At 40.5% G+C, this 104,352-nt stretch overlaps 1 protein-coding gene across 2 annotated transcripts; it reads left to right on the top strand.

The window, feature by feature from the left end:
- Positions 1-45,838: 45,838 nt before the first annotated feature.
- Positions 45,839-103,620, top strand: PRMT3 (protein arginine methyltransferase 3). 2 transcript variants are annotated; one of them, XR_011676847.1, is made up of 15 exons: positions 45,839-46,154; positions 46,813-46,895; positions 47,937-47,986; positions 49,060-49,162; positions 49,576-49,729; positions 52,834-52,975; positions 55,974-56,039; positions 61,218-61,339; positions 64,141-64,240; positions 73,249-73,327; positions 78,184-78,371; positions 80,430-80,516; positions 84,647-84,761; positions 92,234-92,284; positions 92,478-92,566. XR_011676847.1 is itself a non-coding variant. In XM_071417133.1 (15 exons), the coding sequence occupies exons 1-15, from the start codon at positions 45,847-45,849 to the stop codon at positions 103,102-103,104; spliced, it is 1,731 nt and encodes a 576-aa protein (XP_071273234.1). In that variant the 5' UTR covers positions 45,839-45,846; the 3' UTR covers positions 103,105-103,620. The 2 variants fall into 2 exon arrangements, 1 of the variants encoding a protein (XP_071273234.1); XM_071417133.1 differs by lacking the exon at positions 84,647-84,761 and adding an exon at positions 102,995-103,620 and having other exon boundaries at positions 92,478-92,565.
- The last annotated feature ends 732 nt before the right edge of the window (positions 103,621-104,352 follow it).

Here is a 104,352-nt window from a genome sequence, read left to right as displayed (position 1 = left end):
CTTCATGAAACCAGGACTCCCAATGCATCTGCCTCTGTTGGAAATATGGTTTGTGTAACAAAGCCTTCTCTGCTTAATTTGGATTAGCTTGTGCTGGAGTATTTACCACTGGTGATGTTTCATGGTTCAAATAGTGTAGAAGTGCTTTGATTGCCTGGTAGTAAACTATATCTGAATGTCCAAATGAATGCAGGTGTCCAGCCACTGGTTTTGCAGCAGGTACAAGAAGAAAAAAAAATCAGAATAGCATTTAACAATTCAAGCATTTTATGGCAAAATACAGGCTGTCTGAGAAGACCACAGAGACAGTGAGAATGCAGTTTGCAATACTGGCATCCAACAATATCAGTGGAACCAGTTGAAAAAAAATCTTAAAATATATGGAGCATTTGTGTGCAGTCTACTGGATTCAAAGGGCTTTTTTCACAGAAGCAGAAGTCACTTTTCTTTTTCTTGATTTATCAATAAAGTGGGAAATGTTTATACTGATAAGCAAAAGGGGAAAATGTTGGTATTACCCACACTAAAAAGAAATTTTAAAAAATTATCAAAAACATGTCTTTCAAAGTATTTTGACTAATTTTTACATGCTAAAAACCAACTTTGTAGACACTAAAATAGAAACAAATTGCTTACACTAACAAGTAAATATTCTTCAAATGAAAATTCTCATTGCATGTGTTTAATAAACTCTGAGCAGGAGAGGATTGATATCTCTAGAGTGTAAGCCAGCCTGGATCTTGCAGGACTGCAGTTCTGATTGTGGGACAAGAAATGAATATTTAGGTATATCTAACAGTAACTTTGCAAATAGTGACAAGAGAGTTTTTCTCTGACACTAGGGCAGATCCCATATGAGGATGAGTTTTTAGAGATGACATCTTAAAGATGAGAAATTCCTCAGTTGCAGCCTGTTGGGGTTATTAGAGATCATGTCACACCTTTCACCCCCTATCAAATAAATGAATGGTATCCAATTACTCCTCAAGTAAAATCTTTCTTTTGTTGGTGCTTGGGCTGACTTGTTCAGGATTTTATCCTGTGTGTGAGTTGATCTATTTTTTTTTAAGAGAAGCCTTCTTTGTACATCAGATAGCCTCAGGTGCTGGTGTGATGGACTTGGTATGTGCAGACTCAGTCCAACAGAGTTTAGTGGGATCAGAGGTGATGGGCTGGAACTTTGTTCATGTTTACATTTTCATAATGTGACATTAATACTGTTGAAAAGTTTCTTAAGTTTCCCATGCCTATTAAGGATTGAACCTTCAGGGTTAAATTTTCATTACACACTTTTGACATACCAGTGAGGTGTTACTGGGACATGAGAAATGCCTTTGGTAGCTTGGATTTTTGAGTATGGAATTTCAGCATCATTTTGTTTCTTTTAGCATTATTGTCTTTCTTTAGAGAAATTGCTCAATTTTTTCCATTCACTTCACATGGGACAATACCAGACAAGAGTGCTATCTGTAAAAGCAGTCACATCCTCATTCTCCATTCTCCACAAACTCCCTGAAAGAAAAGAAAAATGCACCCTTACTTACAGAAAAGTAGAAAAGAATCGAGAAGTTCGTAAGGTACATTTGGCATGACATAGTGGTGCAAAGGGGGAAGAATTAGGCCTTTATACAAGCTGAACTAGGGAGCTTTTGTGCTTGCTGCTGCACAGAAGTCTCCAAAGGATGTGCAAGGTTTCATGTTTGACTTAGGGAATGGTGAGTTCATTTGTTCCCATTCCTGTTCTAGGATGCAGCAAAACTTTTCTGGTCCAGGACTGCATGTAAACTGAGATAAGACTACCTCTGCCTTCTTAAGGTTTGAACTTTGCTTTATATTGCAGCCCATATTTTCTAGAGTCAAGTAGTGACAGGAACAGAGCAAGAAGTATAAGAAAAGGGCAAGGTCAGGAAGAGAAAGGAATGGGGATAAACACTTTGCTTCTGCTTTAAATTAAACTTATCAGTCCCTGCTTTCTTCCCCTGAAGTCTCTCTTTGCTGTCCCAAGGCCCCTGAGTTTATCTGAAGCAGGTCCCTCACACAGCCCTGGCATGGTGAAGAGGTGTCAAGGAACTCTTTGCTTCTCCTCAGTGCCTGCTCAGGGAAGCTCTGCTGGGCCTCCTTCCCTCTGGAACAAAAAGTGATGGATGTGGGTGCCCAAGCACATGTGTGCAGGCCCCCTGCATCCTGCTTTGTCAGCACTTGGCTCACTGACACAGCTCCTGGTGGCCTCAGTGAGAAAAGCTGGGAAATGCACAGCTCAATTTATAATTACTTGCTAGTACCGTAATGCAGGAGGAGTTATGGGTACAACAACAGAGATGAGATGCAAATTTTCTTGTGTTAGTTCGTATTCCAACTTTGCCAAAAGAAGGGAAACTGCTGAAGACAAATGAAGAATGTTGATCTCTTATTTATGGCTGGTTCTCATGTGATACCAAGAAATTGCAAGAGCAAGAACTGATGCTTAGAGAAGAATCTCTTTTGATGTAGAGATATCAAAATACATTGTGCTCAGTATCATTCTTTTCAGGCCTGCTCCAAGCCTTAGAAGAATTGCCACTTTTGCAGTCAAATCCAAGTAACATCTGCTCTATGCAACCAGTCAATATTGTGGAAAAGTTCAAAGAATGAAGATCATTAGTAGTGTCAGCTTTACAACCAGAAGGTAATGGCATTGAAGTGAGCAAGGATAATACCCAACAATACCAGGCTCATTAACCAGTGATTTATCATGATGAAAAGACCTGTTTAACCTTTAGTCTTCACATGCTTTCTGTTTTTAACAAAAAGATCTATTATTTCTAGTTGTCAAGTGATAATTTGTGGGTTGTTAAAGGGATGTATTAAATTATACTTTAAACTATTATGCACAATTACACAAATATTGCTTTTGCAATGGGATGAGTTGATGCTAAATATGATTTTTATTTTCCCCTCCTCTTATAATTTTGTTCATCCATTTGGGAAGTGAAATGATGGCATTATATATATTAAGGATAATACTATGTGACTTCTAGGCAAGTTAAATCGAATTTGATGGGTGCAGCAAGTGACAATGTTATTTCACAGAAGTAGCAAAATCCACATAAAAATATTTTGAGGGTTGTATGTACCAGTGCACAAAGCTTGTTCTTACCTCTGAATAAAGAGGTGCATGGAGCTGACTGTCCCATAAAACTAAGTTTCTTTTATCCCTATGTTGGGTTGTTTCTTTAATTGATTTCATTTTTTTAAAGAAAGCACTGCTGATTTTAGACAGCTTTTGGCAGTTGCCATGTGACCTTTTCTCACAGAAAAGCAGGCAGCACAACTTTTTCTGAACCACAACATCTGTGCCTTGCAAGCAATAAGCCTCTTGGAAAATGTAATTGTATCATAATGTGGCAAACTGTATGGTGACTTTTGTGATGCAGAAAAACATCCATCAGGGGTTGCAAAGTCCATGGGACCCATTTCAATCTGATTAGATGATTTGTGATCTAATTCAGACTTGCATTTCAGGTCACTGGAAACATCATATTATCTCCTGTCTAGCTCCACATCTTTTCTACCCATTTGGTTCTCTGTATAACATAAGGATGAATTGATAACGGGTTTAGTAATTCTCCCAATATTTTTGGACACAAATAGATTCTAAACAAAGCTCCACGAGCAGATAAAACAGAATGATTGTGGGCTTCCTGCCTGTCCTTTATGCCTGCATTTTGTACATCATCCATTTAAAAGTATTGATGTTTCATATATAAATTAGAGAGAAATCAGCATTTAAGTTAGGTTAGTAGGAGCAAAATTAGAGGGCTTAACATGGTAGTAGAGACACCATATACAATATTCAAAATGAACAATAAGGAAGGATTTTCTGCTCTATAATTGTGATTTCTTAGTTGTAAGGCAGCTTGGTAATTTACAGGCGATGCACTAGTTGTGACGGAGTTCTTCTGAAGCACACATTTAATTGCAATACTTTTGAAATGAGCAGAGATGTAAGATGTTTTCCTTCCCTCCAGCTTTAACACAGATTTTAATCAATTATTGAGAGAATGTCTAGGTACACCTTTTTAAGTAACAAATACTCTATATAGAGCTCTGTAGGTTCCCTCTTTCTCTCTTTACCTACAATACTAAAATATCAAGCTCTATTTTCTACTGCATTTGTGGTGCAAATTTTTAGGCAGAACACTTGAGAATGTTTCATTCTTAGTGATGCTATTCCCCATCTTATGGATGATCATTTCCAGGTCTGAATAAACATTTGGAGATGTACCACTGTCTACCAATTTGACTGTAAAATAATCTTGGTTGTCAAAAAAAAAAAAAAAGTTAAAATCTTGCTGCATTTCAGAAAAAGCTTGGACTGAAAATAAGTCATAATGATCTCTTTTTATCTAATATTTTAGTAGAAGTGTATTTGTTCATGTTTCTGGAGTGCTAGTTTTGTTATTCTCCTCAATCTGGAAAAAATCAAATCTTTGTCTTCCTTCTGCAAGGTGACCACCCCAAGCACCATGGTGAGGGGGTGAGCTGAGCCTCCCTTGCTTCACCATTGAATAAATATTCAGTGAGATAGAAAATGAAAAATAAGACTTGAAGAACCTCACAATTAGGACACTGCTCTGGCAGAAAAACACTCCTGATGCTGTCTTCAAATACGGGTTCCCTTTATGCATGGTGGAAATGAAGTAATACAAGAGACTGCAATCAAAAATCAGACAGCACCCATGTCATTGTCTATCCTGGTGCCTTCACACAGAGTCAGATTTTCTCTGAATACATTCTTTCTCTTTTTTTCTTTTTTTCTTTTTTTCATCTTTTTCTTTTTTTTTTTTTTTTGGCATTTCTATGGTTTGTGTTTGATTAGGAAGCTAAAACCCGCCATGAGTCTGAACTGTATGCTTCACATAAATTGGACTGAAAAGTCCACCACATACATATTTGAGAGGATCAGGCTCCTAACAGAAACCAGTGCTTTTATAGGATTCTATCTCAGCCCTTTCCCAAGAATCTAGTAACATTGTGGACCCTTCCCTCTCCACACAGCAGTCTCTGATTTCTGCTGCTGCAGGACCCAGCAGATTGGGTTAAATTCAGAAATTTGACCATTGACTCCTATAGGAGCAGGGTCTCAGCTTTTGTGGGAAGGGCAAGGGCAGAAAGACAGACATCTCTGAAAGGAAGAAAGGACAACTTCTGTATCTTTTTTTTCCTTTTTGCCATTGCAGTTATAAATTTGAGCAATTGACTGCAATATTTTCAAATAAGAAAAGCATCTCTGTCTCTTGGTTTTCAATTTTGCCTGAAAAAGAACTTTCAATACATTTTAGCCTGTGGAAGAAGCCTGCAGGGATAAATGTGAATATGCATAAGCTTGTAATTGTCCTGTAAAAATGTGGAAACCACCCAAATCTTATGTTTGGCTTTCAAAAAATTGTGAATTATGTGGTTGTGAATTCTCACAGGGAGGAGAAAAAGAAAAAACAAATTAACAAGAAGAATTTGATAGGTTCATCTTTTGTTTGCAACTATTTGCAGCACTCTAGCGGTGACACCAGAGCAGTTTCACAGCTGTAACAAACACCTGCAGTTCTTGGGTTCCATTTTGTGCATTCCTGTTCTGTCTCCTGTGGACCAAACATTTCAGGGCAGCTTTCCTCAGAGATGCCTCACCTGTAAGTTCTGTTGTACACCTGGGTGGAAATGCACCCTTGCAAATCCTGTGAAGAAACACGGTGTACGGGATTGGGGCAGCACAGTGCCCCTAGCAGGGCCCTCTTTGGGAACTGGAATGTGGTTGAAGCATTGTCTGGACTTTTCTTTGGGGTTGTCTGTCCAGTTAGATGGACTTCTAGTAATTTTGCAACAGCAAGAAATGGGGATTCTTTTATCCCTGGCTGGGGGCTGTGCACAGACCACAAACAGGACAGGACTGCTGGGAACGTGCCTTGAGCTGTTTGATTTTCCAGCATCACTCTCATTCCATGGCTATGACAATGGGAAGATGCCACCAGCTCACATCCCAGGCAGCAGACCAAGAACTTAATGCTACAACTCACTTTATAAGCTTTTTGCCCAATCACACAAAGCAAAAGCACATTGACAGTAGTTCCATCCAACCTCTATAAGCACAGGTACCTTTGGTTAAACAATGCTTGCTTATTTCAAATACAATACCTGCTTGTAAGCCTTAAAACACAATGCACAGAGCTCCATTATTAAGCTTCAAACTTCCTAATATCTCGCTAGATAAACTTTTCTGCAGCTTAGGAGTTATTCTAGCCAAGCATTAATACACAGACCATTGTTCTATTTGTCCTTGCTTTTCTACAGTTTAAATCATTTTTCTGCTGCCCAATCTCATGGCTGCTGCTCAGCTCTAATCACAGTTCTGCTGTCTCTGAGGCCTGCCTTTTGCAGCTTTCCCAAAACCCTCTGATTTTGTTGATTCCCACATTCTATTCTTACTGAAAAAAAAAAAAAAAGTGTAAGAGTCGATTTTATTTGGATTTCAGTCTTATTTGGTCTAACAGACTTAAGCAGTAGCATGAACAGGAGCAGAGGAAAGGAAGACTGGTGACTTTGAAAGATCTGCTGAGGGCTCAGAGGCAGCCCAGCAAAGCAGAGCTGGCTCCCTCAGCAGCTTGGCACATCCCATGGTGTCTGTGCACACACATTAAAATGCGCCCTGCTCTCAGAACCGGCTCCCTCCACTCCCTCCACCCTGCTCCCCTCCCCATCCTGAGCTGCCTGACAAAAGATTTTCCACAAAAGAAATTCTTCCTGGTTTGTAAAACAGTTGTGTAAAACTTGGACTGTAAAGGCACAGTTGAGTGCTTTAATGTGGAACAGTTGGGAGGGTGGGGAATTGCTGGCAGGTTGGGACAGGACAGAGCCATGGTGCCCCTATTCTGTCAGGGCTCTGCTTAGTCACACCACCTGCTCCCCCTATTCTTTCAGAGGCAAACCAGCCCTGACAGGATGAACAGACGGATGTTTAAGCTCAATACCTTGGACACACTGCACCAGACGGAGCAAGGGGAGCTAAGAAAAGATAAATTAAGTGATCAATAAAGATAAGGGACCTGTTTAGCAGTAAATGGTGGGGACAGAGCAGGCAGAACAAGGGGTGAACGTGTGTTAAATAATGCAAGTGTGTCTGTGGGCACACACAGGCTCCCCAATAGAAGCCTCTTCCAGAGTCAGTGATGCTGTTTGGTGCTTGGCTGAGGGTGAGGAAAGGGGAGAGAGAGGGAGCTGTGTCCAGGGCTGAGTCAGTGACCTATTTGCACCTCCCACCTTTGTGACAGCTGGGAAAGAGCAGGAAGGAGCAATGAAGTTCTGACAGAGGATCAGTAACTGTGCTTTGACAGTGGATTGACAGCTAAGTGATCCAAAAGTGTTGATTTATTTTAATCAGCTATGACAGTCAGGAACAGCCTTTTGTTCTGTCCTTTTGCCTAGTACAGCAAAGGTCTCGATTTCAGGATCAAACTTCTAACCCCTTCTCTTCAAGAGAATCTAAAAAGCAACTTACAATCACCTCCCATGACAAGTGACCTGCTGAAAGTTACAAAAGATGCCACTGATATAAATAATCATGCACAGCCCAAATGAGAGTTGCTTTTTTTAAATATGAGCATGTCTCTAGTTCTTCTCTACTGACCCAAAAAAGGATGTGCTTTCCTCTGTGAAAGACTCAGGGTTACAATTACACTCATGACTGCCATGGAAGTGATGATGATTCTTACTGAGCTGCAACTACACTGTGGTAGCAGCACTGAAGGGAGCAACTACTCTGTGTTTAGCCAGGGGGAACCCTGGAGCAAGCACAGACACAGGAAGGGTGATACCACGTGTTGTAGGCTCATAACTTGCCTTGTTCTTGTGCTTAGGCCACCAGTATCACCCACTTATTCAGGAAATTGCACTTTAGGTATTACTGATCATAGAATAGTCATGCAGTGGGTAGGGACCTACAACAATCATGCAGTCCAGTGTCCTGAGAATCAGCAAGCAAGGTGTTCACTGGACTGCACCTTTTTGCACTCTCAGCTCTCAGATTATGGTCCCAAACCCAAAGAATAAACCCCAGTCAATTAAGGTGATCAATCTTTTCTGCTCATTGTTGTCCCACTATGATTACAGACATTGTAATTCTGCTTAAATTGATAACTGCCAGGTTTTCCTATTACATAGCTCCCATCCTTTCCATTACTTTATTTGTATACCTGTTATGTAATGCTGATACAATGGTGGTGTAGGATAAATGTGAAATGCTGGGAGTTTTTCAGGTGTCATTCACCAAAATGTCCCAGCATGTGAAAGCTGAATTGCAGTGGTACAATGGGGCAGAAAATCTATTTCCATATTATAAAGGTATATTGAAGTCTGTTCCTTTTCACTGGCAGAATAAAATGCAGACCCCTACAATGTGACTGTGGTCACAAGGGTTTTCAGGATGAAGAAGAGACGAGAATGTTGACTCCATGATCAGAAGGCTTGATTTATTATTTTATGATATATGTTACATTAAGACTATACTAAAAAGAAATAGAAAGGAAAAGGTTTCTTCAGAAGCTAGCTAAGCTAAGAATAGACAAGAATGAATAACAAAGATCTGTGTCTCAGACAGAGCAAGAGCCAGCTCTGCCATGAGTGGTCAGGAAATCCAAACACCCACAGGAGACCAATCACGGGTCTACCTGTGCATTGCACAGCAGCAGATAACCATTGTTTCCTTTGGTTACTGAAACTGCAGCTTCTCACAAGGAAAAATCCTAAAAAAGGATTTTTCATGAAAGATGTCTGCGACACTACAAGGCACTGTTAGGTAGGCAAAAAGGGAGATAAAGTCAATTCAAAGAATTATTCAGCCTTTGAGCCTTGGTGATGGCCTCTAAGTGCAGCTGAGCCTCAGCTGTTCTCTCAAGCGTCATCCTGAAGTGACACTTGGAGTTTTGTTCTGCAGCTGAAATGTTTCTCACTGAGTGTCCCCCACAGCTGATCCTGTGCAGCTGTGGGACATGGGCAGCAGGAATGCATTTCCTGAGGGGACAGAGGCCAGCACAGCTGCTGGACACAGCTGTTAGGGCCAGGTGGTTCCCATCACTGGGAAGATGGAGGTGTCCTCTCCAAACCACCCCAGCATTTCAGGCCACAGAGAGCCCCACGTAGCAAGTGACAGGACAAGAGCAAAGGGCCACAAGAGGCACCAGGGGAGGTTTACTTTGGATGTTAGGAAACATCTCTTTAAAGAAAGGGTTTGTCAAGCCCTTGGTACACAGGTTGTCCAGGGAAGTGGTAGGGTCCCCATCTTTGAAAATGTCCAAAAATGAGCTGGACCTGGGGATGTGGTGTCATGGTGGACTTGGCAGTGATGGGTTAATGGTTGGACTCAATGATCTTAAAGGGCTTTTCCAACCTAAATGTTTCTGTGATTTACAAGCACCCCCACAAGTCTGTGGCAGTACAGGTTAGCCCAAATTTACTGGTTAGCCCAAACTGGGAGGTGTCCTGGGCTCCAGGTAGTGCTGTCACAGCCTCTCTCCAAAGGCCACCTCACGTGACACAGGCTCCAATGACACCTTGCTGTGTAAAGGCTCTCATTAGGAGGGTCCTTTTTTTTTTTTTCTGTACACTGCTTTTACTGGGCATCAGAATTCCAATATAAAGATGGAAAATGTAGATAACCTGGGTAATGAGCTTTCTGCCCATTTTACACGTGAGCCACAGGCTTGTTGCAGACATCTTTTATGAAAAATCCTTTCCTTAGGATTTTTCCTCCTGAGAAGCTGAGAGGCCTCAGGAACAAAATGTAACCAATGGTTATCTGCTGCTGTGGAATGCAACAGGTGCATCTGGGATTGGGCTCATGTGGTTGTTTCTAATTAATGGCCAATCACAGTCAGCTGGCTCGGACAGAGAGCCCGAGACAGAGCTTTTGTTATCATTCTTTCTTTTTCTATTCTTAGCCAGCCTTCTGATGAAATCCTTTCTTCTATTCTTTTAGTATAGTTTGAATGTAATATATATCATAAAATAATAAATCAGCCTTCTGAAACATGGAGTCAGATCCTCATCTCTTGCCTCATCCTCAGACCCCTGTGAACACTGTCACACACAGGCTCTTTAGGGATACCTGGTTATATGCAATATGGAAAGCTGGACAAATGTTTGGAATTACTCCAGCAACTGAGAGTTAGTGTTTCTGAACCAATGTACAGATAATTGTTTTTTTTAAATTCCTCCTACATGAGACAGTGGAGATTTCTCTCAAGGTGTTTCTTGGCTGTCCAGAATCCCAGGGCTCAGCTGTGCTTTGGAGAATAGCCTAGGCTGGATTTTGTAATAGTATTTCCCCTCTTGTATTTGTAATGGTTTTTTGGGGGGCTGGTGGTAGAGGGAGAAGGTATGAAACAGAGTAGGCCTGAGGGAAAAACAGCCTCCTGCAGTGCTGTTCAGGCCCTTTGAGAGCCTGAGTTCAGAGAGTCTGAACTCTCTGCTCTTGGCAGGAATGAGTGGCTGCCACAAATGCCATGGTAGTGTTGGACATGGGATGGTGATGCTGACTAGAAACAAAATAAATTGTCAAAGATGGCAGAAATTAAAATTATGAGCAAATATCTTCGTGCAAAATGTTTCCACTTTAAAAGTGAGTTTGGTCTTCATATACAAAGGTTTGAAGTGAGGAGAAAAACTACTCACTGCCCTCCTTCTGTACTTCATTCTCTCATTATTCACCAGCAACAGAACTGACCAAGAGGTGACAGCTCTGTGAGAGTCAGGCCCTTTGTCTGGTTTATGAATTGCACCTTGTTAACCTTAAGCATGCAATGAAGATTTTTTTGGTTCCCAGCAGTGATGCTGAGATGTCTGCATGTGTGCTAAATGAAAGTGGCAGGAGAAGGTTCAGTGCAGCACATTGATAGAGCTGGGATGAACGTGGGCTGGCTGAACACTAGTTTTACTAACATCTGGTCCTTGTGGACACAGAGGGATTTCAGCAGCAGGCAACTGCTGTCTGCTTTGTGCAAAAAGAACTTAGTCTAACCACATACCCACAAACTCCATAAAACAGATCCCTTCTTTGGTGATTACCTTGATTCAGTCTCTGATTAATGGCTTTTATCTGTGGGATTATCATTCATGGTGAGCCTGGCAATAAAGCTGTTTATTTTTATGAGATATTTTATGAATCCAACTCCAAGAACAGCATGATGCATTAGTGTTGGTACATCAGCTAAATGTGCATGCAGCACCATAAGATGATTCAAAGAAACAAATGGGAGCATTATTATGTGCTCTGGAATTTAGCACAGGGCAGCCAGAGCATGATTCATTTGGCAGCCTTCTCCCACAGCTTAGTACAGTCATTTTAGAAAACTGTTGGTCTTTCTGCACAGAGAGTCAGCTTAATAGTAAGATACATCCCATGGATAAAGTGTGTGATCAACAACAGCAACCATCATCCTCATCTACTCCAAAGACATTGTGACTCTTAACTAAAACATGTTGAATTGAAGAGGTGCTGAACTCCCTTCACTTTGGGGCACAAAATGACCTTTGTTTTCCCCAAAGTAATTGAATCAATTGAAGTGGTTCATTTTCTCGAATTCCATGAAGTGTGTGTTCTGCATTTCAGTTTTTATTTTCTAGAAAGGCACATCCATAGCAGGGCCTGAGGGATTTCCTCCAGTGAGAGTACAACAAGACCCCTCTGTCATCTACAAAAAATGTTCTGTTCCTTAGTTTGTTTCTGAAGTTGTCAAGCACTTTTGTATTTATCTCTATCTCTCACAGCCTGCTGATTTAATTCTGATTTAATTCTTTCTACTACTCACAGACAACAGCCCAGCTTGGAAGGGACCTTAAAAGATCCTGTGTTCCAACCAGAGGAAAGGGAACCTAGTGGTACCCAATGTTTCATGTTCTGCAGTATAATCAGCTGTAACTGAGGAAGTTACCATACACCACTAAGAGATAAATAACACCAGGTGGCATTTGGTAGGAAACACTTGCTAAAAACACAAGTGGTTTTTTCATACTCTCTCTTTTTTGCTCAATCCAATATAACATATTAACAACCTATGTTCTGACTGGCTTGTTTACATCACTTCTCTTGCATGAAGCTGTTTGGACAGTAATTTGCAGTCAGTGATGAAAACATACCCGTGTGCTTGCTCTTTTATGAAGAAATAAGATGGTTATTTTTAGATAAAAGCCCCAAAGGAATTCTGTGATTTCCTAATAATTTCCTGCTTCAGTATAGGAACATCAGTCTGGAAGGGCTAACTTGAACCACAGAAACTCGTTGTCAAAGGAAACTCTGTTTTGTTCTTCTTCTCATTTTGCAGCAGGCACATGATGGGCCTGACCTTCCAGCATTGCACTTATAGCCCAGCTGACTCACAAAGTATTCACATTTGCAGTGCCCCTTCTTTCCTGGCAGCAGATGCATTTGTTGGGTCTGTGTTATAAACCCCAACATGAAAATAATCTGAATTAAAAACATCTTGGGGGGAATGAGAGGTAACTTGGGAACTTCTGCTGCCTCCTTCCCTTCTGAAGCTGAGATTTGAGATGATTTGAGATGATTTTGAAACACCCACAGCTCCCCTCAGAACAGCCTCATTCCTCTTTGTCACTTGTCCTGGTTGAACCTGAGAGTCTGGAAATGATAGTTAGACAAACCTGTGCTGTCCTTTCGGCAGTGGGTTCACAACCACTGCAGTTTCATTATTCATATACAGAGGATCTGATTTCTCACAGCCAGGTCAGGTGTTCCAAGTAGCACTGCCCTGCAAACCAGCATTACCCTGGTGCTGTCAGAGCTGCTACTGAGGGCTCAGCTCCTGCAGGAAGGAGGGAAAGAATGGAGGAAATTCAGGGCTTTGTCACCAGGAGAGGAAAGTGGTTGCTTGCACAAGCTGGTGGTACTTTCTGTAGCCTCCTGAAATGCCCACAAGGACAATCATAGTCTGAACTCTCTGTTTTTGGCAGGGATGAGTGGCTGCCACAAATGAGAAGTAGGTAAAGACATGGGGAATTGCTTGTTTCTTAAAAGAAGGAGGGCATGAGGCACTCTAGGCACCTTCTAGGGTACCTAGATGAGGATGCTTCTTAAGTAATCTTTTTTAATGGTGGAAAAATAGGAACACAATTTTTGTAGATTTTTATTTGGTCTCTTGGCTGCTATCAACACAGTTTTAAATCAGAAATGGACAGACCAGAAGTCCTTGTTTAAGAAGGGATATTGTACATGATGTGGTTGTCACCCACTGGTGGCAGTGGAGGTCAATGAGGGCAGAGACTCAGCTCCTTGGACTCCTTTAATCTCCAGCTGTCAGCACCATCTCACCCCATCCAGTTCAGGAGTGTTTGAATCCAAGGGTTCAGCTGTCACAGACACCTGTTATGAAAAATCCTTTCCTTAGGACTTTTCCTCCTGAGAAGCTGAGAGGCCTCAGGAACAAAATGTAACCAATGGTTATCTGCTGCTGTGGAATGCAACAGGTGCATCTGGAATTGGTCTCATGTGGTTGTTTCTAATTAATGGCCAATCACAGTCAGCTGGCTCGGACTGTCTCGGTCAGTCACAAGCCTTTGTTATAATTCCTTTTCTATTCTTAGCCAGCCTTCTGATGAAATCCTTTCTTCTATTCTTTTAGTATAGTTTTAATGTAATATATATCATAAAATAATAAATCAGCCTTCTGGAACATGGAGTCAGATCCTGGTCTCTTCCCTCATCCTCAGACCCCTGTGAACACCAGCACATTCAGCTTGGCTCTGGGAACAGGAGGCTCTGCAGTTTCTGTGCCCCAAAGGTGACAGAGTCAGTGCATCCCCAGTTCATGTCACCTGCCAGAGAACCCCTCCTGTGCAGCCAGGGACATGGTTTGTGTCTGTCCTTGTTTGTGTCTGTCCCTGTTTGTGTCTGTCCTTGTTTGTGTCTGTCCCTGTTTGTGTCTGTCCTTGTTTGTGTCTGTCCTTGCCTTCTGATGACCTGAAGGAAAGAAGCTGCTAAGCTGCTCTGGGCTGCTTCATCTGGTCAGCTCACAAGCCTGGATAATAAAGGGAGGGATGGAATCGAGGAGGAAATGTTGTTCTGTTTAGAATTTAAGCATTGTCCTTTACATCCACTTAAAAATACAGAAGGGTGTTCTTGCTTTATGATCTTCAGGCAATAAATGATCACAGGACCATTCCAATAGACACTGACTTACATGGAATCAGTAATTCAGATTGAATCCCTACCTGATAAATAGGTTCTGTGTCATTATAACTCCATGCTGATAAAACTGTTCCAGTGAGGAAATCCTGGAGTAACACAAGGACAGGTCACACATTATCCTTAATGCTGTATTGCTACTGTGCATTTATTGGTTCTAAAGTTTTGCCATAAATACCAGGATATTTTCAGTTTTCACACAACTCTAACTAAAGGAATTTTTAGTTTCTCTTATTCCAAAAATCAACTACCATTGTCTGGGATAAAAACATAAAATAAAAGAGTGGTACAAAACAAACTATCAAATTTCAGGGAAGTGTAATTAACAGAATGATGATGTTATGTTTTGGGGATGAAACTACTTCTTAAAAAGGGAAAGGATATGCTGCCTGTGGGTTATTGTTTTTACTATTTTGAATAGCCCCATCTTCCCTGTGCCCGACAGCTTCATTCTCATACTAATTCTTCAAAGTTTTAGCTATCCTGAACGAAAGAAAGCATCCTCCAAACCGTTGTGGAAATGATGTGGCAATGTTAAATGCCTGAATTGTTCCTCCCATCTAAATAATGTCTGTTAATAACATCTATTGCATGTAACTTGTGCCTTAACACCCTGCCAAGCCTATCACTGGCACCAGGCTTCCCATAACTATTTAGTTGTTTTCTTCCTGTTGTGGCTGAAGGTGCATTTTTGGCACTATGGGAGAGACAGGCTAGCAATTATTTTTTTTTTACATCATCGGTCACACAAAGTGATTACTCCAGCTGTGCAAATAATGTAGGAAATGGATTTTTTTTGCATTAGAATTATGCAAGCCCAGCAAATAATCCCAACAATTGCTTCTTAAGTCAGTGAAATTTCAAGCCATTCAGTTTACTTGTAAGGAGCTCACGGCTTCTTTGATGATGGGGTTTGCTAAGCCGAAATGTGGAGAACTAATAAAATAATAAAAAGGCTCCAGAGGTGTTTATAGATTTCAATTATCTCTTACTTTCTCTCCCAGGACTGGGCTGGGCAGGATTGTGCTGCCCTCAAGTAGCACTTGAGTCCAGGCTGCGTTTTATGCTGGCTGTCTCTGAGGTTTCTCCTTTGTGGCTGAATCCCCTTAGTGTGGGCAGTGTACAGAGGTGCTAAGGGCTTGCCTAGACAAAGCACCAGGCTTCACAAAAGCAGGGGAGCAAAAGGAAGCAAAATTGAATCCCTAGCACCCAGCTCCTGGGCAAACAGACAAAACTAATGGATCCACTCTTGCTCCTCCCATCCAATTACTGTGATCCAGTGCAGAGAATATGGCAACATGAGTTCACACAAACTCCAACACTCCTAATCCCTTCCATACATATAAACCTCACATTCAGCACCGTGGCTTCATTACCGTGCCACCCAGGCAGCCACGGCCCCACCGGCTGCACACCCTGCCTCCTCCAGCTCCCAATCAGCTAATGAGGGATATGCAAATGACGAGCTTATGGGATTAGGCCTTGTCTGGCAGCAGTGCTCCTCGCAGCGATGCTGTACTAATACAGGTGTTGGTAAACTGGTTCTTAGGCGCTGCCTCATTCAGGCCCATTCAGGCCGGGATTGTGCTGGCAGCCCTGCCATTTGTCCTGGGGTTTGTGGCCCAGTAGGACACCTATTAGGGCTGTGGTGGGTCCAGGCAAACCTCTTGCTGCTCGATATGAAGTTAATAAATCCTGTTGGTTTGGTCTTTAGCCATAGACAACGACCCCAAGACTGACGTGGGGATTTCCCCCTCCACCCCAGCTGCCTGGGAAATTGCCACCGCAGGGCAAAGGGGAACTTTAATTGACAGTTACTTAACATTTATATGAGATTCTCACATGCTTTTGAATAAAATGTAAAGCCCTGAAGTATGATTAACCTATCTTTTCCCTTGGTCACAACCAGCCAACTCTCTTCCATGAAAAACCTGCAGCCCAGAAATATGCAGTGAGAACAAAACACACTGTGTCTGGGAAGGAACCATTTCTCTGGGCTTTTGGCCATTTCAGCGGTCCAGTACATCTTTCTGCTGTTAAATTTTCCTTATTCAGTGATATTTCTTTAAAAAGTTCCTTCACTGTGCAAAGAATCCTGCATTGCAGGTCGTTTACTCACCAGATCAGTGGAGAAAAGTGGATTGGCATCAGTATGCACAGACCAGAGCACATGATGCCAACACTTTGTTAGCTGATACCCCTGCTACGTATTTGTCTAAAATCTCCTAAAATATACTCTTTATGTAAACAGCAAATATTCCATACACATAAACAAAAGTGCCAAGCCTACAGCAATTTTCATTTTTTCCCAAAAGGACTTTGGTGGAAACTAAGATAGGACTAGCAAATCATTTCAAAGATCTCCACTTTATGAACAATGACGTATAGAAGCATAGTTTCTTCTGCCTAGGAGGGACACAGAACATAATAGAAATCCATAAGGACATCATCTGACAAGTGCCAAAATTGATTAGAAGATGCCCAATGAATTACATATTTTATCTCTTCCAGTCAGCAGAGGAAAGGTTGTATTTTAAAGTAAATCTCTGTTTGAGACCCATTTGAGGACTTTGCCAAAAAAGATGTGATGTTGTGGGGATTTCTTTTCATTACAATAGTAATACCTCCAGCTGTACCTCCAGCTTCATTTAAATACTATTTAAAATTGAAGGACCTCATTAAAGTATTGAGCTGTTCTAGTAAAAGCCAGAAATTCAGGGGCACAGGTAGCTTTTAATGAGTTCAAAGGTCTGATTTCATCTTTAAATCGATTAAGTTGGAATTGTCATCTTCTACACTGGGAGTTTCAAACAAAGGTTTAAAGGGCAAAGTATTCAAAAGTGAGTCCACAAATGTCAATAAGCAAAGCCTCTTAGGTTTAATGCCCACGTATCCATTGTTCTGTGTTTGCCCTGACTGACCCTAACTAAATGTGTACCCTCAGGGCAAAGTTCTGTGCTGAACTGTTCTTGTGCCTTGCACTTTCAGGTGTTTGAAAACCAAAGAGGGGTCCAAAATTTGAAAATTCAGATCAATGATCAAGCTCTTGAATCAAAGGGATCCAGGTAAGTGAGGCTGGCTCACCTGCTCATTCATCACCTGTACTAAGGCTGCCTTGTTCTCCTGGTCTGCAAACTGTAGCCTGAGGTGTTCTGTGGCCACTGTCCTGTCAACCTTTGCCTTGGGATAACCTGCTCCTGTGTGTAATGAATTTGCCTCTGACACACAAGATCTTGTAAGAGCTAAAAAGCACTGAGTAATGGGTGGGGAAAATCCAGCCGTGATGGAATGGTTTAAATGGAGCATGTATTTCTAGTTCATTTATCATTTTGTCACCCTGCTCTTTGCCTGCCTCTAAAATGACCTGGAGGATATGATCAGGAGAATGTGGATTGTTTTGATTAGGCCCAGTGGAGTCCTCTGAAGGTGAGGAAAGTTTGGCAAGTCTGGACCTATTCAAAATCCCAGAAGCCAGAATCCCTGAATGTTCACAATGAACATAAGTCCTCAGAAAGATTCAGAAATTTTTTAGAACTACAGAAAAAAAAAATTTTTCTTTTAATATTTCAGTGATCAGCAGCACCTCCAAATGCTGATAGCTCTGTTTTAGTTGAGAGCTGAGAAGGTGAAGGATATTAAATTTATGAAATGCATCATACCTTAGTAAAAAGATATGGTAGGAAAAAAGCCTACTTGCACTTGGACAGACCATATAGTGTTAAAACATTAAAGAAATATTTGATTAGTTAACAGCACTGGGAGTAGCTGCCACAAATGGGAGCAAAAGAATTGGTTCCAAGAGTGTAGTCACACAATAAATTTTCTGTGTGTTTCTTTTTTATCTCTTGCTTTTCTTCTTTAACACACAGATGATTGCCTCTGGCACCTTGAGGAGAGTGCATGCTGCATCTGAGAAAAAGGTAGCACCTTCATTGCTCAGGTAACAATGCACTGTTCCAAAATGAATGTGTGTGTGAAAAACTGTCTGTGCTCCAGTGGAGAGAAGCACATGGGCTATGGGAATGAACACATGCTGAGGGATGAAACAGTGACAGGTAATGTTAAATGAAGATTTAATTGAATTAAGAATCCACTCATGCTGCTTTCCATTGGATGACAGAATCCACATCATCCCAGAAGGGTAAATCTTGGAGGCTGGAAGAGAAAGGAATATCTGCCTTCACTTCTGTCCAGGAACTATCAGCCCCTGACACCTGTTTAATTTCCCAGGTACTGTTCATTTGTCTCTTGGAAATGAATCCTTCAAATGCTAAGTGTCCTTGACTTCCACATAGATTGTAATCAAAGGATCAGTGATACCACAACTTCAAGCATTCCAATTAAACCTGCTTTATTGAAATGCTCTTTGAAATCTACTTCTTTGGCTCTAAAATGGAAATGACACAATGATATTGCCAGGATTCATAACAGTTTTAGTTTGAAGAGCATCCTCTTCTAGATTTCAGGAAATAAGTTTTTCAGCCTGATTTTTTACTTAATATTTTTGCCAATAGAAGCTGGGAGTTTGATGACTCATACACCTGTTTTGAGGAATGTCACAGACATATTTTCTGAAAAATCCCTTTGCTAGGATTTTTTTGATTTTTTCTCCTGAGAAGCTGAGAGGCCTCAGAAATGAAATGTAATTATCTGCTGCTGTGGAATGCAACAGATGCATCTTTGATTGGTCTCATGTGGTTGTTTCTAATTAATGGCCAATCACAGTCCAGCTGTCTCGGACTCTGGTCAGTCACAAGATTTTATTATCATTCTTTTCTATTCCTTTCAAGCTTTCTGATGAAATCCTTTCTTCTATTCTTTTAGTATAGTTTTAATATAACATTTTTTTTAATACAATATATATCATAAAATAATAAATCAGCCTTCTCAACCATGGAGCCAAGATTCTCATCTCTTCCCTCGTCCTGGTACCCCTGTGAACACCCCCACAGAGGAACTCACTGTAAAACATTTATTTCCCATATATGCAGACTAAATAAAAATTAAAACCAAACACAAACTGCCCTTGTAAACAGGACACAGAACATTTTATGCATCAGACGTGCTGAGAGTTTCAGCTTGAGTTCCAGTGCTGGGATATATCTACAGCTGCAAGAAATCAAATTGAGTAGAGTAATCTAATCTGGGATCTATCTACATGCAAGTAATTTTTAAAATTACTTCATGGGAACAAATGAATTCATAGAAAATGAATCCGTTTTCATCCTCCCTGACTTTGAAGACAGTCCTTCACCATGCTCAACAGAATATATTATTCCCAGACTACCAGAACTATCTTTAAGAATGTTGTAGGGCCATCAGCAAAGAATTCTATACTGCTTAAAGAAATGCTGTGTTCTGCTCACTAACAGAGGAAAATATTTCAGACAAGAGGAGATGCCTAATCAGGATAACTCTGGAGCTCCAGATTATGAATTTAGCCTGAGTAACTGAGCTTTGTCCTGAATTGTGTCACCCATGAGCAGGTGACAGACTGTGGAGCAGTGCCCCTGCTCTGGGACCTTCTACAGTTGCATCCTCCCCACTGTGCCTTGGCTTCTCTCAATGTTGTGGCTTCTTTTTCAAGCAAGTTTCCATATCTGGGTGCAACAGTTATATTCTATATATTTGTTCTAGATGGTCATTTTCTATTACATAACTTTTATGGCATCTGTCTGGAACATAGGGCTTTCTTTCCAGTGGCATGCATAAGGCAGGTCTGTACCAAGCTTTTCACTTTTCCCAGTGGATGATTTCTGGTCCCTTGGGATAATTCTATTATCAGAAAGATCAGTTGTGAAAATCAGCTTATGTACCCCATCCCAGGGAAAGTAAATACAGCTTCTTTCTTAGGCACTTCTAAATCCTAAATTGTTTAAACTTTTTCTGGAAAGAATTCTCAGTTCCCTCACTGCTGAAATGGGATCACAAAATGGGAAAAAATACACCATGAAAAGTAAGTTTGTTAAAATTCTTGTTTAAGGAGTTATTTGCAAATGCAAAAAGATGTGAGAAAATTAAGTCCAAGTTACCTTCAGAAAATCCTGAGGTCAAACTGCCTTAATGCTACTCCTTGTGTATCTTTACAATGAGAATTTTAAGCGGATTCCTCCTGCATGGCAGTACACAAGGTTAAAGGTTAACAACTGACCAATTCCTTGGACAAGGTGTTATTCAAAATCAGGTACTTAAAACATTTGCTAGAGGACTTAGCCATTATGGCTGTTTGGAATCAGTGCATTTTCCAGCAGGGAAAGTATTTAGGAGAACAAAAAGAGTGCAGAGACAGGGAATTCCAGAAAGCCTGTCACCATATAAACTAAAACCCACCATTAGAAGCTGAGTTCTCTTAAGAAAAATCTGACAGTATCCAAATAGGTTGTGTGGAAATCGTGGTCACCAGAAAGAGATGAGAGCATTCTCCACAAATACTTAAGCTTGGCTCTATTTAAGCTCTGTTTTCGATGTATACATGAGTTTTCTCTTCCCATGTTGCTTTCCTTTGATGTAGTTATGCCCCTCAGGATCTGAGTTCTTTTTTTTTAAAGAGCTTGTAAAGCAAGTGGTAATTTTACAGTCAGGTCCGAATCAAAGGGAAAAGCTGTGGGAGGTTTCTGATCTTGCAATGTTCAGAGTAATGTCTCTCTAGGGATTGGAGTTTACTTGGTGGAAAGCTGAAATAATAAAAAATCTCAAAGTTATATTGTCCTCTTTTGAAGAAGGGTTTATAATATAGGTGGCCAGAGACATTCTAATTGTCTAAGCACTGAGTACAGGTGTTGGATCTCCTTTTGATCTGGGTTGCAGGGTTTCTTCTCTAATTTTTGGGGGTTTGTACCTGGATCTTTCAGGGTTTTGAAAGGTTGGCTGTTGTGGCCGACACATCTGTTTCCTTTGTTGGATATGAAAAAGTCCACAGCGGTTTTGAATGGGGTTTGGGGAAGAAAAGAAGGCACTTCCACAGCCTTAAAGCACCAGTACAGCTATCAGGACTAACACTTTGTGCACGTGTGAAAGTGAATACACTTTTAGAACTAAGTTTACAAAAATGTCACTATTGGATTCCACAGCTGTCATGAGGGGGAAGATGTTCATTCCACCTTGCACTAAAACACTGGCTTGACTCAGGACATTAAACAGCTGCTCTGCTACTGCTGCAATGTGGCTTTTCCACAGCAGATCAGTGCTGCAGCCTCATGGTGTGTAAAAAAGGCAATTGTGATGTTTAAATCAAAGGCATCGTGCTTGTAAGGAAGAATAGGAAGTGTTATATTTAGGTATATTTTGGAGAAAGAAATACTGGCTAGCAATGCAACACATATTTTGAAGAGCTGAATTTAGAAATGATTTCTTCAGTGTACTTGCTCTAACTCACATGTTCATATTCAGGAGAATTCTGAAACCCCAATCAAAACAGCTGTTTCTCTAAAAAGAATATAAGTAGACTTGAGCTTCAAGCATGATTCAAAGACTAAACAAACAATGATAGCTTTGTGTAGTTTTCAAAATGTTTTAAGTTTTTTTTCAATCTCACACTCTTCTTGTTGTGGAAATAAATTTCTCAATGCACATTTCACTGAGATTCTTTTAACCTGTCTATCTCTTCTTACTGCAGATATGAAAAAAGGTTATTAGAATACTAGTCTTAGAGATGACATTTAGGAGCTGGTATTGTCTCACTGGATATTAGTCAGTAGCCTTTGGTTCCATCCAATATTAAAATGCATTTTGAAAAGAATAATTAAAAAATATAGAGTGATTGGTTAAAAGAATGTATTCATGGGAGCACATGAAATGATGTTTAGATTAATTTGCTTAAAAATACTTTTCAGAACAGGATATTCAAGCAAACAAACAAACAAACAAACAAGACAAAGCAGAAATGTAATCTATCCAAAGTCATAGATGGATAGATCTATCTCAAATCAGTGCTGAGGCCAGGAGCAATAGTTGAATTTTATGATCTGTAACTTAACTCCTTGTCTAAACAATTATTAATGGTGCTGAGTAAGATGAGTGTGCCCAGCCTAACCAAACACAGCAGAACAAGTAGGGGGAATGCATGTAGAGAAAAGGAAAGAACCTTCATCTAACAAGTATAAATGTTTTTAACCTATGAAATTGGTCCAGTGCCCCAAACTTGAATGACAATTTCCACTCTATCATGTAAAAGCTTTTTATTTATTGTTATAATGACTTGTAATTTGGTTGAGATTTATCTTGCTTTTCTATAGAACGATTTCTAAAGGACAACCATCTGTAGGATGAGGAATTAGAAACAGAGTTTTTAAATCTCTTTTTACTAGTTGAGTTATGAAGGTAAGTTGGTGGGAAGTGGGGCTGGTAAGCAAGATTGGGTTAACCAGAATTTCTTACCACATATAGGTAAGATTGTAAAAGACCTGTTTGTCATTTGTTGTAGTGGATGAATGCTCCTGGGTTGATGGTGTTGCTGTTGACTCCAAAGAGCTAACATGTGGGAATAGTTTTTACTCAAGTGCTACTATTCCAGCCTAACTGAGGTTTTAGCTAAAGCACACAAATTACAGCAATTGTGATGATTTCTTAGAGGAGAACAGCTCACTCCATGAAAAAGCAGGATTGGACCACTGTTATTTGTCATGCAACATATTTCCTTTTCCAATGAGACAGCAAGTTGTGGGGCTGGAGAGTGTAGCAGGAGAAGGGGAGGGTGAAATGGTGGATTTGCAAAGGGAGTGATACCTCCCACTGCCAGCTGCAGGGAAGAGGGAGGTAATACATTCAGCCCCCAAATGAGTAAACTTATATGGGTGTGAATCATCTAAACACTTATTCCACTGATGGAATGGATGCCTTCCCAGATGAACCCCTCCTTGCTTTTGTGTATTTATTGTCATGGATAAGTAAGGCAGAAACAATTTCCTATGTGTAGAAGACAAATAATAAAACCCAAGAATTATGTCCCTGTTTTCATCTGAGTGAGCCCTGGATATCACTTCAGGAGAAACCTCTGGGGTTTTAATTGTGTGAATATGCAAGATTCAGGATTTATCCCTCCTGCAGATCACCCATGCAGCCATATATTTATGTTCCAGGAGTGAACAGGAGGATGTGCTCTGTACTATCCCAGCTCTGCCAGGGCCAGTTTTGTCCTCACCTCACTGACATGTCTGTTGTTCTAAGGCACAGAGAATGGATTTTCTCTTACTCTGTCACTTCAATTTGAAAAACGCACAAGAAGCAGCCCCACATCCACTTTGCAGGTATGGTTTAGGCATTATTGTAGCTGTGGAGGTAACACACCCAGCCTAAATATCAAACCCAGGCAGATAGGAAATTTTATTTGACCTACAGGTGCTTCCATGACCTCTCCTAAACTCCCACTGGTGTTTTAAAGGGCTTAAATACCGTAGAAATTTGAGTAAGAGACCAGATCCTACTCCTTTGGACATTGGCATCAAAAGACTTGTGAGAAGAAAAGGGAGACATTGTTTGTGGAGCTAGAAATGGCTGGGCCAGATACCACCCAGCTGTGCAAGTTCTGCCTCTGCAGTCTGGTGCAGACCTGCTCCATCAGTCTGGGCTTTCCTCTGAGCCCTCTCCAGCCCTCAGTGTTTTGTCTTTGCACTGAGAATAAAGCATTTCCAATTGTGCTTATTAGCAATGCCATCATAAAACATTTATTTAAGATTATCCTTATGAGAAAGTGCCTTAATTTTTTTCTTAAAGAAGTTAAGTTAATAAAGCAAAGTCAGCTTTCACCAGTTGGGTCTAGCAGGTATTTTGCCTACTTTTTCCATTGTTCTTACACGTTATGAGAGGTATTAAATCAAGTCAGGGATTTTTTTTTCCTTGTTTAGCTCCCTGCTCCCTGACACAGCTACTAAAATTATGTATTCTTTACTGCTTTCTAAGAAGATTACTAAGCCAGCTGACCCAAACAGTAGTGGCACCAATTAGACATCATTCAAAATTAATAACCACTACGATGATAACAAATCAAAAGATTGATTCTTCTGATGGGAGAATCATTTTAATTAATTTAATCCTTGTTGAAAGATCAGCTGTGCACAGTCCTGCTCACCAGTGGGGCCCATTTGTCCCTGTCTATCCCTGTCACCTAAAGCCAGTGAATATGATCAGTAGCCAGCACTTAGGGAACAATAAGAAACAGATTGTACTGTCAGGCTTCATTAAAGATCATCATTAGTATTCCAATTTGGAAACAGTCAATCTATCCTAACCTTTTACCAATTCTTTTCAGCTGCTTTTGTGAAGTTTGGTTCAGCTGCTAAACGTAAAAACGCTGCAGAGGCTTTTTTAAAACAACAAGTTGGGTCTGGCTGATGCCTGTCAGGCAGCAGCTTAGGGACAAAGCTCGGGGGAAATACGGGTTATGCAACCAGGCTCTAAATGATATCATGTGCAGCTGCTTATGATCAGAGCGTTTATGGGCAATGAAACTTTCCTAAACTTGGAGCTTAACAATGATGAATGGAAATGAAATGGATATGGCACTTTCTTTCATGCCGCTGCGGAGGGGTTTTGTGGTCCCAAGGGTGTTTTTGCAGAGCTGCCTGGCCGGGCTCCTCTCGGCGCGGGCTGCTGGGGGCATTTGGAGCATGCTGATCAGGGAGATGGAATTCCACATTTGTTTGCAGTTCACTCTGTCTTTTCTGCCGAGGTCAGATTGCTTTGTTTGTTTGTTCTTCATTTTGGTGGCTGGAAACAATTATGGAGAAATGGATGATAGGATTTGGAGGCATATTTCTGGACGGTCATCCCTTTATCTCAGCCGTGTCCTGTGGCTGGGCAGGAGATGCATCTAGAATCTTAGTTTACAAAACAGTTTGTCTGCCATGCAAGGATCTCATTATTTTCATATTCTTGACATTTGTGATTTGCTAACCTTCCCAGTTGTCCAACCATCTTCCTGAAGATATTTCAGGAATGCTCTGCCTGAAAACCTAAAAGAAAAGTACAATCCTGTCCTTTTGAATAATCTCTTTCTAAGAGTGTTTTTTTTTTTTTTAAAAAAAAGGCAAGTTTGAATTTTTCTGATGTGTTCTTGTGAATCAGAAGGTATTTCACAGAGATTGCAAATGAAATCAGAATTAGGCTAGTAAAATAGAGACAAACCTTAGATTTAATATTTCTTCTCATAGAAAAAAAAAGGAACAACTCACTCTCCAAATTTGAATTTAAAATGTTATTATTACTGTAACAGAATGACCAAGAAAATCCCAACCAAAAGTACAAAGTACTTTTCAGCTGCTTTTGTGTAGTTTGGTTCAGCTGCTCTCTGTAAAAGCTCAAATACTTTCCTATAGTTTAGTACTAATCTAACTTCTGAATGCTTCATACAATTCAATAACCCTCTTGGAAATAATTATTTGCAATATCTGGTTGCTCATTGCACACACATGAAGATTTCTGCTATTTAAATCCATGAATAGGTGGAGTTTTCTATAACAAAAATACTCACAATAAATGTAGGTACTTCATAAGGATGATCCAGCCCAAAATCCACTTTTCAAATGTTTTCCAAAACTAAGCCAGCATAGGGAAAACATCATTTTTTCACCACAGAAGAATAGAAAATCCCTTAGTAGAGGATTGCAACTGAAACCAATGTTAATGAAGATTCTCTGTGAACCTGATTACATTTTCTTCAGTTTTATGCTTGCTATCTGGGAAAAAACAAAACCAAAACCAAAACAAAACAAAGAAAAATTCAGACCTTGTTATTTTTCTCTGAGGAAACAGAAAACCTGATTTGCTGAAAAAATAAGATTCTGCTGTAACTGAATTTCAAATGGTTTGGTGAATGTTTTTTGCTGTGTATAAGCTCTCGTATAATTTTTCATTTTGACAAGATGGTTTTAATCTAAGTTCAAAGCCTGTTACAGGTTTTATAGGTTAGAACTCATTTATTGCAATGTTATTGGCTATGTAAGTGACTACACAGATAATATTAATTAGCAACATACACTGCAGTGGTGAATAACACAAATAGTGATAGGAATGTTGATTTAAATTTCTAGCATCTCACTGAAGAATGTCAGTCTTTCAAACAACTTATATTCTGGGGGTCCCTTCATTCTAAAATTTGCTTATAATTTTCCAGTGACTGTTTTGATTATTTTGTCAGTTTTGCCCACGACAAGCCTGTTACAAAAGGAAAAGCAGAGGGAGCTGTTCCATATTTTTCTATCAGTGCAGCTGAGTTCCAAAGCATTGGCTTGTGCAATGTTTTTAGTTGTTTCGTAATGTATCTCTTTTTGAAGTCAATTTCTTCTCAATTTCACTCATATTTTCTTTTTTTCTTCCCTGAGGCTACTGATTGTGCTGTGATTTTTTTTTTTTACCACTTGATTTTTAGCCATTTTTTTTCTTCTTTACATCACATACACCTTTCTTGGAAAGGAATCCTTTCAGAACAAGGTATATACAGTGTGTTGTTACCTCAATATTTTCAACTTTTTAAAAATGGATTTAGCTTTTTTTGAAAGACTTTTTGAGAAAGGGACCACAGTGAAGGGAAAGGGGCTCTCAGAGTGCTGTGACTCCCTTGAACTCAATGGAAGTTGTTCTCAGGTTATGGCCTCGGGTTTACACCAATCCAAATCAAAGGTGTTGCTGATAAGAGCAGTCCCCTCCCTGCCCTGAGCAGCACCATCCCACCTCTCCTCTTTACCAGGTTGTTGTTATTGAAACAGCACAGACACCAACCTGGCTGATCCATTCTTTGCAGATTCAATTTTCAGAAGAATTAGGTTTTCATTCATATGGGAATATGTTAGTGCAGTAGGAATGTGAAACCACAAAGAGAAGCAAGGTACCTCCTCTCTTGTCAGAAGCTACTACTACTACTATTATTATTATTATTATTATTTACTAGGTGTTTGTAAAGGTGATATTCTCCTAGTAAGTCTTGTACTATTTTTTACTCTCCCTAAAATGTTATCTAGAAACATTCATAAAACAATAGCATAAACTAATGGTCGCAGATATATGTCACCACATTTCTCTTCACAGAGAAAAGCGTGGCACAATTCTTCCCAAGAATATTCTGGGTTTCACATTCTCTGAACTTCAGAGAAATGAAAAACAATTCTTATCTCATTTGCTGCATTTGCTGCTCCTGTGTTGCTCACAAGTGGAATGCATTGTGGAAGATTGTTTACCTGAAGGGAATTGGTAACTGGATTCTGGTGTGAGTGTTGTGATTCACTGCCCAATTGGGTCCAGGTGTGTGTGGGGACTGTCACTGACAGTCACAGTCACTCAGTGCAGCTGAGTGCTTGGCAGATTCAGTTTAGATGTAATGTAATATAGAGTAATATAGCATAAAAAAGTAATTCATTAGCCTTCTGATAAGATGGAGTTCTCCTTATCATTCCTCTCCTTTGTCAGGGCATTCCCTGCAAGTACTATAGATATAGTCAATGATTTCTACAATCTCCTTATAACTCCAAGGAACAAAATCACCTACCAAAAGGATCAAAGAGAAAAAGGCTAGCAAATGCCACAAATGGATGACCTACAGAATGGGTATTTCCCAGTTAAAGAACTATTGCAGCACCAAATCTTCTCTGCCAATGTGGCTGCAGAGGATTCTGTGTGATCTTGTGTGCTGTGCATGGAATAAAACATGCTGATAAAACTTCATGTGGCTGCATGTTCTCAGTGGTTCTTAGCCCTGTGGTTTGTGATGGGATCCACACCTGAGGTTCTGCACAAGGTAAGAGCCTGGTTAAAGTCAGCATCTTGCGAACTACAGACTTCTGCTCCAAAGAGCTGACTTTGCTTCAATGTGTTGTGGGGGGGAAATAAGTGTAAAAAACCAAATTATTCCACAAAACAGGGCACTCTTTACTGCACCAAACCACTCATTTACTTCAGTGATTAATTTGTTTTGGTGGTGTTAGTCATTTACTTGGCAAAATGCCTTTGCACTAGGGAATCTGGTTGGAAGAACCACTGTGAAATGAATGCAGTGAAAGTTACAGTGGCAGTGGAAATCCATTTCACAGAGGAAATTTGAATGAAGAGGCTGTGACCCACCAGAAGGAATCTGACCAAATCTGCCAGAGTTAGCAGGTATTTTTTTTTAGATATCCTTTACCTATTTCACACATTTTCAAACCATGCAGCTACTGTTTATACTGAAAGTACAATTTCTAGCTATTCTTAGAGGTGTTGCTGACTAGACAATTTGATGCCTTTGAGTCCAGCAGCTTGTTTATGTGTGGTACAGATAAATGCAACAGCAACTTCGTTTATTTTATTTTAATCTTAAACCCCATCTTAAACTCCCCCTTTTTCCTCCCCTTCTTTCCCTTCCCCTCCTTTCTTCCCACCTTTTCTCCTCCTTCCCCCCTTCTTTTCCTTCCCTTCTGCCCCACCTCCTTTGGCAGTACAGACTTGGTGCTCATGTAAATAGGGAAGAGAATTTATTTTTACAAGTCTAGCTACAGGTGAGTTGCCAAATGTAATAATGAAGAAAAGATTAGAAACTCCTTTAATTGGAACTGGAGGCTTTACGTGGCCTAGGGCTGAGCTTTGCTTAAGGCCATCTGATGCTCCAAAGATGTTTGAATCCAAGCTGGAATTGCACTGCCCTCCTGCGTTCACAGCGGAAAAGGGAGAAGTTTTGTGACATTCCCGGGACAGAGTCTCGTTTAAATGCCACGAATGAGAAACAAAAGGAACGCAACTATTCCTGCGCCCGCCTACTTAGAAGAGCACAGAATCGAACTTATTTTGGCTAATCAGAGCAGATTTTGCTCTCAGGTTCACCCAGAACATACAGAAAAAGTGGATATTCCAAGCAATTTGGAGTGTTTTTTCCAGCTATGCATTACTTGCCTAAACATTGTGGAAGTTTTGCAGGGTGCTCTGCTTTTACAGGCAGCCAGTTCAGGCTGCAGTGAAGTCTTGTGCAAGGACTTCAGCAGTTTTGAAGAGACCATCTTGTAGCTGATCAGATTCCAAAGCCATCACTGACGACACCTCCAGCACTACAAAGCTCCTAACACAGATGGAAGCTGCCCAGTGATTTCCTATCACCTCCCCACATGCTGGCTTAGGCAACTCACCAATTTCTGGGAAGCAGCAAAGGGCTCATGACAGAGCCAGGCTGTGCCACACAGATGTGCCCGCAGCCATGAGCTGCTGGAGCTGGCAAGCACAGCCTCAGGGCTGAGCCAAGGCACTCCAGCAGCACTGGCTGTGTCAAGCACAGCTACAGGGACAGCCCAGAGGCTGGCACATGCGCTGCTGGGTGGCACTGTGTGTCCCTAGGTCATATGGCCAGGTGGGCTGGCTGGGTGGGGGTCAGCTAGTCCAACCCCCTGCCACAGGCAGGGACACTTTTCACTGCACCAGGTTGCTCCAAGTCCCATCCAGCCTGGTCCTGAGTGTTTCCAGGAATGTTTCTTGGCAACCTGTTCCAGTGTTTTACTACCCTCATCATAAAGATGTTCTCCTGTGGAGGCTCTGGAGGGGCTTCTCCTAAGTTACACCCCACTGGCTCCTTCCCCTGTTCCTATGCCTGAACACAGGTGTTCCTGAGGCTCTCCCTCCCTTTTCCCTGATTGGGTCTCACCTTGATACTGCCTGGAGACCAAGGTCAGCCAGGAGGCCCCTGGGGGAGAGAGCAGGACCTGTGGGGGGAGTGTGTGTCTGTGAGGAGAACATCTCAGTGCATGGCTGAATTAAACATCTATGGATACTATGCAAAAGCCTTTTTTGCTTCTTTAGTCTGGACTTTACTAGCAGCAATTCAAGCTGCAACATTCTCCTTATATCCCTTTTTCTTTAAAACCATTTCCCTTCCTCTCCCTCATTCTGCTTTCAGCAGAGTGGGCTTGCAGGCTCCTGGAGAGGTGATACATGTGAATGGTCCTGCCCCCAGCTCCACACCAGCAAGGCAGCTCCATCCAACAGCTATGCTAGAAATGAAATAGTTCCTGAGCATTAGGAAAACAGGCTCTGGAGCAATCTTCTAATGAAAGCCTAGGAATAAGAACAGCTCATTTTAAAATGAGTCAGAGTGCTTCAAAGGAACCAGAGTGGCCTGCAAGAGCAATTAGGCAGAATGGAAATTCTATGTAAATACATAGAAAATTACACTGGCACAGGTTGCCCAGAGAAGCTGTGGCTGCCCCATTGCTGGAAGTACCCAAGGCCAGATTGTCTGAGACTTTGAGCAATCTGGCCTAGATAAAGGTGCTCCTGCCCATGCCAGGGGGGATTGGAATGAGTGTTAAGGTCCCTCCCAACCCAAAGCATTCTGTGATTCTGTGAAAGATGTTGTTTGTTAGAGAGTGCTTCATACAAATCAGGGGTTATAAAATCAGAGGTTCCCTGAACTTTCTCATTTAAGGACCTTACACCACATATTGGGTAAAGCCTTCCTCCCTCTAATATGCTGCTGTATTTTGGTAATGTCTCTTCAAAACAAGTTGGTTCTTCAAGGGCAAGGAGTGACACCTGCACAAACAGAACAGAAATAAAGAATGCAGGCAAGGAAAGCAGGAAACAGGAGACCAAACACAACTTTATCCACTGTGGCTGATGAGAGGTAATCAGGAGAGCTCCTGGGGAGGTCAGATTTGGGATAACATAGCAAAGTATTAGGTTAGTAGGGTTGTACCAGCTTTACTGTAATGGTAACGTAAAAGTGGCAATTGACATTTTTTGAAGTTTTTTGAAGTTTTTTGAAGACAGACTCTCTCATGTTTTTGCAGTCACAGATTTCTTCTGGGGAACAAAAATGAAAATAATATTGATAGAAGAATCATTTATTGTCAGGTATTTCTGAACATGGAAACTGGAAGTCAAAATAGACCACTGAGACTTAATCTAAATTTTACTGAACTACTGTGCATCCAGATGAATTAGTTTGAAAATTGGCTGTTGGCTCAAATTCTACCCTGGATCTGGATCTAGATTTCTAGTCTCCAGCTACTCAGACAGTTATTCAGTTCTGGGGCTTTGAAGTTCAGAAGACAGAATTTCAGCATGCAAATATGGTCATTAAAGCAAGTAATTACTACCCAAACCCGTGTCTGATCAATTAATAGCAAAACTGCATAACTGTTGTCTCCAGTGTGCTCTGAATGTTGCCAGAGAAATGAACCAGTGGTTTGGGGGACTTGAGCAAAGCAGGAAATCTCCTTGCTGCTCATGTAACTTGCACAGCAGCTGCTTGAGCATCTGCCTCAACTTTCAGCTGTAGGATTTGGCTGCCAGTTCCAGTAAACAAGTTGGGTGACCTCAGCTTTGTAAAAATGCATGAGCATCACTAATCTCAGTCTGCAGAGGCAGGTGACTTGTAGCACCAAGTGAAACTTTAGAGGAATTACTCTAAATGTGTAATGATTCACAGAGATTAGTCCTGTGGGGAAGAACTCTGGAACAACAGCTTGCTCAATGTGACAGCAAAAAATATTATGTTTACAGGGTTTCTTAGGAGCAGATCAATAAACAGAAGCAAAACATGCTGAAATTCTTACGTCTACAGCACAATAAGTTCAGTCTTTCTATATTTAAAGGGGCCTTATAAGAAAGATGGGGACAGGCTTTTTACTGGAGCCTGTAGTGATAGGACAAAGTGTGATGGTTTTAAATTAAAAGAGGGCAGATTGAGACTAGGTAAAATGAAGAAATGTTTTGTGATAGGGGTGGTGAACACTGGGACAGGTTGCCTGGAGAGGCTGTAGGTGCCCTATCCCTGGAAACATCAAGGCCAGGTTGGATGGGGCCCTGAGCAACCTGGTCTAGTGCTCCTGCTCATTACAGACAGGTTTGCCTAGATGATCTTTGAAGATCCCTTCTAACACAAACCATTCTATGATTCTAAGATCAAGGCTTTTATAATCCAGATCAGATTTGGTCAGGTGCCCTGGGCTCACTATGGGCACCACACTCCTGGTTTGAAGCAGTCTAAACAAGCAGTTCAGATGCTCAGCTCAGCTGCAGGGCAAATCTGGTGTGCATCTGGAGTGGAGACTCTGGCTCACTCTCTTCTGAAAAGAATCCAGTGTGCATCCACCAAAAGGGGTCTGCAGCTCCAAATGCCAAAACAGAAATGGGATCACTTCAAACCTCCAGTGCTGCTCCAACACAAACCAAAATGCTTTGATAGATGAAGCCACTGCAGACTTGACACACAGTTGAGGTTGTGATCTTGCACTAATATAGATTAGACAGAAAAGGTGTATCTTCTGCTTTCCTGAGTAATTTCATTAATTTACTAGTTTTTCCTATAAAAAGCAGTGCATTAAAAGCAAAACATTACAGAACTTTCAACACAAGTACTCTGAGCAAGAACAGAAAATCTTTCTGTCCGTGGTAAATAAAAGAGTGTGGAGTTTCAGGCTCCTTTCCATGTCTGAGCTGGCTGGCAGAGACTGCTGCAGTCAGGACACACCCAGAGCCCACAGAGCAAGAACTCTTCCTGATTTCCAGTCCTCACCACCTCTTTATGAAGATGGTATGTTTCTCACTGCACTGTCAAAGAAAAGGCTTCAGGTTTCATTCCCTAGGTGTTTACAGATGTTCAATTAATCTTTACAGAATGCCTAGGTGAAGATTAGGTATCAATGGCATTTTTCTCCTGTTATTACACAAAAATAAACCTATAAACAAGGAATAAACTCTTTTTCTGCTTCAAACAGCACAGGCTATAGCACAGTACATCTGCAGATATAATTAAAACTTCAAAATTAAAAAAATTACATGATAGTTGCTGTGCAGAACAGCCAGCCTGAAAAGAAAAACGTGTTGCTTTATCCTAGAATTTGAGAGCAGTAGGGTTGTTCAGATCTTCAATCAACAATCATTTTCTAAAGTTACCATCACTGGCCTCAGAAATAGAGGATTTGGAGAGGAATTGCAAACCACAGTAAATACTTACTTGAGTAAGTATTGATTTTTGTATTGTTTCCTGTTAATTCTTATTGTTAAAAATCCAAAATTGAAAAACATTCTTCAACATTTTTGGCTCTTTTTTACCACTGGCAAATGCAACAGGGTCATGCACATTAGCCAAAGAGAGAGTAATACACAGTTACTGCTTTATTTAGGTTGGCAGAAAGTTACATGTTCCACTTAAAATGTCTGAGATTTAACAGGTCAGCCTCTTTTGAAAATGATGAGTAGGTGTTTTGGGGGGTTTTTTGTTTGTATGTTCCACTGTTTTGATGAGTATTTTTGATAGGATAGATATATGTCCTGACAGAAGAAGTTGCTGAAAGAAGAGTTGGAGAAGAGCCTGTAAAGGACCTGAGCTTATATGGAAGAATCATTTGAAACAATTACTGAACAGCCAAATTTAGAGCTATTTTAACATTACTCTCCAAGTAGATATGCTCACAGTAAATTGTGCTGACTTTTGGAAGTCCCTGATCTGAAATGTTGCCTCTGAGACTTCACATCTGCAGTCTGTTTCAGAACTAGGACCCTGTTCTCAAGGCTGATGACTTAGGAAATCTATGTTTTATTTCAAAAGACTTTCCTGAGGATTTTATCAGCTGAAATAACTTTTCCCCTTCTGCTTAAAACACAGCTTGGGTATGTTAAGTTCCTGCACAAAGAGCATAAAATGTGTGTCAGTTCATTTTTTACTTTTAGTTAACTCCTTCAGTGTCAACAAGAACTTTTCCTAGAGTTAACTACCTGGTACTGAAGAGTCAAGACCACCCATTTCAAGACTTGTTTCAGGCAGGCTGTGTGCAACATTGCCAAGGCATCAGCTTGCCCACAGCCCTTCCTTCCTTGTTGGTGCAGAGGGAGCACATCTACAGGAAAAATTCAGCAGGGGGAAGAAGAGTAAAGCCCAGACTGAACCCAAACTTGCAAAGCCAGCTCACCGAGTCAGCACTGTGTCCCTGGGTGCTTCAGAGGCTCAGTGTGTGCCTATGGACACTGCCTGTCTGCCTCAGCCCTGAATTGTCCTGCACCACCTGAGTAAAGTGCCACTGGATTACCAGCTCTCATAGCCAACCTCCCCAGGGCAAGGCAGGCAGGCAGTGAGGATGAGTAAATCCTAGAGGAGCTGTGTTTGTAATGCTGCTGCCCTTGTGCCTCACAGATCTGTGTGTGAGCCACCATGCACTCACAGGTAACATCCCAGCCTGTGTCTGTGCCTTGGAGCTGAATTCAGCATGGCTCAACAGCTGCTTTGATAGCATTTTATATCTTGGAAGTCAAAGAAGCTTACTTCTCTCACTCCTTAGTGCCCCAGCCCACAGACTAAGCAAAATTTTACCATATTGCTGTAAAAAGAAAAGGGAAGGTTCAGGAGCTCTTGTATTCTTATGTTTCAAACTGATGGACTGAAAGTGGAGGAGCCAGGAAATGTGCTGAGAGTTTGGTGGCATAGGCTTGCTCATGTTTAAACTGTGAAATGTTTGCAAATGTCTACTTAAAGGCAACATTAAAACAACAGGCCTCTTTTGCTTTTGTGGCTTTGCTTACCAGCTACAATGTGCCATATCAGAGTGTGAGGGCTGGGAGGAGAGATCTAAAATTTAGCAGCTTAAAAAAAAAACCAAAAAAACCCCCCAAAAAACAACCCAAACGTTTTTAATCAGCTTGAGAGCCCAGTGGATTTGTGAAATCGTTTGGGATTAACAGGCTATTGATTGCTAATAAAACAATATTTAGCTTTGTCTGATGAACAGCAATGGAAAAAAGGTGTGGGCACCTTGTCAAACAGGACCCATTGAGGAGGGATGATGGGTTAAGTGTGGGGGTCTGAGTGGCAGCGTGGGTGCCCAGGCTTCAAGGAGAACTTGTCAGTTGTTAGTGAGGCTGGTGAAAGGAAGGACGCCAGCGCCTGATGGCTGGGGTAGTATTGATGCAAGTTAGCTGACTAATCAGATTGAAAAAGTCCCATGGTATTTATGTCACTTTAATTTTCATCAAACAATTGGAGACGACAGCACTCTATTAAGAAGAGGTTGATCCAGAACTAAAGCTAAATAAATTAGGGTCTCAGTTTAATCAAATTATCCCTCTGCTGGCCTTGGATTAACCGAGGGAGACAGCGTCAGTCTAGGCACTTTTCATTGGCTGGTTTATTTTTTTTTAAAGAAGCTGGTACAAAGAATGGGAGATTTAACACACAGCTACTACTCATAATACCTCAAATAAGCACCTTTTAAAGAAGCAGGAATTAATATTTATCAGGAAAATTTGCAGTTTTACTGAAGGATATTTCCATTTTTATGTTAGGAGGTGTTTTTTTTCAATGAAATGAACTGAAAATGAGGTTAAATTTGTCAACAAAAATCTAGACTGAGACAACCTGAAACAAACTGGCACAGAAATGGAAACACTAGCCTAATGCTACCTAATGATTCCTTGTTAGACTCATAATATTTTAATTTACCTGCTCTAAAAATGCTTTGATTGCACAGTTACATTTTGCTATTGTTTACTTACATTTTTCACGCAGGGTAAGAAATTCTTTTTCCTCCTCCCTACATTCTTTACACCTCTGGGTGTAAAAATCTTTGAGGTATCCAGATTGTCTCTGAGAAAATAATTTTCGCAAGCTGCCTTATATCTTCTCCTGCAAAGTTTTCACTAGAAGTTTACAGCAAGAGCTGGTAACTGTCTTTTCAATAGTATGAAAACATGAAAAAAATCCTGTGTTTATATTTCCTCTACAAAGATATAACTGAACTGTTGCAATAAATATTTCAAGGTCCTGAACTCTTGAAATATTCCAAATCTGTGTGTTGTCATAATCATTGTAAAAGTAACTCTGGATTTCTAGACATAGAAATGAAAGTAAAATAGTACATCCTTTGCTGGAAGCAATGAACTGAATTCATCCCAGTTAACCACAAAAATTTTTCTTTTAAATGCAACATGATGAATAAACACCTCCTTCCATCTTGGTTGCAAAGTTAAAAATAATTTTGTGAAGAAGCAGGGTAAACATATGTAGTATTGTGCCTGAGTCTACTTTCTGAATGCTTCTATCTCTGAATTCTAAGTGGTTTTTGCTGCCCATGATCATCAATGTTGTTCCTCATTCTTTTGAGGCAATCCCAACTTAGGGAAAATGAAGCTGAGCAAATAAATTCTTGTATTTTTGTTACATCTGTCAAAATGGAGGTAATGGGATCAGCTGTGATCTAGTGCACACTCAGGAAAATAATTTTCACTGCATGTGTAATAGACCTGATAAGTATGCCTGACTTCTGTTAGGCATACTTATCAAGTCTATTCTCCCATAATCTACAAAATTTCACAGTCTTCCTCTGCTTGCATTTCATTTCTGTTCTTATTATGCCCTTGGAAATGCAGGCACTGAGCACCTGGTTCCTTACATAGCTATGCACACATATCCTAATGCTCCTTTCATTTGGGATTTATAAATTTCCAGCTCAAACAATTTGCTCCTTTCTTTTTCTCGCACACATCGAGATTCCACTCTTTGGTCAGCTCTGGTGGACATAACCTTGCAGATGCTCATCCCTGCAAAAGAAGGGTTTTTTTCCCCAGGTAACTCATCTATTTATTTCCTTCCAAAGCTTGCTAAATGCCTGACATCCACTCTTGTGACACTAAGCACCTTGCAGATACTATAAAAAAAAGTTAAGGGCCAAACAGTTGCTTTTGGGGGGTTGTTTTTAAAGCACAGCCCTCACAGTTCTGCAAGTTTGACTGAAAGCTTGTCTTTGCTTGTTTTCTTACTGTGGATGAAAAAAGATCATATATTTTCATTGTAAAGAGGTGATCTAAGGTAAATGCTTCATTTTACTTCAAACTGGGATAGGATTTTTCTTGTAGCTTTTCTGCACAATCATTTACTCTAAGTTCAGGTATTTTTTCCCTGTAGAAAACAGACATTTTCCCCGTAGAAACACAAATATTATGAGACAGAAAAGTTTGAGATGCTTACAGCTGCTATCTCTGTGAACAATGGTTTATCCTCAACGTGCTTATGAATTCTTTTATCTGCTTTTACCCTTTGGACAGAAACAGTCAAAGTAACCCTGAAGATTTTTTAAGTGATTTTTTAAGTATCTCATTATTTTTGTAACATTACCTGTTTGGAGAGATCTCAGTTGGATTCCAGTGACCTGTAGCATCTGAAATGATCCCATTTTCCTCAAGCTGCTCCACAATGCACATTTTATGGAGGCACTTCTGTAGAGGGATAAATGTGTGTGTAACATACTGAGTCCCACACTTTGTAATATAACCCTAAACCTAATTCCAGGGTGAATTTTTGTTAAAAACTAAACAACAACAACCCCAAATTCCCCAAGTAAATAACACCCCTTCCCTGCCACCCACTCCCCCCCCAAAAAACCCCAAAACCAAAAACCCAACAACCCAAAACCTGCCCCTGTCCAGAGAAAAGTTTTGTTTTGCAGCCCCTACTCTCCTTTGGCAGCCCTTTCCAGCCCCACTTCAGCTCCAGATCTAGGCTTAACTTCTCTCTCAATCTTAAGCCTAAGCCTGGTTTGAGGGTGAGCCCTACAAATGGTCAGATGGGCTTTGCCCAGATAAAACTGCCTCAGTCAGTTATCTTAGTATACTAAGGGGAATATGGTCATCATTTTATGAGACTTTTAAACTGACTATTTAAATTCAGAATAGCAATTTTGCTTTCAATACTACTAACTTTTCCTTCTTATAAGAATAAAAAATACCTTTTGACTACAGTTCATTCCCTCTGCATACAAACTGGCACTCACATGTTCTGATTTATACTTCATTTAACTCTTTCCAAGCTTTTATTATTTTAACAGGTTCTGAATTCAGCCTTTGGCTGTGAAGGCAATAAAGGGTTAAGAGGTAACTGTCATTTCTGATGTTTTACTTGCAGGGATACCATTCTGCAAAAGGTGAGGTTTCTGCACCTGGTTCTGTTGCACCTAAGGCCTCTAGAGCTGTGTTTTTCATTGCTGTGTGATGTGTGGAAGTGACAGCTTTGTGAGAAAAAACACAGCTTTGACAGCTTTGTGTTCATCTCTACACATCTTAAAGGCTCAATGAAAAAGCCACTATCTGTTTTTAGACTGCTGGCTACAGAGAGTTTTTATCATTGAAACAAAAAAATGCAACAAACTGGGGTGGGAGGATTGAATATATTTGCTTTTGGAAGCGTCATTCTTGGCATTTATGTGTAACAGGCCACCTTTAGTATCCAAGGAGTATAAAGCAAAATTTTGGACAGTTTGGACTTTCTGGATAAAAAAAGCTTTTGAAAAATTATCTTTAGTTTTGAGTTTCATAGCTGTGATCTGTTGTCTGCTCTGTTGGTGACCTTGAGTGGTTAAAATTTAAAAAACACAACTCTGACTACACAACTAAGAAGTAATTTGGTTTGTTAATATGAATCTTTAAAAATCTGCTATTTTTTTTCTAATATATTTTACACAGGGTAAAGTCATAGCCATTTAATAATAGTTGGTTAAAAAATACCTTTTTTTTCCCAACACAATTTCCATTAACATATTTCTTTGGTTTTGAATTATGACAAGCACGGGAGCCACAAAAAAGTGACGCAGGTAGAGAACAAAGTTACACATGCTTGGAAATCCAGATGAAACAAGTGATATGTGGATACCATATTTTGTGTGTGAACACCCTCCAACAGTCTCCCCAGTGTTGTGTTTCCAGAACTGAAAAAAAGTTTGAAATGCAGTAAAAAAACCCAGCAAATATTTGAAGTTTCTTCCCCTTGGCCCAGATTATGAAATAGTAATCCATTACATTGTAAATCTTCCTGTACCATGCAAATCCCTTTACAAGGATTAGGAGATTGTAACAAAGATGATCATATTTCACTAGGTACCAGTGTAAGTTACATATTTCTGCTGCAGATTTCATAGAGTCCTCACCCAACACGTTATGTACAGTGACCCAAACAAACAGGTGCTTTACATTTAATGAGAATCTTAATTCCCAGAAGAATAAAAAAGAAGGCTCGGTTACAAGGCTGTGTGGCACATTCAGCCTGTGCTCTCTGAGGGGACTCCACAATAGCTGAGGGTGTGCAATGGAGCAAGGACTATGCAATCAGTGACCCCTTGCCCCTCGGGGGCGGGAGGGGGGAGAGCACAATTTCACTCAGACACAAAGAAGCTGCTGTTTCTGCTTTTGCTGCTATCAGCCTGGGTGCTGCTGACAGAGCAGTGCCTGTTAAATCTATTTCTGCTCCTAACTGCTTGGGCAAGAGTAGAGCGAAACTGTGTTTTATCATTCTGCATCACTTCTGTTTCTTTCAGGGGATCAGATCCTACTTAGGGGGTGTAAGGTAGGAGCATCTGACTTGGCTAGATTTCCTCTGTACGCTAAGGGAATGCAGCACTTTGCTAGCATTTTGCACTAATTCTAATTCATTGGGTAGTACTGAATTGCTATGTAGGAAAAAAAATTCCATGAGAAGCACTTAGTTCACACCACTAAGTAGTGTTTGCAAGATTGGTGGTATCCTCTCATACCTGTAGAAATCTGAATGGATATAGGATTTTTTAAAAGTACAGGATGAAATTTGTGAAGGAGTCTGACTCATTAGCTGTTAGACCCTTCTTCAAATTTGGCATTCTGGTCTTATCTAAAACCAGTTTCCTAATTTAGGTTTTTCATGTCCCTTTGGATTTGCCTATAACTAAGCAAGCCTAATCTGTTTAATTAGTACCACACTTAAAAGTCTTTGTTAGCTTTGAGAGGTAGGAGAGTGAAAGGGAAAATTAAGGCATATGGACAGATACACAAGTACAGCTTGTGAGATCAGGAATTGTAATCCAGACAAGTAAAATCAGATTTTCACATTTCTTTCCTGAATCCTGTATCCCACTCTTTTTTTTTTTTTTTAATTTGTTACTAATCAATTCAAATCTCTTTGCTTTTATACTCAGCAAACACTACTGAATTTGCATTCTAAAAATGAAATGACAATCAGACCCTTGGTTACACCCCTCTACAAATGACCAAAAGCTGCAAAGATGATGGTAATGCTGGCTGTCACTCTGTTGAGTAATGATTATAATGTATTAACAAACACTTGGTACCTTCCCTTACATTGAGAGCTACATATAGCAGAGTCAGCCTTTGTAAAATAAGTATCATAGAATCATAGAGTTCTGAATTGGAAGGGATCTATCAGGATCATCAAGTTCAGTTTCTGGTCCTGGGCAGATCACCCCAAGAGTCACACTGTCGCAGACATCTTTCATGAAAAATCCTTTCTTAGGATTTTTCCTTGTGAGAAGCTGCAGTTTCAGTAACCAAAGTAAACAATGGTTATCTGCTGCTGTGGAATGCAACAGGTAGACCCATGATTGGTCTCCTGTGGGTGTTTGGATTTCTTGACCACTCATGGCAGAGCTGGCTCTTGCTCTGTCTGAGACACAGATCTTTGTTATTCATTCTTGTCTATTCTTAGCTTAGCTAGCTTCTGAAGAAACCTTTTCCTCTCTATTTCTTTTTAGTATAGTCTTAATGTAACATATATCATAAAATAATAAATCAAGCCTTCTGATCATGGAGTCAACATTCTTGTCTCTTCTTCATCCTGAAAACCCTTGTGACCACAGTCACATCACACCATGTGTCTGAGAGCACTGTCCAAATGCTTCCTGAACTCTGCCAGGCTTGGTGCTGTGACCACTGCCCTGCACTGTTCCAGTGCCCAACCACCCTCTGGGTGAAGAACCTTTTCCTGACATCCAACCCAAACCCCCCTGACTCAGTTTCATGCTGTTTCCTTGAGTCCTGTCCTCTCACGAGGAAGTTTTAACTGCAGTGAGGTCTCCCCTCAGTCTCGTCCAGGCTGAACAGACCAAGTAATCTCATCTCCTGCTCACATGGCTTCCCCTCCAGACCCTTCACCATTCTTATGGCCTTCCTTTGGACACTCTCTCACAGCTTCATGGCTTTCTCATATTGTGACACCCAAAACTGCCCCAGCACTCGAGATGAGGCTGCTCCAGCTCAGAGCAGAGCGGGACAATCCCTCCCTTGCCCAGCTGGGAGGATGTGCCTGATGTCCTCAGGACAGGCCTGGCCCTCCTGGCTGTGCTGATGTCCCCAGGACAGGCCTGGCCCTCCTGCCTGTGCTGATGTCCCCAGGACAGGCCTGGCCCTCCTGGCTGTGCCCCAGGACAGGCCTGGCCCTCCTGGCTGTGCCTGGTGTCCCCAGGACAGGCCTGGCCCTCCTGGCTGTGCCTGATGTCCCCAGGACAGGGCTGGCCCTCCTGGCTGTGCCCCAGGACAGGCCTGGCCCTCCCGGCTGTGCTGATGTCCCCAGGATAGAGCTGGCCTTCCTGCCTGTGCTGATGTCCCCAGGATAGAGCTGGCCTTCCTGGCTGGCCCACATTCAGCCTGCCATCCACCAGGACCCCAGATCCCTTCCTACAGTGCTACTCTCTCGTTCCCCAGTCTATACACACAGCCAGGCCTGCCCAATCCCCAGGGCAGAATCTGGTGCTTTGCCTTGTTAAACTCCACACAGTTGGTGATTGCCCACTTCTCTGATTTCTCCAGGTCTCTCTGCAGGGCCTCTCTGCCCTGAAGGGAGTTGACAGCTCCTTCCAGTTTAGTGTGGTCAGCAAACTTACTTAATGTACCTGTAATGTAGATTAGCTTCTTATGAAAAACTAGATGGAAAGGGAAGAAACTATCGCCATGTCTGACCTGGTGGAACAGTGTGGCAAAATTGTAGCAAAACATGTGGTGCTGAAAATCCAATACCTGGTACCTTTGAGATTTTCACTTCAGTCTAGCAGCTGTAATTTGTTCCTGTGATGGCAGCTCTGGAGCAGCCAGGGAGTTTCATTTGGAAAAGGAACCCATTTGATGTGTGGTGTGACCACAGTGAGCACCAATGCATAGTAAGTGAGGGAGTTTGGCAAATCAGCTTTTAAAGGTATGTTCGATCTCCTGAACCAAAGTGCCAACGCAGAGGCCTGCAAACTTCCCTAACTTTTTAACCTACTCACAAATGACCAACTTGATCCAAAAGTACAAGATGGCATTTGTCACTATAGGACACAAAATAACACGATGCAGATGTGCTGCTCTTTTCAAGGTAAAAAGGGCTTTTTAATTTCTGACTCCAACATTTATAGATTTCCAAAAGTGACAGTGGATTGGAGGGGGACAGTGCCACCTCTCCAATGACACTGGACAGACCAAGAGTCCATCAAATTTCTCCTCCTCCATAAAAGAATGGAAAAAAAAAAGTTATTTACAGAAAGTGTGTGAGAAAGTTCATTACAAGAATGTAAGCATCAGAAGGCTTAGAAATCTTAAAAAATCAGGGCGACAGTCATTTAAAAATGTGAGATGCCTAGGGAGGCACAGCTGACTAACCGCAGCAATGAGATATAGCAGATTTCTTAAGTATGTCCTGTTAGGGAATAAACACTGCACAAACACCTGACTCAGAGCAGTTCTAGCAGGATGCAGAGCTCATCTCTGCTCCTGCCATTATATAAGGTAGTCAGGTTCCAGGTGAAATAGTAATTTCCTTATTTTTGGAAATATTTGTAGTAGCACAGATATGAACTTAGACACTTTGAGGGTACAAATTGTAAAAATTCCAGCTTCAACATTTCCCCTACCACATCCTGCTTAGGAGAACCATGGGAACCAGCACAACTTCTTTCTAAAGAGATGTGTGTTTCTGTCAGGCACAAAATACAGAGAAAATGAAGGAGCTTCAGTAACCAAACTGGAACATCAGGTGCTAACTGTGTTCTTCAAGCAATAAGCTTCAAGCTTTGGTTTTCTATATTGTTTTTTAACCACTTTTTAGCTTCTGCATTTTAATGAGGTCTCAGTTAAAAAGGACATTAGGAAGAATTTCTTCATAGAAAGGGTGACTAGACATTGGAATGGGTTGTCCAGGGTGGTGGTGGAGTCACTCTCCCTAGAGGTGTTTAAGGAAAGACTGAATGTGGCACTTAGTGCCATGGTCTTGTTGCAAAATGTGGAATATGTAAAATTTCCTTAGGAAAGGATGTGCTGTAACGTTTGATCTTTGCATACCTTCAAGCCTAACCAACAAGAATCTAATTGGTGGGAGAACCACTAACAAGCTCTAAGGGATCTCCAGGTGTTAGAAAAACCAATTACTTGTTGGTAGAATGACCTTGTTAAGGTTTAGGGGTGGAAATGCTTCAGTGATCTCAGCCCTGGGGGGAGGTCAAAGCTTGGGTAGAAGGACATACCCCTGATAGCGCACACAGAGAATGCAGAATTTATGGGCCATAAGGACATATGGCAGAACCCCCAAGATAAGGAAGAAACTAATAAAGACAACTCAGCAACTGTGCTGCCATCAGTTCCAGCTGGGTAAAAGGTGATTCCAGAGGGGGAAGATCACGGACTCAAAACACCAACCCAAGAAACCACCAACTCAAATAAAGAGTGAGCACACAGCCTAACAACATGAGGAGGAGGAGAATCTTTAAACAATAGGAGATAAAATACTAATTAATAAGGGAACTATGTAACTTGTGGCTAATGAACACTAATTCTTTTGCTGAAATGTGTAAATAGTGTATAACATATAAATAAAAGTTCTGATAGTTTGTGTGCTTTATTTGTGGAATAACACCCAGGCCTGTGCAACTGTGAAATAAATAATCGACATCTCTCGAGTGTGCATTATTGGCTTGTAGCACACTGGGTAATGAATCTGAGTTTTGTGGGCAGTCTGGCTGACAAGGTGGTGTTTGATGTTTAGGTAACATCAGTTGAACCTATCGTTTTTCTACTCAGATTTAAAGGACCAGTTTGTAAGAGATGCAAATAATCACAGATCTTCGTAAGACATAGGTTTAGATATTTCCTTCCTGCTCCTTTTGTCTATCTTCATGGCATGAAATACATTTTTTCTTCTTATTTTATCAAGTTCTTTTGGGTCAAGGCTTATATTGTATCAGAAAACAGCATAGTGGAAAAGGGGGAGAGAAACCGATAAAATAAAGTTTTGATGAAGAGCTTCTGTGATGCATTTATGCAAGCAAGTAAATGAAATATTTACAAACTGGAGACTCAAGAGCATATTTGGTAGTGAGAAAACTCTTTATGAAATTTGTTGGACTGCATTTTTTGATTCCAAAATGTCAAGTCACCACATGTCGGACTCGATGACCTCAGAGGTTTCTCCAACCTCATCGCTTCTGTGACTCTGTGGTTCTGTCAGTCACTCGACCTTATTTAAAAACTGACATTTAAAAGCACGTGCTGTTCCCTTTAACCCTCCCATGGCAGCCACGCTGTCTGCGAGACACCAAAAGCTGGGCGCGGACGTCGGGATTCCTGCTCCGCGCTGGAACACGGAGCAACCCCGCCACCTCCTGCGAGGCAATGGCTGAGGCACAGGGCCATGGCTGAGGCACAGGGCCATGGATGAGGGATGGGGCAATGGCTGAGGGATGGGGCCATGGCTGAGGGAAGGGGCCATGGCTGAGGGATGGGGCCATGGCTGAGGCATGGGGCCATGGCTGAGGGAAGGGGCGATGGCTGAGGGATGGGGCCATGGCTGAGGGAAGGGGCAATTGCTGAGGGATGGGGCCATGGCTGAGGGAAGGGGCCATGGCTGAGGCATGGGGCCATGGCTGAGGGAAGGGGCCATGGCTGAGGCATGGGGCCATGGCTGAGGCATGGGGCCATGGCTGAGGGATGGGGCAATGGCTGAGGGATGGGGCCATGGCTGAGGGAAGGGGCCATGGCTGAGGGATGGGGCCATGGCTGAGGGACAGGGCCATGGCTGAGGCATGGGGCCATGGCTGAGGGATGGGGCCATGGCTGAGGGAAGGGGCCATGGCTGAGGGACGGGGCCATGGCTGAGGGAAGGGGCCATGGCTGAGGGACGGGGCCATGGCTGAGGGATGGGGCCATGGCTGAGGGATGGGGCCATGGCTGAGGGAAGGGGCCATGGCTGAGGGACGGGGCCATGGCTGAGGGACGGGGCCATGGCTGAGGGAAGGGGACGTGGCTGAGGGAAGGGGCGATGGCTGAGTGTGAAAAACGCCAATCACTTGTTTTTAAAATTTTAAAAGTTTAATAGTAATAAAATGGTTATAAAAATAGTAATGCAATTAGAGTAATGATAATTTGGACAATTCAAATTAGGACAATATGAGACAATAGAGACAAAGAGTTATGGATGTCCGGGTACCTATTTCTGGACAAAATAAGCCTGAAAAAGGACCCACGTTAACAGAGGATTAACCCTTAAAAGCAACAGCCTGTTGCATATTCATACACTTCATACACGATGCATAAATTCCATTCAAACACAGGATTCTGTCTGGGCAGTGTCAGCTTCTTCCTCCGAATCCTAACAGCACCTTCGAGGCGGGAAGAAGTTCGTTTCTTCTGGTAATGGGGCAATAAATTATTTTTCTCTGAAAGATTCAGGTGTCCTGTGGCTGCTATCTCGCTGCGAGTCCTTTCTTTAAAAAAACTATTCTACATAGCACAGTTTCTATTTGAACATTTTTTATAACCTAAAACTATATTTAACACAGTACTTAAGAGAATTAATACAGCATTACTTTCTAACACAACACATATAATATTCATTTCAATATTTGCGAAAACCCAATCGTAAAATACGTGCATTTTTCACACTGAGGGACGGGGCCATGCCTGAGGCACGGTCCCGCCGTCCCCCTGTACCGCTGCCCCTCTCTCCCGCAAGATGGCGCCGGCCCGGCCCCTCAGCGCGGCCGCGGCCGGAGGCTGCGCCAGGGGGCGCGCGCGGCCCCGCTCCGTCCCCGCCGCCGGAAGCGGCGCGCGCGGGGCGGCGGCGGGACATGGATCCCATGGAGCCTGAGCAGGAGGAGGAGATGCCCGAGCTGTCCGACGGCGAGGGCGCCTGGGACGACGAGGAGGAGGAGGAGGAGGAAGGCGCTGCCGTGGCCCAGCAGACCCGCTGCCTCTTCTGCGACAGGTGGGGGAACGGGGAGCGCGGGGCCCCGTGAGGAGCGCGCTGCTCCGGGTGCGCTGCGCTGCGAGCGGCCGGGCTCGGCCCGCGGGAGCGGGATCGGGATCGGGATCGGGATCGGGATCGGGAATCGCTGCTTTGTGGCCTCGCTCTGTAGCGTGCTGATCGCATACACGGCTCTGTGGAGCCGGGCGTGTGTTAGATTCGGACTGAAGGAGGGAGGAACGTGGTAATAATCCCCTCCCCTCGTGCTGAAGCAGCGTGGAGGCTCTTCTCCTTTTCTCTTTCGTCTTTTCCCCATGGCCAGTATCGAGATGAGAGTTTTTATTTCGATGCACCATATCAAACTGCCCCACCCACCTTGTGTTGGTGTGGTTTTTAGATCTCAGGTTTAGCGCAGGCTTTGCTCTCAGACAGTGTTTGGAAGTTAAGAGGATCTGTGGTTTTGTCAAACAGAATTTTTGTGTTCACTGGCTTTTGTTTCAAAATGTTTGACAAACAGGGTAAAAGCTTTGTGAGGCATGTGAGCCAGTGCCTGGTCATCCTTTCTCAAAGGCAGGAAATGTGTTCTGAATTCCCCAGTAAGTCAGAACAGAGCATATAGCACTCCTAAGTTGGAACTTAATGTGTCAATATTGCATATTTAATAGTTTGTTATTTACAGGTTGTTTAGTTCTGCTGAAGCTGTGTTCTCCCACTGCAAAACAGAGCATCAGTTTGATGTTAGTGATGTGATCCAGAAACATGGTAAGTTTTTTTCATGATGTGTCATTTCCTTTTGTGTATGAGTGTCTCATTTAAAATAAATTGCAAATATTAATTTGTTTCTATCTGATCTCATGGTTCACAGCTGAAGCTTCCAAGATTGAATAAGATGAGCTATTGTAGAAAAATGCTTATAAATTTCCTTTATGCTGGCTGCTTCCTGCATGCCTTTTCTACTGGCAAAGCTCTCAACCAGTGACAAAAGTGAGATTGATCTTTGCTGGCTTGTGCTGATTCCTCACTGCCTACTTGATTGACCTGAACCAGACACTGCATGATTGATGTGGTCTCATCTGCCTGACCAGTGATGCTGTTGTTGGGCTCAGTATTTAGCAGACCCCATGGCTTGTGTCCTTCAGATGATCACAGGAAGGCTTTCCCTCCCGGGTCTGTTAAATTCTTTTTAGTCAAGTTTAAGGTTGGCTGTCACTTGAACTAGTCATTATATATTGTAAGATCTAGTCTGGTCTGTTTTCTGTCTAAAATCCAAGAAAAAGTATTTTGGGTTTATGTTTGCTGTTCCTGGGGAGAGAACACAGTTAAACTACTATTACTTTTGCCAGGGTGGCAATTTTAAATCAATATTGGTAGGTATTCTTGGTGAGTAGTATCAGTTTACATTCTTTTAAGCAGAAAGCTAAGAATATGAACAGGGGAGCACAGCAGCCTAAAATGTCATCAAGGTAGCTGGTAGGAGATAAGAGGGGCTGTCCTGATGTACTTGCTTGCCCAATGGATGAAATCCCTGTCCATAGTTCCCGTTTGGGTGTGTTCCATTCTTAATTTGTGGCAAATGTATTTGCCCTGAGGGTGAGGATTTCCTGGGTTAGCCCTAAAGAGGAGAAAAACACAGATGGCAAACTTAAGATAGGAAGAGTGCACTAGATAGTGATGTACACCCAAGGGAAAGTTTGAAACAATTACCAATTGAACAGGTAATTAGTATTCACATAACTGTAAAACATGTGGTCTTTTCTGTAATACAAATGCTCTCTTTGTTTTTTGTTTTTTTTTTACACTCAGGACTCGATTTTTATGGATACATTAAACTAATAAACTTTGTCAGATTAAAGGTAGGTGTGGCACCTACTACTTCTTTGTTCTGACTCTGGAGAATAGTGATGTGCTTTCAGTTTGCCCATTTCTAATAATTGTGTGAGATTTTGTATTGAAGTTTTAGAAAAAGAAATCATGGGAATTAAAGTAGCTGTTGATCTGTTTTAATTGTAAATATATGTAATTAATGTGAAATTCTATTTTCAGAAGGGGATGTTGAGATTTGCATAAAGCCTCCATGCTGTGTAGTATCATCTTGTTCTATTCAGGTTTTTTGGGGCTTTGACTCTGCTGTCTCACTTCAGAAATGGGTTCACTTCTCAAGAACTGAAGTTTCTCAGTCCTTGCATGTGTGTTGATGTAAAAACCTTTCCTGAGGGTATGAGCTGGCCAGACCCCTACTTAGTAAGGACAATAGCTGATCTCTCAAGTTACAGAACTTAAAACTCTGCTAAAATTATACCTGAGTCAATGGGAACCTACAGTTTTAAGATAGGCTTTCATATATTTTGTGTGTTTTGTGACTTTGTTCCTTCATTATTCCCTTAAAGTTTAGGTTAAAACTCAATACCATCTTATCTTACTAAGTAGTTTTTACTTCAGTCTTCCAATCTTAAATCCTTGAGTAGTTATTTAATGCATAACTGTGTAGAGTAAACACAGAAAGGCAAAAGCTGGAGTCCAAACTGACTTCTCTTTTCTTAACCAAGTATTAGCTGGATGGAAACAGGAGAGACAATACAGTGTTTCTGCCTTCTGTTCCTACAGCACTGTTCTTGTAAGAACCTGACAGGATTAGTATCTTGGATTTTTTGATTAGCCAAGCACCTGAGTGGAATTGGTTGCTGAGAGCAGTGCAATCCTGCAGGTATCCTTCAATATCTGTCAATGTGCTGTGCATTGCTGCTTGCACAGAATTTCTTGGTCCTGGAGCTGCCTGGGCTTTCCCAGCCTTTGCTACAAAGCTCCTTCAGTAATACCCTGCATATTTTACTGTGTGAAAGATTGCCTTGCTTTCTTGAATGAAATTGAAGGGCTGGTGTTTTCAAGGAAACTTAGTGTACATGTTCTTCTCCTGTCTCCTGTCTAGAAACCAACTGGGGCATATTTGAGTTCTCTCAGCAGCCCACTGCCTTGGGAAGGAGAGGAATATTTGAAACCAGAACTTGAAGATGATCTCCTTCTTCAGTTTGGTAAATAACTGCTTCAGTATGGCTCCTGCATTTTGGGGTAAATGTGGTATTGTTAGAGTTTGTGATCTGTAAAGCATTGTCACTCTTACTTGATTTATGTATCTGAGAAAGTCCACATACTAATTATATCTAAACCAAATATCCCTTCTAGAAATAATCAAACACTGGTATTTAAGGAAGCCTGAATTCTGGATTTATTTGCCTTAACTTAGACCCTGCTTCTAGCATATTTGCTTCTTCTGCCTAGGCTTGTGTTTTGTAGTTAGCCCTGTCAAATTCAGTTGTGCCTTTTGTAAAACAACCAGCTTGTACAAAGCATCCAAAGACAGAAAGAGCATGAAGTGTTTATGATCTGCTGCAAACAGATCAGAAACATGATTGGTAGGTATTCTTTTTCCTCCCTGTTTCCTCAGACATAGAAGATCTTTGTGAACCTGTCAAAGTTTTGCCTTCTAATGGCTTAAGTGACAGCATGGTGCTCCTGGAACAATTAAAACATGCGGAACAGAGAGCCAGAGCTGCAGAAGCAGCCTTGGCTAGAGCACAAGATGATCTTCAGAAAATGAAGTAAGTGTCTGAACCGAAGGTTTGGGCTGTTTTTGTTTGATGTGTATTAGAGAAGATGTTCATGTTTGAAGACAAATAGTAATTGAAGGAAGTAGTAGAATGTAACTATGAAATAAACCTTGGGGTGGGACTGTAGGTTTGGCTTGTCTGTTGTAGATGGTTAGTAAATGTCTTGTAGTGGTTAATAAAAACTGCACAAAAACCTGCACAGATTGAAAGGACAAAGAATGTTTAGGAGAGCTAAGCAAGCACATCACTCAGGTTTTTTCCTTCAGATTGCTCTTTGTTTTTGAGATACCTTTCTGTTAGTTCTTTAGATAGGAATTTCAACACTGAGGATGCACACATTGGAGAAGAGAGACTGGCAAATTAAATACAGAACTCCAGAGATGTTCAGAATTGGCTTCAAACAGTAGTTGTTAGTAGAGTTCATTTGCAGGTTGGAGAAACTCTCAGTGGAATTAATAAATCAGCTTTTTTTCAGCTACTTTTGGTTTCACTATCAGTCAGGACATCCCTGTAGCTACTTCTAAGTCTTGAGGTCTGCATATGGATTGGTGATGCTCATGGATAACACAGAAATATAAACTTCATTTAAATCCCCTACAAGCGTGAGATCACACTGACTGGGCACTGAGGAACTGAAATTATATTTAAGAGACTTGGAAAAATAATTCACGTTCTTTTGGGTGAGAAGTTAATCAGAAAACCCTTGTGTTGTAAAATAGATTTGAGTTTTTGTTGTACATTTTGACAGTACACACTTGGAGCTACAGGTAACTAAGTACACCAGAATATTTCATGTATTCAAATCCCCTCAGCTGTGAACAATTATTTTTGTCAAAAAGGATCCATTTTGTCTTCAGGTGAGTTAGAATTTTGCACACAGTGCTTTTCTGGTATCTCTATGCATAAACAGCAAAAATTAAAGAAATTTATCGTTGTGCTTCAAAAACTTGGGGGTATTTTCTGTGTGTCTTTTTGCTTTATTGTGTTCCATTCATTTTCATTTAAAACAAAAAAAACCCTTGCAGGTTATCAGTAGCAATTTCTTTTGAGCTCTCTAAACTTCAGTGAGGCTTACAGATTTTTTTTAAAGTAAGTACATCAATTTATCTGCTCTTGTAAGAGGGAGCCTTTAATTTTTCTTTCTCAGTGCAACCTCTTCAACTCAGCAGAGGTCAGCTGGCAGCAAAAATAGCCAGATGTAGATCTGATGAAGCAGCACAGTTTTAAATTATGGACAGAGGAGTCAGTTGCATTGTAGTAGTGTAAATGCTGTAATTCAGTGATTCGTGCTGGAGGTTATTGCACAGAATATTCCACCTGCTCCCTTTCAGGTAAACCTCTGGGAAATAATGACAGTGATATTTCCATAAATCAGATCACCTCTAGCATTAGATGTAACTTAGAGATTTCAGAGCACAGCTTGTCTATGCTGAGTTTTTTAATCTGTCACCTCCTTGGAGGTGATGGCTTTTGGTTTTACTTATCTTTTTTCTTGATTAAGAAGCCAGCAGGACAGCTCTGTCTTTGGAATTTCTTTGGTGCTTGTGTTGCATGCATATATTAGAGGAACTATTGGCTTAAATAATTTTGAATTAAATCATTTAAATCTCTCACAGTGCTAATTATACGTAATTGTATGTCACAGAATCCATTTTATGAAAGTTTAAAATTGTATCATGTAGATATTTGTATGAAAGTAAAGAAAATGCAAAGTACTGTGGTAAAGAGCAGTATTAAAAAAAGATCCAGACCATTTCTGTGTAAAAAAATATAGGAAGTTTCTGAAACTGACAAAATTTCAATACAAAATCCCTTACCATGTTCTCCTCCCCATCCAAAGTAGCTGAGCAGGGAGGTATTTGAAATATCAGGAGTGAATATTTTCGGTTTTGTTCTTCTCTAAGGAAGATATTGGTTAATGAGACTGTTCCCTACAGTTTCTATATGTGAAGTTCCCATTTAAGAAAGTATGGTCACTGTTAAAGGTGAGTGTCAGAGGCTTTGGGGTGGTCTAGGATGCAGCTTCTGTTGCTGTTGCACTGTAGACCCTGGAGGAATGTTGTCTGGCTGAAGTGTGTTTGCTTTTTCTCTTCATTGTGGGTGTAGTATGATCTGCTTGTTAATGTCTAATAGTGTTTTCATGATAAACCTCTTGATTTGTGTATTTTGTCATCAGACCTGCTTTGGGGAATGAGAACATGGAATTACAGAATGGTTGAGTTGGAGGGGACCTTAAAGCTCATCCAGTTCTGAACAGGAGCACCTCCCAGGCTGCACAGAGCCCCATCCAGCCTGGCCTTGGACACTTCCAGGGATCCAGGGGCATCCACAGCTGCTCTGGGCACCCTGTGCCAGGGCCTCACTGCCCTCACAGTAAAAAATTTCATCCTAATATCCAGTCTAAACCTACAGTCTTTGAGTTTAAAAGCCATTTGTCCTCGTCCAAAGTCCCTGTCCATATTTCTTGTAGCCCTTTTAGGAGCTAAGAGGCACAGTGGGTTCACCCTGGAGGCTTCTTTTCCCCAAGCTGAGCAATCCCAACTCTCTCAGCCTTTCTTTACGTGTTGAAGGAATGCAAGAGCAGGGAGGAGGGAAAATAAGCACCATAAAATTCAAGTAATAAATTGAATTTTAAGCTCTTTTTTCTTTTCACCCAAATGCCTCAGTTTTCAAATGCTTCCTTCTCCCTTCCAGTAGTCACCCAGTGTTGTGTGGGCTGCAGTTCTTGTGCTCTTTGTGTTTAGTCCATATCTGCATTACACAGCCTGAAACACCTTGACACTGCAGTGCTGGCTTTTATGCCAGCAAGTTCAAAATAGATACTTCTGCCTTAAAAATAGAAACTACCCCCCAATATTTCACTGCTGATAGTTGCTTGCTGTCAGCAGAAAGCTGGGCTTGCCGGGGGGGGGCTGCAGCAGCCGCGAGGAGCCTGCAGAGGGAGGATGTGCACACCTAAAGCTGCTGCTGCTGTTGCCCAGCCCCAGGGCAGCCTGCATTCATTCCTGCCTTCTCCCAAGGCCTTCCCCCCTGCCCGGCCTCCTTGCCGTGGTCCCATAAACACGTCTCAAGGGTATATTTCAAACTGATTGCAGACAATTTGCTCAGGACTTTGTGATGAACACAGATGTCAGGAGCAGCTCGTCGGGCAGCACCATTGCAGACCTTCAGGAGGACGAGGATGGCGTTTACTTCAGCTCCTATGGGCATTATGGGATACACGAGGAGATGCTAAAGGTCAGAAAGTCATCGCCACTGCACCTTCCTCGGGCTGAAGAGGAGAGGTGGAATGAAGTGGGCTGTGTGCCCATAAATATACTGCAGAGCAGCTGCATTTTTAACCCCTTCTGTCCAGGAGAGGTTTTTTGGTGGTACTTAGGCTAAGAGATCATTTTTCAGTTTTATTTCCTTTGTGTAAGCTCTATTTACAGGAAGGGTCAGGAGCAGAAAATCATTTACATTATGCTTGATAGTACAATACCTCTGCCACAGCCCTACCTTGCCAAAAGCAGCTTTTTCCTGTTGTTTAAAACATAAAGGATAAAACATAATATAGACAGTGAATATTTTTCTTCAGTTTTACGTTTTCCTTATAATTGAAATTTCTTAGGCAGGACCATTTCTCAAATATTGTGGTTTTCTCTTGCACTTTGTAAACAGAAAATGTTACTTGTGCATGGTTTGGTGTATTGATAGCATGACAATGATCTGTCACGTTCATGAACATGCTGGAGCAGCTCCTTTCATATGCTAAAGATTAAAAAAAGTTTATGCTCAAAACTTCTCAAAGGCAAACCTATGTATGCCCTTTTAACTTTAAAATAAGAAAAAACAAGCAGAAAGCCCAACAGCTTAAAATTAACTTGTAAATTAAAATGTCTTAATGCTTCCTTTCAGAGAAGATGTCATAGTTGTGAGAGTTATAAGCAGTTTTATCATTTTAAGGCATAAATAAATAAAAATTCCTGTCTAAAGTCAAGGCAGGATACAGAGCTGTGAAGTGAATTTGTGCCTGCAGCTAGCATATAAAGCTTTCAGCTTTGTAAATCATTTAGTGGCCCCAATGCAGAAATACACATGAATATGTGTTAAGAGTAGTGTGACTGGGAGGTTATTATTAAGGGGAGGAGATTTTACAGAAGCACAGAGATGGCTGCAGAACTAGAAGAATGTTTTCTGGAATGTATGGTCTGTAGAAATACAACTGCAATGTAACTTGAAGATAAATAAAAAGATAGGTGTTTGGTTTTACAGCTTTATAAAGCTGTCATTTGAGATAATGTAGGTAGAGGATGAGGAAGCCTTTCTGTTGGCAAATAAAGTTTACAGTAAATCTGCATCTCTGCACAAGGAGATTGGTACAAAATTGTATTTTACTGATTTAAGGGTATGTTTGTCAGAATGCATTTAAGAAGACTTTTGACTTTCCAAAACATAGGATAAGGATTGCTTTTATTGTGTGCACATTGAAATTTGTTCTTTATGCAAGGCATTCACTTTGGGTTTTTTTCCTGTTTACCTTATTTACATAAATATAGTGGCTTACTACATGAACATTTTTAAGAAAGCAGTCTTGCTGTCTGAATGTAGGCCCATTTCTGAAACCTTTTTTGTCCTTGTGCCTGGCAGTGGTAAGACAACATTTCAATTTGGGGTATTTTTCTGCAAACACTTGAGAGGTGGAGCAAGAACATTGTTACTTCACACTTGCCGAGTCACTGGTGTTTCCCTTACTCTACCTTTTTGTTTGAGAATTTCTTGGCTGTCATCTTAATAATTTTTTTCATCATTTTACTTAAACCAAGAAAGCATTACATGGAAAAGTTGAGTGGAGAAGGGGATTGGTGAATAGAATCCCAGAGTGCTTGGCTGTGACTGCAGCTGCTTTGAGTTGGGGCAGTGCTGAAGCCATGTGAGGGGCAGGAGGCAAGGCTGAAAGCTCTCCAGCTGGCTGCTTTCTCTATTGATTATTTATTTTTACACTTCTTTGGTCCTCCCAGCAAATCCTAGTATATACTGCAGTAGTTGAAGTACTAAAAATAGTTGCTCTGAACATCATAGCAAACCAATATGGTTTTAAAGGGTCAGGGTTCTGTTATTACCATTAATCATGCAGGATTTTAAAGCAGAATTCTCTGAAATAAACCCCAGCTGCTTCTTTGGGTTGTGTGTGTGATTGTACTTTAACACATAGAGCTGGATTTTAGGATTTTCAAGCCTTAAAATAATTTTTTGTCTCCAAAATTTTAATTATCATAAAAATGTTCCTGTCACTGTTTTTGATCTTGTTCTTTTATTAAAATAGACTTTGTTCTTTCTCACTGTAGAAAATTTCTGTTCTCTGTTATTTCTAGAAATTCTTAACTTGCTGTAGTAGAAAAATCCCCTAGATTTAGTAAAAGTACTGGGATTTTATACTTCAGCATTTTTAACACTAGACAAAAAATTGCTGATTTTTTTCTTTGTCTCTAACACTTGAACTGTGACAGTAACTCCAAAGCCTACACTTGGCTGTCAATTTGTGTACCTGCTGATGCATGTTAAGAGAATCAATGTTTTAACAGATTACCTTGCAGGTAAACTGAGCTATGCTGCAGGCTTTTTTATACTGAGATACTGTGTATGTTTTTGTTCTAGGCTTGAAAATATTGCAGCTTCTCTGGCCCTGTTTGTATTTCAATCGAACTTATTTACTGTGTTGGACTTTCATCAAATGGGCTGTATAGCTTTCACTACTAGCTTGTCATCAGGATTGCAAATCTGCAGCTTGTTCAGAAGTAAAACCAAGTTAATTTGATGCATAACTTTTTTTTTACAGAAATCTCCATGTCACAGTGGTGTCAGAAAACAAAATGATACAAAACATTTTATGAGCATGTGATTCAAATGTTCACAATTTTCTATTTAAGTTGGTGTAATATTGTCACTCTATTACTGCTGTTCCTTGTTGGTGATGAACAGGTGTTAAGATCTTTGAAACATTCAAAAGAAAAGGCAGAATCAGGAAATCATAAAATAGTTCCTTATTTTTCCTCCAGCTGAGGCAACTGGCTTCATTTGCTGCAGTAAATTCTGCAATATTATCATACAGAAGTGTCATGATTGCAGTGCCCATGTAAGTACAGCATGTGCAAAGCATCTGTAGCCAAGCTGGAAAGCAAGTTGTTCAGCATTTTTGAACTTTCTGCTGTACCTAAGCAGAAAAAGTGAACCCTGTTTGTTCTTTGCCTGCCAGGATAAAGTCCGTACGGAGAGCTATCGCGACTTCATCTATCAAAACCCACATATCTTCAAGGACAAGGTGGGTACAACTGCCCAGAAGATCCAGTCATTTCTCTGGTTTATTTTGTCTCAAATACTAGAAAAGCTGCAGGTTAGCTACTCTGTAGCTCTGGGAATGGAGATTCCAGTGGCAGGATTTGATCTGCTGCGCTCTGGCTGGTTTAGGTGGTGGAGAGCTGCTGGAGGGTGCAGCGTGCTGATAAGAGCAGTGCTGATCTCTATTGTCATTGTGCTGTGTGCCGTGGCAGGGAGCTCATTCATTATCTTGGCAGGGTGAAGTTGAGCCTCTCTTGTCGAGGATATGAGGTGCAATCTCTCTGAGGGCTCTTCACCAGGATTAAGTGAATTTCTATGTATGCTTGATACAGTAAAAATGTCCTGGAAGCCCTGTGTAATTAGGGCTGGGAAAGAATTCATGTGGAACTGATTTTTTTGAATTAGTGCTGTTTCATGTCTCCAGACTGGGTGGTTATTGTTAAAGGGCTTGGAACTGTGAGCTAGTCCTTCATTTGCAGTGAGAGGGGATTTCAGTGATAGGATCTTACAGTGGTTATGACCCCTGTACAGTAATAATCCTCTTGTCTTTTGTATTTCTGCTGGCTGTTTCTAATGAGTTTATTGTGTTTTGAGCTTATAGAACCATAGGATGGTGTGGGTTGGAAGGGGCCTGCAGGATCATGCAATTCCAATCCTTCTGCCCTAGGTAGGGACACTTTCCACTAGACCAGGTTGCTCAGAGCCCCATCCAACCTGGCCTTGAATGGTTTTCTTCAGGGATGGGGCATTCACACTTTTTCTAGGTGACCTGTGCTGGGCCCTCATCACCCTCACAGGGAAGAATTTTTTCCTAGTATCCTATCTAAGCCTACTCTCTTTCATTTAAATCCATTCCCCCTTGTTCTGTCACTCTAGGCCCTTGTAGAGTCTCTCTTCATCTTTCTTTTAGGCTCTTTTCAGGTACTGGAAAGCAACAATTAGGTCACCCCAAAGCATTCTCTTTTTCAGGCTGAACAATCCCCATCCTCTGAGCCTTTCTTTGTAGGAGAGATGAGAGAGCAGTTCTGTCCTGACAGAAAGTATTTCAGTGTTTGATAGTGCCTATTCCTTGTATGTCTCACCTTAGTTTTCAATTGGCAACTATAGCAGAAAAAAAAAAGTAAATAGTTTTCTTCCCTTTTTTGCCTCAATTCATGTCACAAGCCTGTTTCTACTAAACATTTCTGAACTCTTTGATTATAGTGAGAGAACAAGCAAAAGTGTCACAGAGTTCTGCCACCAGCTGACTGCGTCGGTGGGCAGCTCATCCAACAAAGCAGAAAGATCAATAAAGGAAAGAAAACTTTCACAGATGCCCCTAAAATTGATAACTGCAGGGTTTTGCAGGTTAAGACTGATCTGAAGTTACACAGAATGTGAGGCCTTGTGGAACAGTAATTTTTCATGATTGAAATGTGTCTCCTGTATGGACACTCTGGGGACATTCAAAACAAAACATGGAGTAAGAGTTAGAGTCAGTGATGCTTCAGCCCCAGGAGTAGATACCCATGCTCAGGAAACAGCTTTGGCAGTGTGTGTGCTTACTCTGCTGTAAAAGCATTCAGCTGCTCTGAAGAAAAGCTCAAGTATCCCAACATACACAAACTGATTTCTGAACGTGGTTTTTGCAGCAGTTTATTGATCAAGGTTACCTCAAATTCATGGTGCATCCAAAGCCATCATGGTGTGTTGAGGTTGAACTGAAAGACAGAATCTCAATTGCTTTGATTCCCAGTGTGCCCCACCCATGTGACCAGTGTCCTGCTTAACTTGTGTGTCTGGCCACATGATGCAGCTTTCTCTTGGTACATTGCTACAGAGAATAAATGAAGTTTTCTGCAGAAATCTGGCTTTGAAGTGACATCTGTTACAGGCTTCTGCTGAAGGAGCTGTGTAGAATACTTTGTTCAGCTTAATGTATTGTATAATGCTCTCAGGACTATACTAATGAGTGAAAATTCCAAAGGCTGTTTTCCCTTTAATTTTAATAACAATTCAAAAAAAATAAGGGAAAAGTCTGATACTGCATTTCTTAGAACTCTCTTATGGTATTCCTCCCTGGAAAATACATGCTAATGGTTTTTGGTTTTTTCTGAATGGACAATTGTGAGGTAGTTTGGAAGTAGCTTGTTCAAAAAGCTGAATTTTTATACTCACTTTTGATGCAAGTCTGCATCCTAACCTTTAGGATACTAGAGAAGAGGTGTGATTGCATGCTGATAGATGATAACAGACTATCTAGGTTTGTTTATTATGCATATTTTATTCAGAACCAGCCAATTTGTTTGTTCTGTCTCAGCTTTCAAAATAAATTAAAACTTTAACAAATCCTGCTTGCTGCCTTTGTTTTCAACCTGTCAAATGTATTTGAGATGAGAATGGGACAATTCAGATTACCTGGTAGGAGTAATGAAGGTGGCTGTACTCAGTAAAAGGAAGTGTGGTCCATTTTACAATGAGAGTATTTTTGGGTGGAAAAATAATTTAGTAAAGTGCTGTTGCCATGCTTAGTTTTTGTTGTAAGACTGAAATCTGAGGCAAGCATCAGTGCCATATTCAGGGAATAAAATAAACTTTTAAACTACTGTCCTACTTAGAGTTCATTGATGAAATGAATTTAGTTGGCCAAAGTCCCTGGCCTCCTGTTTTTCTGGGTTTAAGGCAGGCTGTCACTGCAAGCAGGACATGAGTTCTGCTCAGACTGCAGAGGAGCATGTGGAGCTGCAGTGTGTGGTGGTGTAGTGAAATCACCTGTGCAGCTGCTCAGGCCTTTGCTGAGAGGCCATATGTGATCACTGCAAGAACATGTGGGCTGTAGGCCCTTGTCCTTAGGCTAATTGATGGTCTCCCTGCTTGTCTTTCCCTTCCTCACACGGATTCCAGCTTGTCTGTTTCCCTCCAGTGCCTCTTTTCCATCCCATCCCCTGCCTAAGGCTAGATGAGTTCCATCTGGGTTTTTAAGTGACCGGGGCAGCTGTCCAACATGGTGTCTGTTTTGATTTTTTTCCAATTTGTGGTGATTGCTCTCTTTCATGCAACTGTACATCAAGATGATTCTTTCACAGTGGTTTATTTTTGGCTGTGACTTCCAGCTGTCATGGCTCAGTGATTTTGTTAACTACCATAGGTGAAATGTTAGGTGATGTTGGAGGGTGTGAGATTTCAGCAGCTGCAAGAATATTGATTTTTATTTTCTATTCCTGTCTCCAGCAGATTCACAGTTTAGGGATTTCTCTCATTTCTGCGTTGCAGAGTTGACTCCTTTTGAAACAAGGCTACAAAAGAGTTGCAGGTGGAACAAGTAACTCTATCCACAGCTTCCCTCTGCACAAGCTGCTGTAAAAGGCCATAATACTGATGGGTTTTAGTCTGTTTCCAGGTTTTAAGTGGTTCTACAGAGACAGGTGGTAGTCAGTGCTGCAGTCACTGCTTCCCAGACCACCACAGCAGCAGCTCCCTTATGCTGTACTGCTAAGGATGAACAGCTGGTTTTGTTCATGCTGGCTTCAGGATCATTGTTCTGTGTGCATCCTCAGAATGTACAGAATTGTATACGAGGGAGGCAGGCAGACCTGTGGTGCAGAGCATTCCAGTATTTGCTCTGCTGCTCTTGGTCAGGTGAAATGCAAGGTTTTCCTGTGCCAAAGCGAGAGTGATCAGTAGATGATAAGCTGGAAAGTGTATCAGCAGCAGGGTGCATTATTGCTTTATTTTTTTGTATTTTTTAAAATATTTTGTAAAATGGGATTATAGTTCTCAAATATGGGATTGGTCAGTGAGGGATTTGATGCCTTCTTTGGAAAAATGTTTAATGTAATGAAAGCTGTGAGGGTATGTTTAACAGCACTCTGTGCTGTGAGGAGAAAAAGATGGTGAAATCAGTTTTCCTTTCTAATAAATTCTTGCTGTGACTGGTAATTCTGACTCAGTGCTCTTGTTAACTTAAGCATGTTTTAAGTTGTACTTTCATTTTAGTCTTATGTATGGGAAAGTAAGTTCTTTCTTTACAGTTCTGGTTCTGTTCATGCTTAAATGCTGTACATGAGATGAGTGGCTCTACGTAGTGTTTAGAAAACTTATTTTGATTTTCAGATTTCAGAACATTTTTGGGTTTAGTGCTGTGAGTTTTTTAACACCATTAGTAAAGCTTAGCTATATCAGATATGAGTCTAACAGTAAGACCATTGATGATCTGGCCAATGCAATAAAATACACCCTCAGAATCTCCAGAGATGCCTTTCAGCCCCAATAATGATGTGAAAACATCAAGCCTGGAACTCAGCTTAAAAATCTACTGTAACACATTCATTAGATTTGTAGCTGTTGAATTTCCAGCAGTTACAAGAAATACATTGTTACAATAGCAAGGCCTGAGAAATGCCACTTAGTAAAATATCTGTGAAGCTTCAAACTGCTGGCCACTCAACTCCACTTAGTCATAAATTCAGGGCTCTTTTCCTGGTTGCTTCACATTTTTGAACTTTTCAGTCTTCCTGTAGTAGCTGATACATATAGAAAAACCCATGCATTTCCATGGATCTTATGGCATACTCTTTCCAGCTGTAGTGGTGAAATTCACTCTTTCACGAAAACTCTAGGGATTCCATCTTAACTGGATTTTTTTTTTACTCTTTTTTGATTATAAATAGTGCTAAACAGAAAATAGTTTCAGGTGTTAAAACTGTGCCAGTGACCATTTTAAAATTTAGTCATCTAGAGCCATAGCTGTTTTGAGGCAGTGTGACCATGTCTGGCAGAGGATTCCTAAATAAAGTTTCTGAATAGGCTTTTAATTAAAAACTGCAGCTAGAATATGTTTTCTCAGTTCAATTGTTAGTGATTCAGTGATTAAAATTGCTCAGGCTATAATTTCCTTTTTTTCTCTTCATATAACATTTTAAGTGTTTTCCCACATACTTGCTTGCTGCTGTTTCCCATGGGACAGGGTTAATCTGCAGCTGGAATTAGTGGGCTTCATTGTGTGCCTGGAAAAGGTGGTAGAGTGGGAGTTAGAACTGCAGTTTGACTTGGATGTCTCTGCATGTAACAGTAAGACTTTATGCCTTCTGTTGGAATATGCCATCTCACTGATGTAGCAAGAAGTGTAGAAAAATCATAGCAAGGGAAATAAGATTGTTTTGCTTTCATTTATTCCTTTCAGGTGGTTTTGGATGTTGGCTGTGGAACTGGAATTCTCTCCATGTTTGCTGCCAAAGCGGGTGCCAAGAAAGTGATTGGAGTTGACCAATCTGAAATCATCTATCAGGCCATGGACATCATTAGGTAGGAGAAGTTGTGGTTGTTAGTTTTCTCTTTCTTTATAGGAATTTAAAACAATTTCTATAATTTGTCTGTGTTACAGAAAATAAAGGGCCTACCCTGTCAACTGCTCTTCCCTAATCCAGCAGTGCTGAGGGTGCATCTTGTCCAGTTAGGTCTCTAAAGGTGTTCATTAGTATCAGAACTAGCACTGAGCCTGAGGGACACCTCTGGTACCTGGCTACCAGTTAGGATTTGTACTCCTCTTCCCAACTCTTGAACCTCGTGGCCTAGGCCCAACTCCTCATTCATTCATCCACTCCACATGTCACTAATTTGCCTCTGGAGGATATTTAGGGAGGCTGAGCATGTGTAAAAATCAAGCAGAGACATCTGAAGACTTACAAAGGATTTCCTAGGATGAGGTAGGAGGAGTGTAATGTCCATGTGCACTGTTGATAGCTGAAGCCTCTATGTTTTTTCATTGAGGATGATTTTGTAAGAGCAACTGTGAGAATAAAATCCAGGTAGATACTGAAGAATTTGGGAGTGAAGTAATGTTGTCTGTGGGAAATTTGTTAGGTACCACTCACACATTGGTGGTGCAGCACTGCACACTTGGATGCTGTAAAATTCCTCAAATATCTGCTTGGGAAAAGCACCATGTTGAACCTTAAGTGCATGTTTGACTAAAGTACTTCTCTGGCACAAGAACTCATTCCTTAAACAGAACCTTTCCTCTGAGTTCCTGACATCTTCAGAATGCTTGCAGATGTGAAATAGTGTTTTATATCTAATGTACTAGATTACAAATTTAGGGCTGTTTTAACTTTCAACAAGTACATAAAGTCTTTTGAGTGTTATTTATACTTAGGGGAGAGTAGAAGTAACAGTCAGTATGCATTATTCTTTGGGGAGGAGAAGGGCAGGCCTCTAAGAAAAGCAATGACTCAAAACTCCTAAGAGTGATGAATTACCACTTGAAGTATGCAGCAAATAATCAGTAAGGCTGCACATTTAGAGATACTTTCTCCTATACAAGGTGCAATTCACATTAAAGTCTGCAGTTCACATCAAAACAATTTATATTTGTCTGTTTAAAGCTACTTTTCCTAAAGGAATCAAGCTGACAAAGTTGCAGTGGAATAACAAATATTTATTGGAACACTGAACAACTCTGTAGCTTAAAAAATGACTGTTGGGGCACACTTCCACCTGTGCTTCAAGTGTGTGCTCAATGCTTTTGTCCTTCCCAGAATTCAGGTTAATTTCTAGCATGCTAATTACTGGAAACAGTGCAACCCATGTGTGTAAGTGAACCAGAATACATAGCCTGAGTAGCATTAAAAGTAAACTTACTTTAAACTAAATGATTGCCTTTTCTTTTTCTTGCTGTGAATAGTCCCTGTAAGATTTCTAGCACAGTGAATTCCTTGATTTTTGTCATTCATCACTGTTAAGCTAGAATAGGAAGTTGAAATAGACTTCCTAAATAACATCTCAGTTTTTCCTACAATGTGTAAACTACATTGGTTGGTTTGGGTTTTTTTAAACATTATAATTGAAAACAAGTATGTAGTGAATTAATCCTTTTCCTCTCTGTTGTTTTAAATCATGTCCTTGGATGTGGTCATTTAGAAAGTTATCTTTAGATCTCTTTTAGTTCTTCTTAAATTATTGTTGTGGGTGGTAGCTCTTTAACATTCCTCACTTGGAACTTCTCATTTTACTTCTGTTTAGACCATTGAATATGATATTAGTAATGAACTGCTATCCTCTAACAGAAAACTGTCTTGTGTAGAGGATTTAATTTGCCTTGCAACAGCCCAAGTGTTAAGGGAGCCCTTTGACCTTTTCCTTTCCCCTCCCTTCATACTGATCGTTCTTCCATTGTCTCTTGGATGGAATTTTTAATGTCATTACTGGTCTGCATTGAAAGGCAGCCAGAATGTAAGAGTAAGATATCAGGAGAGGGAGGGAAGGGCCAGAGATAAGAACTGCAGCGGGAAGATAAATTTCTGTGGTGAGAACACTTTTCTGCCCTCTCTAACAGCAGCCATGGTAATAAAGATAAGTGCAAGAAGACTAATATGGTTTGCCAAGAAGAGAAGCAGTACATTTGAAGCATTTACACCCTGACTAATTCCACCATCATGCAGTTCTTGTTTCAAAAGCTGTAGTCCTGTCCCAGTCCCTCCCTCCTTACGCAGGATGCTTGTACCATGACGCGCATGTGAGCTAATCCCTGATCACTGCAGGTACTGAACATTGCAGGTGCTTTTGCCCAAACCCCAGTGGGGATTTACTGTGCAATAACTGTAGTACTGATTTACAGGGAAGCTCTGCTCTCAGTGACTTTGCAGCTGGTTTGGTTAAATAAAAGAACGAGTCATGCAAAACAGCTTTGTAAGGAAGTTAATTTCCACTGCCGTCCTGGTGTGGTGAGTAGGCTCTGGTTGCTGTGGAGGTCAGAGGAGCGGAAATGGAAACAAGCAACTTCTAAATAAAGAGGAGCAGCAGTTTTAAATTGTCTTCTTCTCTGTTTTCCTGCTTTCTGAAGCTTGCCTATTTGCATGCATGGCACGTTGGAGGTATACAGATGTACTGCCTGCCATCTTCTCCCAGCACTAAATCTGCTGCAATTTTTAGCCACTTGGAAATGTTCCCTCTGAAATAAAACTGAGGAATAGTACATTCTAGTGCTTCTTGATTAGTTAAACCAAAAAGTTTGTGAGGGGAAGAATGCGAAATACAGATGTCACTATGGCTCTCTTGACAGCATAAATTGGAAATATAAACTAATTTGTTTATGTTTTGACTTGCAGATTAAATAAACTTGAAAAGATTATTACATTAGTCAAAGGAAGAATTGAGGAAGTTGATCTGCCTTTGGAAAAAGTGGATGTAATTATATCTGAGTGGATGGTAAGGTGCATGGCTATTCTTTTCAAGTTATTTTCAGGAAAGAGATGTGTTTTATTTCATTTGAAAAGTTGGATTTTTTTAACCAAGCATTTATCATGATTCCAGCAGTGTCTTTGACAATGTCAGAGATGGGATGACAGTCCTGATTATGTGGTACTTGGACACAATTCCTGGTCCCTCTTGCTCAAGCTCTTTCAAGTCAAGCTTCTCTAAGTACAGTTGAGCTGTGCCAGGTGCAGCAAGTTTCAGTTATGAAGTTGGTTTGGAAATCTATAAAGCACTAAGTCATACTGTTGTGGCTGCTCAGGTGAAAGCAATGGAGAAATATTGTATTAGTCATCTAGCCAGCTCACTCTGATAGGTAAAATACCTTCAGTCTGCAAATTCAGCTAAGGACTCTCCTGACAGTGCAGGAAAGGTGATAAGGAGAGGAAGGGCTGCCTCTGGAAATCTGCAAATGCTGGGAGAGCTTGAAAACAATGTTGCTTTTCATTGCTGGGTTTCAGCACGGCAGTAAAAATACTGATTCAAAAGTACAGAAGAAGTGTGATGGACAGCAGTGTGTAAGTGAGCCATCTCCTGGAATGCATTGGGTTTCAGCTGTTGGCCTGGTACCGTTTTTGTGTGGTGGCCAGGTGGTTACACCCCTGTCCTTGCTACCTGCCAATTATTATTAATCCTAATAAAGAAATCTGTGGTACAAAACCCAGTGCCAGCCTGAGTGTCATAGTGACATGGGAATGCCTGCTCCCTATCAAAAATGTGGTAGGAAACATCTCTTTGAACTGGTTTTTTGTGAACTTCTGCTATTCAGTATCCGCATATTACAGGATTTCAAAAAGCACTTCAAAGCACAGGTTTTCTTCATGTTACTTCCAGCTGCTGGGACTTAAAAATTCCTTTCTGCCTGAAATTTAAGATCAGGAATGAAAGCTTATATTCAATGTTACTTGTTTCTTTGTGGGGTTTGTTTCTTTTTTTTTAACAAACTCTGTCTGTTCTGTTATGGCCTTTGGTTGGAGGTCATGCACTCATCTGTGAGTCCATATGTATCTACCTGTTTTTCAGGGAAAGATGAAAATAAATTGGTTTGCCTTTTTTGAATATATTTGTTTAATATTACATGTGTCAGTGAACTAGAAATTAGAAATCTGCAGTTTTTTCTGCCCTGCTGTGATGTATGTTATTTGAAGCATGAGCTTAATTTAGTGTTGATGTCACTAGTCTCAAGGATAGTTTAAGCCATTGGCTTAAAACAGTGATTTTTTAAAAATGGCACATTATGGTTGGTGATTTCTGACAGTATGGTGGCTTCACTAGAAATGTAATTTTAGTTTCTTCAGAGAAACTTCCTGATCAGCCTCCTAATATTAATTATTATTACTATTATAATTATTAATTATTATTATAATTATTATAATTAGTATAATTATTATAATATATTATAATTATAATATATTTATAATATATTATGTAAAATATATATTATAATATATTATTATGATTATTAATAATTGTTATTATTAATGTTCCCAAAATCACATTTCTCCTTCTGGGGCCCAAGATTTGGTTTTAAAGGGAACCTGGACAGGTGAGCTGAAGTCATGTTGTAAATCAGTGCCTCTAAGATGAACTAAAGGATTTCAGGACTCAGCTCTTGTAAGAAACAACGTTTTGAGTGTTGGATATTTTTCTTTTGTGTGCTAATTTACCTTTTTTTAATGTGAAAATTACATAGCCACGTGCACTTCAGTTAATTAGGTATTCTAAATATTTCGGACCGTTAGGATTTTTATAGGTTACTGCATGACAGAGATAAAGAGGACAATGCTGTGGAAGTAAGATTGATAGTTGGACAGGGTACACAATGTTCCAACACTGTCCAGAAAGGAACATTATGTTGTCTAATGCAGATGAAGATTCTTCTTTATCTGGCTTTCTTTTATGAATTTGCTTTTTCATTTTCTTCCCTACATTTTATAGTGTGAAATCAGTTCTTAATATGTGAACATGAGAGTGAAAAAGAATTCAGTATATGTCAAATTTTGCCTCTTTATGCAGAGAATCTGTGTGGACTGGCAGGAAAATTCTCATGCTTTTCTTTGTAACAAAAATATGAAAAGTTGCTGTTTCTGTTTAGAAAACAAACTGCTTTTAGATTAGTGAATATCAAACCTTTGGTGGAGCCATAGCTTTGTTTTGCTTGATACAGAATGCTGCTTAAGACCAGTACACAATAAGCTTGGGGTTTGTTTTTTTTTGTAGAGCTGTGTTTGGAACATCAGAAAATTAAAAACAAGTATGAGGCAAGAGAGAGGAAAAATACTGCAATCTCCTAGGATTGTTTTTAGATTAGGCTTTCTGAAAAAGCTGTCACATAGAGCAGTGTCTTGTGAAAGGTACAGCATTACATTATGAGCATCTCAGTGTGATGGTTTCTAATGATCATTTACTTAATTGTAGAAGTGACCTATGATTGCCACAAACTGCTTGCTCTTATTCCCTCTCTTTCATTTATAAATTTGTTCCCTTAAATTATGGAAAAATGGGAGAAGGATCTTAAATATTACACAGTGGGCAGGTGTATGTGTGAGTGCATGTGTGTCTTCATAGAAATTTGTATTTCAAATGCATACTTACCATCTTCCAAAATAATAGTTTCCCAGTTTAAATTCCTCTGGATATGTTTTGTTCATGTTCCAGGTTTAGAGGCTGAATGAAGAGCAGCTGTACCTTCAGTGGTTTTATTTAAGCCTGTGAAAGAAATTAGCAGTGAACATGTTTGTAACATTGTAAATTCAGCTTGTGACATCTGAAGTTTGTGTGTTTGACAGTGTCAGCATCAGAGCAGGGCATTTCTGTGACTGTGCTCAATTCAACCCAGTGTATAAGACACAGAGGAAGGCAGTGGGAGGTGTGAAGAGCTGTGAGCTGTTCTCTTGGTGTCCAAAAGGCAGCTTGCTGAAGGTTGAGGGCTCCTTGGGCTTCAGAGGCCCAGATAAAGCTGTTCAGGCTTTCACTGCAGAGGCAGCTGGACACTGTTTGTGCCAAAACTTCAGTGAAGTCTGCAACCTGACCCAAGGGGCTTCTGGTGTGCTGTGAGCCAGGAGCACAAGGGAGAGCACTGGCTGAAGGGCCACTTCACCCAGTGAACCACATTGCCTTGAGAAACAGGACAGGAATGGCCAGGGAATAGTCTGTGCCAGTAACCAAACAGATTCTCTAGGGAGAAAATCTGTCAGGTCTTGGAGAAGGGTTTTTGGAAGTAAGAACAGCTGGATTTTATATAAAATACTACTGCTGGCCTTGTTTTTGTGGAGGTTTCCCTGTCCAGGACTGTTTGATGGTTTGTAGCAGGGCTGCAAGCTTCTGATGCATCATTGTAAGCGCTTAAAGGAGGGATGTGGGACTCCAGGGATGTCCAAAATGCAGTTTATTGTATCCAAAATGCAATGTATTGTATCCAAGATGCAGTTTATTGTATCCAAAATGCAGTTTATTGTATCCAAAATGCAGTTTATTGTATCCAAGAGCTTACCGCAGCTCAGGGTCGTGGCTGACAGAGCTGTGCCTACAGCTGTCAGCTCCAGCTGCAGGCAGGCCTGGAGACCCTTTGGGTTTGGTTACAATGCATTATTTACTTTTCTTTAGGTTACAATGCATTCTAGACTTTTCTTTTGGTTACAATGCATTCTAGACTTTTCTTTTGGTCACAATGCATTCTAGACTTTTCTTTTGGTTACAATGCATTCTATACTTTTCTTTTGGTTACATTGCATTCTATACTTTTCTTTTGGTTACAATGCATTTTATACTTTTCTTTGCTGAGCATCTCAATACAGTAGAACCAATCTATACCTTAACTATTACCTATAGCCTATCATAACTCCTGTAATTACCATATTCATGTCACTGTTCTCCAATCACTAACAGTCAGTACATTACAGTTTAAGCTAGAAGTTGGTTTTCAGTTTTCTTGCAATGGAAAATTCTGAGACCTTTTTTCTACCTGCAGCATTTGCTGCCTTGTTTGCCTGTGCTCTCTTTGTGCTTGGTAAAAACATCTTCTTGTTTGGGGTGGGTTTATCCTTTGCTCTAAGCCATAAAAACCCCTTCTAACTCACACACCCTTTGCTCCTTGGTTATCCAGTCAGACTGGCTCAGCAATTCTTTTCTTCTCTATCAAAACTTGCTTCCATCTCTATTCCTTCATCAGACTCCACATTTAAAAGACTTTCTGCCAAGCACACATATCTGTGAGACTTCCTTGTCACAGTTTCATCCTGCCCAACACATCATCCTGCCTGCCTGCCTAGAGCTCTGATATGTGAAACCTTTAAAAACCCTAATTTGTGTAACTAAAGAGGTGTATACCAGACTCTCATATTTTGTTACTTGTCTGCTTGTATCATAAGTCACCTACAGATAAATCCCTTACTTCTTATTCAGGGTGTAGCCTTACATGTATTCCTGGGCAGGAAAATATGACATACAAAAGTGACTGAATTATTGCCCCCATATTTAGGTAGGGTAATTGTAAACTTCATAGGCTGCTTATTGAAAAGATGAGTGCAGAAAGAAACAAAATGTATGCAATGCTTTTCTGGAATGTTCTTGCACAGCTGCATCTGTGTGCAGATTTTTCTTGCCATCAGTATTGTTTTTGCTTCCTTTCTCTAGCTAAAACTAGAAAGCTAAAGGTTGCTAGTTTTATTACCTTGAGAATATCTGCATTTCTTGTTTGTAAAGGGGCTCTGCTATGAGAGACAATTGCCTGAGATGGTTGTCTCAAATACAATGTTAATGTACAGCATGGACTCATAAATTGGGTTTTTTTAAATGCAGTGCTTTATGGTACTGAATATGCAGCAGAGTTATACAAGAAAAAACTGGGGAAGAGATGGACTGTCAGATTAAAATACACTTAGGATACAACCCAGTACTTGTCTTTTAATCTTGTCATTGGGCAGATAGTTAATATTTTCTTTTCTCCTTTTTCTTCTCTTTCTTTGTATTTCTTTCTCTTTTTTAAAAACTAATTTTGAAAATACATGAGGATGGGCTGTGAGCAGAGGCATTCAAGATCTGGGGAAAGGACAAGGAAGTGAGCATGCCTGAAACACTGGAAACCATCTTCTCTCTCCTTCCTCCTTTCCTCTATTTCTGTGAGAGATACACAGTTATTTCCTTGCATGATTTTTTTTTTGTCAGCACTAGTAATGGGGATCACATTTCTGCTCTTCACATCTTCCCATTTGGTGTTCTTACTTGTATTGGTTTAAGGAAACAACAGGGTGTGCAGAATGACAAAGTCAAGCTGTGACACTGACATTTGTGAGCTTGCTCTGTCAGTAATGAATTACTTCCTCTTATTTTTTAAATTAAAATGTACATGAGAGATCAGCATGAGGGCAAACTTGGCATGTGGGAGATGGTGCTGCAGCAGAGCATGCTCAAGTGTTTATGAGTGGCTGCTGCTTGTCATGTAACTGTGCTGCAGGTTTGGAGGGAATTTCGTCAAATAAAAAAGATTTTTTCATGACCTAGAGTGTGCAACATCAGTTTTGTGCATTTGTTAATGCCAGATTAAATTTTGTGTCAGAGATCAGAATCTATTGTCTAATCTGTGTTGCATACCTTCTGTAGCTTGCTTTACTGTGTAGGCCAGTGGAAATGTTGTTGTTGAAAACTTCAGTTTACGACAATAATGCACTTTTTTTTATACCACTGGGGATTAAAAAAGATGAAGTTGACTCTCTGGGCCCATGATTTGATAGCTGTTTTTCATCTCATTAAATGTTCAGTATTGGGCCTTACTAAATCTGGAGAACTTGACCAGGTTCAGTAATGTTATAGAAAATAATAAAATGCATCTTTGATAGCAAGTGGAGGGGAAAAACAATGCTTATTCAAGTAGTTAAACAATGCTTCTAAATTCTATCTTTACACAGGTTTTTTTCAGCTGCACCAACAATTCTGCTAATTCTTGCTGTTGTAAACATGCTAATCCACTTTTTGATGCTTTTAAAGAATTGAAACTCTTTTTCTCTACAAAGATTATCATGTAAATACTGAAACACTGAAGCTAAAAGTACTTGAATACTTATATTTTGATCAGTTGGTAAAATTTTTTTATGTAGCTTTGAATGAAAATGAATATGACAATGCTGTAGAATATTTGAATATTAGGGAAAATACAAAATGCAAAATAGGAAGGCATCAAAGATCTGGGAGCCTTTTATAACTCTGTTAGGAATACAGAGCACAGATACCAAGGATATATAAGAAATGTAGCAATATTCACATTCCTAATGGGTTCAAGGGGCTCAGTGGGTGTCTCCTTGGGCTGACATGAGGCAGGGCAGAGCAGAGTGCTTGAACAGAGTTACTCACAGTGCTGTATCTCTGTTCCTGTCCACATCTGTTTATTTGTTGGCAGCTGGAGAACATTTCGCTTCAGCTTTGCAAATCCAAAAAATAAGGAGTTTATGTTTCTTCTGAGAAAGAAATGGCCAGCTCTTTAGTAGAAAACATGTCATGGGACAGCATAAAATTTAAGGAGTTCTGGGCATTCACGTTGGCTTTAACAGAGAATGTCACCTTTTATGTGACATTCAAGATTGTACTAATAATATGCAGCTCACAGATTTGTATCATAGAGATCTCTTTGCAGGGATTGATTTTGAGGATGTCACTACATGCTTAAGTAAAAATCAACCCTTGATCGTTTTTGGGGGTGAAGCAAGAGTTCCCCACAGCATCCCAGGACAAAATGTCAGGTGTAATTGTCTTTCCAGAAAGCTCCCCTACAGATGGGGCAGTAGGCTGTGAAATTGCATTCTAACTTGCACTACAGATGATCACAGCACACTGAGTAGTGTTTTGGTGTAACTAGTAAATGACTTGAGTCAGTACCATTGATGGTTTGTGTAACTTACAGGAGTGCTAGAATGAATGGGGAGAGAGAACACTGGGAGTGGGGGGAGAACCAGCAGTGCCAGAGGGAAAAGGTCAGGGAAAGAACGGTGACAATTTCTCTGTATTTCTCCTGAGAGAGTTTTCCAGCTGTACTCCTTGCACAGGCTGGCAGGCATAGGTAGAGGGCAGAAAGAGGGAACTGAAGACCTAATCCATAAAGATGTCATTTTGTGAATTACTGACTCTTGGTAGTGATCAGTCTTCAATATGTCTTAGAGGTTACCTTTAAAATACTATGAAAACAGCTCATTTTCAGTTAAAGGTGTCTAAAAATACTTTTTGTGAGCTAAACATATTCTATTTTTAACTGCATAAAAAAGAAAGCTGTGGTTCCATGCTGTGCTTTTGGCTTGCTGTGGGCATCACATGATTCCTGCCTGATGCAACTGGAGCTCCAGGCCTTTTCAGCTGTTCAGCCAAGCTTACTAACAACAATTGCTCACAAAGCAGTGGTCTTCCTTCTGGGACTTATTCTAAGGATGTACAGAAGTTGGGCAGTAAAGTAGAAGAACAGACAAGACTGGGAAGAAAAAGTTTCAGTGAAGCACTATTACCAGAAGAAACAGATTGAGAAAATGACACGGCCATTATTTTCACACCGTGTTCTCTTTGGTTACAAACATGTCATGCTTCAAGTTTCTGGGGGTTTCAGTTTTGGTTTTTTGTTCTGAAGGCTGCAGAAAATGGCACTTACAAGCAATTCTGAAGTTTAAGCATTTTGTTAAGATCATTGAGTCCAACCCAGCACTTAAAGTCCAGCACTAAACCATGTCCCCAGGTGTCACATTCACATGACTTTTAGATCCCTCCAGGACTGCTCTGGGCAAGCCTGGTCCAGGGCTTGATAACCATTTCAGTGAAGAAATTTTTCCTAACATCCAATCTGAAACTTCTCTGCTGCAGCTTCCTAGCTTTTCTTTGGTAAATGACTGCAAAGTCTGGACTTCAGTTGTCCATTTTGTTCTTGCCAACTAAATCAAGCCACGTGGCTAAGCTGTGTTTTAAGTAAAATGAAAATGAGGCTGCTGAATGAAAATTCAAAACCTTTGTTGGTGTTTGTCTTAATTGATTTGGTGTTGTGAGGATGTAGATGAAATATGTTACAGTATTGACTCACAATGATGCTCAAACATGGAGGACAGGAGGGGTATAAAATCAGTATATCAATGGGAAAACAAAGGGCTGTATATCTCATCAATGTGCAGTTTGTTTAGAAGTAGTTGAGAAAGGGGATGTTCTCTATAAAATGCTAATTTTGTTTGATACTTCTATTTGAGTTTTTTAGTATCTCAAATATTCAAATAAGGAATGTTTCCGTGTTTCAGCAAATGACTCACTGAAGTTTACAATAAATTATTCTAAACATCAATAGCAGCATCCTATGCCATAAAATTAATTCCAACACAAAAAAAGCCCTGTGCAAATCTAGTTGTTACCATTTTTATCCTGGAAATTTGGCAAGTCTGGGTGCTGCTAGATGATGTAGAACACCCAGAGAACCAATGTTTGGTACATGATTTATTTGCACCTCTCTTAGTGAGCACTGCCAAGGGTGATGCAGGGCACCATGAGGTTGCAAATATGGAGAAGCAAAGATGCATTCCATTTGACCTTTCTCTGACAATAGTTTCAGTACTACTTGCAGATCTGAAGGGGAAGGGCTTTTATTTTTATTTTTTTATTTTTATTTTTCTTGGAACCTCACAGTTATTACTAAAAAATCAATACATGCAGCTTTTCACTTACTTTGATTGAATTCAATGTCTTTTGTTGTTGTAGGACTGTTGTTGGGTAATTGTTGGTGTAGATGGTGGATTTATTTTCTCTGTGTGCTACATACTTGCAGTTTGGGAAATTAAAGATGATTCTTTATAAAACAAGTTTTAAAGTGACAATGCTGTTGTTGTAAAACTCTTTGGGTATATGGGTTTATGATGTTCTTATCAACTGTGTTGATAAAGCCTCTCTGTAGAATGACTAAGTATAAGAACCACAATGATTTCTAAATTCTTTCCCTTTTCTGTAAACAGGGTTATTTCCTTCTCTTTGAGTCAATGCTGGATTCTGTCATCTATGCAAAGGACAAGTACCTGGCAGAGGGAGGCTCAGGTTGGTGCTCAGTTCTTTTAATAAATTCAGCTCTGGGGGAAGCTAAATGAACTCAGAGACTTGGAATAAGCTGTGCATGGATGAGAAAGTTGCCAGTCTCGGTGAAAAATGTTTCCATTAGTAGGAGCTTCAAGACATTAATTTACTGTATGGGCAATAGGAGAACATTAGATGGGGTACCAAGGTCTCAAGTTAATGATGTTTTTAAGAATAGAGGGGGCAATTTATTCTTAAGTACAGACTAAATTTTTCCTCCCTATTTCTTCCCACACATGTGGGTATTTGTTTTCCCCCCCCTGAAATCCAAGTTTCTGCATAAATATGAGCAGAGGAAAATAAGTTTTATCTTGTAAGATGTGATGCTGTTTGAGTAAGCTGCTATGGATTTGAGGGAAAGTGGATAGGGTGTTTTCCTGAGGGAGGGAAGTTGTGTGGGGAGGACATATTTTCAAACATGAAATAGCAAATGGAATTACACTGTGTCAGTTCAGCATATTTATTCTGGTGGTAATATGGTCTTAATTTTTATGGCTTGAGGGTAGGGTTGTGACAAAACAAAAGTGTTTTCTTTGGAGTTCTTTTACACATTTAAGTAGCTTAGATAATGTTATCTTAAGCAGTGTTTAAATGTCTGTAAGTGTTTATTCCATATGTGGTGCAGTTTTGTGCAGGAGTTCTGCATGTGCTTAATTCCTTTGTCAGTGCTGTATTTCATATTGACCTTTTCAATTGTAGTCATCAGTCTGGGGTTTTTTCCCCTTTTGTGCTAACCATGCACACAGTTTCACTACACTGACCTAATGATTGGATTAATGACTGTGTCACAGTGCTTGCTGCAGTGCTTCCCTCTGGTTGCAGTGAGTTTTTGTATACTATTGACTGCTGCAGGAAAAATGGGCTCTATGCATTTGTTCACAAAGCTGAATATACAAGCAAGCTATGTCTTAGAATATTTAGTAGCCACTTGAGTAATGTGAGAGAATAAGAGCTTTTTTGTTTTCAGTAATGCAGAATAGTCCAGCCACATCAGGAACATAGGTGTGTACTCTCTGTAGGTATGTGCTGATAATTTTACACTGCAATACAATTAAATCCAGGGACATTCCCTAAAATCATAAGGAAACATTTTATCTTTAGCTACTACTTCCAAAGCCTTCTGAAAAGGGCCAGAAATTTCTGACCTCTGTTTAAACTGTATTGTGAGTGGGTTTGCTCTTGGTTTGTAAGTCCAAGAGATTCCTTTGAGAGATGGGGTGTCCTGGTTCTGCAGTACACTCATCCTTTGGGGTCTGACAGTGGTCCTGGGCCCTTCTTTCATTCATGACAAGGCACAGAGTGTTGTACAGGCACTGATGGGATTTTCAGTTCTGTCAATGGTTTCTTTAAGGTGCTTGCAGTTGCTGTTCCTCTGCCAGCTTGTCCAGCAGGTGACAGGCTGTGCCCTGGGTCCATAAGAAGGCTGCTCAGCAGCACAGACTCTCCTGCAGCACAGCTGAATTGCACATCCAAATCCAGATGAGCCAGAGTTAAGAGTTCACTCTGAGGTGAAGCCTTACCAGAGAAACTCCTGAATCTGCTTAATTTTGTCTAAAGCCACTTGGTACTATTGAGCCCAAGATCATTATTACAGAGAATGTTGGAAAGCTGAAAAAAGCAATAGCAGCAGCTGCAATTTGACCAGATCTTTCAGTGGCTGAGCTGGGAATAGAATCCAGATTTCCAGATATGTGTTCATGAAGTAATGGTGTTCATCATCATTACTTCAGCTCAGCCTATTGGCATGCTGGAGTGGATTGTGCCATCTAGGGTGATGTGTACAGTATAGAATAGCTTTGTTTGGGAACCTAACATTTTTGCTGCCCAGGGCCCATCTGTTTGTTCTTTAGAGCTGTTGCTCAGGTAGAGATTTTTTCACACACTTGAGCCCAGTTTGCAGTGTCGAGGAGTGACAAAGGTAAGGAAGGTGTCATTCAAAACATAATACATGCAAACCACAGTGCTCCTTCACATCAAAATGATGATGGCATTGCTGTGTATCTGGAGGGTGGCTGTCTCCCCTCAGCATGCTGCAGTTAGTGAGGCACTGTGAGGGCTGAGGGTTCCCATCCCGCTGTCCCCAGCCCCGGAGCTGCCCTGGTGACGGATGGCTCGTGGGCACCGAGTCGAGAAGGACACAGATGGTCAAAGCCATGAATCTGGGAGAGCTCAGAGTGCTGCGTGCTCCTGGCCAATCAGCATTTTCCTCATTTCACCTGTGAGGGGAATAATTACTGAATTATAGCCTTAATGGGGAAAAAAATGACAAGTCTGTCAGGATTGCACGGAAAAGTGTTACGGAAAGAGCAGAGGATTTCCAGGGAAATCTAGGGAGATGGGAAATGGCAAATGCAGTTTTATGCAGGTGCTTTTAAATATGTACAGAACTCTGGAGTGTTTAGATGATTCAGATAGCATTGCTTACATTTTCAGTCAAATCTCAGTACAGTGTATAGGACATGGGTGGGTCTGTAAATTAATGAATCACTGTAGTCTTCTGCCTGAGCCCTGTTGGTGGAACACAGATTTCTTTTTGTGAAGTCTGAATAGACATTGTCTACTTTTGCTGCTATTAATAGTGAAAATGCAGATTAAATTGGAGCATTTTGTGTTTACATTTTCCCTTGTTCTTAAGCACATTGTATAATCGATCATGAGTTCCACTGCTGATTTAAGGATTTGCTGTAAGAACAAAGACTTAATAAAAACTGATTATGATCCAGTTCAAATATTATATGCTTGATAGAGGTGATTAAATTTCTCTTTGGTTTACAAAATGTCCCAGAAATTAGGGCTAGTCAGAGGAAGAAAGTTTATAAAATAATTAATCATGTATTGTTGTGGGTTTAATTTTCATTTCCAGTGGAACTACAATGCTCCTGTGTGTTCTGTAACCAAGGACTGCCAGTCGCTTCATCTCTCTTCTCACTGTGCCATTGCATCCTATGAAACCCATTCCTCTAAAAAATAATTCCTCAAAGGCTCTTAGCCCTTGCTTTCTGTTGTTTGTATCACACTGTCTTTTAATTTTTGGACCATCAGCGGTTGCTGCTGAAGGTGTGAACGCTGTGGGGCAAAGGCCAGTGTTGTCCATAGACACTGTTAAACAGCAGTGGGAAAGCTTGCAGGAACAGTCTTCATTCAGTGGTGGCTCCAGAAACTACCTGCAGATCCTCCAGCACCACAGATGGTGTGTGACAGCTGTCAGCTGTGCTGGAACCAAGGGATTTGTTTTGGACAGGACAGTCCAACTGTCTTCTTACTGCTAGGATTCTTATCAAGCTGTCCTTGTACTGCTCAGTGAGTTGTGGGCTGTTCCTGGAGACACTTTCTGCTCCCGTTTCCTCGGCTGCAAAGTAGATGTGATGATAGTTTACCAACTGCATTCCAATTTCAGCTTGCTGATACTTATTTATTCTGCTTGAAATAGTCAGCAAGTGAGAAAAATGGCAGTGTACTTACTTTAATGTCTTCATAGAACAATAAAAAACTTCTTTGGAGAAGGTTATTCTTTACAATCACTATTTATATTTCCTTTGGCCTAAAACTGTGCTCACTGTATGAAAGGTCTAATTTCAATTTGCTGCCTCTGTCTTCAGTATTTTGCAAGGTAGAAAATACTGCTTTTCTGACCTACCATGCTATACCAATGATTTATTCATTTTGATAAACCGTAATTTCAAGCAGAGCTGAAGACAAAATTAATTTTACAGTTCACCAGATTCTGGGGAGGAAGAGAGACACTTGCCTTCAGTTGTATTAACACTGCTCCTTTCATGTATTAATATAAAATAAAATTAAATTCAATAGGATGTTTTAGTTGACACTTTTTTCTGAAATCAGGTCAAGAATTCAATGTATAGGACTTTAGAGGCTTTAAAACTCTGAAGAACAAAACACGGGAATTTCTTTGTGAAAAGAAACCTGGCTAAATATAAATTGAGCTTCTTTTACTATTTGTTAGGGTTATAGACAGCCATGTACATAGCAGCTAGCTGTTCTTTGTGGGTTTTCCAGTCATCAGGTGAGATTTCCAAGAGATTGACTGACTTTGTTGGCAGCTGTTAAAAAGGCAAATGTCAGTCTTCCACTACTATTTGTAAAAGCTGTAAATAGTTACGTGTTCTGAAGATGTTCTTGGGAGAAGGAAAAGCACAAATGTGAAAATGATAGTGCAAAATGATAGCACTATCCTGAAAGTGGGAGGGAGGGAATCCATGAGGTTCCCTTCTGTCCGTTGGGTCACTTCCAACTCTTCAGATGCCGACAGAAAAGTGGTTATTTCCAGTACACAGAAATAATTTTTTAGGTTGTGAGGTAAGAATCAGCCAGAGCTGATAGCAAACAGGAATAAAACTCTTGAGTAAGAAGATATGCTTTTTTCTGAAAATAAGGTCTTTTCACAGAGGTTTCCTGGTATTACAAAGCCCTTGCCTGAATTTCTGTTTGGGTGTCCTTCTACTGTTATGGAATATATTTTAGGTTAGCCTCTGTATAGAAACCAGATAGGCTGTTCCAAATTATTTTCTTCAGACATCAAGTTTCCTGTAATTTTCTGGTAGTGGGATTCAACTACAAAGATATTTTGTTATGAATAGGAAGTACCAGACTAGTGTGTGAAAATTAAATTTTTGTGTGTAGTCCCTTCTGTAGACAAATGGGACTCTAGAAGGTAAAGTAGCACAAGAAGAAGTGTCTTGTCCAAGAGCTAAAAAAAGTTCTTTTTTTATTCTTTTGAGATGTTACCACTTTTAGACAAAGGAATAAAAATCCTCTGTGTGTGTAAATAAAATTTCACAACTCTGTTTCTGTTGTTACAGTTTATCCTGACTTGTGCACCATCAGTCTGGTAGCTGTTGGGGATATGAATAAACATGTGGACAAGCTGCTTTTCTGGGAAGATGTGTATGGCTTTGACATGTCTTGCATGAAGAAAGCTGTCATTCCAGAAGCTGTTGTGGAGGTGCTGGATCCAAACACACTGATATCTACAGCCAGTGTCATTAAGGTATGCTGTCATTAAGCATATTACTTTATGCTTAGGAGGCAGATGAGAATTTTCCTTGGTTTATGGAGGAGGAGGAGCTAAAATTCACATGGCACACACAAACTTTGGCATTTATAAATGATAAAAGTGCAGTAAGGTTCTTGCTGCTCAGACTGGAAGGTTTGTATGAACTGCTTTTTTTACCGACTTGGAGCTTTTAGAAAGGTACTTTTCTCATATTTAGACTCTTCTGTTCTATGATTTCTTCTATCCAAAGCCAAATTTACTTTGGCAATGCTCTACTGGTAACAGAGCATGCATATCCCTTTCTAATCCATGCTGTCACGAGCAGTCACTGTCCAGCTCAGATGTAGGGGCTTATCAAACTTTGTCATCGTGCAGCATGTAGCATAACTGTTGTGCTGAATGACTTTATAGTCATTTGTTCTCATTTAGCCCTCATGCTTTTTAAAATAACTTAAAATCAATGCATGTGCTTGTTTGCTGGAGTTACAGTACAAAGCAGTAAAATTAATGAGTTGAGGAACAGTGGCATTATAGATAAATTGTTTTAATCAATAGCTATCCCACAGAACAAATGGATTATATTTTGTAGGGAAGTTTAAAAATGTTCCCATTCATCATTATGATTATTACAGAAGGTACTTTGGTGTGTTTGCTCACATCAGGTGCTGCTTGTTCTATATAGTTCATAATGTAAGTTTTCAAGATGCAGAACATTCCCTAAAGAAAGACAAGGCAGCATGAAAATTCATAGAAGGCTTTGGGTTAAAGATCATCCAGTTCCAGCTCCCTGCTGTGGGCAGGGACACCTTCCACTACCCCAGGTTTGCTCAAACCTCCCTCCAAGCCAGCCTTGAACAATTCCAGGGATGGGGCAGCCACAGCTCCCCTGGACAGCCTGTGCCAGGGCTTCTCCACCCTACAGTAAAGAATTTCTTCCTCATATCAAATCTAAACCTGCTGTCTTTTACTTTGGATCCATTCCCCCTTGCCCTGTCATTCCATGCTCTTTGAAAAAGTCTCTCTCCATCTTTCCTGCAGGCTCTGTTCAGGTCCTGGAGGCCACAGTTAGGTCACCCCAAAGCCTTCTCTTTTCCAGGCTGGCCAATCCCAATTCTCTCAGCCCTTCCTGACAGGAGAGGTGCTGCATTACCTTGGTGGCCTCTCTGGGCTCACTCCAACAGCTCCATGTCCCTCTTGTGCTGATGACCCCAGAGCTGGATGCAGAAATCCTGCAGAGAGGAGGGAAGAAGAACCCCATGTACCCACAGAGGCTGGGCACCTCCTGGCTGGAAGGGAGCTTTGCAGAGAGGAATTGGGGGGTTCTGGTTGACACCAAGCTGACCATGAGCCAGTAAAACACACCCTTGTGGCAGGGGCAGAGCCTCCTAGGCTCCATTAGGAAGAAGACTGATTACCAGCAGCTCAGGAGAGATTGATCTTCTCTTGCACCCCAGGGAGTTGGCTGTAGCCAGGGAGATGAATTCTGGGCTGCCCTGTCCAGTCTCAGGTTCTCCACCCAGGGCAGGAGTGAGATGACTGTCCTGGAGTGAGTCCAGTGAAAGGACTGCAAAGGGGCTTCTCCAAAGGGCTTTTTCAAGCTCAGTTCTTCTGAGATGGATACAAAGGCAGTCTGGCAAATGAAAACCCCCTGGTTTTGACCCACAGCAGTTTGATGCTGTAGTTCACCATTGTGACTACAGGAACAAGGGGTAAAACAGGTCAAGATGCCTGTGAAAGCTGCTTACTCAACAAGGGCCAGCTGCCTTCAAGAAGCAACTTCCTGAACAGAATGAACTACTGTGTGTAGTTCCATACCACTGCTACTCAAAGTGTCTAGTTTATTTGGGTGTGTGAGGAAGAGGAGTCTCAGGTGTTTTGTCACATGGGATTAGGTAGTTTTTTAGTCTCCTCCCATTTTTTGGAAAGCTGAAATAGTATTGCCTTATAAAAGTTGTCTCATAATGAGAACAACTGAACAGCCTTAGTCTAAAGGGAGATCTTAATTGCCATTCCTCACCTTTACTGACAGAATTTTATTATCCTTTCTGACAGCATATTGACTGCAATACTGCATCCACTCCAGACCTGGAATTCTCTTCAGATTTCACCCTGAGCATTACAATGAGCACACAGTGTACGGTAAGACAATTTCAGTTTCTTCATCCATGGCTGGTATTGCATTGGACTAAGAGACAATCCATTAATTATCCTTCATCTATCATCAGTCCTTGCCTTGAAACATTCATTTCTGCAGTACAGAGGTGTCAGATGAGCTCTTTCTGTAAAGAGAGATGAATGTAAAGCTGCAGTAATGGTGTTATGGGGCAATGCAGGTAGGTGAGGAAAGGGAAGGGTGAGGAGCATTGGGATCTTTCTGTTTTGTTCTCTAGCCCATCTCCTGAAATACAAGAAAATCTGGTGCACTACTTAGCTTGCCTAAGTAATGCATTGAGCTTTCAAACATTACATTATAAGCAAAGGCAGGATAGCCTAATTTTTCAGTAATTTTCTTTTATATGCAGTACAAATTCTAAATGCTTTCTAATAATTTATTAAAATTCCATCGTCAAATTTGACAAAAGAGCATTATGCTCTGAAATCAGTAATAGAAACTGAAGTTTTTGCCCTCTGGAGCATTGTGAAACTTCTGGGAGTTTCATGCTTAAGTCACATCACAAAATCAAATGTAAAGGGGTAATTTTTAGCTTATTCTAATATATTGAGATAATTCTGCTACAGCTGGTGTATTGGGATTTTGCATGAGTATACAAAGAAGAGCTGCAGGCTTCCTATGACATGGAAACAAAGAATATGTTTCTGTATGATATAAACTGCTTAGGGTGGTGACAGAATCTTGGATGCCTGCATTAGGCAATGGAATTCCTGGTTTGGATGTTAGGTCATGCTGCTGCATTTTCCAACGTTTTTGCAGAGTAGCAGTCTGCATCAGAGTTTGTTGGTGTCAAAAAGTGAAATATTCCCACATATGTAGTTTAAATCATGATCATTTTTAATTAGTAGGTGTGTACAAATATTTCATATTTACTTGTCAGTTATCACCAAATTAGGTGAATACACAGTAACATTTTTGGGTTTATTAAATGAAAGTCTGTATATTTTACTGTGCATACAAGTGGAACCCCTTCTGTTTCAAGGTATCATAGGATAAATCGAGTTGCCTCAGGGCAGAGTCAGGTTTGATTTGAGATCAAGCTCCACTGCAGCCCTGGTTTCATTTTCTTAATTTGGCCATATTTGAATAACTGATTAAACAGGAATCTTTACAAAGTGTTGGTCATCTTTCTGATGTTTGGGTAAAGTAAAATAGCTTATTTTATAAACATTGTTTTCCCCAGCACTAAGCTCTTACAAAAACTTAATTTCTGTTCTGTGATTCTGTAGCATCATTGGCCTATAAATCAAGATGTATCCCTGCATTTTATGACTTCCAAGAAGGGGAGGGAAGTGAGGCAAGAGCAGTGTTTCTGAAATTTTGCAGCAAATGCAGGTTCTAAAAAATGATCAGAATGCTGTAAAGTATTTTGCACTTCATCATTTAGGTTTATTGACACTTGGAGTGAAAATTCCACAGTTTCTATGATGGATTGTAGAAGTTTAGTTGAAGGTTGACAGTTCATCCATCATATCAGGCTGCCTAACCTTGCAGTAAATGAACAATAAAAGTCCATTATTTATGTTGAAATTTTTGAGGAGATGCTTTAAGATTGCAATTTTCCTTTAAAAATAATATTTGATGTTTTTCTTGTTTGCATATGTTTTGTTGTTCTACTGGCTTTTAATTTGCTGCATAAAAAGCAAAAGTTGCCTACATTTCCCAAAATTCTAGAGTTTGGTACTTCTCTCTTAGAATTTTTCAGGGTTTTTTTTAAAATATGAGCATACTAAAATACTTTTGCTTTATTTGCAAAAAAATACTCCACAAAAATAGCAATTTGGAAATCCATCTTTTTATGCTTGTATTTCATTTCAAAGCAGCTTTTCCTCAGCCATGGAAGTGTGGAAGCAGATTTGGTTGTCTTATTCTTGCTGTTGCCATCAACATTGCTGATAGCAGAGCAGTGTTACCATCAGAACTAGGGCTGTCTCTGTTGAATAATCTGTCCTTAGAAACTAGGCAAAGCATTATCATTTTTAATTAGTAGCTGTGAGCAAATATTCATATTTATATTTACTTGTCAGTGATCACCGAATTAGGTGAATACACAGTAACATTTTTGGGTTTAGTCAATGGAAGTCTATATTAGACATCTTTTAAGGCATCTTTTAAGGCATCTTTTAAGGCATCTTTTAAGGCATCTTTTAAGGCATCTTTTAAGGCATCTTTTAAGGCATCTTTTAAGACATCTTTTAAGACATCTTTTAAGACATCTTCTAAGACATCTTCTAAGACATCTTCTAAGACATCTTCTAAGACATTTTTTGTCATTAAAAGATGACAAAAAAAATGTAGGGGCACATGTTATTGAGGGTACCTGTTCTGTAGGGTTCTGTTGTTTGTTCTGGGGATCCCCTTGCAGAGCAGCTGGGGCTTTGCAGTGTCCCTGGCTGTGTGGGTGGGTTTCCATGCTCCCTGCCATGCACTGTGTGCCTGCAGAGCAGTGTGAGGCAGGCATTGCTGCACTGGTGTGTCAGCAGCATGGAGTGCACAGCTGCTCTTGCTGAACTTGGTTTTGCAGAAGCTTTGCACTGATGGGGAGTAATTTAGCAAGTAGTTGGAGAAAAGGGCTGTGGGCTCTTCTGGTTGGAGTGTGCAACATAATAGTTGAACAGCTAAACTCTCAGCTGGCATCTCTAGGAGTAACAGCCTTATCAGGGTCTGCTGCTTCCTCCCATCAGCTGTTTGTCTGTCTTTGCTAACAGGACAGATGCTGGAAAGGCTGACAGGAGTCAGAACCATAATTGCAGTGTTTTAGCAACTCATCACCACACTTGCTGTAGTCATGGCTTGGAACACCCCCAGGATCCTCAGGCAGGAGAGGCTGCCCTTCATGGCTCTGTGGCAAAACCTTAGAATGCTTTGGCTTGGAAGGGATCCTAAAGATCCCCTGGTTCCAGCCCCGGATCTGCCATGCCCAAGGGGTCCCACCTTGGATCAGGTGGCTCCAAGCACCACCCAGCCTGGCCTTGAACTTGCAGGGCTGGGGCATCCCCAGCTTCTCTGGGGAACCTGTGCCTGGGCCTCACTATCTTCACAGTAAGAATTTCTCCTAATGCCAACTCTAAATCTCTCCTCTTTTAGTTTAAAACCATTCCCCCTTGCCCTGTCACTATCTGCCCATGTAAAACAATGTTAAATTCCTCTAAAATCTGTACTCAGTTTTTCCTCAGCTGACTGTTTTCTGGGTTTGGATTAAAAGTACTAAGGACATGAATGCCCAGCCATTGTGGTGAGCTTGTGTAAAACAGAAAAGCTGTGCAGTTCACAAAACTAAGAGCATAACATTGACACATCTGATTTGTTTGTCCTTCCACCTGTTTGAAACTACTCTCATACTTCTATGTGACCAAAAAACCCCCTAGCAGAGGATTAGGTCATGCTCATAAGAGATGAATCTCATGTCTTACTGTAGGTGCATCTTGAGTGTATTTCAGATGCTTCTGTTATACATTGAGCCATAGCCTTAAAAAATTATTGAGGCTCTAAATAGTTTTTTTTTTTTCTTCCAGATGTTCAAGAAATTAAATAAGCCTTCCCCAAAAAAGTCTAATACACATAAGAAATAAAAAATTTTTGAGCAAAAAGAAACATTTTAAGTATGATCTTTTATGTGCTGGTTAGTCTTTTAGAAGTTTTGAGACAGGGTGGTGAAGTAGTTAATGCTTTTTTTGAGAATATATTGCTTCTGTTAATTTTTTTGCATTTTGTAGCATTAATTTTATATATGATTATCTTAGATTCCAAAGATTGAAGGTTTTCAAAGTGTGAAATGGTTGCATGGAATCATTATATGAAATTGTTCCAAAGTACTTTTATTGCAAGTTGACTTGATTTTGGTCCTACAAAGATAATAGCAGAAAAAACCCCATCAATTACCCTGCAGAAGTGCATTTTCCTAATAAAGAGCTAGAGTTTGTCACTGTTGATTTTAATGAGACATCTGGCTAATATCAGTTAGTAGATGCTGCTAGAAAAATGCTCCATTAATTGTATTCTAAGTTGATCACTGTGTGAGCTTTTGAGATAAAATATAATGGTGATTACCCTCAGTGCAGAAATCAATTGACAAACTTTCTCTTTTGTTTGCAAGCATTTCCCCTGGGAGCCCATCAAGGTTGATCTTTCCTAGCTGAATAACAATATCCCCTGAGAGGAAAATGGCACTATCTCTTCATTGCTCCCAGGAGATTTTGTCAAAGAGCAGGGTATGTGTATAAAAAGTGGGAGGGAGGGAGGAAGGGGGTGAAAGAAGGATAATGAACTAGAGGACGTGACTGATGTACTAAAACCTTCAGGAGGAAAAAGGAAGTTGAGTTGACTAGAGAAAATTATTCTGACTAAGGAAAAAAATCTTTGCTTGTTAAAATTTTCTTAAGTCTCTGGCAGTTTCATTTCTTACTATCAGGTCTTCCACTTGGGAGCCAACTAGAAGTATTACCATATGAATCTTTGGTTCCAGCCTTAGGTGAGAAACTAAATTTATTAAGCTAGAAGTTGGAAATCTGGTTTGGGTACCACAGTAAAATCCACCTTGAGTGCCTGATTTCTGAGTAAAGGAAATGCTGCTCTACCATGTTACAAAGCAGGTTTTATCCTTCTCATCTGCTTACTTTTCTGTAGCCTTCTCTGCAGTGACATCCAGATTATTAATCTTTAAACCACAAAATGGCTGGGTTTTAATTGCCAGGGGTTTCTTTTCCCTGTGATAAAAACGCAGCAGCTCTGCTGCATGGATGACAAACATTCCATCTCCATGCTTGGATAAACTCCATCAAAAGCACATTATCTCCCACTTCTGTGGCCAGCTGTCTAATTGTATTTGTTGTAGCCACTCACTGTTGGAACATGATACTGGTGAAGAGCAAGAATGATAAATTACTCACTGTAGGTGATAGTGATGATGATGATAATTTTTAATTTCCTTGTTCCTAAGTGAATTGGTAAGGCTGCCTTGAGTTCTCATAAGGAGAGGAGCAGTCTCATTTGTTTTGTCCTGTTAAAATGCTGCATGTACAGCCAGCCATTTTCTTTAGGAAAAAAACCTTAGTATTCAGATGTATTTGAATTAAAATTTAGATTTTTCTTTGCATTTCAGCTAAAGGCTCTGAGTGGAAGATTGTAAATAATGCATACTCTTTTACTGTATGTTAAAGCATTTGGTACATGTTACATGAATAAATGGGGAGAAAAATAGTCTTGAAATCATTTATCTGGGAGGGAAGAAAAACAGTTTGCAGCCAAGTGAATCTTACTGGGAGGACCTGCCTAAATTACAGGTATTTCATATGTTTGCATGGACACCTTAGAAACCCTCAGTAATGAATGAAGACCTTAAGCTACATGAACTCTTCATCAAAATGTGGGGTTGGCAAAATCAAGTAGGAGTTTGTGGCTGCTATTTTAATTTCAGGAATATTTTATTCCTAATTGAGTGAACTCTCTGTTGACCTTTGTAGGATGTTGCTCTGCAGCCTCAGTAATGTATATCTGTTCATGTATATCTAATCCTTAATGTTTCCTTCATTCCTCATTTGGCCACCTTAGTTCCCTGGGTGAATACCTTGGCTTTGTTTTGGAGTTTTTGTCCTCATAGCTTGCCTTTTCTCCTGGCAAGTTATTGGAGAACAGGAAGAATAATATTTTGGTCGTGTTTTCTAATATTTACTGTCCTTGTCAGGCTGGAGTTGTAATTATTTATTACCAGTTTAGAAGTCATTTTTTTTGTTTTCCTCTTTCATGGTATTCAGGAGACTGGCACTTGAAAGATTTTTCCAAAGAAGGTTTAAATTCTTACTGATTAGTTGTAGGTGAAGTTGTAAATGAGCTGTCAAAGGTGTCACAAAAAGATGAGAGAAATTGCAGTAGGAGAAAAAACAGCTACCATTAGGCTTAAAAAAAATAAAAAACAAGAGGAAAAAGAATCCAAGGCAGTAGTTGCAAAGCATCATTTAGAATTTATGGAGAAGTTATTTTTCTTTAGTTTGACTTGTAAAAAAGATGTTTAGTTTGACTTGTAAAAAAGATATTTAATGAAAGTCTGGCCAGCCCTATATTTCATTTTAATATGCATGTGTCTGTGACTGCTTCTAGTATGCCACTTGTGATTTTTTTCCCTTATATTTTGCTGCATGTGATAAATTACACAACAAGAAGGGAGGACTGAATCTTACTTCAAGTGGTAGACATTGGAAATTTCTTTTTTTTGTAGTATTGCATATGTAATAGATGCTTGTGATTATTATAGCTGCTGTAATTTGGGATACTGTTCAAAAGTTAATGAAAGGAAAATATTTTTGAACTTCGCTTTTACAGAAGTATTTCTCTGAAATGCACTTAAACATAAAAGATGCATAATTGTGCATTTCAACATAAACATCAACAAGTTACAAAAAGAAGGAAGGGAAGGTATAAATTCCTTAAAAGAAGATAGTAAACAAACCCAGCTTTGGTTTGTGTCAGTTTTTAGCAACACATCAGTTTCTGAAGTGGTGCAGGGCTTACACTAATACAGCTTGAGAGTGGTGGTGGTTGTTTTGGTTTAGGGGTTTTTGGAGTGTGTTGAAACAGACCCGTGTGATGCTGTCAGAGATTTTAGTTTTGCAGAGCTCTTTCAAGGAAGACTGAACCGTTGGCTCAGTTGGTCAGGAACAGTGCTCATAATGCCAAGGTTGAGGCATTAATCCCACATGGGCCATGAGCTCAATGATCCTTGTGTGTCCCTTGCAGCCCAGAATATTCTGTGACTCCCACTGCTTTATGTAAAGCAGAAATTCTAATGGTTTTAATCAAGGCTTTTGCAAAATGCTGAGAGGACAAATAATTAGAACTGTGTTGTGTCTCTGTGCCCTTTGATACTTTTCTGGAGGCATACATAGAATTCTTTAATTGCAAAAGACCTTCAAGATCATTGAGTCCAACCTCTAACCCAGCACTTCTAAGTCCAGCCCTAAACCCTGTCCCCAGGTGCCACATTGACATGACTTTAATAACTCCAGGATGGTGACCCCACCACTTCCCTGGACTGTCTGTTCCAATCAATACCTGACAGCCTCTCGGGTTTCTGCCCCAAGGTGTTAGAAAGTCTCTTTTCTCCCAGCCCTGCAACCAAAGAAGTCAGGATTCCTGGGTTCTGCTTTTCAAGGCTGTTTATTTTCTCTTGTCTATTCCATTCCTTCTCTGACCTGCTGAGATCTGTCCAGCAGGTTGGGCTGTGGCACACTCCCTGCCCATGGGGTGGTGTTGGCTTTTTATACTAAGAACCACCTGTGCTTTATTTACAATAATTTCCCAATACCCATCACCTATGTTAGGCAGTCTGTCTCTACCCTAAACCAATCCAGAAGTGCCACCATCACAGCAGAAGATGGAGGACAAGGACAAGGAGAAGGACAGGACATGCCCAGATTCCTCCATCTTGCCTCTTGAACCCCCATTCTAAAACCCCAAAATTCTACTTTTCCACCCTGGGACAAATTCACTCTCATTCTACTCAAACCCTTGTGGCTTGTAACTCCTCACACAAAGTTGGGAATTGTTTCCATGGGCTAAAATGGAAGGCACAGGTGTCTTTGACTCTGTGCCAAGGTCCCTGAGCCCCTGCCAGGGTCTGGAGTCCTTCAGGGCAGCCAGAGCAATGTCCTGGGTCCTGACAACAGCCCTTTTGGTGAGGATATTTTCCTAATATCCAGTCTAAACTCCCTTGGTGCCACTTGGGGCCATTTTCTCAAGGCCTGTTTTTAGGGAGTTGTAGAGAGTGAGAATGTCCCCTCTGAGCTTCCTTTTTCCCAGACTAAACCCCCCCAGCCTCCTCAGCTCCTCCTGATCAGATTTGTGCTCCAGACCCTGGCCCAGCTCCATTCCTTTCTGTGAAGCCTCTCCAGTACCTCCAAGTCTTTCCTGTGTCATTCTGCAGAACCACCTGGTGGGTTTAGGAAGGCTGGGTGTGCTCTTTGGGAGGAGTCTGTAGGTATCTGTGTAGCTGCCTTGAGATCCCTTTGCCTTGGGGCAGACAAAACATGACAAAACAGCTCAAAAGCAGAAAGATCTCAGAACACTGCCAATATAATTGAAATTTTAAGCATAGCCTTGTGTTTGAATGAGTATATATGAATATACACAAACTATGGAGGACCATACAAAGCAATCAGTTTCTCAAGAACAGCTGGTGAATTTAATACCTCCTATAGGGTGTATGTTCAGAAATAAAACTGAGCTTACTTCATGAAAATAATGTCTAATTTAGATAAATTGGGTACCATTCAGGCTGATGTTACTGGCAGGGCAACACATGCAATCTATCAAACAAAATCTTGCATGTGAAATCAGGGAGAGGAAAAGAAGGCTGGATGTTCCTGGGAGGCTTTGGCATGGAGTTGAGATGGATATTGTTCCCTGGAAATTTGCAGATAACTTTGTTGAACAGCAGCTTTAAATGTTTTCAGTTTTTTATTTTTAAACGGTAAGCCATGGCTATGTGCATCAAAGTGGAGTATATTAATTCAGTGCTTTTTTGCTTTTTTGGATTTCCTCAGCTGTAATTGGCTTGTAGAATAGCTGCAGGTGGTCAGTAACTACTGGGTTTGGTATTAGACTTCTTATTTTCCCAAAGGTTTAAAATATGAGAGATGGAGATTAAACACACTGTTGGTAAAAACTAATTGTATAGTTGTAACCAGTTTCAGAAGGAAATCATCAAAACAAGTGTGTGTGTGGTTGGTTCTTTGAATTGGCTCAAAAACATTTTGAAAGTTATTAATGAAAGATACTCATTAGATTTCTCAATTGCAATATGTGCTCTTACAGTTAGTTTTCAAAATGTCATTCAAGCTCTCCCCTCAATGTATTTAACTTAAAAAATATAATTTCTGTTCAGCTAAACAGGGCAGGAGTTGTCTCTTGACACAACTCACCTGAGTGTGTGTTTCAGTTTTGGGGTGCCTCCACTGCCCAGTTTTAACTGACAAAATTTTGAGGAATTCCCAGAGCTGTTCATAGGAGCATTTCCTCAGGAACTTGAGCAATAATATTTTTCTATTTTTGGTTTCTTCTGGCTCAACAAATATTTCAGTGTTCAATATTGAAGGACAACTATCCATTTTGGAACATAACATGAAGAAATTAATGGGTCAATGTAGAGCTCTTGTTCTCTGTAATCCCTGGAGCTCTGATTAAGGTGATCTTTGTGATGTGTTGTAATTATTATTAATGCTCTGGATTAGCTATTCAAAGTCATTGTTTCAGGTTGTTTCAGATAGGGAAACGACTGATACTGTAAAGAATAAAATAGTTATTTAGCTAGTAATTTACAAAAGGTACAAATCCTGTTTCCCTTAACACAGGTGAGGCAGCAGGGAACACTTTCTTTGCTTGTAACTTTTCAACCTGAACTTGACCCCAGAAATTAGTTCTCTGGAGCCTTTTCTCAGGGTAGCATGTAGGGTGTTTCTGTCACCTCTTGTTACAAGTGTATGAACATTTGCATTCACCTTAGCTAGGTCTGTCTGCCTGGAGCTCTTGGCTTTTTGATCCAAGATGTAGCTTGATTGGCTCCTTTTCTCTGGAAGCCAGGTTTTTTTATTTTCTCCTCGATTTATTTTTGTTGTCACAACTTTGTTCTCCTGCAGTAATCACATCCTAATTCTTATTTGTAAGTGTACCAGCAGTATTGAGCTGATGGTTGAAAAATATTTTATATGACTTGCTAGATCTCTGACTAATGTCCAGAAAAGATTGTGCATCAATAAAAGTAGTCTGATGGGTCAATAGAACTTTGTCAAAACCTTCTCAGTCTGTACTCAAAAGGCATATTAGAGACAAGGCTTTAATTCACTTAGGAATGAGATTCTCAGATTGACTGATAGGACTTCACTAAAGGGCAGGAAGAGTTGCTGTTTCCACTGTCTGATGCTCATTTGTCATGAAGGGCTCTCAGTGTCTCCATGGTTTGCTTTGTATTGTAATCCTTTAGCCACATTGGAGTTTGGAACTTGCCAGGCTTGTCTGGAGTGCCCTTTGTTGAAAAGCAGGTACTTTAGCATAGTTTTACTGGTTTCATGTATTTTATTCTTCATTGTGTTGGCAACATCTGTTTTGGATTTGGACTAGAGAGGAAAAATACCAGAATGACTTACTCATATGATACATTACATAGTGTTAAAACCCTGTTCCCTAATTCTGTAAACATGTTTTACTTTTTTTTCCATCACTATCTTGTGTGAATCTACATGAAGGATGTGCTATAGAAACTGTCCTTTTTAGCTTTTCAGAACAACCAGTTTCCTGGTGGTGGCTTAGGGGAAGAAGCCTGGTGCAGTAAGAGAGAGGTTGCAGTGGGTTGTTTGCAGTGAGTTTTCATGGGACATCACTGCATCATTACTTTCTTTGGATGCAGCTGATGGGGGAGAGTCCCTTCCTCCCATGGCAGGGATGGAGAGAGTCCCCAGCTGAGTAACTTCAGCTCACTGTGGTTACTCAAAAACTCTCTTTGGGTTATTTCTTCAGGCTGATGTGATAGAAAAGCACAACTGCCTTGGTACCAGGGTCTGATGTGCTTTAGCCTTTTCACAGGACAGGAGAAAGCAAATAAAGGTAAGCATGGACAGGATTTCACAGGTGAAACTGAGGTGGATGTTTTATTAGCATCTTCCCATTGTTTATTTGGGTTTCTGGGACTCTAACAAGGCATTTTCTTGTCAAGAAAGCAGTCCAGTGTTGAAAGACTGAATTGAGGGATGGTGTCAATATAGTGTTTTGTGTGTAAACATTTTATATCTCTTAGTATTAGGAAGAAATTCTTCCCTGTGAGGGTGGTGTGGGACTGGCACAGATTGCCCAGAGAAGCTCTGGAAGTGTTCAGGGTGAGGTTGGATGAGGATGGAGCAACCTGGCTTGGTGGAAGTTGTCCCTGCCCATAGCACAGGGCTTGGAACAAGATGATCTTTTAGGCCCCTTCCAACCCAAAGTAGTCTATGATTTCTTTTCCTATTCAAACTGGAAGAAAAGTCCCACTAATGAATTAGGCACTGAAGAGAGAGGCTGTGGCTGTTAGGAGTGGGATGGCAGGAGGAACAGAGAAGAAGTCATATGGAGAGTTACTGTTAGAATTGATTAGCTGCTGGAAGGGCCAGCAGGAAGCATTTGTGAATGTTTTTCTTTATCTGTGTGTGTAGTAGAGGAAGAAAAGGATTCCCTGCCTGGTTGTGCTCTGCCTCTGTTCACAGGAAGCTTCTGTGGAAATTCCTGTTTAGCCACACAGGGAGTGAACAAATCCTGCAGAATCCCTTGTGGGAGGGACACTTGGTGTGAGTTTACTGAGGGTCATGGGCAGGAGAAGGACTGAGTTTTGTGCTTGTGGGTTTGCACATCTGAAAGGCTTTTTTCTGGTTGTAGTTAAGGTGTGTGGGTTGTTTTGGAAATTCATACTAAGATCTGATGTGTAATAAAATGCACTTACAGTGGGCTGAATATTCTCAAGTAGAGCAAAGGTATAATGGCAGCTTTTTTTTTTTTTTAACCTAGGATTTCCAGCATACTTGAAAGCATAAATATAAGCTTGTTCCTCTTGGTAAGCACTTGAAAAGAAGTAGAAATTCCAATAAATGCATATATGAATCAGAATTTTTCTTGAGTGTCACTGTTATTCCTTTATCGTATTAACATTTTCACCTCTTTTTTATAGGCAATTGCTGGTTACTTTGATGTATTTTTTGAGAAGAACTGCCATAACAAGGTGAGCATTTGGAGTTATGCATTTTAAAAATGTCTTTGAGAGATGAGGATTTTATTTTGTGTCAAGGTGTTTGGCAGTGAGTCTGTTTTGCTGTACCAAAGATTGCATATGCATCTGTGTTTGGTAATTGATTGATGTGGTGTGATATGAAAAAGATTGTTTTTAATCAAACTCTTGAACTCTCCCATTGCAGGTCTTATTTTCAACTGGTCCCCAGTGTACCAAAACACACTGGAAACAGACAATTTTTCTCCTGGAGAAGCCAATTCCTGTAGAAGCAGGTATATTTAAATTCAGTTGGGGTGCAACAGTAGTTGTGTTACAGTGCTGTTACCATTAAAGCTAGATATAAAATACTTCAAAAATTACATAAATTTCAAGTTCAAAAAGAGCTAGTAAATAAATCTTTCAGCTGCTGTTGAAGGATTTTTTTTCTCTCATCAAACCAGGGAAGTATCTGCATACAAAATTCTGGTTTCAAATTATACATAAATATACGCGTAAGTATCTTGCAAGTGGGCATATCTCTTATACTTGTATAGCTGCATACTGGAATTTTGGTGAGAAGAGTTCTGTATCAAAGCATTTCTGATGCAGAAAAATGTAAGACCAGAACACTGCTATTGATATTCTCTTAATTTTGACATTACTAATATTCTGAAGTATCAAATTTGTCAAGTGGTTGCACAGGATTCCTCGTAGCCCTCCTGAGCTGTCCTGTATTTAATTAAAATTTTAAAATTTTAATTTAAAACCCATGCATATATTATGAATATATGCATGGTTTGTATGTGCCACAGTGGAGTTACTCTGTAAAATGAAAACAGTTTTAAAGAACTCACAGCCATGAACTTGAAGTATTGAATAGGTTTGCTTGATACACTGTAAATTTTTATAAAATGTTCAAGTACTGTAATAAGTTTCACCTTGAATTTGATGTGAGTAGAAGGGTTTTCGTTGTCATCAGGGATAAGCAAAATTCAGATGATAAACTGTTGAGGTGAGGTTTTGAAGACTATAATGATGCTTGTTAGTGGTTGAATTAGTTCTATTCTTGAAGTCTTGAAAGCACATTTTGTACAAGTAGTCAAATACTCCTTGCTTTATAGACACAGGTATATCCATGACCCTCATTGAATGGTCATGCAAGAGGATGGACATGCAACAGATCAACAGGCCTTAACCTCCTGTTCCTGTAGAACTTTCTTTCAGACTCTCACAGACTTCTTACAATCCAAGGAAATGGAGCAGTTACATTTTGATGCTGTTGTTTTATTTGTGTCCATTTGGCCACCAGATATTTACTCAGCACTGTTAAACTCTCACCCAGTGATGGATCAGTTGTCTTTGGGAGCCCCTTTTCTTTACAGACTAGCAGAACCAAAGGAGGAGCCTCAGAATGGGGCTCATTTTTGCTGGTCAGTTAATAAACTCATGGTAATGTGTGACCCTGACCTGAACAGTTTGTAAATAGATCAGGCATATTGGGAGGAAAGCATAGAAAAAGTTGTGTGGATGCTTCTACACTCAATTGAAGTGCTTTTACAGTTGCCTCTTCCAGCTACCAGACATGACAACTTTTTACCAGGAGCTTCTTTCCTAGAGGCCCTGAGCTTTGTGATATCTGACAAATCACTTCTGTCTTTCATGCTTTGACTTTTTATTCTTAAACAATTTTTATTTGCACTTTCTTAAGTCCTGTCACTTCTTGGGGTGCACCCATGCGTTGGTGCATTCTTTGTACTTGCCTTGTGTTCTCTTCAGATTCTCTTTCTAGACAAGGCTGACTAAGATCTCCTTGCTGCTGCTCATTAAATCTCAATGTCACAGAGTGAATTTTTTTAAAAGCGCAATGACATTTATTAAAATATGCACATTATTTCACATTACAGAGATCATTTGACATTTCTCAACTGTGTGAAATTACTGGGAGGTGTACCCCAGCCTGGAGTTCTGGTCTGGGTGTGGTGACTTTGTGAAGGCAGCTGCAGAAACAATGTGCTCTGCTTGTGTGAACACAACCAACTTGACCTTCAAGATCACTTGTGCTGTAACTCCTTCCTTCCTTCCTTCCTTTTTATTAGCTCGTATTTCTTAACATGATTCCCATAACAAATCTTGTTACAGCTGTTTCTCTTTCTTTCTGCTTGTCTCCTTCTCTTTCGAATTACTTGAATTCCCCTTTGCCACCCTTTTGCCCATTCTGTCTGGTTTTATATCTTACATGAAGTTACCACTTATATCTAGGATTGTCTGCCTTTTGCTTCTAGTGTTCAGGAAGATTGAGAGAAACTCCTGATGTAGTTTCCTTTTCTTTTGTAATCCCAGTCCTAATTTCTGTAGAATATTTGTTGGTCATTGATGACATAAGCCCATCGTGCAGAAGGTGCTTCCTGATACTAACATAGTATGCATGTTAATTTACGTGATTTTCCTGGAAAAACCATTCCCTCTCTTGATATCTGGTCTTTGATCCTTCTCCTTCATTGTTCCAAAAATATTTCTCCTCAAGACATGTTGTTATAAGTACAGATTTCCCTATCTTCCTTTTTTATATTCTTCTCTTTGTCTAAATAGTGACTTGAATATTCATCTTGAGAATTTGTCATTAGCCAAATTTTTTTGTTCCTTCAGTCTTTCCATTTTCTCAACTAAACAAACTGTTCAAGCTCATTTTCCAGTCTATTTCAACGTGCACTTCCAGCTGTTTCTCTTGTCCCACTTGTTCATGAATTAGCACTGCTTGTTACCACTCCTCATTGAGCCTGGCATGTTGGACTGAGCTCCACTCTGAGTGCCCTGAGCTTTTAGGGAAGCCTTGTCTTCAGAAGGGCTTTCCTCAGTGCAAATGAACTGGAGCCAAAAGTAACTGTATTAGATTAAACATATTTGCATCATTTGAAGCCTTTCCATCCATCCCTGTGTTTACTGGTATTCATCAGCCCTCTGTAGAAATTCTTAGATTCAGAAATACATTATGGCAATTGGAGAAACATCAAAGAAGATGCACTTTTGACTAAATATATTCATAGAAGCATTAAGGTTGGAAGAGACCTTTAGGATCATTGAGTCAAGTCATTAACCCAGCACTTCCAAGGACACCACTGTAAGAGCCTGAATGGGGGATGTGGGACTTCAGGGGCTCTCCAAAATGCAGTTTATTGTATCCAAAATGCAGTTTATTCCATCCAAGAGCTTACAGCAGTCCAGGGTCATGGGAGACAGAGCTGTGCCTACAGCTGTCAGCTCCAACTGCAGGCAGGCCTGGAGACCCTTTGGGTTTGGTTACAATGCATTCTAGACTTTCCTTTTGGTTACAATGCATTCTATACTTTTCTTTTGGTCACAATGCATTCTATACTTTTCTTTTGGTTACAATGCATTCTAGACTTTCCTTTTGGTTACAATGCATTATAGACTTTTCTTTTGGTTACATTGCATTCTAGACTTTTCTTTTGGTTACATTGCATTCTAGACTTCTCTTTGCTGAGCATCTTCATACAGTAGAACCAATCTATACCTTAACTATTACCTATAGCCTATCATAACTCCTGTAATTACCATATTCATGTCACTGTTCCCCAATCACTAACAGTCAGTACATTACAGTTTAAGCTAGAAGTTGGTTTTCAGTTTTCTTGCAGTGGAAAATTCTGAGACCTTTTTCTACCTGCAGCATTTGCTGCCTTGTTTGCCTGTGCTCTCTTTGTGCTTGGTAAAAACATCTTCTTGTTTGGGGTGGGTTTATCCTTTGCTCTAAGCCATAAAAACCCCTTCTAACTAACACATCCTTTGCTCCTTGGTTATCCAGTGAGACTGGCTCAGCAATTCTTTTCTTCTCTATCAAAACTTGCTTCCATCTCTATTCCTTCTTCAGACTCTACATTCAAAAATCTTTCTGCCAAGCATCCATATCTGTGAGACTTCCTTGTCAAACCTTCATCCTTCCCAGCACACCACTAAACCATGTCACTGGGTGACACGTCTGCAGTTCCCTGGGCAGCCTGTTCCAGTACTTTACAACCCTTTCCATGAAGAAATTTTTCCTAATGTCCAATCTAAACCTCTCCTGGTGCAGCCTGAGGCCATTTCCTCTTGTCCTGTTGCTCATTACCTGGGAGAAGACCAGCTCCCACCTGGCTACAAGCTCCTTGCAGGGACTTGCAGAGAGCCCTGTAGGGCTGTAGAGAGCCCTGAGCCTTCTTTCCTTTAGGTTGGGCCCCCCCAAGCTCCCTCAGCCACCTCTCATCAAACTTGTGCTCCAAAGCCTGCCCCAGCTCAATCTCCTCTCTGGACACACTCCAGCACCTCAAAGTCTTTCTTGTGGAGAGGAGCCAAAAACTGACCCCAGGATTCAAGGTGGGGCCTCAGCAGTGCCCACAACAGGGGGACAGTCACTGCCCTGGTCCTGCTGGCCACACTACTGCAGATCCAAGCCAGAATGCCATTGGTCAAGATAAACTCTTCTTTTTTTCTAGTAAATGTTGGAAAATAAACAGAAATAATGCAATTTGAGCAGTGTTACCATGATGGCATTCGCTTGTAGCTTTTCTATAGGTTGTGAAAGAAGACTTTGCTAGTGGAAAACACATTTTTTTAAATTGTTTTCTTGTTTTGAAAGCATCTTTCAGACAGGGCAGTGGCTGTTTTTCCCCAGTGAAGAAAAATGGTTCCCTCAGATTTTTAGTTCTGAGTAAAATAGTAAGGCTGACTGAAAGCATCCCTTATCAGATGCTTTATAGCTTTTGGGGCCATGCCTGGAGTGGTTATAAAGCACTGATTGTATTTGGTTTTGCTCTGTAAAAGAGGTTGAGCTTTCAGATATCCAAACCTGCTGGGTATTTAACTGGAAATGCTCTTTTATGCCATGGCAAAATTGTTTTGTTCTGCAGTATGAACTAGCTAATTTTCTCAGCTGTTTGATGCCAGGGTATTTGTTGTAAAAATAGATCTATTTTCTCAGCCATAAAAAGGACTGAATGTTTTGATCTATTCTACTGATAGCAGAATTGAGCAGTTGCAAGCCAAAGGATGGGTCTTGGAGCTCATCCTGCCTCCTTTGCTGGTCCTGCTGCAGCCTGCACTCCATGTATGATGTTTGTACATCTCTGGGATGGAGTGGGAGAGGTTCATTCTGGGTCCAAAGGTCTGGACAGTGAGGCAATAAAATCCACACCTAATTAACACTGATTATTTGCCACTGAGTTTCAGTTTGATACCTGTGGTAGGTAGCTTTGTGTATCATGGATAAATGCAAACTGATATATTTAATGGCTAATTGCTGTTCACTTCTGTGGATATAATGTGTGACTGGGGGATAGCCTCTCACTACTCGTGTGTTCTGAAAAACCAGTTTTCTTCCTCATGGACTGTGACAAGAGACTTGAAGCTGATTTTCAGTCAAGTGAAACGAAATAGCATCAGCATGTTGGATATGCTTTAACTGTTTGGCAAGCAATTAAAATGAAACTGGAGAAAGAAGCAATATATCCTGGGTTTTCTCAGACAAAACAGTGATGTATTGTAGACTCCCTACAGAGTACAAACCTTCTCTTAGAGCCCTTTTAATAGCTTGAACATGTCCTTATTTTGAAGATGGAAATTGAGATCCAAAGCAGTATCTTTTTCTCCTCAATGGTCCAAAAATGAGTCTCTTCCTTCTGTTTGTTGAAATATTCCTGCTAAGCAAACAAAAAATCACATCATTCTCATTTGGTTGTCTCAAGAATTTACTAAATAAATCAAATGCTTACAAAAATTATTTTAAAGGGCTCACAGAATCTTTTCAATAACAATGCCTTAAGTTAAAACCCAGCTCTGTATGCAGGCAAATTCTATTAGCAATTAAACAGCCTATTGTCAACATTGTGTGCTTTTGATATTGCCTTGCAGTGAAAATAAAACCTTGATTTGTTTTTCTATGGTGTTAAAGGGGCTAGCACATCAAAGCTGGAGCAGAACTCACATGACTAAGCTCCTGTAAAATCCTTGATGATCTTTAGCTCCCTCGTCTCTGTAATTGGAAAGCTGTTTGTAAATTTACAAACTGAAAGAATGTTGATTTGTCTACTTAGACAGAACTATTAAAAGTAGGAAAACAGCACTAGCACGATTAATCTGTCTGAATGTTTTGATCCTATACTGAAATACTTCAATATTGTGCATCCCAGTTGGATAATTTGGCTCCTAATTAAGATTTTAGTGTCTGTTTTGCCTGTCTACAGCTGCAACATGGTGTCTGTAGAAATCTGTCTCATTTATTTGCAAGTGGCACCTCCAAAAATGATGCTGGCTTTTAAAATCTAGTAAATGTTAAAACCTGAATTTTGAGGTCACACTAAGTCCGGCAAGTCTTATGTTGTATTTATCAAAATCTCCATTTTAAAATGATCATGCTGACTTTTCAGGAACGTTTTTAGGTGTGTGTTTGAGGGCACTAAATCGAGAGAATCTCTTCTCATGGGTGTTCTGTCTCACTGAAAGATAATAGAAATCCCATATTTGGACAGGAAAAATTGGATGGACTGATGACACAGATGTGCTATTTTGGGTGCCTCCCTTTGCAAGTTCTTCAGCTGTGGGAGAATGTGGTTCAAACAGCAACAACAATCTGGTGTTCTCAGAATTTTGTCACGCTGCTGAGGGAAAGCTTGGGACAAGACCATACAGTTTAGAATCTCCAGTAGAAGAAGTGGTGAATGAAGCTAGTTCTAGGTGAGTGAGTTTGGGCACTGCAGCTCTGCATGGTGGAGGGCCTGGCTTTCATCATTCCCTGTGGCAGCTCTCTGTGCTGCCCGAGCTGTGTGGGGATCTCTGCAGTGCACACACCTTACCTGGAGCAGCCATACAAGCCTGCCTTGCCTCACTCAGCTGGCAGTGCTTTGCAGCAGCCTTGTTCCTGGTCTAAAATCATACATAAATATGTGCATGAGTATCTTATAAGTGGCCATAGCTCTTATATTGTATAGCTGCCTCTTGTATAGCTGCATACTGGAATTTTGGTGAGAAAAGTTCTGTATCAAAGCATTTCTAATGCAGAAAAATGTAAGACCAGAACACTGCTATTGATGGTCTCTTAATTTTGACATTACCAATATTCTGAGGTATCAAATTTGTCAAGTGGTTGCACAGGATTCCTCGTAGCCCTCCTGAACTGCCCTGTATTCAAAGGGATCATGAAGATATGCATGGGTTGTATCTGCCACAGTGGGGTTACTCTGTAAAATGAAAACAGTTTTAAAGAACTCACAGCCATCTTTCTTGAGCAGTTGAAAAGTGTCAATTTGGTCCAAAAAATCCTCAGAGACTATACTCAGAACATGCATGGAGAAGACAGACCCTCAGGACAGTTTCAGCAGAGGGTGAACAGTGATGCACCAGGAGCTGGCAAACAGTTGATGAGAGTAGCCAGCTGAGAAGGAGGGTTCCACAGGTCAGCTGGGTGATGCCAAAAGGCAGTGGCTGCTGCTCAGAACAGAAACTGCTGCTTGGATCACACTGGGTTGGAGATTCAGTAGGAGAAGTGGCCAGAGGGGAAGGTGGCAGTCTGGGCACAGCTGCAAGTGCCTGCAGTTTGAGAGGATGAATGGGAAGATTAAGGGTAAATTCCTGAGTTTAAGGGAAATGCTCTTGGTCCCACTGCAGACTGTTCCAGTCTTTCCTTGTTTGCCATTGTCAGGAGATAGGTGGTATGTGGAAACCATTTTCTACCCAGAGTAATGCTTTTGAGACTTGCTGTTTTTCTGTTGCATGCTAGAAGTCAGTGTTGCATCAGTTATTTAAAGTAGATCGTGTTTAAATTGTCAGCTTCCAGCAAGGACTGCCTTGCTGTGCAGAGCATATCAAATCCTGCTGCTTTGTGACTGGGAAGGCAGAACCCCCCCCAGTGGTTCTTTACATTGTAGGGGATTTGTAAAGGTTCTTTTCACCAGCAGTGCAGTAATTTAGGTGTGTTCAGCCCAAAGCCCACTGCAGTTTTCTAGCAGCTCTCTGAAACAATTCCAGTGAGCTCTTTCATAAGATTCTTAAATTTTAATGGTGTTTAGAATAAATAATGGTTTGAGTGTTGTGTTCTTACTTGTCCCACTGTTAGCTTCATAAAACTCTTCCAGGGAAAGAAAAGAAGGGGAAACCTGAAAGACCTTGATTGCTGGCTGCCTTTGGTAACTCTTTTGAGTCTTTTTTGGGATCAAAGAGGGAGGAGACACCAAGTTGTATTGGAGGGCAGGGTAGTTCCTCACATTACAAACTCATTGCCATGGGTCATTCCAGGCTTTAAGTGGATGCTATGGATATACATGCAAGGGACTGTGTAGAATGTTTGGTTTTGATCAAATCCTTTATAGACTGAAAAGCCATGATTTGGACCTGAACACTCTTGATGCTGGAGGATCTCTGCACTGAGAGATACCTTGGCTCACAGACTGCAGGCTGGTCCCATGTGTGATTGTCTTGCACAGACAGAAGTGACAGATGCAATTGCTGATGGTTTTACTGGTGGTAAAAGTCACAATCAAAATAAACTGGTTGAAGTGTGCAGAGCACAGGCACTGCAGAGGCTGCAGTCAGACATGCATGATGTGACAGGGAGTCAGGATGGACATAGGGATGTCTTTTTTCCTGTACTAGCCAAGCTTACACAGCACTTCTCCTGAATTTTTCTGCTTTTTCCATTTGGGGGAAAATTTCGAGCCTCTCTGGGGGCTAATAAAAATGCAGGGAGGGGATGGTAATGGATTCAGCTTTGTCCTAATCAAACTGCAGTGGCACTGTGTGGTTTACTTGCATTCAGCTGAACGTGATAAGAGCAAGGTGATGCAGCTGAGTCCCAGAGACAGCTTCCTCCAGGCAGCTCCTAGGACAGAGAATGGGGAAAACATCAGTCATTTTCTATCTACATGACATTGATTAATTGTTCAGAACTGCCTTTCAGTTACTGCTGTTGTTTGCTTCAGCCCTTGGAAAAGGCTGCTCCAAAAAGCACATTTAATGTGGCTACAGCGTGAGGAATAGCTGGGAAAAATGAATGGATTGCTTTGTTTCATTAACTGTCTTTACAAACAGAATCTGAAGGTTTTGTTCTCTGAAGTCAGCTATTTATTAAATTATATTTAAGTTTCTGCTTTGTTTTTATTGTTTTGTATTAATGTTTTAAATGGAAAGATTGAAGTATGGATTAATTGAAATCATGGAATTTTAGTTTACAGAGGCTCTTTAGTCTTACTGAATTGTTATCACAGGATGTTAAAATAAATAGGTCATTTTGTAGCAGTTTTGAAAATCAATATGTTCAAATCAGGTTAAATTTGGTTAATATAGTCCCACTCCCTAGCTGGAGTGGGACTATAATGCTTTTTTTTCTTTATTTTGTCCTTCTCTCTGGCAAACTTGTCTCTGTTTAAATAATCTGTGAAACTGGTTTCACAATTCTCTGCAAGTTGCATTGTGTTATGTCAGTCCTGTAGTGGTATCTCCAGCTAACTTACATGATGAAAAAAACCCCAAAATGATCGAATTTACTTTTTTCTTCTGATCCTTGGTACCACAGTTATTCCTGTAGCTAAGCCTTCTTTGATATTTGTACTGCAACCTTTAACAAAATGTCCTGCATTTATAATTTACAATTTGGACTTTCTGTCAGTTTTCTGTTTGCGGATGCAAACTGTTCCAAATGGAGACCCCCAAAATGCTTCCTGAATTTGGAACCAGCTTAGTTTTGAAATTACTATTTGTTTTGTTTTTTTGTAATAAGGAAGCTTTTTATCAGGATATCAACAGTGGCTTTTAAAATCCCAGTGAGTAATGAGCAGCTGGAAGATGCCTTGGATGCAGTGAGATAGAAAAGTAGCAGCAGTGTGAGCGATGAAGATGAGTGGGGCAAGGGAGGTCTGATGGAAGAGGAGCAGGGGACTTCCTGCTGTAGAGTGGGGTCACAGCCTGCTTTCATGTCCTCAGCTGAATCCTCTGTGAGGATGTAGCTCTTGCAGGTTTAAAATGGTGGGATGGGGTGGCCCAGCAGTGGACTTCCTAAATGTACACATTTACAAATGTGTGTGTTTCTATTTTGTGGGTTGCATATCCCTAATTTACAAATATTCCTTAAATGAAAGGCCTTAGTAAGGACTGAAAAGAAATTGAGATTAGGTTCTTTCCTTTTGTGTAAAAGCATTTGTTCTGGGTGTAACTGAAGGACATACCTCTCGACTGTTGTGATGCTGACAGCTTGTAAAACAAAACCTGCAATTAATAATATATATATACTTGAAATGTCACAGAGATTTCTGTGGTAGCTTCCTGTCAAATTTAAAAAATACATGATGAGAATTCAAGTGAAATGCAGTGCAAATACAGAGCACATGGCCCATACAGCAGGGAGGGAATATGCTTTTGTGGCTACATGGCTTTAATCCAAGATGGTGAATATATCCCAGGAGTACAGTGGTTTTCCCCAGCCACAAGTGAAATATTTGGCATATCAGTAATTTGGGTGGACCTCTGAGAAGTGAAGCATCAGCCACAACTTGGCACCTCTCCAGATTTAACTGCAGTTAAATTTGTTGTCAAGACCGTGGAAAACTTAAACTTCTTTAGACTTTTAAAATTCTGGTTAATTGGGAGCAGTTTCTTATGCAACATGGATGCAATGCATCTTTGCTGTTACTGTGAGTGATTCAATACTGTAACCAGAGCAATTCCTGCTTGTTTTTTCAGGAGAGGCCCTGAGAGGAAAGATCACAGTGCGCAGGAACAGAAAGGATCCGCGCTCCCTCTTCATCACCCTCTCAGTGAGGGACACCCAGCAGACCTACAGCCTCCAGTGAGACTCTGTCCATGTCTGGGAGGGGCCCCTTTCAAATGCTGCACCTGACTGCTGATAACTCTTCTGGAATATCCCAAAATAGTAAACTCTTGTGTTTGTGTGTGTGTGTACACACACAAGAATATGGAAAAGTTACCTGGAGCTGAGGTTCAGATCTGCCACTTCACATGGTGTGAGGAAAGCAAGAAAGATGGGTTTGGGTTACCTGAGACTGCCAGGTGAGAAAAAATGAGCCTGAAGTCTTGCTGTAAGGAACAATAAATATGATCTCTCAAAAATGTTTTATTCTTCCACTGGCAAAATCCTTGTATAGTATTTTTTTTTGTGAAAGAAGCAGCTTAGTCATGTGTGAGTGCACCTCAACAGTAGCTGGAAAACCCAATGGGAATAATTTTTGAATTCCAACTGCAAGATTGGGGGCAACAAAGATGGTATTTTTACTACACTTCTGCAGTTTAAAAGTTGTGCACATTTCAGTTACATTTGTCTAAATAAATGAACCCAATGTGATATATAATGCAGTTGCTGCTTTCTTTGTGTCCTGTGTAATTGGAAATTCTGTCTGTCCTGTGATGGCTCATTTATTTGTGCCTACAGTTTTTTCTCTACTAACCTGTTGGGGCATAGGTGGATGGAAGTGTGTATCTTAGCAGCTTTGGGAAAAACACAACAAACAAAAAGCAGTTGCTGGAAGGGTGGCTTTGGTTTGGCTTCTTACAGAAACACTGGACACTCAAGGGTTGACTGTTCAGGGGAGGGGGGTGTGCATGTAGGGATTCATTTTAATTCCCTTTAGGCTCCTTAAATGTCCTGGTTAACGTGTGGATGTTCAGGAGCTCAACTCACAGGAATGCTCAGGTACTGATTTTAGATCCCTCAGTTTATGAGACTGCACACAGTTCTTAAATCCTATCTGTTCTCAGAATAGGCTTTACTATAAAAAACTTCATTAAAAAATGAGACAATTGCACACACAGAAAAAGTCAAGGATGCAAGTTTTATTTCCCAGGAGTGTCTGAGAAGTGGGAATGCTCTGCACTGATAAACATGGCTGAGGCTCAGTGAGCTGCTAACACTTGTCTAGCTTGGTGACATATATCCATTTTGGTCTTGTTCAAAGCCCTTCCAATCTGAATTTTTTATACTTCTGCAGATTCTATGTTTGTGTAAATGTTGCTGTAGAAGGCAAGAAGAGAAGAAAAAGAAAGCAAAGGGAGAGAGCAGTGCAAAGTCTGGTAGAGTTTGTGTA

The sequence above is a fragment of the Agelaius tricolor genome, unplaced genomic scaffold (assembly GCF_023055355.1).
Source record: "Agelaius tricolor isolate 1412-34295 unplaced genomic scaffold, bAgeTri1.0.p SCAF_67, whole genome shotgun sequence".
NCBI classification, from domain to species: Eukaryota; Metazoa; Chordata; class Aves; order Passeriformes; family Icteridae; genus Agelaius; species Agelaius tricolor.
This window is presented reverse-complemented; position numbering and strand designations above follow the sequence as displayed.

What these genes read in the sequence shown, in the direction of transcription:
- PRMT3 (XM_071417133.1), top strand. Translation starts at nt 45,847, where the DNA reads ATGCCTGAGGCACGGTCCCGCCGTCCCCCTGTACCGCTGCCCCTCTCT. An exon ending in TGATGTGATCCAGAAACATG is followed by an intron (nt 46,896 to 47,936) that starts GTAAGTTTTTTT and finishes TTTTACACTCAG; the next exon opens with GACTCGATTTTTATGGATAC. An exon ending in TACACGAGGAGATGCTAAAG is followed by an intron (nt 52,976 to 55,973) that starts GTCAGAAAGTCA and finishes TTTGCCTGCCAG; the next exon opens with GATAAAGTCCGTACGGAGAG.